The sequence below is a fragment of the Halichoerus grypus genome, chromosome 3 (genome assembly GCF_964656455.1).
Source record: "Halichoerus grypus chromosome 3, mHalGry1.hap1.1, whole genome shotgun sequence".
Taxonomy (NCBI): Eukaryota; Metazoa; Chordata; class Mammalia; order Carnivora; family Phocidae; genus Halichoerus; species Halichoerus grypus.
This window is the reverse complement of record NC_135714.1, coordinates 182,016,036-182,160,214: the sequence shown is the minus strand read 5'-3', so window position 1 is coordinate 182,160,214 and position 144,179 is coordinate 182,016,036. Positions and strand designations below refer to the sequence as shown.

Below are 144,179 nucleotides of genomic sequence, written 5' to 3'. Positions count from 1 at the left end.
GGGCTGAAGTGACCTTCTTTCAATGCCAAATTAGGAGCTTCTTTTGTCCTTTGAGAGTATTGGGGAAAGGAGGAGAGGAGTACCCCTTAATGATGGAATTTAGACATTTGCATAATAAACAGCTTATTACGGTTTGCTGTGTGTTGCTACTATTCTAGAGGCTTTCATTCATTCATTCAGCAAGTATTTATTGAGTGCTTCCTATGTGCCAATCTAAATGCTATTTATCCGTTCATTTATCCAATGCTTGACCTCTTATGTGTCAAATATCGTTGTAAATACTTTTCATTCATTCATTCATACATACATTCATTCATTCATCAACAAGAACTTACTAAGCACCTCCTGTGTGCATCCTCTATAGCAGTGAACCAAACAGAGCCTCTGCCTTTATGGACACGACACTCCATTGGAGGTTGTCAGGCGATGCACAAAGAAAGGAGGAAGAATACAGTATATCAGATGGTATGAAGTCTTATCGAGAAAAAGAAAGAAGTTGAGGGCAACAGACAGCACAGGTGGTAGAAGTCTTTGTACTTTGCCCTCATTGGTGAGGTGGCATTTGAGCAGAGAACTGAAGGAAGGGAGCCATGACAAAGTCAGTCAGAGGAAACCACAGTACAAAGACTCTGAGGTGTGAGCATGCTTGGCAAACTGGAGAAAAAGCAAGGAAAGAAGGAATGGCGTGAACAAGAGGGAGAGCGGTACATGAGGTCTGAAGTAGCTGGGAGAGGAACCGCCTAGGGCCTTACAGGGCTCTGGACCCACAGAGGCTTCAACTCTGACTTGTATGAGAAACACAGCAGAGAGCTTTGACCACAGGAATGACTTGTTTTTAAAAAGCAGCCTCCAGGGGCGCCTGGGTGGCGCAGTTGGTTAAGCCTGTGACTCTTGGTTTCCACTCAGGTCATGATTTCAAGATGGTGATTTCAGGGTAGTGATCTCAGGGACATGGGATTGAGCCCCTCATCGGGCTCCGGATTCAGCACAGAGTCCACTTGAGACTCTCTCCGCCTCTCCCTCTGCCCCTCCTGCTTATGGTCTCTCTCTCAATCTCTCACATAAATAAGTAAGTAAATCTTTTTTTTTTTTAAGTAAAAAATAAAAAAATAAAAGCAGCCTCCAGCTGCCATGTTGAAAAGACTGGAGAACATCAGTGTGAAAATCCAGGAACCAATTCAATGGCTAGTACAGTAATCCCGGCAAGAAGGGCAGGGGGCTGTGGTCTGTGGGGACAGCAGCGGAGGTGAGAAGTGGTCAGTAGCTGCTGCTATTGGGAAGGGAGCGTCCACGGGATTTGCTGATGGATTGGCTATGATACGTGAGAGGAAGAGGGACATCAAAGAGGACTCCAAGCATTTTGTCCCAAGCAACTACAAGGCTAGCGTTGGCATTTACTGAGATGAGAGAAATTGCCAGGGGGAACTATTTGGGGCAAGAAGTGGGATGGGAAGCTCAGTTTTGGGTATCATTGAATTGGAGAGGCTCATGACCCCTCGAAGTACAGAGCTTGAGGTGGGTTTCAGGGTGTCAGTCTGCAGGTTGAGGAGGAGTCCAGGCTGGGAAAGAACAGAGGGCAGAGAGAGCATTTAGAGTCACAGACCAGACAGATGAACCAAGTGTGAGTGTGCTTAGAGGAGAAGCCCCAGCACTAGATCTGGGCCTGCCAACGTCTAGAAAATGAGGAGGAATCCTGAATGGAGGTAAAGAGGTAACTAGTGAGGTAGAAGGAAAACCAGAACAAACTGTTATCCTGGAAGCCAAGCAAAGAATTGCTCAAGAAAGGGGGAACAGTCTATTATTATTTCCATTTTATAGATGAGAGAACTGAGGCACAGAGAGCAGCTCTGGAGGACACGCCCTTCATCACTTCTCCGAATGCTCTGAGCCGGACTCTCTCAAACTTGCCCAAGGCTGTGGAGAGGGGAGCGAAGACCACTGGCATCTTAGGACAACAGACACTAGGTAACGGGGATAATGGAGTAAAGAGAATGCGGTCTCACCTCCTGACACCCCCCAATCCACCTTTGCTTTTGAAGAGGCAGCCTAGCTAAGGCAGTCCCATAGGCTGGACAGGAAAAGGTTCCCTTTGCTTTTTCAATGGCACCGTATGTTTCTAGAAGTCAATTCGGAATCATTAAAACATGCTAAATGTCCTTCCAGGAAAGAGGTGGCATTAAACTGTCATCAATAATGATGATGACAATGGATAAGGTTTGGGGCTTACAGAGAGGTGTCTTGCTGTGCGTTCCACGTTCACCTAGACTTATCCATGAATCTGCATTCCTGTCCTTATGAAAAAGAAGGCAATCAGGTAGCTGAGAGGGACACCTGAGAAGAAGTTGGAAGAGCTCCAAAGATGTGTGTTTGTGTTTCTCAGGTCTTCTTGGGGCTGGCCTTTCCAGTAGGACAGAACACAGTGTTAGACTCCTGGCTGAAGTCTACAGTGACCTCAGTGAGTCCCCTTGTTCTCCTGCTCCTTTGGGAAGGTTCTCCATCTTGCTCTTTTGGAGCCAGGGCAAGGCAGGACCACCCAGGATGCAGGTGGCATTTATACTTTCCAGGCTTGGGAGAGAGAAGTCAGCCAGACAGGGGCTCTGGGTGCTCAGCTCCTGTGAGTGGACAACCTGGGATCAGTGAGTTTGCTTTGGCATTGAACTTTCAATCTGAGCATTTGGAGCAATTCCCAAAGGCTCTCCCAGTGGTTACATGAGTATTCTCTTTACAACTATTTGTTCAACTATAATCACTTTTCTCTTTGTTCCCAAACTGGAGCACTTTAATATCTTTCATGCGAAAGGAAGAATCATGGTTACTCTGCTAGAGAGAGAAGCCGAAGCTCAGAGACGTGGAATGACTTGCTCTCAATCACACAGCTAGGCTTTAGGAAACACCAGTTCTCTTCATTCTGAAAAATTAGCTCTTGCTACCATGCCCCCCAAGTAATGCCTTGCTGTTCCTTATTTATTAATCCAAGTGATAAATCAATGGAAGGGCAAAAAGTTCAAGCCACCAACATCAAAAGGATGAGAGCTGACATGTGCCTCCAGGAAACTTGATATGACCAGTGTCATTCGAAGATCTAGTTTCTAGAAGAGCTTGTTTAGACTATTAGGAAAATGTGAACCTACTCTTTATCTGCAATGAGCAAGATTGGGAGCTGGTGAGCAGAGTGCGAAGGGGTGCTTGGTGAACTGTTTCAGGACAACCGTCCCTGACAAAGTGATGCTTAGAGAGAATCTGCTGGTAGTAGGAATGTGTTCCCACTCAAGATATTGGTTCCATGGCAGGTAATAAATATTTGGAACTCATAACTTAAATATCTGTTGCTTCTGCTGTGGCCAGCATCTCGTAAGCATTCAAATTTTTGTTGAATGAATGCAGATGACTTGTGCTAAACTAATACCCTGATGATCCGTTTAAATTTTTAAAAACTAATGTAGTAAGCTAAAATTAGTAAGTGAAAATATAACAGGAATAAATGTACAGCCGTGCATTTAGTTTCCAAAAAATCAACGGGGACAAGAAAGATAAGAATACTTCTTTCAACAGCAGTTCAAATGAAAAAGACTTAGGAACTTTAGTTTACAAGTCTATAGAAACCAGATGTATGAAGCACGTACTAAGGAGTTGATGTGATATTCGGCTATTTTAATAGAATAGTTTCTAGATCAAGGCTGGACATCATTACCCTGTGCTCTTAGGTGATTAAACCTTACCTAGAGTATTGGAATTGATAATTAGGTGTCACATCTTAAGGACATAGATAAGCTAGACCATGTTCCGAGAACAGAGCATAGGGGGCTAAAACTCTGAGTGTCATGACATACTATGCCTCAAAAGAATTTAGAATGTTTAGTTAGAAGAAACAACCAAAAGCAACACAAAGATTGATCAGATGATACTTTGAACTTCATACAAATTTTACAGCTGTGAAGCAATATCCATAATGTACCATCCAAGGACCTGTGATAGTCAAAAGTGGTATTCCCCACACAGAAGTCCCCACTTCCATCACCCAAAGCAAGATTCAGGGTATAAATTAGGATGCTCTACAAACCTCATAACAGGGGGTTTAAATTATCCATACCCACAAATAAAGATCATACATGTTATTTTCCCAAATAATCATTGTCTTCTCAGAAATGCCAGGAAATTCCACCGATAGATATTTTTCTATTGCCTCAAATCATTAATAAGAATTTTTACCGCAATAAAAGTAATAAAATAAATAAATAAATACCCCTTCTCTTTCTACAATAATTTATTAATATCTACTCACAAAGGAGCCTTTTCTTTTTGGGTACGGGTTTTCAATCACATATGAGTTTACCGAACAATATTTCATTCAATGAATATATTTCTACCTATTTTTAAGGGACTTTAGCCAATGCCTTACTCTGTGAATTCCCCTTACATGCCAGGATACTAACGCGCTATGAAAAAATAATGAGTTTAGTGTTGCATGACTTGTTTCTGTGGACTCTCAGATCCTTATTTACTAAGGAACCTCAGTTCCTTTATTTAATATTCAATTCTAGAATTTTTTCAGGAAATAACAATCCTCCTGTTTCCTTTTTGAAATCTGGGAGATCATCTTCCCTGTGACATCTCAAAGATTATAGCAAGGGTTCTGGGATCTGTTTCTAATTCTTCCCGGACACTGTGAGATCACCTCTGGGCTGGGGAAGGCAACACTCATGTAGTAGAGGCAGCTTTGTGGGGGCAGACAGGTCCCGTTGCTGGTGATTGCCCAAGGCACCATGCTGGCAGGGTTCTTAAACCTTCTCGAGGCGTGGCACAAAGTCGTATGTCATGCAATGGCAAGGTCGGTCCTTGGCCCCAACAAGAGGAGTGTCTGTGTCAGAAGGCCATATCTCTGATCTGGAGCTAGATGTTCTCTTGCTATTTCTTGACCATCCTAAGCTTTCTTTTCCTTCAAGGCATCTTCGTCTTACCCCTTTCCTTTTGAAGACTTTTTGCATTAAGTGATAAAATTGAAGAAAAATGGGAGATGATTCATGCTATTGATGATTAGTTGTGAGACTTTGAACAAATTGCTTAACCCTATTTTATAGTATTCAACTTAATTTTTTCTTAGGCTAAATTTAGGTAGTTGTGACTATCCATACCTTCTCAGTCTCCTTAGCTTCTCTTTCTGTCCATAGAATCAACCAAAGTCACTTACTAGTCTTTTAAAAAAAATTATTGCCATGACTTATTTTTTCCAGTTTTATTGTGATATAATGGACATACAACATTGTATTATTCCAAGATGTACAACATGACGTGATATACATGGATATTGCAAAATGATTGCCACCATAAGTTTAGTTAACATTAACCACCTCACAGAGATAACAAGTGTTGGGAAGGCTGTGGAGAAAGGGACCCTCATGCACTGCTGGTGGGAATGCAAACCAGCACACTGTGGAAAACAGGATGGAGTTTCCTCCAAAAGTGAAAAATAGAACTGGATCCGGCAATCCCACTTCTGGGTATATATCGAAAGGGAACAAAATCACTATCCTGAAGAGATATCAGCACTCCCATATTCATTGCAGCCTTATTCACAATAGCCAAGACATGGACACACTAGGTATCCATTGATAGATAAATGGATTCTTTTTTAAAATTTTTAAGGTTCCTTCCTTTAAAAATCTCTCAAGACTCACTCTCACAATCCGGTGAGGCCAACCCTTTACTCCAGATCAGATTCTCTCCCTCACCTCCCCCTTTGGTCTCAAACTCTTGGGTTGCGCTGTGGTTCCCCAGCATCTTTTGCCAGGAATGTGGGCAATCCCTGTGCTTTCTGCTTATGGTCTCAGGCCAATCACCGTTCACTCCTATCCTGCCCTTTTTCTCATACCCCAACCCAGGCTGGACAACCCAACTTCCTAGAGCTGGAAGGTCAGAGAGTGACGCTCAACTTGCAATGACGCCAAGTGAGAGCACTTACAAACCTCGAAATGCCTCCACCATTACAAAACAGTCTCAATCCTAACATGCACAATATATTTTAAGACAGCATCAATTCAAAAAACATTTTCAGGGGAAAAATAATAAATGGGCACTTGGATTTACAAGGCATTGGATTTCAGAAATACTAAAATTTTTTTTAAAAAAAATGTATCTTAGAATTGGATATTCTCTGTGAACATTCCTGCCAGTTCTTCGTGTGACGCGTTACTGAACAGGGTGGATTTGGTAGGATGAAGTCAGGAAACAGCTCTGTGTTCCTCCCACCGCGGCCTCCCGCAGGCCTGTTCCGTCAGCTCCCCCTTCCCCACGCCTGGTGTCATCTGGAGCAGATCCCTGCGCTCTGGTCACTTTCAAGCATCAGAAAGTCCAGCACAATCCAATCAAAACTCCACTCCCTCCATCCAGCAGAATGGAGCTACCTAAATTTAGCCTAAGAAAAAATTAAGTTGAATACTATAAAATCTCTCTGTTCTCTCCAGCCCGCGCCCTGAGCTCGGGTCGGACTTGCTCCTTCTTCCGGCACCTCCTGTGCGCTCTCTGCTACTTCCTGTTACTCCGGAGCCAGGCCCAGGGGAGGGGCCTGTGGTTCTGTGATTTTCTCCCAGCTGTGTCATTTGCAAGGCATTCCTTGCATTGCTCTTTCTCCTCTCGCAGGCTCGTTGCTCTTTCTCCTCTCGCAGCCTCATGCAGTCAACTCCTGCCTTCAGGCTGCTTCCAGAGAGAGTCAAGCCCCAGTCTCATGAGCCACAAACCCAAGGGCTGTATTTCACGCTCTCCCAGGAGCCCTCCTGTGCTTGTCATGCGACAGCATGGGGAAGGCCTGAGAGTTCGGGTAGAGGAGCCAGGACCTGGTCAGCAAGTGAGGTGTCAGCCCCCACTTCCTAAAAAAACTTTAATCTTCACCAGTAGTTCCCTAGGGTCCTTCTTCACTTATCCTGGGTGGCTGTGGGGAGGAACAGGAGGGGAGGGGAGAGCCACCATTGGTCTCTAGTCCTACATACTCCCTCCAAGGAAATCTTCCTTCTCTCCTAAGAGCCATGAACCACATGCATTGGTGGTTGCTGGGCCTGCTTGGCCTCCTCTAAGTTCAAGGTGGATGTGGCCAGCCCTTCTCTTTAGAAAGTAGATAATACTTACCCATTATCTTTGCTTTGGAAGCTTTAGCAAAAACAGGACACAGGATGGGGGTCCTGGGTGGCTCAGTCGGTTGAGCATCTGACTCTTGATTTTGGCTCAGGTTCTGATATCAGGGTCATAAGATTGAGCCTGGTGTTGGACTCCACATTCAGTGCAGAGTCTGCTTGAGATTCTCTCTCTTCCTCTCTGTCTGCCCCTCCCCCTGCTCTCTCTCTCTAAAATAAATAAAATCTTTAAAAAAATAGGACATAGGAGGGGCTCATCCTACCTGTTACACTTGTTCATTTGAATTCAACACACTTGGAGTATGTGCTGCACACCAGCCATTGAGCTAAATGCTGGGATTACAAATGTGAGCCAAGCATAATTCACACGCTCAAAGGATCAGAGCTGCTGGTAGAGCTCAGAATGGATGAACCAACAGGGAGGCAGCAGGTGGGGGTTCAGGGTGCAGTCTCTGAAGCCTGGGCGCCTGGGATTGAATTGCGACTTTGCCACTTTCTAGTTGTCTGACTGTGGGCAAGTTGCTTTAACTGTCTGCACCTCCATTTCTCCCCCTGTGAAATGGGGATAATAGCCGTACCGAGTTGTTGTGATGTTCAGACTCAAATATAAGTGTGTAGAACAGAGCCTAGCATGCAGTGGAGTTACTTGCGTTAAACACAGAATGTGTGCTGTCCTGATTGGTTCACAGGCTTCAGCTCATCCTGGCCTCTGACTCTCCTTCTGCTTCCCTTCCAGGTTCGGGCCACCCTTCTCCATGTGTCTTGGGATGTGGTCTCCTTCTGCCTATGCTCATGTCCTTCTGGTACCCAGCTTAACAAGATCCACTCTACGACCATGTGGCTCTCTTGAGAGACCTGCCCCTTGTCTTTTTCATCAGAGCATTTGTTATAATTCTGATACTCAGAGTGCCTCATACCCCGTTTACCCTTTAGTGCCTCCACATGGGAACATTTGAAATGCACGTTTTCCCCTTTGAAATCTCCTTTCCAAAACTAGGAGGAGTTTATCTCATTGTGTCCAGTGTTCCTATGAAGTTCAGAGCAGGAGTCCTTATGTGATTCCTCACCCTCTGAGGAATAAATTCAGGAGTAAAAACAAGGCAAAATTTAGCACAGTTAGATTTCTAGAAGCTCTCCAACTAAAAATGACTTTTCAACACCCTCATATGGTTTCCTAAGTAGTAACTGTAATGGGATATTTACATGATACTCCTCCTGTATTGAAATTTGGGCGATGCCCCAAAGTGAGAACTACCCTAAAGAAGGTGCTAGATCATCTGTGTGGGACTGGCAAAGGGGTGGTCCAAAACTTGTTCTGCCACCCAATTCAAGGGCTTAAAAGAGGAGGCTAGGAATTTATTAGCGTGAAGAAAGTTGGCAGCCTAGCTTGGGAGGAAGAGAAGGGATATTTTCCCCTCACCTTAAGCAAAGTGAGACAGACTTCAGAAACCACTTAGAGAGATTCATCTGTGTGGCCCAGAATTGGGTGGGTGTAGACTGGTATCTGCCTCCATCTGTAAAGGCCAAAGAGAAGATGGGGATTGGAGCTCCCCTGCCAGGAAGCAGAGTAAAGAGACAGGGTGAAGAGGCAAATGTTCCCTGACATGGGGTGTATCCTGACGATGGGCATGGTGGGGGGTGAGTGGCCAACTGCTTACGACTGTGACTTCTTTGAAAGAGCTCAAGTTGGAGATCCCCATGATGTTAAGCAAGGTGCCAAGAAAACCCACAGGACATGTTGCACAGGTCAAAGAATCAGCCTGACACCAGACTGTAATGGGGACAACCAAGCAAGCCCTTTCTTATTCCTTCCTTTTCTTTCCCTCTCTTCTGGTTCTGGGGGAGCCTGATTTAGGCAGGAGGACTGAAAATAGTGAGGCAGCCAACCACAGAGCTGACCTCACCACCAGCTCCTAATCTGGTATTGGGCCCAAATGGTGAGAAAAGAGGGGTTTCAGTTGTCTGCCAAATTGATATCTGGATTGACATGGACATTTTTATTATCTGAAAAATGAGACTTGTGAATCTCATAGGAATGGCCTGGGGTTTCATCCAGGAGGAAAGAAGCAGCGCTCAACTTAGCACAGAAAAAATCATGTAGTTGCTTTCTGCCTGTGCTCTTTGGAGTCCAGCTCATTTAATGAAATAGTGACTCAGTAGTAAGAAAGCAGATCCATATCCTCTAGGGTCTGGATGGTCTGTAGGCACATGGGATATTTTGGTGTGGTCTTGGAAGTGTGATTCTCACATTAAGAAGTCATGGCCTTTCGGTTCCCTCTCCTGTTAGTTTCATCCCTGGGCTTTGGTCACACATCACCACGAATAAAAGGTGCTCCGGGACCAGGGTGAATTCCTCTTGCCATCCTCAGAGAAGAGCTGAGCACGTGGACATGACAGACCTAGGAAATATTTGGCAAAAGCCTGAACCCAAGGAGTGAGAGGGAAGCTTAGCCATCCAAGGGTAGAGTTGGGTCTCTGCAGTGGGGAGCATCCTGTCCATAAGTTCAGCGCTGTGCGATGGTCAAGTGTGGGTGCGGACCACAGGAGCAAGCGAGTGAGCAAGACTGTAGGCAGAGGCAGTAGTAAGAAGAGGATGCAGAGAGAAAGGGGAGAACTAGGCAGAAGTGGAGGTCCAACAACAGTAGCAGGGCTCTGGGATAGGGTTGCTTGACTTAGCAAATAAAAACCCAGGCCAGCCATTCCTTTCTTTTGTCTGGCCATTCTACTCTACAGAGTCTGTTGGACAGGGAGGAGTGAGGATGAATATCTTTAGCATTTGCTAATGTGGCCACTAGAGTAACCCAAATTAAAGACAGTGTGGAAATAGATTGTTCTCCATGTGAATCTGAGAAAGAGAGCAAACGTTAGAAATACTAAAATGCCTGAACTATTATCACCAGAAAACAAAGTTATATGGAAGAAATATCATGTGCTTTGGGGATATAAAAGACACTAGAGGAAGCAAATTTACATTACCTGTTTTAAAGAAATATGGCTTAGATATAAATGACCCTAAGGGAAGTCATATAACAACATAAAACGTATTAAAATGTAAGTGCATTCAGTCTTTAATTTAATTTTGAGTCAAATAATCGGGTTAAATTTATTCCTTGTGCAACACATTATTTTAATCTTTTATTATGCAGAACTGACAATTCAATTTAAATTGTGAGAGTATGTTTGGCACAATTAATTTTAATATTTACTATTTGCTGCATATTCCTAAAAGGCAGAACATCTTGAAAAATTTGTTCAAGTTATTTCAAACCACTTTCAGATCCTTGTTAGCAAGCAAGAGTTGAGCTCCCATCAACAGAGGCTTTTGAAAAACTGACAGACACAAATGCTGATCTGCAAGGAGTATCAGAAGCGTGATTTTCATATCAACAAATTCATGTACAAGAGGAGGTTCTGGCTGCCGCTGAAGGAACCCCCATTACGGGCACCTCCTGGCTTTGGTCATGTGATGATGATCAGCACCAGAGATGTTCTTTGAGCAAAATGAAGCTGCCCACCTCCCCACTATTTAAAGGATTAAAGCTCTGGGTGATTGAAGTGCCCCAGTTACGCCTACCCCCCACTCCCCTGCTCAGATGAGTTGTCAGCATCTTGAGAAATGGTGCTGGATGTACTTTAGGTTAACAGGTAAGGGCATCGATGAATAAATCAAGAAAGTTTTCAGAATGCACATACTGGCTGCCAGAATTAAGGAGAGGGTTGAAATGTATCCTGTGGATCTGAAGGGAAACCCAAGCCCAGATGGGTAAAATGAGTTGCTCAAGATCGACTAGACAGTGTCAGAGAGGTGTTCCTGAGACCAGGACTGGAAAAGTTACATTTTTGTTTGGCATACTCTTTTTTTTTTAAGATTTTATTTATTCATTTTTGAGAGGGTGGGGAGGGCAGAGGGGAAGGGAGAGTGACAAGCAGACTCCGTGCTGAGCACAGAGCCCAACATGGGGCTCAGTCTCACCACCCTGAGATCATGACCTGAGCCGAAATCAAGAGTTGGACACTTGACCGACTGAAGCACCCAGGCGTCCCTGTTTGTCTACCCTTAACATCCTGTCCCAAAGTTCAGATTTTTTAAAACTGGGTTTTCTTAAACTGAGGCACACCTGTATTTGTGCTGCCATCAGTACCTTAAATTATAAGGTCCTGAGTGAAAAATATTGGGAATACTTTTTTCTAGAAATTTCTCTCACTAGCAATCCAGAACTGTTAGCTCTTCACAATCCCAAAACGATTGTAAGAACCAAGATAGTTCTCCCTGTTGATTTGATATTCTTGATTTTGGACTTCTCACACGACTTGGCATTCTTCCCTTCTCTTCGGATTCCAAATATCCTGAAAGCAGAGTAGTAGGTCTTGGAGGTTGGGAAGGCAAGCCTCTGGTCACACTCCAAAGTGCTTTTCCAAGGAGGGGAACAAGCCCTTCTCTTTCCTCCTGCCTGTGTCCACTGTAGTTCTCAAGAGAGGCTGGCCTCAGCACCAAGCCCCAGCAATGTGACCTGGTGAGTGGGAACAGGGACACTGCCCACAGAGGTCTGTTGCCTAAAGAAGCCGATGGGTATGAGGCAGAGCGGAGGTCAACGGAGGAGCAAGCTCCATCTCTCTGATTACAACTGGGAATGAATTTGCCTTGTTGAACGTTTGAGGTTGGGATCACAGTATGAAATAAAATCTTATAGTTGGGAACTGGCATCTGGGAGGAAAAAAAGGGATGGGCAAACTCAAGGCTGCCATGGGCTTGGCTGTGTGGGCAGGAGAGTACCGGGTGGGCCATAACAACCTCTCCCCTGCCCTGTCCCTGCTGTCTCCTCACATTGCCATGCACAATTCATTTCTTTCTTTCCTTTTGTCTTCCTTTCTTTCATTCCTCATTCTTACAGTTTTACTAGCTCTTTAAAACTTGTACTCTTTTAGGAACTACAATACAAACACACAGGCAAATGGAAACAGTGCAAAAGGAATACAGCAATAATTGTCTTCCTACCACACCTGTTTCCCCACCAAGTTCCCTTCTGAAGGGCTGACTATGGACACCAGTTTCTAGAGTATGTCTTTCCAGAGATAGCACATGCGTACATCAGCATGACTACGTATCCATGGTCTCCGCAGATGCAAGCACATGACGTACCCCTGCACCTCGCTGTTTCAGGCATAGTCTTTCTAAAACACTCTCCTGCTTCAAATACTTTAATTGATCCCCATTCTTGGCAGAATAAGGCCCAACCTCTTCCTGGTGCAAAGCATCCTTCATCATCTGACTGGCCACATGAGCCTCACCTTCCAGCCCACTGCTCCCTCCCTTCAGGACCCCACCCTCCAGGTGTTGGCCTCAGCAGATCTCCAACCTGAGTCTGGCTCCTGATAGTTCTTCAGTCTGGAGACCCTTGCTTTCCCTCTTCTGCTTGTCAAAATCATTCTCACCTTTAAAGGCTCCATTCCACATGTCACTTGTGCTGTGGAGCCTTTTCCGAATTGCCCAGTCATGTTGACTCTTTATCCTCTTTAAGGACCCTCCCTGTTGAGTTCTGTGTCCCTCAATGGGTGGTTCATTAATTTCTAAACACTCCTGAGATGCCAAATATTGTGGTAAGGACCAGAGAGAACAGAAGAAACAGCAGTCTCTGTCCTCAAGGAATTTAGGGTCTAGCAGGGAAAAGTAACATGCTACGACAATAGTATGTGACGAATACAAGATGCTGTCATGCAGACTGGGCCAGGACCCACTGGGAAGGTCCCCAGTGGAGGAGAAACCTAAGCCAATGCCTAAAGGTCTAGAAGGATGAGCCACATGAGGAGTTATGAAAGGAGCCATGCCCCATGAAGAGAAAGGCACGTGCAAAAGGAGCACCAGGAGTCATGTGACATCAAAGAGCTCAATCAATATGGCAGGAGGTGAGAGCTATGAGTGCAGTCAGGTAATATAATACAGAGTTTTCTGTAAATTATGAAGTGCTCTTCAAACAATCGATGTAGGAGTAAGTGACTCAAAAACTCTGGCAGTTGAACATTCATAATCTTTAACTTCCAAGTTACTACAGCCTCTGAAGATTTATAGGGGATTTGGGGAAGGCCAAGGATTGTCACTCAACACGATGGCCCTTGAGTACTTAAATTGTGGATGTTGACAAGGTACTGCCGGGAAATTTTTAAAGGTTAGCATTTCGGTGAATTGCTCTGTAAATCCAGGTACATATTAATAATACTAAGAGTGGTACGGATTAGTCTATATTGAGTTCTTACTCTATTTCCAACACTTTCAAGTATTTTTGCGGGGGGCAGGGTAGGGGCAGAGGGAGAGGAAGAGAGAGAATCGTAAGCAGGCTCCCCACTCAGCACAGAGCCCAAGGTGGGGCTCGATCTCACAACCCTCAGATCATGACCTGAGTCTAAATCAGGAGTCGGATGCTTAGCCGACTGAGCCACCCAGGCGCCCCTTCAACACTATATTAAATGCTTTATGTGGTAGAATCTATTTAACCCCAATTACTTAAGGGTGGGTATAATACTACTATCCCCATTTTATAGATGAGGAAAATGAATAACGGGCTTGTTCATGGTGGAGCTAGCCTTGAAACCCCAGCAGCCTCTCTGAGCCCATATTACTAACGAGTAGGCACCCCTACTTCTCCCCACCTGCAGTTGGTGGGTGTTTGGGTGAACATGCTACCAGGCCTGGGAACTCAAGACTCCCTCTTCCAGAGACAGAATTCTGGAAATCACAGATAGACAGTAGGCAGAGTGTGCATGGCCTGCCCTTGGCACCCTGAGGCAGCCACGGCCTGAAAATACTAATTTGGTGAATTTAATTAACAGCACACTTGCAGGAATGCCAAGAACAACAGAAGTCCATGGGTGAATGGCTCGGGGGTGGAAATCAGGATTGAGGGCCCTTTGTTGCCATCTTTCAAGCTTCAAGGGAGCGCAACAGGCAGAGTAGAACATGCCCGGTTTTGGCAGGAGGGTGGTCAAGATTAATTACACAGATGGATCATTTTGCTCAGAAAAAGCGGGTGGATGGTTTGATGTAGTGACTTCTGCAACCATAAAATCAGGAGATGTATGGCTATCTCTGTGCTAAATGGGGCCCTGAAGAGATTAACCTCACATCTAAAGTAAAAATGATATGCATGAATATGCCCAGGTCGGGGAAATGCCTCGTGATACTTGCAGATAGTGATTTTATGCCAAGGATGCTGGATTCAAATGTCAAACTATGGGAAACTGTTCTTGAAAGACTGCCTAGGGGGCTATGGGAGAAGTGCGGGATTCTGATAGGCAGAAGATTAGAATTTGATGTCAAATGCCTTGAAGAGATCCCTGAATACATAAGCTCTACAGAGGCAGTTCTGTTTATTTTGCAGTCAAGATAGATCTTCAAAGCAAATGCAGCCCAATGCCTTCTGTGCACCTGTTAGCTTCGTGACCTTCCCTCCCTCCCGGGGCAGGGTGAGAATGAGGCTGGTTGGGGGTGGTAGGCCAGGCTTTTGTTGTCGGGGTCAGCACACCTCAGTCGTCAGCCTCACTGGCGGGTCCTCAGGGTGGGCTGCATTTCTGCAAGGCACAAGGTGACCACTTTAGGGGGAAGCTGGATTGCAGCATTTCCGGTGTGAACAAAGGTGTTCAAGTCGTGGGTCGGCTACTGGTTAATGAGATGATGTCTGGCGAGTCGACGTCTCTGAGCCTCAGTGTGTTCATTGGTGAAATGGGATAATACCCGCCCACAGGGACACTATAAGGACGGAGGTAGTGATACAGGGGAGAAGCGTGAGATGTCAGCCCCTGTAGTTAACAGGATTTGAAGGCGTAATTTACCTGATATCCTTCTTCTACCTCCAGTCCTTCGCATAGTTTGGTTATCTGCACTATTTTTTATTGCACTAAAATATGCATAGATAAAATTTGCCATTGTGGCCGTTTTTCAGTGTACAATTCAGGGGCATTAAATACATTCTAAATATTGGACAACTATCACCACTCTCCATTTCCAGAAATATTTCATCATCCCAACCTGTGACTCTGTACCCCTTGAGTAATAACTCCCCATTCTTCCCTCCCTTCAGCCCCTGGAGACCTCTATGCTATTTTCTGTCTCTATGAATATGCCTGTTCTAGATATTTCATGGAAGTGGAATCAGACAATATTTGTTCTTTTATGTCTGGCTCATTTCACTTAGCATCGTGCTTTTTCAGGTTCATCCATGTTGTAGCATGTGTCAGAGTTTCCTTCTTCGTTAAAACAGAATCATAGTTCATGTAGGCATAAACCACATCTTGCTTATGTATTCACCTGCTGGTTGTTCGTTTCCACCTTATGACAATTGTGAATAACGTTGCCACGAACATTCACACACAAGTAGGTGTCTGAGTTCCTGCTTTCAGTACTTTTGGGTGTATATCTAGAAGCGGAATTGCTGGATCACGTGGTCATTCTCTGCTTCACTTTTTGAGAAACGGCCAAACTTTTTTCCATAGTGGCTGCATCATTTCACATTCCCATCAGCAGTGTCCGAGGGCTCCAATTTCTCCACACCCCTGCCAGTTCTTATTTCCCTTTTTCTGAATGCTAGCCCTCCTGATGGGTGCAAGTGTTAATCCTATCTGTTTTGAAGGGGATCAGTTATATCTCCCTGATGCAAGAACCCCCAGAGCAAAGTCTGTTTGCCTCCCCTGGAACTCTGGCCTATCAGGGAGCATACCTGGCCCCAGGTGTCCTTTTTTGCATGAGTTTTTATCCAAAGCAGAATGGTTTTCCAGGGAGGGACTGGGAGAAGGACTTGGGACCATAGTCACTTGACAATTCTGTCTATTTGTTGATTCATCCATTCGTTTTTTCACGTATTCATTTGTTCCACAAATATTTATTTATTTTTAAATATTTTATTTATTTATTTTAGAGAGAGATAGAGTGCATGAGCAGGGGTAGGGGCCGGCGGGGAGGGGCAGAGAGAATCCCAAGCAGGCTCTGTGCTGAGCATGGAGCCTGATGCAGGGCTCGATCCAAGGACCCTGAGATCATAATCAAGAGTCAGATGCTTAATTGACTGAGCCAGCAAGGTGCCCAACAAATATTTACTGAATGCCTATTTTGGTGGCAGGGAGCAGGGAGGAATTGTGCTAACTGCTGTGGCAACTGGATTTTAGAATCCTCGATAGCAAGATGTGGGAGGGACCTTAAGAATCTTCTTGACCAAACACCTACCGCATTCAACAATGTTTCCTCAAACTGGAGAGATGGTTTGGGGCTCAGGTTTCTGAGTCAGTGATCAGCCAGCAACGATGTAGCCCAGACCAGGAAGCCAAACTCCTCTAACTCGTGGGAGAATGGGTTTAAAACAAGGGCAGAGATTTGTCAGGAAGCTCTTTTCCAACAGCTCACTAACCAGTGCAGTCACTTGATCAGGCAGTGAGATTTGAATGCAATAAAACAAGTGTCGAGAAAACCCGATTAGATAAGCCCTGAGTACTCGCACGGTCCTTATGCTGTGATAACCTCCCACAAAAATGTCACATAGAGGCTGTGTGTGGTGGCAGATACCGCTGACTTGGAATTTGAAAGCCAGGCAGGAGTGTGAGTATTTGATTTCAATCTGGGAAAATTCCAGAGGACTGAATTCAGAGGATTTATGAACACCATCCTAGCCATACAATTGGATTTCATCAACAAACACAGACTTACTTTCTAGCGCAAACCGGGACATTTCAACTATATTAAAGGGCAAAGAGAAAAGAGGTAGGAACGGTGGTCAGAATGCAGTTCACGGATTCAGTTTCCTCGTACGTGTTTATTTTCTTCTGGTGAGTGAATGCTCAAGCCTCAGGAGTCCAAAAATAAACTGGACTCATAGGCAGCATCATTTCCTAAAGTCACGTTCTCTCCTACATCTTGTATGCGCTCCAAAGTCACACACAGAGGCAAGATTGACCTCATCTACTTCCATCAGGAAGCGAGCAGCATTGTCTCAGATCAGGTGGAGATTTTCAAGAAGAGCTCCCCACTCTAGGTAAACATCATCACAGTGCCCGAGATGCTGGCTGGAAAATAAGATTAAATGCTATTACACCAAACTTTCCAGAACTTGGGTGCCAATAACCCTAGTTTCTATTCCATCTATATTCTTGGGGCTCTGCCTCATTCAACATTTTACTACCATTTTTAGGTACGTGGAAGTACTTCACAGAAGTGATTAATGTCTTGAATATATGTAAAGTCTTTTCACATAGGACTGTGAGGTTCAGAATTGTTCTGCTGGTTGTCGCAAGGTCTGTGGTTGTATCCAGGTTCCCGTGCTCATACAGCATGGGGTCAGGATTTTAAAAGGAAGCAGAAAACTGAAGACTAACAATCAGCCTGCAACCTTCTTACGTGAAGAGGATTGAATTGATGCCCGGGACATCTCAGCTCCCATCTGCTTTCTATTCATGACTCTGGGCCCTAGGGAAACCCTCCCCAACTCCAACCTCTTCTTTTTGTCCATGGCTTAGCAACCTGGAGCTGCTCCTCTGCGTTCTCGACCTGGCTTCTCACCGTCACCCCCACCGACATCTCAATATTCAATCTCGGCCCGTTAACCTCATCCTGTCTCAGATTAACCCCCAAGTTGTCTCAGCAAGGAGAACCTCAACTCCTCCACCATATTGTGGAAAGATTTGTAACATCACAGGCATTTTATTTTATTTTATTTTAAGATTTTATTTATTTATTTGAGAGAATGAGAGAGAGCACATGAGAGGGGTTAGGGTCAGAGGGAGAAGCAGACTCCCTGCCGAGCAGGGAACCCAATGCGGGACTCGATCCAGGGACTCCAGGATCATGACCTGAGCCGAAGGCAGTTGCTTAACCAACTGAGCCACCCAGGCGCCCCACATCACAGGCATTTTAAAAGAGGTGGTAAGGCACCAGTTAAGCTTCAGATGAACTTAAACACAATCCCGCTACAAAGTGTTCATATAATTGAGATTATGGTCCTAAAATGAATATGGGATACAGCACCATTGCTAAAGGAGGTATGGAAAACAGTTATACAGACAACTCTCTGGAAGGAATTGTCGGGAGAACTTTTTTTTTTAAAATTTTTGTTCAGTTTTATTGGAATAGAACTGACATTGTATCTTTTTTAGGTGTACAACAAACCGATTTAAGTATATATTGTAAAATGATTACCATGATAAGTTAACGTTCATCACCTCCGAATATTCATAATTATTTTCTTGGGGTGAGAGCTTTTAAGATCTACTCTCTCAGCAACTTTTCAAATATAAAATAGGTCTATAGTCACCATGCTGTGCATTACATCCCCAGGACTAATTTATCTTTTAACTGGAGGTTTGTACATTTTGACCTTCTTCTCTCAACTCCCCACTACCACTCTTGCCTCTCTGAGGGGATTTTTCAGGGGGCGTGGGGTGGGAGATTGGACAAGGTGACCTTCCAAATGTGGGATTTGATGATGGCAATAAGGATGGGTGGGGAGAGTCCTAGTTACTCTCTGTCAGCCAGTTTTTAGTCACATGGGACAGACGGGGACCAAATCCCTGAACCATCATGAATACAAACTGAGGAGGAACAGGAACAATTTTAAGAAAGCCATGCATGTGTCCTGCCCTCAAGGAGTGAATATTCTGGTCTGGAGGTAAGACCAACACTCAGCGAGCACCAGGAGCACAGGGAAGTTTGGGGGGTGCCTCTTTACCTATATAGACACTTTTCTTCTTCTGACCCTTCTGATAACTCACTGTGCACCATGGCAGCATGGAGGCCTCTGTGGGCCTGGGAAACCAAGCCTGGTGACAGCAGTAGCACCAAGGTGTATCTTGCAAGTCTACAGGACTCTCCAAGAGGTACGTGTTGCTGGTTGGTGTCGATCACTGCAGATGAGGGAAGCTTTGCGGTGATGGGGGATTCTAGTCGTTGCTTTATGTTTGCAGAGAACGTGTTAAGAGGTGGATGGACCTTTCCCGCTGGGTTTGTACTTCCGTGAGGAGGCACTACTTTTAAGGTTACCTTCGTTATATCCAACCCCTCAGTCTTAGGAGGAAGTCGGTTGTATGGTCAGTGTATTAGGAGAAGAATCTTGGTCTTTGTGGCTCAGTCCTTCCTGGTTTCTCCTTCCACATCTGCCTGCAGGTAGGGTGGATCCATCCTGGTGCTCCACTGCCTACGGAATGGTCCAGCCCCGTCGGGGAGGACTGCTGAGCTCCCATCTGCTTGGGTATTTCAGAGACCGAGTTAGTAAACCTTTAGGCTACAGATCTCCAGTAACCCTCAGCAGCCAGCTTACTTGCAATAAAGCTGACGTGCGGCTCTCTAACTGTTGACTGTGTCTTTCTATGGATTTCGAATTCCGAGGGATAAAACGGGTATTATATATGAGCCCGCCTCCCAGTTCCCAAACAGCTTCAACAAGACCCTTTACCCTTCTTTATCCTAACCATCCCCCAATCCAACACACATGCACACACACACACACACACACACACAATTTCTCCCTCCTACTCTTAAGTTCCTACTGTCTGTTCTCTTCCTCTCAAGGTTCCCGGCACCTGACCCATCAAGCCAGACTAGCTGGCATGAAAGGACTCTTGGCTTCCTTCACTGAGGGGACAGGTATCATTGATGAGGTGCCATGGATCATGCCGTTGTTCGGATAATGGGGGCATGTCTCTTCCACCACGTAAAATGTTCTGTGAAAGACCCCAGGCTCTCAAGAACCACCTCCTCTTTGTAGGGCCTGTCCTTGTTTCTATTCAAGATTCCTGGGGCCATTTGCCTCAACCTTGACACCAGGAGCCCTGCACTGCCCAGCAGTATCGGCTGGTCATTTAGAAAAGAGCAGAATTTTCTAGCATGAAATGAACCAAGAAAACAAGACTGTCTCTGAAATCAGGTCAATGTCAGGTCAGATAAGCCGAGCCTGGAATTTTCAAGTATCTGCAGTAGCTGGTCCTGCAATCTTGTCTCTTGTGCGTGCAAGGCTGGGGACACTGATGATTTTCTGACAGTTGCCAGAACTCGGAGCTCTGTTAAAGATAGGAAGTGAATGTGGAGTATTTTCCCCCATGATGGTGGTGAAGGGGAATTCATTCCCTGTTCATATGTGGTTCCTGATGCCGGTGATTGCACTCATTCAGCTGCCAGAGCCCAAGGGGCCCAGAAAGGGACTCTAACTTAGCTCTCCAGCACTGAGAATTGCTGAGAGCCTTCCTAATATATTCATTTAAGTTTAAATGGAAACTCATTTAAGGGATCACGCAGACTTTCCAGGCGCACTTGTGCATGGGAGTGGGTGATGACATCCCTGGAGTTGTATAGTGCCCAGCTAGTGAGGCATGTGCAATGGTCCTGGGGTCACTCGGGGAGCCAGGTGGCTAACAAGCATGTCCCTAGAGAGTGGCTTTATGGGGCGATTTTGTCATAGTCTGGCTTTGATCATCAATTTCAGGTGTTCGACCACCTCACCTGTGAGAGGAATGGAGTTCTTCTTGGGGAAAGACCCACCCTAGCTATGCTCACAGAGGCTGCTCTGATTAAAAATGACACCAACACCAGCCACTCAGAGTGGACAGCTGAGACAGGCATAGGGGACACTCACCCTATGATGTTCCTAGCTCCGTGGTTGACCGTCCCTCTTTCTGATGGCCCTCTCTTTAGAGATGAAGAAAAAAACTGAAGTCCCTGTTATTGCTGAGTGCTGCAGGGCTGGAAGCAGTTTCTCTTCAATGATTTTATACTTTTTGCTTTGATCCGCTGGGTGCGGGTTTCATGGTTTCACTCATAGAGTAACAACCTGAATTCCAAATTACTTTGGGTAAATTTGAGGGACCCAGTTTATTCCAGCCCCCAAATGTGGAGACATTACCGAAGCTTGCCAGCATCCCTGCCTATTCCACTGCTCACTGACACACGAACACACCAGGTCCTCTCCCCATTGCATGCACTTATGGATGTTATACCCTCCGGCTGACCCCTGCATTCTGAGCCTCAGCTCAAATACCACCTCCTACAGGAAGCTTTTTCTGACTGTCCTCCCCCTTACTGATCTCTGGTCTTCCAAAACTCCATACTACTTCGAGATAATGAAACACAATTTAGCCCTTAATTGGATATTGGCTAGTATTGATCACTGTCATTTCCTGTATGTTCTATTTCACCAACTAGGCTCTAAGTCACTTAAGACTAGAAAATGTATTTTGTATTTCTTCAGCCTCCCCATCGTGTCTAACACACAGAGAACTTTTGGGAGTATGGAGTAAAAAGGTGAGTATTAAGTAATTCTTTGCATCTCCAGATACCACCATATTTTCTATGCATCTCAAATCCCCTTCCTCCAGGAGACCTTTCCCAACCACTGGGGCTCACACTGATTTCTTCTGCCCCTTCAGGCCACCCATTATTGTCTGAGCTACACATTTTGTCACTCAGTTCCGTCTGAATGCATCCTTTGGCTTAAGGTTTGAGGTCCTGTCTGCGCAACCTCAGCAGGGTTTGGGTGATGTTAGCTCCGGGCTGAGGTGGCACTGGGCGAGGCCTTGTATTAGGGTCTGACCCACGCGGGTCTCAGCCAGTGTTTGTTGTTGTGTTAAAGGTCCCTTCCCACCCTGGAAGGCCCCCCTCCACAGCCTCACCACCATTATCCACCAAGGTGACCTGGATGGGAGTCTGGAGCTGTCTAGTCGGAGGTGTCCCTGCAGGCAACATCTCACCCAAGTGCCCGCGGCCTCCACTTCCTCATCCATAAAATAGGGTAGTGGTGAGTCAGGCCACGCACCATACAGAACGACTGTGAGTCCTAAGTACCATCATGCACTGAAAATAGAAGGCATGTGGACTAGGAGTCAAGAGCAGGGTTCTTTAGAATCCGACTGCAGGACCTTGAGGAAGAGCCTTAATTCCCTACACTGCAATTTTCTATTTAATAGAGATTATAATGTGAACCTCGTGGGCTTCTTGCAGGGCTTATGCCAGATGAGATTAGGTGCTTATATGTTATTATTAGCGGTAGTAGTAATATGGATACATGGAAAGTGCCCAATAACTGTTATCATCCACCATGCTAGGGGTTTATGGTTTCTCTCCAGGAATCAGGCTAAGTACTCTGATCCCCTTTGTCCACATCTGCCATCCACACAGCTTAAAGCAGGGCTTGCAGCCTCGTCAAATCTTTCTACTGTGTCCAAGGGGGTCCTAGGAAAGCAGAGGCCTGAGCATCTCTAGCTGTGTTGTATCTCCATCCTTAATCCTACAGTGGACCTGCCATAAATTCTGACTCCAGGGTTGTACAGAACAATGTGTAGCACAATAAAATCTGCAAGGTTCTCCTGTTATCAGAAATTTTGACAATAGTTCTTTTCCCAAAGGACAGAGCAGAGGATGCCTAGGCTAAGGGGAAAGAGCTCTCCAAGAGAAAATCACTCTACACCCCAAAACGCATTGGATGATCAGCATTTTCAGGAGCTTGGCGTAGCATTTTGAATCCTGAGGTCATGGACTGTTTTCACATGCAGGGTATTGGCCCACCTTGTTTGTGCAGAATGGTCCAGGTAGTTCTTCAGAGGACAGCAACCTTCCAGTCTCTGGTCCTGAACTGATGCTAGAAGGTTCTTCGATTTGTTAGTCCTTTATCATGTGCAGCCATCACTGGACTCCACAAATTAAGGCTCTGTGCTCGGAGCCCTGGCCAACTTGAGACCTTTAGTACATTTAACTTCTGAAATTCTCCCCTCGGTTTCTGTCACTTATGGTATATCACTTAATTATTATCTATACCTTTTGGGTAGTGATTTTAATGCAACTAAACAGGTGCCATAATTTACTCTTCCAAGGGGCCTGCTTTCCCGTAATGATGAAGAGATCCACTGTACTCTGGCTTAATCATACTAGCTTAAATTTGTGGGTTGGCTCCAGATGAGAGAAGAAGGGTATAAATATGCAGCATCGCTCTTGTTCATTTTACCGTAGCTCATTCTTGCCCATTTAATTATTCGATTTCAGAAAATCAGGACTGTTTAATTGTGTCAAGGACACAGCCAGAAAACTGTAAGGAGGCCATAATGACTTAGCAGGAAGAAGCAAGTCCAGATGTAACAAAGGATGATTCTAGAAGCTTCACCGTAGCTAAATTTCATGTGCTGCAAACCCAGAAGGAAGGACTAATGAAAAAAAGCAACACCAACTTTATTAAAGCCACCACTGGCTGATAGAGGAAGAGAGGGATGAAGAGAAGTTAAATCTACTGTTAAGTCTAAAATGCATTTACATTTGCAATGAAATACGGTTATGCATAGAAGCACACACCTAGGTCCCCAGAGTCACAGAGTAACATTTGTTGCTTCAAGAGACTCCTGCCAACCAGTAAGACATCCTGTCCCAGAATCAGTCTTGGGAGAATCTGGGAGAGACCGGGTCGGGAGGTCTACATGGGGTCCCCATTCAGACACCAGAAGGTTCTGGGGCAGAATGTGGTTTGTAAACCACATTTTGAGAAACTCTGGAGTAGATGAGGCCAGAAGTTTTCAGCTGTATATAATATATACACAGTCTCTAAACATTCAATGCTTTGTATATCTTAGACATTCATCGCCTCTGTGTACTCATGCAGCAAGTGACTATCCACCATCTGTCTCTCTGCTGTGTATATTGATTCCACAGGTGCCTCATTTATAATAGAACGATGGAATTTTCTAAGTTTCCAGGAAAATCAAATAAACACAAGGTATAGATATTTGAGTATTTTCTTTCCTCGCTTGGCCCAGCAGAAGAATTTAATTTATAAAGGATGACCAGAATCACAAACACAACTCCGCATCTCTGAGAACTCAACACCGAAGTGTCTGTGTGCTTGACTTCAAGGGCCGTTTCAAACAAACTTGGGGATCTTGACTTTGCTGTTCTGATGACTTCTCTTTCCTTTCAGCGTCAGACCCGAGTTTTGACCTCCAAAGTCTGTGGAGGCCTTGGGCACCTGGAAGTTGGTACTGGGGCGTTCTGCCCTGCTTCACCTAATGGAGATGACTTTTTCTCCTTTGTTAATCATTCATCTTCAGGGATGGCAAGTGAGTTTCAACTCATGAATCAATTATGAGCATTTTGTAGGTCTGACCAAAGGAGTAGGTAGAGAAGGATTCTGATGCTCTCTATGGGCTCTAAATGAGGGTGTGTGGTCTGGGTCCCTATGGGGTAAGATGGGGTCGCTTTGTACCACCTATTTCCAGTCCAATCCTGAGTTTTCTCTTTCAGAGACCTCTTTTTATCCATAATTTTAGAACTGGAAAGGAATTTAGAGATTTAATAGATAAGGGTTAGAAGTTCAGTCTCCTGATTTCAAATTCCGTGTTCTTCCCAGTAACCCTGTTCACAAACATTATCCATACTAGTGTGGGTGGAACTCTTGGAGACTGCAAAATGTCATCCCCCTGGGTCCCACTCTTGCAGGTGGCCCACTCATACTTCTAGCAGTGACCTTTTCTGTCCGATCCAGCCAAGCTTTGCTAACAGAAGTGATTTGATGTTGAGTATGAGAAAACAGTAATCCCAGACTAGGTTGTTGGGGGTTCTCGGGGGAGGGCACACCTTGACTACCCTGGGGTCCTTAATTCTGAATGGTATTTTCAAGTCTTTGGTAGCTTATCAGCGATGCCCTGCACTGTTTGGATTCCCCCACTTCTTTTTATTCCCCTCCCCAGGTTTACAGAAGTATGTATGACAAATAGAATTGTATATATTTGAATTATATGTATGAATGTAATGATTTGATATACTCTATATTGTGAAATGATCACCAATCAAGTTAACATATCCATCACCTCTTTTGTGTGTGTGTGTGTGTGGTATGATCGCTTAAGATTTACTCTCTTAGCAAATTTCAACGATATAACACGGTATTATAAACTATAGTCACCATGCTGTACCCTAGGTCCTCAGGAGTTATTCATCTTGTAACTGCAAGTTTCTATCCTTTGACCAACATCTCCCCATTTCCCCCTGTTTACCCACCCCTGACAACCACTATTCTGCTCTCTGGTTCTAAGAGTTTGACTTTATTAGTATTATTTTTTAGATTCCATGTATAAGAGATACCATGCAGTATGTGTCTTTTTCTGTTTGGCTTATTTCACTTAGCAGAATGTTCTCTAGTTTCATCCATGTTGTCACAAATGGCAGGATTTCCTTCTTTTTTAAGGCCAAATAATATTCATATATATATATATATATATATATATATATACATATATATATATATATATATACACACACACACACACCACATTTTCTTTATCCAATCATCCATAGATAGATACTTGGTTTGTTTCAAATCTTGGCTAATGTGAATAATGCTGCAATGATAATTAGACTGCAGATATAGCTTTAGAATAGTGCTTTCACTATTCATTATTTCAACCCAGAAATGGGGTTGCTGGATCATATGGAAGTTTTATTTTTAATTTTTTGGAGAACCTCCATACTGTTTTCCATAGTGGCTGCACCAATTTACATTCCCATTTAAGTCTTTAATCCATTTCAAGTTAATTTTTGTGAGTGATGTAAATTTAAGGACACCTTTGGTAGCTTATCAGAGATGCCCTGTTCTAGTTGGATTCTTCCACCTCCTAACCCATTATACAGATTTGTCAAATTTGCTGATTCTAAGGCTATATATGCTCATAAACCAACATACAACAACCTTTATCCCCTGTAAGATGTGTGCTTCTTCCTCCAACTGAGAGCAAGCCCAAGGGAAGCAGTTGTCCCTAGAGCTCTTACTGTACACCATTAAGATTCATTAGTTTTACTTTGGTGGTGGTGGTGGTGGGAGGTAGAGGGAGAAGAGAGAGATTGAATAAAATGGAAGTGAATACTATTCATAACCAAAGTTTGACTTCTTTGATTTCAGACAGAATGATGTAGTAGTTGGAATCTAAGTGATAGGAATGGGGAGTAGCATGAAAGACGAGGGAAGGGCAACTTGTTTTCAGTGGGTGAAGTTGAGAGAACCAATGAATTATTGGGTAGTAATTCTGTTCTCATAGCATCTCTGTTGCATTGTTTTATTATAAAGAAGAATCAATAAAAAGATGACACTCAAGGCTTTTAATTTAGTGAATCTCATCTAGGACCAAAAACACCTGACAGTAGCCTGACTTTTTAAAATACAAACACTGTGCTCAGATTTATTAATTTCTATGTTATGAATATTTAAATAAGCTTATCCCAATGGAATCATTCTTACACAGAGCTAATGCACTTACATTTTTAATGAAATGAGTAGTCAACCATTAAAAATAAAATATTGATATGAATTGTTAGACTGATTGGGGAAGAAAGTTATTGTGTAAGCAATCAGAGATTTAAGAAAAATGAATAGAAATCAAACAACCCAATTATTATCAGCCCTTGGCCTTAAGGAAGACTCTGTCCAATATAACTCCTTTCGTTATGAACAATCACTTTTGAAAATGTCTATAGAAAATTATCATTGTAAATCAAGCCTCAGGTAGGAAATGAGTCAAAAAGTAAGATGATCTTCAGCAGAAGTACTTGACTGCTTCGGTCCTGCTACAAAATATGGGGGGTGGGGAATTGAAATGATTTTCTCTGTAATTCAAGCTCCAAACCAGCTTTTTCCTGGATTCCACATAAAATACAGCAACTCAAACTGAAAATAAGTCTCCCCTGAATTTCAAGACATCTGTGCTCTTATCAAGAGATGAACAAATGTAATTTTTAAAGGCACTTTAAAGACTACTAGTTTAAAGATCTTTTGAATTTCTTTTTTAAGTGGAAGAATTATAGTCTAAAGCGAACCCTGCCATTCCTTCTTCTAAGTATGATTTTCTATGTTTGATTGCCTTAAAATGAGCCATACTTTCCTTCAGTTAAAGTTTAGCCTTAACTAATGAAGACGGCTCAGTTCTCAAATTCTTTCTAGCAGCTGAATCTATGAATGAAGAGCACAGATTTCTCTGCCACCCCACATTTTTTGCTGACCAATGAATTCTTAACTCCTGTTCAGTTAGGAGTGAGTTGATAAACAGAAAAGGCAATAAGAGCTATAAGCCATTCAAGAGAAGATTGAATTCAGATTTCCTGCTGAATACCTCTCACATGGCAGTTGGATGAGGAAGGTGTGCATTGATTTGACCAAACAGGGGGTCCTGCCTTGTATTAGTAGCGCAGTAGGTGCCGGAGGCTTGAAGAACAATAGCAAAGAATGGAGAAAGTGAACTGTTGGCATTTTGTGGGCAGGAACAGAGATCCTAGAGGAGTGAGAGCATTGGGATATTGGAAAGAAAATGGTTGAAGTGATGCCCTGGGGTGAGGGGTGGAGTGCAGGGGTGAGGGGATGTGAGAAGAGCCAGGGATGGGGGAAGCAAAGGCAGGGGACCAAGTGAGGCAGAGAAGATGGAGACTTTGACAATTAGTGTCATTGAGTGCCCTGCTTCTCATGAATACCAGTCTCCTGCAGGTCTTATGAAAATGTAGATTCTGTGCTGGTAGGTCTGGTACAGGCCTGCATCTGCATTTCCACTAAGTTTCCAGAAGATGCTGGTGCTGCTGGTCCAGATCACACTTGAATCACGAGATTAGAGGATCCCAATATCATCTGTTGGAACATGAAGAATGTTTATACTCACGAATGAAATATTTATTAAGTGCCTGTTGTTTGCCTAGCAATCTGCTAAGTACTCCAAAGAGTTGAAAAGAAGATGAGAAACCCCCTCGGGCAGGAACCGAGAATCTTACAGAGGAGATAAGACATGCAAACACAAAGCCACTGAAGGAAAACAGAGGAGACTATGTATTAGAAAGCCTCCATGTGGCCGGAAGGCGTCAGGAGGAGGGGGACCTGTCTAAGCATGGTGGAGCTTAGGCAGAAATGAGAAGGAATAACCTTACACTGAAATAAACCCACATCAGAACAGTCTGGAATGCAGGTGCAAAGAACCACAGAGACCTCTGTGGGGCCTTAATACACCTTACCTTCTTAATACTAATACTTAATAGAATGAGCATCTCCGGGGTTGAAAAGTCTATGTGTTGTAGTTGCATCTGAATTCAGCTGAAAGGCAGGTGTGTCCTGAGAGTCTCCAGGGCACCCCACAAATTACTGAACGCAGTATTGGCCATTCAGTTAAATGACTCATTGTCAGAGCACTTAAGGAACCACAGAACAGCTACCATGCATATCTAATATACCCTGCCAGAGGCATTGGGGTTCCAAAGATGAAAAAAAAATGGATTCCCATTGTAACAGTGGGAGAAAAATATAAATAATGATTGTGGCATGGCGATGTGTTTAAGATTTGTTTCTTACTTGCATTTGCTCAAAAAAAAAATAGAAATAATATTTTCCTTCTAACTCTCTTCTTAGAAGAACAACCAGGGACAACTGGGTAGCTCAGGCAGTTAAGCATCTGACTCCTGATTTCGGCTCAGGTCATGATCTCGGGGTGGTGAGATTGAACCCTGCATCAGGCTCTGTGCTGATGGAGGAGCCTTCTTAAGATTTTCTCTCTCCCTCTCCCCTTCCCCTCCCCCACTCGCTTGCATGTGCCTACTTGCTCTCTCTTGCTCTCTAACAAAAGCAGAAGAAGAAGAAGAAGAAGAAGAAGAAGAAGAAGAAGAAGAAGCAGCATGTGTTTGTGTTAAGTTTGACTCTCTGGATTTCTGAGACCTTGCAGAAGCAAACCTTGCCCAGCTTTGGAAGACTTGACCCACCCTAGGTTATGCTGGGGTTGCCAGAGGAGGGGGACCTCCTGCATCCACATGTCCTGGAGCTTCTCATTATGTAACATGATGATAAACATGGGTGTCTTGGTTACCCAGCCAGGGCCGGGAACAATATGTCTGGGAAGAAGAAGCCTTCGTCCAAGAAGGACCATCATTTGGGCTGGGCCTTGAAGGATGAGGAGGAAGCTGCCAGGTGGCCTAGGGGGAAGGTCTTCTGGAAGAAGGCAGTGGCTCCAGCAGAGCCGGGGTGAAGTCCCTGTGTCAGGGAGAATGCCATACTAGGGGATTGAGTGCAACCCAAGGCCCCCGGGGGCTGTGGTAGGGGGTGAGCATGGAAAAGGTAGACTGAGACCAAGTTAAGAGAGATCCTGAACATAAGACAGAAGAGTTCAGGACTTGTCCTTCTTAGACAGTGGTGTCTACTTAGGACTTTTCCCTCTTGCTTGGATGAAATATGATTGGATGCACATAATGCTGGCAGTTGGGTTTGGACCATAGTTAGGAAGACAATGATCTCTTTGCCTGAGCTTCCATTAGACATCTTTGTCTTCACTCAGTTAGTTCCTGAATCATGTGGCGATGAAAGAGTAAACTGGGGCAAGCAGACCACAGGTGATTTGTGGTGTCGTTACTAACGTGCTGTGTGGTTTTTGTCAATGGGCAACGTCCCTGAACCTGTTTTCCCCATTGCGCTGGAAGCAATGATCATTTTGACACAGCAAACTTGGCAGTTCTCACATTTCCTGTGTGCTTCCTGTGTGGAGGTCCCATGCATTATCTACCCAATCCTCCAACGGTCACAGGGAATAGGGTCTGTTATCAGTCCTTCTGCCGTTAATGCTCAACGTATTTAAGTCCTTGACCTAAAGACACACATGGCTAATAATTAGCAAAGCTTCAATTCATACTCTTCCCCTATACACCATTCTGCAACATCCCACACCCCCAAGTTGGCCATTTGTAATAATTGTCATTTTAGAGAAAATCTCAGACTCAAAATTGTTTCAGAGTAGCTTTAGGACAGGACCTCACGATCCTCATGGTATGAAGAAATGCGGGATCATGCTGACCTGCAAACAACTAATAAATCACTTGGTCCACTCTTCTCTCGTTACACGGGAGGAGCCTGGACCACAGCCAGGCTGTGGAAAGCACCCAAAGTCACACAGCTTGGCCTAGTGAGAGCTGGTCCTATTATTTTTTAATGTGGCTCAAGTGCAGGGTATCGAATAGGGATGCTGGTAAATACAGTTTCGGATTTTTTGCACTCACTCATTTTCTATTCCCTACAGTCGAGAGCCATTGTCTTGACTTTTTTAGGATCCCCCATTTCACAATGACATTGAAGGTAAGTATCCTGGGGACTTGGAGAGACCTGGGGTCAGATAGGAATTCTCGAAGCTGATTGACAGTTGCTGACGAAGATCTGGGTTCTTTGATGTTTTCTTGGAGGAGGTTTAGGCCAGTACTGCTTCAGGAAAAGTGAAAGTTTTCTCATGACTAAAATGGAGATGATATTCTTTACGAGAAAAAATGGTGATGGTAAGTCATAAAATGCGTTTGAAAAATTAAGACCAAAGCAGCATCGAGAGTCTTAAAACTATTTATACTTTTTAATTTAATAACTCATTTCTAAGGATGCATTTTAAGGAAATAATCTGAAATTTTCAGAGATATATGAACATGGATGTTCATCTTAGCATTACTTATAAAAATTAAAAAGAAACAAACAAAAAGAATAAAACCACAAATGACCTCAACCGGTCAACTTCAGGACAATGTCCACAACAGAGAATATTATGAAGCCATTAAAATATTATTTAGATATGGCTTCAATGACATGAGGAAATGCCCATTATGCAATCTTAAGTGGGGGAAAAAGGTTGAAATAATAACAAGTAGCATGATCTCAACAATGTAAAAAACTGCATAGAAAGTGGAGAATACATCAAAAGATGAATAGTTTCTTTGTGGGAGGGGTAGAATTATGAGATTAAGAATGATTTTACCCTTTTCCCTAAACTTATCAGAGTTTTCCAAATTTCATATGAGAATGAATTCCTTTTGTAATTAAACAATCTTTTTTAAAAAGCATAGACTGTCTTGTGTAAATAACAAAGAGGATCTCTCACAAGACACCTGTTTTATTTTCCATTTAAGGCTGTTATCCTATTTCATGAAGCTGTGTATTTTGACTCAGAATGGACAAGGTAGTTTCAGCAATACTGGAAATTGGCTGTGAAGGCCATTTCCAGAGTTGTGGCTCACAAAAGGAGACCTGTCTTCCAAGGTAGAAGACCTGGGGTCTGGTTCAAGTCCAGGTTCATGGGTCTGAAGAAATAGCTTCCCAATACCACAGGACAGGAGAGCGCGGCAGGCGAAGGGCAGGTAGGTTGCCTTAAGATTGAAGTGATTCTCACTTGAGCAATAAAAGACCTTCAAAGAACCCTAGTGTTTGCTCTAAGAGGAATCTCAGAGGTGAACCAGTCAGCCCCCTCATTCCCTCCAGGCTCGTTACTGTGATGTAATTGACATACAACATTGTGTACATTTAAAGTGCATAACACTTGATACATTTAATATTGCAAAATGATTACCAGTCACCATGGCGTCAGCTAACACCTCCTTCCCATCAAGCCCTGCATATTATAGGAACACAGAAAACTGAGTCCAAGGAGATTGAGTGACACTTAAGATCACACATCGAGTGACGAAGACTCCCAGCTCCTAGTCCTGCTTGTTTCCACTGCTTGAAGCTGCCTCCCTAGCTTTGAAATAAACGTCTGAGTGATTTAAATAGGCATCTGTAGTTTATTATTAAAATGGAAACTGTGAGTCGCCACTGTTCCTCTACGTGATCCCAACAACAAGCCTAGGATGCCAAACACGGCCAGTGCCAGTCGAAAGCACACCCCTGCCACTCTTGGCCAATTTAGTTCTGAAATGGTTAGATTCCCGATGCCCCCTACCAGAATGGCAGCGTGTCCAGGATCTGTGAGGGTAATCTGCATTTCTGGAATTCATGAAGGTGAAAGGGGGAATAGCGTCCAGAAAACGTGCCATTTTCAGAAACTTGGTTCAGTGCCCTGGTATAATGGGAATGCTCCTAGCCCACTTTGTGGAAATTGCTTGACTCTGTCCCGGCAGTGGAAATAGACCACAAGGAGGTGGCTGCCTCTGGAAATAGAACAATGAGAAGTTGAGACCTGTGATGATAGCAAGGAGCCCCAATAAACAGAACAAATCTCAGATAAAGGCAGGCAATCCTATTAGGATAGAAATGTTGAGTGTGGCAGAGGGGAAAATGGGCTGGGGATAGAATCTAGCTGAAGTCAAAGGGAAGTCCCCTCTGATTGGTGGCAGAGAGGATCCACCTATCTCCTTTGAGGGACGCGAGGGTGCCTTTAGCTTTCTAAGCTTTCAGACCCGGGACTGGTGGTCTCAACATCAGACTCTTGCACTTTCTGCTCTGAACCTTGTCCTGCCCTGTCTTATTCCTGCAGGTGTCTACTTTATTCTAGTTCTTTTAGTACCTGGGATCCCAAAGCAACGGCGTCAATGCCTAGAAGCGATATCATGTTGGTGGAGACAGCAACAGAGTTGTGCCAATGGTGACCAAAAGGATAAACAATCAGGGAGTGGGGGGTCGGGGGACACTCTCTTCCAAGTTTCGAGGTACAGTAACCTAAAGGTGATAATAGAGACCATCAATATTTTCAGTTACCCCAGGGAAAATTTGCTAGTAACCTTTATGTTCCGTCTGAGGAATGGAAAGGAACAGAGACACTCAGGATTGCAATTATACTAAAGAGTACTTGCAATAACACTCAACACTCGGGGATTTGAAGAATTCATTAAAATAAAAAATATTAATCCAGTATTTATTACATGGCACACGTTATATGGGCTACATGCTGGGTGACTCAGCATTATGTAAATAAAGATAGCATTTCTGCCCTCAGGGGCCTTCAATCAAAGGAAAGACAGTAGAAAATTATCTGTAAGTGTGATGGGTACCACAATGGGGAAGTAACAACCCACTCTGAGATCATATAATAATATATGCATATTTGGGGGAGGGATCCAGATTAAATGAGGTCCTATGCAGAAAGTACTTAGCATGATCTCTGGCACACACCAGTGCTCAATAGATTGTAGCTGTTATTTTTGTTATTAGTGACAACATGTTTCAAGAGTCAATTTCCTTTTTGGACTTTTGAGCTGGGAAGGAAAGTCTATGATCTACATGCCATTCATTCATTCATTCATTTGTTCATTTAACAAACTTAAAATTTTTTAAAAGATTTATTTATTTGAGAGAGAGAGAGAGATCAAGCATGTACGTCCATGTGTGTAAGTGGGGGGAGGGGCAGAGGGAGAGAATCTCTAGCAGACTCCATGCTGAGTGTGGACCCCAGCTCGGGGCTGGAACCCCTGACTCATGAGATCATGACCTGAGCCAAAATCATGAGTCAGTCATTTAACAACCGAGCCACCCAGGCACCCCCTTTTGACATACTTCTTAAAAGCTTATGAGTAAAGTGCTATATTCAGTGACAGAAAGGCAAAAATAGATGAGAATCCTTACCCTCAAGGGGCTCAAATTCTAATAGGGAAGAAAGACAAAAACAAAGAATTACAGAATGGTGCAATAAGAAATACAGTATGTACCATGAAGACCAGTGAGCTCAATTCTGCCTCTCAGGGTCCAAGAAACCTACCCTGAATAAGGGAAGGGAGTTGGATCTAGAAGAATAAGGAGTTGTTCTCCAGGAACCCTTGCTCTATAACCAGTTCTTTCCTGGGTGCAGGAAGCTTGGCAAGATGACTTTTAATTTTGTGTTTCTATTTCCATATTTGATCTCTCCATTCAATCACCTAATGCATTGCAAAAAAAAAAAAAAAAAAAAAAATGTTGGAAAGGTTTAATTGCCAGGCTGTAGCTATGGAATTTTTGGTCACAAGAACAAATTTAGAACAGACACATTTCTTATAGAGGAATTCACTTCCAAAATAACCAGAAGATGGTCCATCTCCACAAGGACCATGACTCAGAAAAAGTGAGATTCAATCAAAGTCTCAAAGAACACTCCAATCATCTGTGCATCCAAGGTGAGAAACTTCTGTCTCCCGATCCCTGGGACAGTCTTAACCACCAAATGGTAAGAGAGTGAGGCCATTATCCAAGCTGTCGTCCCCAGGAGAGGCCTGTCTTCTCTGCACTTCCCTTCCCTGGGCACAGAGCCTCAGCCGTCCTGAGGGCAGTTGGTCTAAAGTGTCCCACAAGGGGGTGGAGGAGAAAAGAATGAACACAAGGAAAGTTCCAAAGTCCTCCTCAGAAAGCGGATGTGATGGCTTTGTTCCTTTAAGCCTGTCTGTGGCTGAGAGACTGAGGCCCTCCCCACTCTGCAGCCTCTTCTCTGCCAAGAGCTTGGGCCAAGTCAGAAGCAAAGCCCAGACTCAGCGAGTTGACTGATGGCCCAGAGAAGCACAAGCCCTCTGATGCCTTCACATGGGTGCCTGCGTGGGCCCCTCATGTAAAGAAGGGCAGTAACTGAGTCTGCCAGGCCCACGCCCATGGAGAGTTCTCTTGTCTCTGACCTTGTGGGTCACCCCATACAGCAGAAAGCAAACTAATTTCCTGCTACCCTAGCTGGTGCAGCAATCAGCTGGAGAAGAACCAAACTTGTCTCTTTCCCAACTCATGTCCGAAACAAGTGAGCAAACACAGTTCCAGCGAAATAGGGAAAAAAAGGAACAACCTTGTTCCTAAAGGGAAGAAGGATGGTAAGAATAGCTATTCCCTGAGCATTTCACTCTCAGATTCTCTAATCATGACCGAGTCTGTCCCGAAGCCCCCTCCCTTCCACCTCAGGACCCCTGTATTCCGAGAGAAGACCCACTCATCAGTAAAAAGAAACTTGATGGGTATTTAACTCATTATTTAACTCATAAGAATACTCGGCAGCCTGATCTGAAGCTTCAGAAACCAATCAATCTGATAGTTTATATGCTCACTCTGACCCAGAAAAAGAAGAACCCAGAAAAATCTGTTCTAGAAAGCCTTCTCTGCAAAAGGACATGGAATGATTGGGAGATAAATGTCTCCACCATAAGATGCTCCAAAAGCCAGAAGCAATTAAAGTAAAGAAGGAGGGGACAACTCTGGGGAAAAATCGTATACCCAGACTCCTTCTTCTCCAAGTAAAGCCTTGGATGGTGGCTGTAACAGGGAAAGTGAAGAGCATTCCTCTTTATTTGTTCCTACCTTTAGCTTAATGGCTCCCAAGGAGTGAAGACTCAGAGATAAAAGTCTGCCTCCGGAAATTCCACACAGAGCCAGAAAAGCTGGAAGATCTAGGAAAGACTTTCATCAGAATATTAACAGTGGTTATCTCCATGTTGCAAGATTTTATGGATTTTTCCCTTTCTTTTTATATTTTTCTTGATTGTTTGAAATTTCTCTATATAACAGAACTGAACTGTGTTATAATCAGGAACAAAATAAAATACATACGACCATGTCTTATGTCTCTTTTCAGAGACCTCAGTAAAATAAAAACGAAGGAATAAATTCAAAACAGTCAAGGCAGTTGTAGGAGAGATCCCAACATATTTTCAGTAGAGGTGAAACATTGATGGATAATTGGATCAATGAAGCCATATTCCAGAATGGTGGGGAGGGTGGAGAGGTGGGGTTGCAGAAATCACTGAAATTGTCTGCAGATGAACCGGTCAGTTGGTGGCGCCCCACACTGCCCTCCCCCACCGCCCCCATCCCAGTTTGGAATCTGGGCCACCAAACTCCAGGCAAAAATCAGAACTCCCTTCTCTACAGAGGTCGAATGTTCTTTCTGAGAATTAGGCTTCTAGCTCTCTGTGTAACTACCCCCTGCTTTTGACATTCGAGAGCTTCCTAGCCAGAATCCTCTTTCTGCTCACACCAAAGGGAAGCGTACCCATCAACCAGCCCCACCAAATGGGACACCGATGGATGTAATGAAGGAAATTCATTTAACTTGAAGGCACAGCTTCATGATATTGGGCCCATAGTATATTATAAGCTCGGGGCCTGCCTCAGTATTTAGGGAAAGAATGGATTAATGTATTAATAATTTCAGTTTATAGTAACATAAAGTTTATTGGTTTTTAACCTTGAAAATCAGCCTCACAGAACACAGAAGACTTAAATATGTTTATAAAAAATGTGGTATGATCAACCTTGATAGTGTAAAAACAAATTCCAGATGTCAGAAAATGAGAAGGTTATGGGGAGAAGAAGGGTGGAGCACTCATATCTTAATCTAATTTAGCTAGGAATTGAGAGGCATTTTCCATGTAAATTGGTACAGCTATTATGAAAAATAGTATGGAGGTTCCTCAAAAAATACAATTGAATATTGAATATTAATATTGAATATCATTCAACCATTAAAAAAAGAAAGGTATTCTGCCATGTAGGACAACATGGGTGAAACTTGAGAGCATTCTGTTAAATTAAATAAGTCAGAGAAAGACAAATACTACATAGTAGCATTTACATGTAGAATTTAAAAAAAAATCCACATTCTTAGAAATAGGGAGTAGAAAGGGAAATGGTGGTTGCTAGAGTTTGGTGAGTCAGGGAAATGACTATAGATGTTGGTCCAAGGATACAAACGTTCAATTATAAGATGAATAAGTTCTGGGGATCTAACATATAGCATGGTGATTGAAAATTGCTAAGAGAGTAAGTAGATCTTAAATGTTCTCCCCACAGAGAACAAGTAACTATATGAAGTGAAGATGGACATGTTAACTAATATTATTGTGGTAATCATTTCATACTATACATGTATACCAAATCATCATGTTGCACACCTTAAATTTACACAGTTATATGTCTATTATATCTCAATAAAGCTGGAAAAAAAGAGGTACTGTCTAAAGTTGATAGATTATAAAAATATATGTTTACATTATTACTCAAAGGTACAAAGGAAATGAATAGTAGAACAAAAATAATCATCCAAAACTGGGGAGAGGAGAAGAGGATAGGATAAAGTGCATTAAATCCTTCAAGTGATTAGACAGTGTCTTCAATTAATAAATCAGGAAGTAGTGTGTAAATTTAGAGTCAGATTGGTAGCCACCAGAATTAAGAGCAGAAAGCATTCACTTCTGGAAACTAGGGTAAGCACTGAGAAGGGTAGGTGGCCAATTGCAGCTTCTCATTGTAAGACCTTCTTTTGGTTTCCCTTTCTTTCTTTCTTTCTTTTTTTTTTTCTTTCTTTCTTTCTTCTTTCTTTCTTTCTCCTTTCTCCTTTTCTCTTATTTTTTTTTTCAGTGTTCATAATAAACATTAGTAGGGAAATGAGAGGGGAAAGAAAGAACAGACAAAAGAGGGGTGATGGAGGGAGGGAGGGAAGGGAAGGAGAGAGAGAGAGAGAGGAAAATGCCAAATGCTATCAGGAGGTTACCTCTCACTATATCATACTACTGATGCTCTGTTAATACAAGCCAACACAGGTGTCAGATGGTATAAAATCAGTCTGACGGTTTGGTTGGTTTCTCCATCTCCTGGAAAGAATTTGAATCTCTGACAGTCACTGCTTTAGAGTTGAGACACAAGGTGCCGCAGCCCCCAAGTCCAGTGAGGCCTTGTGCCCCGGACCAGCTCACTGCCTCTCCTGGTTGGTCTTTGATGGCCAGCCTCTCCTAGACCCTGCCTCCTATAGACTCACCCAGCTTGGACCCAGGACTCTGCTTGGGCCTTCAGCTTCTGGGTTTTGTTTACCCTTACACCAGGCTCTTCATCCTTCATCTGGCCTCCAGTCCAGTCAACCCAAGGTTAATCTGTGGTCTCCAGGCCCAATGAGCATAAGAGAATAGAGCATTCTTGTTTAGCGTAGATGACTCAGGAGATGGGCGACCCAAGAAAGCTCCCTAGCAAGAAAGGCTGTGCACCGGAACCAAGAATCATGCAGTGGTTAGTAAGTACAGCTTTGAGGCTGAACTGGGATGCTCCAGTCCTGGGTCTGCTGCTAACTGTATCACCTTGGCCAGAAGACTTGGCTTCTCTGCCCTTCTCTTCCTTATATGTAAAGTGGGGATAATAATGTCGCTGGTGTGTACAGTTTCATTGAGAGGATCAAATGAGACCATGTATCTTAAAGAACTAGCATACTGCTGATTTGCAGTAGGTGCAGGACATTAGATCCTCTCCCACCTCCATTTCTCCTATCTTCCTGCTTCCCTTTTTCTACCTTATATATAGGTGGACACAAAGTGAAAACCAATGAAATGCTCGCAGAGATCACATCTAGGTTAGGTAAAGCTGGGACAGACCCTAATTCTGCGGCTTTGTTGCGAGTCTCTATGCCCGCCGGCAGCTCACTGCCCTTGGGGAAAAGTCCCTCTTCCAGGCAGCATGCCTCTAAGGTAGAGGGGGCATGTGAGGTCACAAGATCCATTAGGACTTTGGATCATAACATTTTTAAATTTTAGAATTGGCAAGACCTTAGAGGTCATCCAGTCACTGGCCATCATGTAAGGGGAAGTAACTTGAGACCCAGAGAAGTTGCCTAGTTCAGTATCACACACCAGCTAGACTGAACTCCCCCGTGTTGCTCTTCTGAAAAGATACTCTGAGAAAGTTGTGTCTCTGTGTCAAAAGAACGTAAGTTGTGTAATAAAATGTGGTCATAAGTGTGACCAGTATGGAAAAGATGCATGATTGAAAAGCTCTAAACTAGAAAGAGGACACACATTTTTTTTAAAAAAAAATGTGAATACATTAAATGACTGTAGTTAAATGCCACTATACATTAAAGGAAAATTTTGTCTGGGCACCAAAAAAGAAACAAAGATGACAGATAACAGATGGGTTTAGGTAGTGAGTTTATTAAACAGTATCTATTAAATGCAACAGACATAATATAACCCAAACAGAAGCAACCAGAAATCCTGTTGCTTAGTGTTTTAAAAGTATGGCTAAAAATCTACAGCAAAAGTTATGTAAGAAAGTTAAATAATTTCTAGAGTTTTCTTGTATATCTGATGAGTTAGTATGTTAGTATACATATTTTTTTTTTCATGGAGTTGATTAGGATTCATGGGCTGGAAGACCACTTGGGTATGATACCATTATGATAACGATGATGATCAGAAAATGGCATTTTGGGGTGCCAAGACAGTCTTGATAGTTTGAATGTAATCTGGTCATTATTAGTCAGCATGGTTACAAGCTGTGATCTGTGATCAGGTTGGTGTTGATGTCAGACTTTTAATGAAACTAGTAAAGCAACATTCATAAGGACATAGAATTTATGCCTATTCATGACGTTAATCGCCAACAATTGCTTAGTAGTAAAATGTTAGGGCTGGAAACTGTCAGGGATGTAGTAACTAATACCAGCATTGGATACACTTCTGTGGCCTGAGCTACTGGTCGTATGATCACTTGTGTGACCCTTTTCAAGCACTGATATCATAATCTGTTGTATTTCGTGGAGTTTGGGTACATCAGTTTAGGTGGTTTTGAATTGGGAAGGGTTTTTTGAATGGATGTAATAAAATGACTTGTTCATGTGACCCAAGGAAAACTCTCCACACCAACCCACAAAAAACTAGACCATTGAAACACTTGGAATCTTTCTCTTTAAGAGTGTCCATGAGTATAGTATAGATACTATACACTGTAGTTTAAAAAATGTAAGTTTCAATTCACTCATTTATAAAGAAATTACCTCTAAGAAACTCACTTTGTGGGGAATTATCTGGCTCACTTAACAACACTGGAATACATTTTCCAGAAATGAAAGTGATAGTCTGAACTTCATTCTCAAACTTGTAGATTTGAAGACTAGGCTCCAAAAAGTGTATTTCAAGCTTACTGAAAATGAAGTAACTCTGTTGAGTTTACTTTCCTCAATTAATCCTAATAGGATAAAGAAAGTACTATATAGACTGATATTATTGAATTGTAGGGCAAAGTAGCACTAAAAACTAAACATGACAATATTGAAGTAGCAGAATTCTAACAGTGCAAGTATTCTATTCATGTTTGGAGCACAAAGTAGAGGACTAGACGTGGACATTTGGTACAGAAGAAAAGGTGTCAGATGCCCAGATTTATATTAAAGAAGAAATGATTTATAAAAAGAAAGTTTTGCTTAATTATTAAATACTGTTTGCTCTCAATTTGCATTTTTAGATAAATTTAGATTTAGATTTTTATATGAATTTAGATTTTCATAAATCAGAATCAAAAATAAAGCCCGTGTGCCAATTTTCCTTAAATCCAGTCCACCTCACTCATCTCCGTGACTTGCCTGCTGCATAGGTGGGCATCTTTCAAACCGCTAGCCTGGGGATCCCTGAACCTGAGGGAAGACTGGCTTCTGCACAGCATGTGGCTGATGCAAGAGTTTAAATATCTGAGTTCAGAAGCAGAAACGCAGGACATTCCCACTGCATGGGCAAGTGTCCGTGGACCATACCACCGGAAGCTACGTCTTTAATACTGGGTGCCACAGACATTCAGAGCCTGGAGCTGACTTTTGAGAGTCTCAGCTCCCCCTGTGCCTGGCCTCAAAACCAGGACTGAGCCTCAGCACCTCTGTACTGAGCTAGCCCTGAGCCACAGGAATCCTTTTTGATTGAGAAATGGAGGCTCTCAAGAGGGAGATACTTGACTTCCTATTAATAGGACAAGTTGGGGCCTCAATGATTGACACAATAAAGGATAGATTAATTTATATTTTCATTTTTAGTACATCTCAGTAATAGGATTGGATTCATCCTAACTCCTGATTTGTGACACACCACTGTCATTGACCCATGCATGGTTTCTTTTAGTGTCTGGCTGGATGCATTTATTTAATCACTCAGCGCTCTGAAAGCATTCATTCTCTAAGTTCCATATTGAAGAAGACTAAACACCTCAATGAACCCTACTCATAGGAGAAGTAAGAGAAGGGCGTGCAGAGAGGACAACCAGCATTTACGGAGCACCTCCTGCTTGCCAGGCACTACGAGGGGCCCCTTGCAAACATTTTCTATGTAATTCTCCCAAAGGTGTCCCTGGCAATCCGAGGCAGGCCAATGGCGGTTCATCCTTCCTACCCGTGGCCCTTTCCCACTACCGTAAACCGACCAGTCAGACCTAGAATCCTTGTGAATGACAAGAACACTTCAGTGCAATATTCTCAGGTCGATGGGGCGGCGGGCGGGGGGAGCCGGGAGGGGGGTTGGTGTTGGGTAGTTTTCAATTTTCACAGCTGCACTTTCAAATCTCATTAAAACAGCTTTTTGTGGTTATTTGCAGAGTTGAAATCAACAATGAGTCAGCAAATAAGCAGACACAGCAGGTTGCCTCTCTTGGCAGGTATAATAAGGGACCTACAAAGTACACTGAGAAAGAAAAACGTGGCTTCGGAGTTCAAGCATGTGAGCCCCTTTGTAAGGATTGTCTTCTGTAAATCCTGGCTGATCTTTATATGTGAATGACTTTGAAAGAAAAAGGAGGCTCTTTCTTCTCCCCCATTGCTAGCAGTGTTTGCACTGGCCGAAGTACCAGATGGGTGGATTGCTAACAAGTTTGGAAATGTCTGTTAGTGTCTGATGCAACCAGTGGCCTGAAGAATATTAATTTTTTTTTTTTAATGTTCTGGATTAGAAGAAATCTCTTTTAGATTTCGAGCTGCTCTCAGTCCCTGAGCTGGCCCTTACCTAGGGTTTTAAAAGATTTTCTTAACATCTGGCTGGAAGAACTACGAGGAAATAGTACAGTGGCTCCATCTTAATTGCAGGTCTGCTCTGGACAAGGGACTGAGGTGGGTGCTGCGGAGTCAGACAGGGCCCTTCCCTCAAGTGGCTCTCAGGCCCCTGCTAGAAGGAGGACAGGGCTCTGAACATCGGAATTCAACGGCGAAAGAAAGAAGGGTCAGTAGAAGTGCAAGGCAGGGACAAGTCCTGAGAAAGGAGTTGATGGTCAGTGCGCTCTTTAGGATACGATCCGGAACTAGGCGTGCAAAGGCACCTCTGTGAGCTCAAGGAGGGAGGACGGGGCCAATGCTGGGGTGCAGATGGGAGGAAGGTGACTGGACAAGGAGGCAGGGAGAAGATTCTCTTAGGTTAGAAGCACTGTAAAAAGAGGACATAGGAGGACATTTCAAAGCCAGATACAAGGAGAGCAAGATGTCACCCCTGCTGGACGCCCCCCCCCCCAGACCTTGACCCCCTTTTAAAGGGTTGCAAAAAAATCCATGGAGAAGAAAAAATAACGGAGACCTTACGTGATACACAAAGCATAAAGAATTTCCTAGGGGGCCTTTTGTGGGCAAGCTTGCCCATCCCCGCTCTCAAAGCCTTATTGAGGCTCCCCCTGACCTTGACCCCCTCCCTTTGCAACTTCAGCCACATCCTCTGAGCTCCCAGGCTCCGACTGCATGAGCAGGAGGCCACTTCTGCCTGTCTTCCCCCTTTCCCCTTCTCTCTTCTTCCCTAGCAGCCAGGTCTGGGCACAGTAAGGACTAACTTACTAAATGACCGAAATAACTAAATTAGTAATGACGCAACCGATTTGCTTCTTAGGGGACTGTCTCTGAGGGTGGCACTCCGTCACGCCACAGCAGGCGGGTAGGAAGACGTTTGAGGACTTGGAAGTGTGAGTTCTTAGAAGAGCCCCTCAGGGCGCCCAGTATGGAAACTTCCTAAATCATCCCCGACAGGCAGACAGGCCTCTGTCTTGGCAGCGCCGGGTCCCTCCTGCCTGCAGGTGACGCAGACACCAGCCTTACGTGGGGTCTTTATTTCAGGTCTCTACCTCGGTAGCATGCAAGGGGATTAAGGTCTGACTCAAGGGCACAAAGCCCCTCTTCAGGCCTGGGGCCGCGGTGGAGGGCGGGGGCGGGCGGCGGTCCCCGGGTCAGGAAGACCTTGCCCAGGCGGCGGGGAGAACAAGCTGCTACTCAGGCCGGCTGGCTGTTTACATCAGGGACGCGGGCGCTCCCCACCAGCTGCCGCTGCCGCCCCGACGGTGGCGGGAAAGCTGCTGACAGCCCGCGGGAGGATAATGCGGGCATTCATGGCCCGCAGCTGCTCCCCGCCGCGCAAGCTCACGGGGCAGAGGGGAGCGCACGAAGTGGGAATGCAGAAGGCGGGGGAGGGACGCGGCCCCTGGGTGTGCGTGGTGGCCCCGCTCCGAGCAGCGAGCAGCGCCGGGGCATCGGCTACCAGGGAAGGTGAACTTTTCTTGCCTGACCTGTTTAAATCTCTAATGAGGCTAGTTAAACATTTCTAGCATTTCCAAATACTCTTCTTGATTTCCCCCACCGAGCTGCCTGCTAAGAAAGGGCGGACAGACCCAATACCCTCGAATCAAAGGATGCAGTTCAACCTTTTTTTTTTTTTTTGCCCTGTGAAGATGAGCTGGGTCAGTGATTCTGGGATGTACTGATAAGAGAGTCCCGGATGGGGAATGAGACCTCGGGTCTATTCCCAGCCTTATGACCGTGGCCGTGACCCTGGAGCAGTTATGTAACTGTTCCCGGGCTACTGTGTCCTCACCCTTTAAAATGGACATCATACAACCGTCCTACCTGCTTCACGGGGTGGCTGTAAGGATGAAATGACAAAAAAAAACAACCATAAATCATGTTATACACGAGAGGCCAATAAGGCTTTGAGAGCCGGGATGGGCAAGCTTGCCCACAAAAGGCCCCCTAGTAAATTCTTTAGGCTTTGTGTATCACATAAGGTCTCCGTTATTTTTTCTTCTCCGTGGATTTTTTTGCAACCCTTTAAAAATGTAAAACTCATTCCAGCTCCTGGGTTGCACAAAAACCCACCCTGGGCAGCATTTGGAGCACAGGAGAGAGTTTACCAACCTCTGCTAGAGACAGAGAGCAGGTGAGGGCCCGAGGTCGGGTCAGCCCTCCAGTGGTTGTGATACATCTAAATATAAATAAGTATTAATAAATAAATGATATATCAGTAGTATATGACTACAAATAAATATACGTATCCGTTGTCTTTTTTGGAGCCTCCGCTAGTGAACTTCCTTGAACCTAAGGCCATCTTGTTCAAGAGCTGCTAGAATCTCTTCCTGCTCATGGAGCTCTTCCTTGCCTAGACTAGAGCATCCATGCTGACTTGCTTAGGAACCTTCAACCGGAGGCCGGCCTTCAGCCTCAACTTGACTTAAGAGGTTCACTGGGCGCTTGTACTAACAAAACCCTGTGCAGACCATCCTGCCTATCAAGCTAATGCTGCCCGGGCATAGCACCTGCAGGAAAAATGGGGTGAAGGACTTTATCTGGGGGCAACTACTACCCATGTAAGAAGCAGTTCGTGTTGCTTGTGACAACTGGTGCACACCGGGACTTTGTTGACAGTGCGTTTTGAAGTTGTGTCATTATTTCTCCTGTAATACCCTAATGAGATCAGCTGACGTTATCCCTCTCATTTGCAAAGAGGAGACTATTTAAACATAGTACTCGAGGCGCTACAGTCAACTTTCACGATTGGGTGGAGCGATGGTTTCTCATTCCTTCCGCCTCTGATGAGGTGTCGGGTCCCCGCTTCCCCTTGCCTGTCCCTTTCCTCTGCCCTTGTCCTCATTTCTTGTTTGAAGACATTAGCAGAGCTGCAGAATGTGGGCTGGATGAGAATGGCAGAGCACAAAGAATGTTTGCTTCATTCTCTTCCCTTCTGAAGAATTTCCAAATTAAAACTGCAGATCAGTATCCTTATCTAGCCCAGAAGAACGAAAGCGGCCCGATTTCAGATGTTACCCATACAAGAACGAGGCAGTGCTGACCTGATAAATTTTGCTTTTGTTGGTCCTCTGTGGAGATAGGAGGAAGTAGGTGCAGCACTTTGGAACCAGTTTCTGAGATAGCAACCATCTCGTACCTTCTTTTGACAGAGGGGGATATGGAGAGCCAGAAAGGGTGGGAGGTTTTCAGGAAGATGACTGGTGCTCAGAGCTAAGACCAGCACTGCTGTCTGATTCTGTTCAGTCCATTGTCTACCACATCCCGTTGTTTCCCAGGACGTCAGTTGCCCTGATGGTCACAGCCCCACAAAGCTACACCTCAGGTGTGTCGTTTCAGTTTTATGACCTTGGGAAGTCTTTTTCCACTTCAGATGAGGATCGCTATCATTTCTAATTCAATACCATGTTTTCCCTCCAAATGATTTTTTCATTTTGTTAGCACACAGGGCCAAAAGTTCAACACTACTGTTTTAGCAGTACACAGAGTAAAGCTCTCCTCTGCAGAGGAGAGTTCTAGGCTTTGAACGCAGGCCATTGCAAACATAGACCAAGGATCTTATAAATGCCTGCCCCTCGTCACAAGAGGGAAAGTGTAGATGGCTTAGGATGAATCTGGCATCCTCCTGGGCAGACCATCCCAAGGTACCCATCGTAGAGATGGCAGTCCTCTGCACCATTTTCAGGTGTGAAGGAAAATACTTTGGAAGTGAAAAGCTAGCCGATGAGTAGCACATACAGGGAATAGAAGGGAAGGTATATCACACCCCCCTGAGAAACAGCTGACTTCCTTCTTCCTACTTCATATTCCATTACTCCTATAGAGAAGATAGGTAAGAACACATTTGAGGGGAAATATAGTTTGTCAAAACATCTCACAACTCCCACTAACTTCAGGATAAAATCCAAACTTACTGGTGTGGCAGACAAGGTCTTCCACGATTTGATCTCAACCTTCTCTTCCAAGCCCCATCTTCTGTCACTCCCCACATACCCCACCAGTCTCTGAGAACTTCTTGTCACTCTTCAAATGTACTATATTCTTTTTTTTACCTTTTTGCTTTTGCCTATGTTTTCCCCTGTGCCTGGAGGGCCCTTTTTCTTTTCTGTGACATGATGAACTTCTACTCATCCTTCAAGACCCAGCTCAAATGGTCCTTGTGAAGCCTTTCCTGACTCTCCCAGGCAGTTACTTCTTTTCTCTCTCCTCCATTAAGGTCTTGTGCAAACTTCTATGATGGCCCATATAACTCTCAAAGAGTTATTTACTTATGTATTTATCGTCTCCATTAGTCTGAGAGAGCTCCTCATCTGTAGGAGCTGTGACTACTTATTATTACCCTCTGAGCCTAGCCCAGTGCCTGGCCATCATAGTGTCTAAGAAATGTTGAGTGGGCGCCTGGGTGGCTCAGTTGGTTAAGCGACTGCCTTCGGCTCAGGTCATGATCCTGGAGTCCCGGGATCGAGTCCCGCATCGGGCTCCCTGCTCTGCAGGGAGTCTGCTCCTCCCTCTGACCCTCCCCCCTCTCATGTGCTCTCTCTCTCATTCTCTCTCTCTCAAATAAATAAATAAAACCTTTAAAAAAAAAAAAAAAAGAAATGTTGAGTGAGTGAATGAATGTCCTGGAACTAGGTTTTGTAAGGCTTTGACGACCCAGCAAACTGATTTAATCTCAGCTCTCCTCAGTGGTGTCCACTGTGGGATACTCAACATGACCCACCGGAGTAGAAAATATTAGAACTCCTATAGTAATTTATGTTTGTCAGAAATTAACAACGAAAGGAAGCTTTTCTAATATTTCCTATGGATCATTAGTAGCACATGTATTTAACTTATAAATACATATATACATTAATATGCATTGAAAGCCCTGGAGGCCACTCTTTTAAGCAATGGGAAGTCATTGAAAAATTCTAAACAGGGACAAGCACGAAAAGCACCAGTGTGTAGGAGAATTGATCTTGTAGACTGGAGAGAGGTAGGGCCACCAATCAATATGGAAAGCAGAACAGTGGCCCCTACACAAGAGATAAGAAGAGACTAGACAAGAGTAGGGGCTGTAGAAATAAGGAAAAAAGGGAGGGTCTGCTAACGAATTACACCTCCATTATCATCACGACATCAGCGGGACCGGGGTGACATATCAGCTAATAGTAAGCAGGAAGAGTCAGAGCCCCACAGAGACCCTAACGTGTAGTCATAACCTGAGGCAGCAGGTGGAACTCGAAGGTGAAGATGGAATACTTGGCCCCAGGCTTAGATTCTATAAAGTGACGCTTAAAAAAAAAAAGGAATTTCTCCACTTGTTTAAAGGGGCAACCCACCGGGCTTGTCGGATCCCAGATGGGGCTTCTTGATAGACTATTTATAGCCTCAGGCGGCTGCAGCAACATTGCGCAATTGCTGTGCAGGACGGCCTGTCTGAGCCACTGCTGGGTGAGTGACCGACTTTTGGCTGCTTCCTGTTGGCTTAGGAAAGAACAGAAGAAGGTGGATTTGTTTGTCCGTTGAGCAACCCACTATTGCCATGCCTCTGTCTGTCTCCCTTTAAACATTAACCACCTCTTAAAACATTTGTGTTTCGTGCCCAAGGCCAAGAGGGCCCCCAAGAGAAAGGAGAGGAGGAGAAGGTAGGGGAAGAGATGGGGGGGAGGGGAATGCTCCCTACATCAAGAATTTATTCATTCCACAAACATGGGTGAAGTGTCCACGGTGACCATGCACCACCCGAGGCCCAGGGTCTGAGAGCTGAGTCGAGCATGACTCCCATCCTCAGAGACTCAGAGACTAGCAGAGGAGACAGAGAAGTAAACACAAAGCAAGAGAAAGGATAAACCCTGTGCTGTCTCTGGGCCTCTCTACTCTGCATCTGCAGGTACCAGAGAAGGTTGCAGGGGAAAGAGGGAGGAGGCCCTCAGAGACCAGAAAGTTTCCAGGCTTTTTGTCCCCAGGGCAGTGACTCTCAAACTGTAATGCATAAAACATGCCCTGGAAGAGTTGTTTGAAAGGCAGCTTCCGGTTCAGCAACTTGGCTTCAGTGGGTCTGGGGCGGGGCCCCGGGCTCTGCATTAGCCAGGCTCCCGGAGGAAATTCAGATTTAGGTGGTCTGGGACCACTAAGGGATGTTGCCCTTCCAGAGCAAAAGCCTGGGTCTGGAGCTGCCCACCAGGAAGCCAGTCCACCAGAGGCTGATGGAAGAAACTGGAAGAAGAAAGAAAGAGGGAGCATGCGAGACCATTAACAGCAGACAATGGGGAGAAGGAGGAAATCTGGTAGGTGGGGGAGAGAAAAGGAATGCCTCTGTAAGGAGAAGTGAGGGACAATGAGCGGGGCCTGGGGCCGCACGGGTGACCGGGGACCATGATTTTTGGTCTTTGTCCTGGGAACTCGATGACTTACCTAAGCAAGCACAGAGTGATGAGCAGAGCCTTGGGCATGAAGAGCCCCTGTGGACACAGCCTTTATTTTGTCTTTCTTCCGGATGCCCTGGCTGCGGCATATCGTTTTGTTCAACTGGTGAGGCTGGATACAGCCATGGGCCAGGGAACAGGAGGCTGCTCTCGGGAAGATGCACTCATTGACGCTGTCTTCAGTGACTTCCCTGGTTCTGGGCAGCTCTGTCTAGCTGCACCCACCCTCACACGCCCCCGTCTAGTCTCCCCCAGAGCAGCGTCCAGCTGGCTACCTGGGAAGGCAGCAATGGACCAACCTACACAAGGAGTGCGCTCTGATGGCCACGGGCCATTTTCCCCAGTGGTCTACAGATCTCGCTCCTCATCCTGATCGTGTCAAGATTGTTTTCTTTCTTGAACCGGTTTTAGGCTGAAATCAGAGCCCTTGGGGTGTGGTTGACCTAACTCTAGCGCCATTTGCTTCCTCTGCGGCATCAGGTAGGATGTTCCTGTTTATCCTGGCACCGTGCCGAAAGCCAACTTTCCCTCACCCATCTCCCTTCCTCATCCTTTAAGCTCCTGCCCTGGTGTCACCTTCCTGTGACCTTCCTGAACCATCCCCTTTCCCATTGGAAGTCCTAATCGTACGGACTCTGTTCAGGTGTGCCTCAACCATTCGACTCCAAGGTCCAGTGATCCAGTCTCACAGGAGTCACTAGAACAAATGGTCAGGAATTCAGGCTGACCTGAGCCAGACACTCAGCACTGCCACCTCCCAGGGTGACCTCGGGCAAGTTGCTTCATTGTCCTAAGTCCTGGTTTCCTTACCTAGAAAATGGGCAGGGGGCGCCTGGCTGGCTCAGTCAGTAGAGCATGTGACTCTGATCTCAGGGTCGTGAGTTCAAGCCCCACGCTGGGCGTGGAGCCTACATTAAAAATAAATAAATGAAGTAAAATAAAATAGGCAAACATTCGTACTTACTCTTGAGGTTAAATAATCTAATACTTGGCACAGCACCTGGAAAGCTGTAGCCCTCAATAAATGTCAGTCTTCTCATTGTTCCTATTTATATCCTTACTTTTAATGTAATCCCCATGGACTTAGTACCGAGTAGGTGTTTAATGATGTTTATTGAGTTCGCAATTAAGATATGTATCCTTATCACTGGATCTGTTGATGAGTCCATTTTAAGGAGTGGGCAACTCAATGTTTTCCCGTAATTCTTCAATATTTGGTGGTGGTTCCTCTGTACGAGGATTGGTTTCTAAATAAGTGGCATTATCTAAATAAGCTCAGGCAGGATCTCCCACCCACTCTTCTTTTGTGTCCATTGCTTCAGCCTGTTCCTCTTACTTCTGTTCCCATCCTTGCATTTGCTGTCCTGCTTCTCAAGGAAGAAATGAGAAAATGATGGTGATCTAAAAGTACCTTAAACCGAGCCTAAGTTCTCCAGACGAGAGTAGCTGCAGACGTCTATGAAATCGGTTATAGATGTTTGAATTCCACTTCCCCCGAGGTTGATTTCCACCTTGTGAGAAGAGACAGGAAGAGCTAAGTAAACTAACTCTGAAGTCCTTTTTAATTGCAATCACCTCTGGTCTCCTTTTGCGCACAGCTGGATTTTTAGGCTTAAAAAAGGGAAAGCAGTTTTTGTAAACAAACATCATGTAACGACTGGCTCCGACTCCCCGGTTTGGATCATCTCAGAAAGAAAGCACCATCTCCACTGCTTGCCCTGTTTGCTCCTTGCCTTCGCCACTGGCCTGGAATTACCAGGGGCTGTTTGCATGACTGAGCAGAATGTCTGGACACTTGGTGGAGGTCCCTTGGAGTTCAGGAATTCTTAGGACAGTTAGCAAGGCTGGACTGAGTTCAGAATGAACCAAGCTATTCCTAGAGATCTTAATCAAAGAATCAAAGGTTAATATGAAGAGGAAACATCATAAAAATGGGTGAAAAGCTGGTAACAAAAATCTGTTAACTTTCTTTCCTCTCTGGGAGAAGCTATGAGCCCCATCTGTCCTGTGAAGGCTGAAGGTGTGCCATGTGTTCAGCCTGCCACCCAGCCCACCCCACCCTGCCATGTGGTCCCTGAGCCAAGGAGAGACCCTGGGGATGTGGGAGGAACCCCATCCCCCACCGGGGCAGGTGGGCCTGGGTACTGTCCTTTGTCTTGTCTCTTCATCCGTCTTCCATCCAGTGTGGCCCACTTGGAAAGCATTCTTCCTCTGGGCCATGTTTCTCATCTTCTCTTAATCCATTTTCTCCTTTTGAAAAGCATTTTTAAAAAATCTCATATATACCTCTCCCCACCCCCCTGAGGTTTTTCCTAGGCACCCCTGGGCCCAAGCCTGTCCTAACCCCCGCCCACTAGTGTGGTCAGTGCCGGCTTTGGTTCCTCCTTCTCACCATGCTCAGTTGGTTGCTGGCAAGCTTTTAAATCCAGACATTGTGCAGTCAAACACAGGGTCTAAATGAATCATCCATTCACGAGTGTTTCTTGAGCATCATCTACGTGCTATCAAGCACTGTGAGAGCCCAGGGGTTCCCATGATACATGAAATTAATGCCCTCCCTGCCTTCAGGAAGCACCAGAAAGATACATGGACAATTTTAAACTGCTTGGCACTATCTAACACTAGGTACAGAGTCTTGTGGGACCCGGAGAAAGAAGTGACTAGCTCTGTGCCCGGGTGTTAGGGCAGATCTTGCAGGTGGAGGAAGGAAAGGACAGCCAGGAACAGAACACAGCCTGGGTGTGTTGAGGGGCAGGATTTGGAGGAAACATGGCTGATTAGGGAAAAGGTAGGTGGTTGGGGGGAACTGGAACACAATGCTGGAAAGTGATCGGCCATGATGTCGGGAAGTGGGGTCGCTGTCTGATGTGAAGGCAAGTTGAGGCATTTGGTCTTGATTCTGTTGGCAATGGTATAATAATCAGATAACTTGGCAAGGAACTGAAAAATAATATGAATTTTGGGTCTTCCAATATAAATATAAAACTACCTGTTTAGCCAGCATCCTAGGGGTAGTCGAGAAATTAGATGTCAAACGTGAGAAGAAATCAGTGGGAGAAACGCCTCCAAAGCAGCCAGGGGGTGGACTCTTGACCAGCAAAGCTGCTGTGGCAAGTAGGGATCTAATCATCCTAAAGCTTTAGCTTGCTGTTTTAAACTGCCCGGGCACCAAACTTGTTTTTGCTGCGCTTCTAGAATGGAACCAGCTCAGCTTCCTACGTAATACCACAATATTATAGCGAGAGATGATAAGTAATAGGATTTCCGTGAAAGTGCTTGCAACATACAGGATGTTCTACAGAAACATTGATAATGAGTACTGCAGTTTTCCATGTAACTACTCAGAGATCTTCCTCGGAGAAAATTGTTCCCTTCAATATAACAGGCAAGGTGAAACAGAGGACAGTGAGAGGAGATGGGCCCAGCCCATCAGATCAGCCAAATCAAATTTGTGACCATTAATATTATCCTTGTTATTTAGAGTAATAACCTGAAAGCAGCAAAAATAAAGCATGTTTTGTGGGTCTCTAGCTTTTGGGCATGTTCTGTGGGGTTAATTAAACTGGCTTCTTTAAAAGCAGGACTTCTCAGAGCCTTGAATATGCAAATGAGCATTGTGAATTCAAAACAGGTTTTATAGCCAGGATCCCTCAAGTTGATTTGACTACCAAACCCCCTCCTACTTCCTGGTCCACACTGTCTGGAGGCCTTCGAAGACCTTCAAGAAATATGAGCATCCACTCTCTGTCACTCTACATTTCTAGAGGAAAACACCCATTTCTAGGGGAAGGTGGGGGTAGCCTGTGAGGCCACAGCAGGGGCTCCAGCCCCTCAAGGCCATCAGCTGCTCTCTGACCCCAGGAGCTTCCCCTCCTGTTCTTCACTAATACCTGCCCTGCTTCCCACCTGCCTTGCCCCACACGCTGCTGCTAGCCTCACCCCTATCTCCTGACTGTTCCCATTCCTTGATATTTTCAGCCCTGGCCCAGAGCTTATGCCAGGAACTCAGCAAGAAGGGCCCCAGGCTACAGCATGAATAGTCTCTCATTGCTGGAACACCGGCCTGTGAAATATTATTTTCTTTCCTCACATTTAAAAAAAAAAAAATGGGAGCACGGGGGGTGGAGGGATTCTTGTAGGACTCCTTTTGTTCTGTATTCTACTTCGCATAGTTAGCAATTATTCGTGTTAGTTTCGTGTGTGCTCGCTGAGGTTTGATCTGCTTTTCCATCTTTGTGTGTTATCTTACTGTTTTTATTTCTGACACTTTGTTTTTCTTTACATGGAGGCAAAAAGAGACCTTAATTTGTTTTTGCTTTCATGTTTAGTATTAATAACGTGATTTCTTAAAAATATGATTTTTTTCCCCAGAATGACATGCACGAAATGTTCTTCACAGGTGGTTATGGTGAGGACAGCTGCACTGAACGGGAGACTTTTCCCTTTTTTATGGGAAAGAACTGTATTTTCCTGATCTGGCCCTTTGGGTTTTGGTCTCTGGGCCTCTGCCCCTTGAGGGATACTCCTGAGCTCTCTCTCTTTGTAAGGCAAAGAGCTGATTTCTGAAACTACTTGATCAGTCCTGAAAATTAAATCTCAAACCTTCCATTTGAATAAGAAACTGTCTTCCAGCTTCAAGCTTTACCTCAATCAGCATTAGTTTCATTCAAGTGAAAAATGTCCTCCTGGTTCCCTCTCCTTCCACTAAAATTCTTGGTTACTCTTAGGATCCTCATTTTATTCAAAATAATGCAATTTCTTCCATCCCCGTGTGCTCCAGGCTTATATTTCCATCCATTTATGGAAAAAAATCTCTCTCGGGCCTATGAGTTTGTCAAATTTAGCCTGTCCAGAGATAAATCACATTACCCTCCTCCGACCTGTCCCTCCCCTGCTGTGCGTAGTCAAGACGTACAACAGCCTCTGCCTAGCTGAACAAGCTCAGATCCCCCCAGTCCTCACGGGGTCTTCCTTCTTCCCCATTCCATCAGTCTAATCTGATCTAACTTAATGTTCTCAAATCTGAATCAGTAATTCCTCTTGCCTGAATCTCTTTCTCTTCCTTCTGCCATAGCCAACTCTTGTCTCCTTGTTTCTGGACGCCAAATCATCTCTTTGGTGGTCTCCTTATGAGAACTTCTCCTCTTCTAAATCCACCCTCTGTGCAGCAGCAAGAAAGGTCATCAGCAAAGCACTTGCCCACCCCCCACCTAGAACCCACTGCGGGGGGCTAGCACTGGGTCCTCGGCAGTAGATCAAGGTGTAGCCACAGCCATTCGTGCCTCCAAGAAGTGTGGAGGTCATTGTGGATCTGAACCAAGTGACTCTAACAACTCCTTCACAAAAACAAGGCCTTCTGACAAAGGGCCCATGGCCAGGTTCCTTCAGCTCTGTTCCTTTGGCTCTGGAAATTCCTGCAGGCTCTCATTCTCACCTGGTTTCCCCACTTAAATCCTTTGCTTCATCCCAAGATCTTCTCTTTCCTCCTATCCTCCGAGTAGTGGCCCAGTGGGACTCTCTGGAGGTTACTTCTTGGCTCACACTTTGTTTCATGGCCTACTAGCCATAGGCAAGCCCCATACAGCCCCCGTGACTGGGTCACTGCCGACCAGCCCAGGTCCAGCACCGTGGCCTTCCACTGGTCGAGCGAGGGGTTGGGATGGGACTCTCAATGATGATGTTAGAGACTTTGAGGTGTGAGAGATAAAGCTCACTGGCAACCTCTTAGAGTCCACAACAAATATTTCTAGTGTGTTCATTCACGGAGTCATTCAACAAACATTTATATAGGAAGACTACGGAGTACCAGGTACATCACATAGTATTGGCAGTATAGCACAGAGCGTATCGGACTGGGTCCCTGCTCATCGCATCTCTATTCTAGTGTTGGAGGGACAGAGACACATTTAGCATCAATAATTGTCAATGGTTTTAAAAGTCTGAAGACAATGAAGATGTACAAACTGTAAGTGATCCGAGTGGGAAGGGCTATTCTAGACAAGATACACCAGGAATTCACCTCTGAGAAATGACATTTAAGCAAATATCTGAGTAATAAGAAGTGAACAAACCAATTTTGGTCTGCCGAGCATACTAGGTCAAGGGGTCAGCAAAAGTAAAAAGCCCTAAAATAGGAATGAACGTGGGTGAGTCTGAGAAACAAAAGGACCATAGTGTGGCTGGGCTTGGTGAGCAAACAAGTGGGTGAGAGGAAATGAGATCAAACGGGAAGACACAGACCAGATCATGTAAGGCTTCAGTAAGTTTGCGTAAGATGTTTGCATTTCCCCCCAAGAGCAAAGGGAAGCCATACTCTGCTCACCCGGAAACAGAGCAATGCTAGAGGCCGTGGTGACTGAGCATCTGGGTTCTCGCTCATCATACAGGGAGTGGAGACAGGCCCCGAGGAAGTGACTCACTGCTGAGTCTCTTACAGGTCCACAGCTTGGCGATAATATCCAAGTAGGACACCTGACTCCAAGGGCTAGTAAGGAGTTCAAAGAAGAAGGGGGCCACACGGATCCAAGAAGAGTAAGTACAGACCCACTGTTCTTTCTTAAGTGCTACTGGAGGCAGGGGTTTGGGAAGGTAGAGAGAGAGTCCCAGCGTTCAGGGAGGCTGAGATGTGAACTTTAAGATGGCATCATTACAACCTCAAGACAGGTGCAGGTTATGGGCTGCAACAATGGGGCCACGTGAGAGGAGCAAAAATACTCACACTTAAGCCTAGCCAGCCTTGGACATACCATGGCATTCATTCTCAGCTCTGCTCTCCTGCATGTAAAAATACATGGAGAAATGGCACCCTGCTCTTCATGGAGGGTGGGCCCCAGAAGTGCCCACTATACCAATAGTATAAATCCCAACTCGAGGCAAAATGGCCCCCTTGACCTTTTTAATGGTCTAATAAGCAGATCTCCCTTGAGAAGGGCCTCTTGCTTTCATGGCTGTTCTTTTTCCTGCATGATAGTTTTACCTTTGCTAATATGCAATGGTAAAAAAATAGAAAGAAAAAAGAAAAAAAGCCATCCTATGAAATAGAAGATACTTTGAAAGTGCTAAGACTGCTCAGTTCTCTGACAAGCCTTGGCCAACAGTGAGGCTTTAGAATAAAATTAGGAACTGTATGAAGGATGAATGGGTCCAGTCTGTCTCCTGCAGAGCTCAGCAGTGTGGATGGGGCCAGAGTCGTCCCTTGGTTCCTAAGCTTTAATAGAGCGTCTTTCATTCAAAGCTCCCAGGACACTTCATAGCTGCTAAAATGATCCTAAGCAAATATTTGGAGCTACACACTACAGGTGGGAATATGGAGGCACCGAGAAGAAAAAGAACTGACCAAAGACCCGAAGAGTCAACTGTGGAGGTAGGACCAGAATCCAGGACCTGAGCCAACTCAGAGCTCCTGTTGGCAAGATCAAGCCTGGAAAAGAGCACTGGGACTTCATGATTGAGATGAGTTATAATCAAACAAATTGGGGGGTCCGCAGTCACAGCCAGTTGTGAGCCAGCTGCGTCCTAATCCAATGCCACCCTGGCACGTGTGCATGGAGGCTGGGTGACCTGCAGCTCTAAGTGGTTAAGACTTGAATAATTCAAACTCTCTAATTCGATTGACGGTGTCTGTTAGAGTGAGCATATGCAGCGAGGTGTGCTGTGTTCCTGACAAATTCACTTCATAGCTTCAATTAAACCCATTTCCTGTGTCCTAGGGCCAAAAAGGCCAATATACAAAACGACCACACGGCCATATTGCCAAGATAAGGGTGAACACGGTGCAATTCACCTGTGTATGCTGCAGGCTGGAGTCTGAGTCGGGAGGCCACAGTGAAGACTAAAGAGTGCTATGGTCTGAATGTTTGTTTCTCCCCCCACCCCAAAATGCATACGTTGAAATCCTAACCCTCAAAGCCAATGGTATTAGGAGGTGGGGCCTTTGGGGTGATTAGGTCCTGAGGATGGAGCTCTCATGAATGGGATTAGTGTTCTTATGAAAGGGCCCTGGGAGAGCTCCTCAGCTCCTTCTGTCATGTGAGGCTACAACAGGAAGTCCGCGGTCTGGAAGAGGGCCCTCACCCCATCATGCTGGCACCCTGATCTTGGACTTCCAGCCTCTGGAACTGTAAGCAGTAAATTTCTGTCCTTTATAAGCCACCCAGTCTATAATATTTTGTTATAGCAGCCCAAAGGGACTAAGATGAAGAATATACTTTGATATGGTCCCCCAGGGTGGACACTGCCTCATTCTCGCCACTGTTGACCTTGAAATAAACAAAACTTGAACACAATGTAGAGTCATGACTTGGGGTACTCCGACCTCCTTCTCTCAATTGGCCGCACTGGAGATGAGTAGCTGAATGGCAGACAAGGAAGGAAAGATTTGGGAGCAAAATAAGACACATTGAAAATAAGAAGAGCTTCAAGACTCACGATGGGCTACCATCAATAGCACTTCTCTACCCATTTGGTCCACGGAGATTGGTTTGTCCTGGGGCTTCTCCCAAGGGTCGGATCTCAGCTGAGATCTCCCTAAATAACAGGATCTCAGTGGAGCTTCAGAGCCCATAAGAAGTCCAGCATGGCTATGGGAGGTCAGGGGCCATTTTAGCATTATGGAGAGGTGGTTACGAATTTGAATTCGTACTTCTTTTACTAGCTGTGGGATCTTGGCCAAGTCACTACATCTCTTTGTGCCTTCTGGGCACAAATATTATGTATTGGACAGGGTTGTGAAGCAAGAAGTTGATAGAGTGAAGCACTTAGAACAGAGCTTGCTCTGCAGTAAGAACTCAATAAATGTCCTCCATTATTATTACCGTTACATAGCAAACTCAAAGTACCCCAGAGCTCATTAGATTTCGGGTTCCTCTTCCATGCAGATCCAGTTCACTTTTGGGTCCAATTTAACTTTGGAGTTATATGTAAGACTTATTTTCCGTGGTGCCTGGGTGGCTCAGTTGGTTAAGCGTTAATCAATCAACTCTTGATTTCGGCTCAGGTTCGTGAGATCAAGCCCTGTGTCAGGATCCACACTCAGCAGGGAGTCTGCTTGAGATTCTTTCCCCCCACCCTCTCTCTCTGTCTCCCTCTGCCCCTCCCCCCGCTTGTGCTCTCTCTCGCTCTCTCGCTTTCTAAAATAAATAAATAAAATCTTTAAAAAAAGACTTACTTTCCAAATTTAAGGGCTTTGACCAAAAGACCACCTTTGTTGACAGGTGGGAAAGGAAGCCAGGCTGTGCTGAGGAGCACCCTCATCACTGACATTTTGCTCAGCATCAGCCAAGGCTAGCCCTGGGTAAAACTGAGAGACAGGCCAAATTTGCTTACATGGAGCAGCCCCCTTCTAGCACCCCATCATGCTGGGGCCACCCAGGATCCATGACCCCAGAAGCCCCAAGGGCAGGGACATCGGTGGCAGCCACCCACCAGCAATCAGTCAGCAGGCTTACAGTGGGCTGGGGAGCGAGGACCAGCTCAGAGGGGTTACCCATCACTTGGGGCTGGTGAGAGGAATGGGGGAGAGAATTAGAGCAGAAGGGGGTGGGCCTCAGTGCTAGGATTTGTCTGAGCAGGTCTTGGGCAACCAAAAAGCATTTGTGTACTGGAAAGAGCCACCCAAATGTGCAGGGGTGTTATTACATCATTGTTACTAGTTGTCATTCAAAAGCCAGTTGTTAGCATCTACGTAACAGGCAATGGAGTGAAGGAAGCCAGAGGGATCTGGGTTTGCACCCAGATACCTCCGTACCTGACACAGGACTGTGGCCTTGCAGAGCCTCACTCGCCGCCGCCGCCGCCCCCTCCCCCTCCCCCTCCCAGGAGGTCCCAAAGAGCAGGGTCTTTGACGGACTGAGAGTGACAATGTGAATTGCCTGGCTCATAGCAGACAGAGTCAACCCGGGTGACGTTTCCCTTCTCTCTGGTGAAGACAGGCTACTTTTTTTTCCACATGGAAATGGAACTTCATAAAACCAGAAAGCAAGACGGTTGCCCCAGGGAAGGTTTTAGGAGTGAGTTATTTTCATAGCATCTTTTCTCTCCTCAAAGATCATGCAGAGAGGGAATATCCATTTCAGTGTGGTTCAGGCTTCGGCAGCAGTTGCTCACAAAGGGTGGGGTTAGGGAATGTTTCCAGTATGCGGGGCTCTTTTGCTGACCTGGGTCCTGTCTCTGCAGACTCTGCCCCGCGGGAGCCTCCAGGTGTGTGCTGAAAGGGCAGAAGAAGCTTGCCGAGGAGGCCAAGGACTCCTGGAAACTCCGGGCCAGGCTTGGTGCGTGGGCTGGAATGCTCCCGCAGCTGTCAGAGCCCACAGAAGACACCCCCCCCAGGCCAGGGAGCGCAGAGGGGTGTCCTGGTGCTGTGGGAGCCTTCCACTTGAGTCCGCTGGATGTGGCCAGCACTCCTCGTAGCTTTTCGTGGTCCCTTTCCTTGGGCAGCTTCCAAGCCTCCAGTTGGGCTGAGTCTAGGAGCTGAGCAGCTCTGTTTGCAAAATCTCCTACCCACGGGAGGCCAAGGCCAGGCATCTGCCCGTAACGGGGATGGGAGTCTGTGGAGGTGGCATGGATTTATTATTCCACGACCCATGTGATTGGCACATCTCTCTGCCCTGACCTTACTCCCTCCTATGTCAGTTGTACTCGCACCACCACCTCATGGACGGACCGACTCATTACAGTTGGCATTGGTTTTGTTTCTTTTCTCAGTTAGTCCTCTTCTCTGGGAAAATGAGCGCTCCTGACATCCACTTCCTCCTTTCTAGGCCTGTGGGGATGCCAGAAAGGAAGCACAGCCCGAGAGAAATATCCTTAGGGAGTGCGAGCAGCTGAGGCCCATAGTCCCAGAGATTCTGTGTGCATATAAATATACATAGAGAGGTTTATTTTCATATATGAAATAGGTATGAGAGGGGAGATATATGTATATACATACATACGAGATTTGTGTCGTGTGTGTGTATGAGCTCCAGCCAATCTGTATTCAACACATCTCTTTTTATTTAAAGTAAATAAAATATTTAACTAGAGATTTAAATAAGAAGATATGTATCGGAATATGTAATATAAATATTGCATATTTATGCCTGGGCCATCCTCTAGGTCAACCTGGAGATGCTCCTTTCTGTCTTTCACATAATCCTCAGGCTTCATACTTTATGATTTCTGTTCCACCCCAATGCATATTCTAACTCGATCTCACCGGGACAAAGATCACACAGCCTGGGCCTCGGGATGCATATCAGTGAAAAAGGCTAGTGGCGGGTGTTAGTAACAGACCCAAAACACCTAGCCCAGGCTTGGCCCAGGAGGCATTGACCAATGCTGTGGGTGGATGTGGGGCTGGTGATGATGAGGTAACATTGGCTTCTGGGGAGCTGCAGATGTAGAGGACTCCATGTGCCCAAGGTCAATGACATTCAGGAAGACCCCATAGCTCTTGCCCTCCAGGGGCACCTTCCTGCCCCGCAGTTAGGTGAATGAGTTAACTAATCAGAGCCCGGGAGCTTGATTCCCGAGTGTTTCTACTGCTGGTGGCCCTTCGGCATTGTGAAAACACATAGAAGATGGAGAGGCAAAGCCGTATTTGAAGTCTGGTTATCGCACAAAGAATTGAGTGATCCGCGGGTGATGCGCCCTCTCTGTGTTTCTGGACATCTAATCAGAATGCTCCCCCTTGAGGTCCCTGGTAGGTGGGATAGGTTGCAGACTCCTTAAGCAGCATTTTATTATGACAGTGAGAACAAACCACGAAGGCTCCCATTTCATTCACTCTCCTCTCCCACCAGGGTGCTTGGAGCAGGGCTCAGAAGGAAGGATACAACAGGAGAAGTTCCATTCAGCTTCCAGTCCTCTCTCCTTGGTTAGAGGTGACAAGTTACCAGGCCAGACACCTGGTGCAATCAGCTAACCAGCCCAGGGCAGCATGAATCAGCGTGCTGTACCTCAGAACACATACACGGGAGCCCAAAGGTATGGGTTCCTGCCACTCTGACATGCATGAACTTGTCTAAGGCTAAGACTCTATCTACCCTGATTCAGTTTCCTCACCTGTCAAGTGAGGAGGTTGATCTTAATGACCCCTAAGTTCCCTTTCATGGTTAATATCCTCTAATCCTCAATTTTAAAAATATAGAAAGTTTGCATTTAACCGAGGATAATGCCCAACGTACTAGAGTTGTTAAAACAACAGAAAATCAAGTGTTTATGTTTGATTCAGAAATTCAGATTGACCATCCTATGAGTCATATCAAAATATTGATGGTTTTGTAGAGAACTAAGTGGGTCTGGGGCGACAAATAATGAATGTTCCCGGTAGTTTGCTTTCTGTGACCACGAACAGTAGCCAGCCCAGAGAGGACGAGGCACGGGCCAGAGAGATAAGGAGTCGCTCACCGACTTGACAGTGAGCTATTGAGGGCCCGCACCCAGCCTTTACCCTGCGAGCGTGGACTTCTCGAATTTCCTTGTGGATTCCACTCCCACAGCATCTTAAGATACGAATTCTCGTTCAGCAAGTCTGGCTGGAGCCCAAGCTTCTGCATTCCTAACATGCTCCGGGGAATCCAGGGACATGTGTGCGCAGCAAAATAGCTGTCCTCCGGGGTCTTCTCCTGGGTGTTGGATGAGGGGGTCCCGATTTGCAACGCGGTCGTGGTTCAGAGGATGGGGACCACGTCTGAGGATGGGTGGAGGAGGGGCGCATAGCTTCCTTGGAAGAGGAGGGTGAAGCCAGTCTGAGAATAGACTGTAGCTGGGGTTAAAATGCTGGTGGACGATTCGAAGTAACTGCGAGGGGAAAGCGAGGGAGAGAAAGGGAGTTTAGAGGTGCAGGCACTGAGTGTTACGGGGGGAGCCGTGTTGTTTAAATGCCGTCCTGGCTGAGACGCTGAGCCCCGCAGCTCAAGGCTCTGGCCTCTCTGTCCTTTGAATTGAGGTTTGCCTTTGACTTTAATGGAACAATTTTCTTCTCGTGCTACAGCAGCCGTTTCATTCCAAGACGGATTGCAATGTGAACTGATCTTTTTCCATTTCGGGTCCCAAACCACAGCACAGGTAGTTTCTAAATAAATGTCGGTGGCTTCTGGGGGAGGCTCTGACTGCGAGGCTGGAATAAAAGTGGACACAGTCACAAAGAGCGTCTACGTCGGCTGTTCCCCTGAAAGGGCTCGGGGTTCTGATGGCTCCCAATGCCCTCAGACACCCTGGATTTCCCGGGGGCTGTCGACGCCCATGAGCCTTCGTGACGCGTTTTTGACGCAAAGTAGTTTTAAAGACAGAAAGAAGGTGGAGTTTGTTTTGAAGGTTGACCTGTTTTTTGTTGTTGTTTTGTTTTTTAAGATTTTATTTATTTATTTGAGGCGTGGGTAGGGGCAGAGGGGAAAAGAATCTCAAGCCGACTCCGAGCCCAGCAGAGAGTCCTACACAGGGCAAGACTGCTTAGATTGTGTCTGAGCAGTGGCCCTGCTGAGGACAAATATCTGAATGAGGGCCCTCACTGCTGGAGGGAGCCCCATACTCATAGGGAGAGGCAGCTCTGGGAGAATCTAGGTCCATTCTCTGTGGCCCTCAGTAAATCCTGTTTCTGGATTCCTAGCTGGCTCCTCAAAGGGCATGTGGACAAGATGGGGTGTCACCAACAGCCACACAAAGCGCACCCAAGAATCTGGAGCCAAGGCTGACCTTATGTCCAAGTAGAAAAGACTTTGTCATCATTTGAAGGCACCTGCCTAAGAGGTCTCCCAGCGGACACAGGCCTTGGAAGATCAGGATCGGATATTCATTTCTTTGGGTTCACCATTCGCCCTCCAACCCAGCTGTTTCTAAGGCATAAGCACCTTTGGGAGACCTGCTCAGAAACACACTAATTTACCAGTGGCTCTAGATTTATCAAAACGTGAAATAGCTAACACACAATGAGTGTCCCTCATGCCAGGAACTGTATTGTGCTGAGTACCTTACATGTATTGGATCATTAAATTATCATGGCAACCCTACTATGTAGGATATTGAAATCCCCACTTTACAGATGGGTAAACTTGAGTCTGGAGGTGTGAAATAACTTGCTCAAGGTCACACAAAGTCAGTTGTGCTTGGTCTCAAGCCCAGGCTGCTAGCCCAAACTCCTACTGCTTTTCAAAGGGCCGCTCTGCTTCCTCAAAGGCATGAGCGCTTATGAGGGTGCTAGTTATGAGGGGCTGGGGGAGGGAAAACAAAGGGAAGGACAGCTACCGAAGAGCAGCTTCACCATTTCTTCCATACATGGGTCCCCTGTGGGATGCACAAGGGCTGTTTAAAGCGAAGTGGTTCAGAAATGCCATGGTAGCTGACTGCATTAGCTAAAGCAAGCCCCCAGGGACCTGGTAATTGTTTCCTGCACACCTTACACATCCCCTTGGATCTTTGCACTGGAACCAGAATGTGATTGTACCCTACTGCACTTTGCTGAGCCTTTCCCAGGTGTTCTGGCCAGCCACCACCATGAGATTTTGCACCCCAAGGGTTAAATTCTCAGCTGAAGGGGTAGCAGAGAGTCCATTTTGGTGAGAACATGCAGAGGCCAAATGCACCCTTCCAGAGCCTCCTGCTTCTGTTCTTTTGCTCATTTTGATTTAAACCTTCTGTCCTTGTCAGGCTCTTTCCCATTCATAATTATTTGTGTGATGGGTACAATGTTATTATTCTATTATGACTCACAAACCATGGCCAAATCACTATTTCGGTTGATATTGCTTATAAACTATTACATCAGCTGCTTTGCAATTCCATAGTAATGCCTTTCCCCAAGTCCCTCCAGAATTTAAGAGGAAAAAAAAAAAAAGCCCAGCAAGATTTCAGTCCAGAACCTGCCAGCACCAGGCTGTTGGTTTGACTTCCTGCCTCAGTGGTATTTCCTGGAGTTGCAAGTTATTTAATGCTTACATGGCGACATCTGATCTTTCTTTCTATTGTCCCCCATTGGCCACTGAAGCGCTCTCATTCAAACACAGCTCCTGTGGAAGCAAAGAGAAGGCAGTTTCGCTGCAGGGCACCCCACAGCTGTGCTTTCTAGTATTTGCCCAAATGGCTTCCTACGGGAACAGCGATCACGGTAGCTCTCTGTCTTGAGTAAGCAAACTTCATTTTAACCACAAATGGCTCCGAGTGCTGTGGTCCTGTAAGTTATTCCAGCATAGTACTGAGATACTCTTTTTCTCAGCCTGGGCATCCTGGGGTGGGAGTGCGCACTCACCAGCATGGATTCCTGGCAGTTTTGCGGGCAAGGCCAGGGGGATGTTGTTCCCGAGAAAGGCTGCGAATGCAGCCCGTCGTGCCATTTAGAAAGTAGCCCTCGGCTCTCCAGGCGGACAGTGACACGCATTGATTCCTGGCAAACTAGACTCTGCAGGTGGATCTGGGTCCCTGGCCTACTGTTATTCTGTCCTTGATCTGGAGCGTAGCCGTTTGATCTATCAAGGTCATTACCAGGTCTTTGGAGGCCCCTGTTGAAAAATCCTGTGCTTTGGGGTTTGTAGGGAGGGCAGAAGTAGTCTATCCCTTTGGGAGAAAGCCGCTCACAGGCCTGGATCTGTAGCAACATGCCTGTGTTGATGTGTAGAGTGTCCCTGGTTCTATCCCCACCCACATATGGCCTTTTGACCGCTTACAGCAGAGCGATTCAGGAGGAATCACCAGGAAAGAGACCAGGGAAGGAACCAGCCCACCCATACCGAGTTCCTGGGACCTCCTGAGTGTCCACTGCCTGAAAGGGAATAATTGGGAAGGGCGAAAAGGACAATGAGTGGTAAAAAGAGGCTGATCCCAGCTAAGTAAGCCAATGATGCTAAAGGTCTGACCCGTCCATGTAGGGGCCCAGAACTGGCACTGGGTCGCAGTAGCAGATGGTGTCCGAGGGGACTGCGCTGTGTTTGGCTCTCACTCAAGGGAGCACCAGGCTTGGTGAGTCACTTAGTCCTCCAGGGGCCATATCATGCGCGGCATGTTTCCCTGGGTGGTAAGATTTATGCCAACTGATGATATCACAACCCAAGAGTTGTTAAAAGACCATGATGTCAAGCTGTTAGCGGCCACACTCCCATTGTCCAATCCCACGAAAAGCCTGTTTTCACACATGGAAACTCAAGGGTGTCCACAGATGCGGTTCTCACTGTGCGGTTCACAGACAAGCAGTGGTGTGGAAGGATTCTCCAGGTGCCCACAGACTGATTGCTCATAGAATCGTGAGACTTGCTCAGCATTTTGCACCATCAAAATCCTTCCTACTCCAGTGTCGTCCCCGCTGACATAGACCTCTGACTTGAAAAGGCTCCTGTTAAAAACAAAAACAAAACAAAAAATTTCCTTGACCTTCTCTTCCCATCTGACTATGGCTCATCTCTCTGTTTCCCCTTAATGTGAAATTCCTCACAAAAAGATGTATTACCACCATCTTTATTTTCTCTCTTCCAGTCCTCTCCTCTCCCAGGTGGCTTTTTCAGTCCCACCTCGATGAGAGTGGGATTGTGGACTTCCTCTTACTTAATCCAGAAGTCAGTTCTCTGATCCATCTTACAGAAAACCCCAGCCTCTATTGTCACCCTGGACTCCTCCCTCCTTTTTCAAACTTTATCTTCTCTAGGGCCCCATGATACCACCTTTTCTGTTTTCCTCTGACCACATTACTGCTTTTCCCATTCTCTTCTACTCACTCAGGATTCAATCTCTGGATCTCTTCTCTTCTCTTCCCTTCCCTTTGCTCCTCTCCTCTCATCCCCCACCCCAATGCACCCCATTCTTTTCTCCACATTCTATCCAGTGACCTCTTGCGGTCTCATACCATCTATGGATTCATGACTCCCAAATCTATCTTTCTAGTCCTTATCCTTCCCCTAAGGAAACTGACCATATGACATCTCTGCCTGGATGTCCAATAGACATCTCAAATTTAAATGTCCAAAAGTAAACAGTGTCTTTGCAAAGCCTATTTCTTCCCTCCCGGGGCTCCTTTGTGAGGCAAATGGCACCATCACCTACCCAGTTGCTCGCATCCAAATCTTGAAAATCATTTGTCTTTGACTCTTTTTAAAAAAGGACCCCACATTCGGTCAGCCAGTCCTAGTGGCTCTAACTTCAGTATAAATCCCAGAATCTGGCTACATCTCACTGCCTCTGCTGCGGCAGCTCTGATCTAAGTTCTTATCTCCCGCCTAGCCCACGGCGAGAACCCCTATCCCGCTTCCAGACTTTTCCACACTTGTCCTCCTATAATGCATTCTCCACCTGACAGGCAAAATAATCTCTTAAAAGTGGAAATCAACCATATCACTTTCTTTCTTAAATCTTGCTAAGGGTTTCTTTCTTTTTTTTTTTAATTTTATTTTATTATGTTATGTTAGTCACCATACATTACATCATTAGTTTTTGATGTAGTGTTCCATGATTCATTGTTTGCGTATAACACCCAGTGCTCCATGCAGTACGTGCCCTCTTTAATACCCATCACCAGGCTAACCCATCCCCCCACTCCCCTCCCCTCTAGAACCCTCAGTTTGTTTCTCAGGTTCCATAGCCTCTCATGGTTTGCTCCCCCTCTGATTTCCCCCCCTTCATTTTTCCCTTCCTACTATCTTCTTTTTTTTTTTTTCTAATCACATTTAAGCCACCTGCCCTGTATGTAAGACCCGACGTGATCTGACCCCTGTGCTCCTTGCCGCCCAGCTCAGCTCAGTCACTACACTCATTCACACTAGCCTTCTTTCAGCCCTCAGACAGCCCTGGCTTATTGTCGCCTCAGGGTCTTTGCACTTGCTGTTCCTTCTGTCCAGCATGCTTTCCCCCCCAGACTTCCACATAATTAGTCTCAGTTTCAGCATCACCTCTGAAGACAGACCTTCTCTGACCAGTTTAAAGCAGCTCCTAAACCCAGCCCTTCTCTCTCTCCTTACACTGTTTGTTTTCCACACATCAATGAACATTCTCTACTTGAAATTATCTTTTTATTTGTTCATGGTTTATTTTTGTCTCCCACTAGACCACATGACAGCAATCTTGCCTGTCTTGTTCACTGCTATTTCCCTAACTTATACTCATGCCTACCTCATATTGTGTGCTCAATAAATATTTGTTGTCTGAGTAAACGCTCCCATTATAATAAGTTCTATATGGTGTTTCTGCTTCTGGTGTGAAGCAACGTCGTTTCCAAAAGCATGGGAGAATGACCTAGATATATTTTTTAATAATTCAGAGATTCTTGGGCCCCATACCAGGCTTTATTGATGTGCCACTGAAAGTATCCTGATCTTTTCATTCACTCTGCTGAAAAGTCTTGAAGTGGCAAAAGTAGAGGACAGGGGGTTAGCATTCAGGCTAATGGAATTTGGGTTGAGTGGTCTTGTGAGTCCTTTGTTTCATCGGGGTACAAATGTTTGAAACCATTGGATTGCAGTTGGGTGTGGAGGTGGAGAGGAGATGAGAAGCTGAACCCTGTGCCATGAGCCTATCTGACTGTTAAAAGCCAAGGTCCAGTTTTACCCACTTTGGTGGCTAAGTGATTCTGTGAATTATCAGGGCACCTGTTAGTTCAAGAAAAACTCTTCCCTTCCCATGTCCTTGAGCTTCATGGTCTAGAACTCTGCTGTCCAATCCAGTAGCCATGATTTAAATTGGAATTAATGAAAATTAAGGCATTTCCTTTGAATTAAATTTACTACAATGAAGATGAAATAAAACGAAGCATTTCATCCGTAAGTCTCACTAGCCACATTGCAGGTACTCACTGACCACATGAGAGAGGGACCATTGTATTGCACAGTGTACTTTCATCATGGCAGAAAGTTCTGCAGGGCAAAGCTGGTCTAGAAAATGGGCTCCTGGGACAGTTAGGGCATCCACCTGCTTACTTCCTTAAGTGCCAGTCTAGTCAGTCCTATGTGGAACTGAGCTTCACCCTGGTTAAGCAATGGGTCTCATGAGGCCTGGGAATTTCAACTGAGCAGGTAAGAAGCTGAGGAAAACAGCTTGTAAAACCCTTTGCCAGCAGACCTGCCCACACACAGAGGAGATGCGCATTTTCACCGAGGCTACCATTTGTTGCCTCAGACACCTGGGGAAAAGCACATTTCTGGGGATAGGGAACGCACTTCTCGTAGCTTGTTCTCCTTGAACTCTGGGTCCAAGGTCACTCGAGGGAAAATCATCAGAATTTGTTATATGACTGTTTCTTGGGGTTACCTTCTCTATCCCCAGTGAGATTATCCGTCACTTTAAGGCAGGGGAAATAACTTATGCTCTTGTATTATCCCCCCACAGCATTTCACATACAGATGATAAACACTAGCACTTAGTCTAACTTGCATTATAATTAGTTCTGTACATGCTTCTCTTTGTTTGCTCATGAGCCTTTCAAGGGCAAGGCTAATATCTTATTCCCTTAGCTGCAGCATTATTATGCAGGATGTGTAATTGTTTTTCTATATATATTCATTAGATTGAGTGGATAGGAGGATGGATGGATAGGTGGATAGATGAATGGATGGATGGATGGATGGATGGTCAGAGGGATGGACAGACTCAGACCCACACTGATAGAAAATCCCATGTTTCAGTGATAACCTTTCTGGGAATCTATCATTTCTCATCTCAGGATTTCAGAGGAATTAAGCATTTTCTCACTTCTGAAGATGAGGAGACGTACCTTCCAAGTCAACAGTGGATAAATGAGGGAAATCTTTTCCAATGCCATCAGAGTTTTCTCCTGGGATTTCATCAGAAAATCCATTTCCTTTTTCTTCTCTCTAGAAGCAAGCCCAGCTAGGGAAAGAACAAATCAGGCTTAAAAGGAAAACAGAGCAATAGGAAAATGTCATAAGAAATTGTGTACGTGCCATGTGAAACACACAGATTCCCAGTGCATTTTGTGTTACTCTTTTGAAATCCCAATCTCGAATGTGTGTTATAGACTATTGAATATTCTGTCCCCACATTCTTGTCTCCGGGGGAGAGGAGAATGAGACTGCATGTAGCACAGCAGAAAGCACGTGAGATCACAAAACCAGGCACAGGTCAGCTCTTAGCCCCCCTGCGGAGGAGGCAAGTTCATTGGGGGCACATTGATTATCTCCCAGGTGTCTGTTCATGTCCACAAGGTTGGGACACTAACGGGAAATCCAATAATGCTTATTCGGAACAACACGAGCCAGCCCCCCCTAGCATATGGCTTCGGGTGTTGGTTGCTTTTCAGTTTTATAAATCTTTTCTGATTATAAAAAATAATTCACTTTCATTATGGAAATATGGAAAGGTACACAGGAATTATAGAAAGGTATAGAGAAAACTAAAAATGCTAGAGCCCTGCTACCCTGAGTTAACTGTTGCTTTTATTTCCTTCTTGTCCATACTTCTCTACAAATATATAGACTGTGTCTTTTTGGGGATAATTGAATCATATCGCTCACACTTTGTTTGATTTTTATATTTAACAACACATTATTAAAAGTATATCCCCATGCCATTAAATATTTTTCAATGCAAAATGGTATATAGTAAAAAAAAAAAAAAAAAATCCTCCTCCTCTCCCTCCAAATGTATAGGCTATAACTTAATGTGCTATTTGGGAGGGAATTTATTGTTTTAAGTACCTATATTAAGAAAGAAGGCTAAAAATTAGTGTCTTAAACACCTAATTTAGGAGGTTAAAAGGGGACTAACAAAATTAACAAAGTTCCAAACAGGAAATTAAACTAAAGTAATCTACAACAGAAATGCTTTTAGATTTGTCTCTTGTGCGTTTTTTTTTTTTTTCATTCTGTGCTTGGAATCTTTTGATCCTTCTGTTTTAGATGTGTTACCTGTTGAAAGAGTGTTTAACTAGATATTTTAAATCCAGTCTGTCATTTTTGACTTTGACTGAGGCATTTAGCAGGTCTTCAGGTAAAGGAATCACTGAAATATTTGATCTTTTTATCTTATTTTGTGTTCTGTAACTGTCTCTAGATCTCTTCTCGTTTTTTGCCTTCTTTGAGACTGACTTCCTTTTATTTATTCCTACCGCTTTGGAAGTCATAAATGTAATTCTCTTCTAGAGTTTCTCCAGGACTGTTAACAAGCATACTTCACTTACCATATGCTAAATTTAATTAATAAGTTTCCTTCCTTCTGCACCTTCTAGTGGCCTTAGGACACTTTAATTCTGTTACCCCTTCTGATTTCTCTGCTACTGGTCCTGCATATTTCATTTGTGTTGCCATTGTTTTATAAAGTCCACACTTTTTGAATTTACTCATACATTTGCCACTTTCTTGGCTCATTGTGCCATTTTTCATCTCAATATTTATACACAACTTGACTTGCCTCTGCTTCAAACAAGCCCTTAGAATTCCTTTTAAATCACAGTCTTTTTTCTTACCCCGAAGCGTCTTTACCTCACTCTTGTTTTTTGAACCATATTTTCACTTCATGTGTGTTTTGAGGCTGGTAGCTACTTTCTCTCCTCATATTAAAAATGTTTCCTCTGTCTTCCAACTCCCATGATTGCTATTAAGAAGTCAATTGTAAGTTTGTCATTCCTTTGTAAGTAATCCATCTTCTCTGCCTGCTTTTTAGATGTTCCCTGGCTTTAGTGTTTTAGCCCTATCTGGTGTATGTTTCTTCTTTTCTTTCTTTTCTTTTCTCCTCTTTTGCAAAGTCTGCTTGGGTTCCTTGGATGTTTAAGTCTGAGGATTGAAGTCTTTTCTCAATTCTGATCATTTCTCTTTCTCTTTCTGCACTGTGAAATAGGTAAACTGCTGGTCTGTCTTCCAGTTGTCTAATTATTTCTTCAGCTGTGCTAAACTTCTCTTATACCCTCCATTGAGGCTTACAAAAATGGTTATAATATTTTTCATTTCTAGAAATTCTAGTTGGATATTTTTTCAAAAAACGCTTGAAAATTTTTATAAATTTCTGTTCCTCACTTATATTCTATATAGCTTGTATGGGCTGAAATGTGTCTGCTCAAAATTAATCTATTGAAATCTTAACCCCCAGTGCCTCAGAATGTGACTGCATAAGAAATGGGGCCTTTAAAGAAATAATTAAGGTTAAATGAGATCATTGGGGTGGGTCCTAATCCAATATGACTGGTGCCCTTATCAGAAGAGATTAGGACACACACATAACACAGTGGGAAGACCACGTGAAGACAGAGGAAAGATGACTATCTACAAGCCCAGGCAAGATGCCTCAGAAGAAATTAATCCCAGTGACACCTTGATCTTGGACTTCTAGCCTCTAGAACTGTGAGCAAATAAATATCTGTTGTTGATGACCCTAAAGAACTAACCTAGACCCTCAATTTTTTTCCATAGTTTAAACTACTTGTTTTATATTCTTTGGTTGATAATCCAATATCTGAAACCTCTTGGAAGCTGAATCTCCTGTCTTTTTTTTTCTCCCCCCCAGTGGTATTATGTTGGTATCTTTGTGAGTTCTGTGATCTGTGCTGATGATCAATGGAAATTCTTTGAGATGAATCTGAGAGGCTTCATTTTTCTTAGTATTATGAGCCTAGGGCTGCTGCCAAGCGAGTAGCCCTCCACTAATTCTCAACTTGAGCTTACTTCTTGGGACTACCCAGGTAGTGTGAATTGAGGTTGGAAAATTATATGATGGCCTTTGTGTTTATGAGTAATCAAGGCAGAGATTTTGTTCCCTTACCCAAGTTCTAAGATGGAGGAAAGGCGATATTCCTTGATGTTTAGTGTAGTGGTGGTAGGGGGGAAAAAGTTGGCATATATCTAATTCACGCCTACATTAAAGATACAACCTGTTGGGATCCCAGTTTTCTGTATGAAGATCTTCTACTAGAGTCCGTGCTTTATGAAATCCCTAGGTGTTTTCTTCTGTGGCCTGTCCACTGGAGCTTGATAAATGCCCTCAGGATGAAAGTCAGATGTAGTGTTTCAAAGATAATTCTAGAAGGAGAAGTAATCTTTATCCCAGAGCCTCTGTCAGTTTTCCAGAAGGGTCAGGCTGGCCTGTGCCGGGAAAAGTTTAGTGTTGCTATTATCTCTATCTGCTGTCTTCATGGCCAGCTAGATGAACCTTGCCTCTTAAGAGAGCTAGGTCCAGAGGGAAACATTTTCTGGAAGTCAGTTGTGGATCTCCCAGCGATATGTGTAGAGTTCTTATCTGTGTGTTGACTGTCCTGTATCTGAACTCTTGCTTCACCCGATCCCCAGGCTCTTTGGAGATCATGCATTCCCACCACCATCTCTCTGATCACCTTTTCTCCTGTTTTCTACATCTTCCTTTGAAAAAGTAAATAGAAGAGCCGTCTGTCTTGGAAGATATCCTGGTCCTCTTTCAGAAAGTGCTAGAAATAAAGGCGAAATTCAAAGGCATAACATAACTCAAAGCTGTATAGAGGCAGGGCCAAAATGCTTGCATTTGCCTCATCCCTAAAGGAGAGCCTGCCAATGCTTATTTCAGGAGGATTTTCTGTTTCAAAAGCCGGACCCAGCATAGGAAGTGGATCTCTGGCCTGGAGGTATTTTGAAGCATCCTAACATAAGGCAGGTGGCTGAAAAGTGTCTACAAACTTACCTGGCACTGCCTTTGGCTTCCCTGAAAGCAGAGTTGGCCTCAATCTCCCAGCTGCTCACTGAGAGCCCATGGCATCCAGCACAGGATGAGTGACGCGTACAAGCTGATGAGCTAGTGGGCCCCAAGCAAAACTCGGACTGAGACACTCTCTACCCCATCTGATTATTCTATGCTTTTATATAAAACGTCCAGTGTGCTTTATGATTAGTTCTTGATTCTGTTTCTTTGGAGTTAGGTCTTATCCAGGGAAGCCATAGGAACAGCATGACCCAAAGGCCTATGGCCCCTCTTACTCAGGCTCATTGCTGACCAAAGCCATTTGTGCAGGTTTAAAAAAGAGACCAGACGATGCGCACATTGACATACGTAATGGCCTTCCTCATGAGCTCTTGTTGCCAGACCGCCTTAGACAGCCTCAGGTAATCACAGGAGACACTAAGCACATTTTCAAATTCAAAGTCAAGTCTACAAAGGGCTAGAGTCTGGGTATTCTCTTTGGACAACAGCAGAAGTCAGCCATCCCCCTTTTATTACCAGCCCCATGTGCCCCGTGTTTTCAACAGAATAAATCAGGCCAATCAACTCTACTTGTTTAATGGAAAGTCAAAGGCATAGAGGGTGAATATTACTTAGGATATGAAAGATCAGCTAGTGCTCAGGAAATGTGTCAGCTGAGAGAATTCTTTTTGTCTTCATGAAAGTGGTCACTTGGAAATCAAGCTTAAGTTGTATATGAGCCTCATGAGTCTAGAAAAGTTTTCAAGTACTCTTCAATAAATTAAGTACTGATACATCTGATAACAGATGGTGGGATAAAATGCTGTGTGTCTCTTTCCGTTTCTGGAACACACCCAAAATAATATCTACAAATCCCAAACCATTCTGAAGGATACCTGGAACTGGCCGAGTGAGTAACAAGAGCAAAGAATACTGACAATCAGACGAGTGCCTGGCACTCAACAAATATTGACTCTCCAGATCCAAAGCAGGATGCTACCGTCTCTGAAAGGAAGTGAAAGAACTCTGTAAAACCCAACCGAGAGTGCGATACGTGGCACCATTAAATTTAAATTCCTGGAGAGAACACAGAAGAAAGAAAGCGCATTTCTATAGTGGTGTTCTAAAGTTTGCCACGTCAGAGTGGCAGGGCTGTGTGGGTGTCCTGGGATGGAACCCTAGGCCAAGCTACCTGTGCCTTCTAAGACCACCCCCCCAGCCCTGCTCACCGCAAAAGGGAAAGCCCAAAACCTTAAAATAGGAAGGTATTCAGAGCAGAGCCCATTACATTTGTGCAGAAAACCTAGACGATGGTAATTATAAATAAATGTTTAAAGCTATGCTTCATAACCTAAGGATGTGATTAAAGCAGTGCTTAGTGGAAAATTTTTAGGCTTAAGCACTTAGCATTACCAAATAAAAAATAATCAAAATAATGCATTCGTTATTCAACTCAAGAAGTTTGAAAAAGAACACAAGGGAATTACAGAAATCAAAAGGAAGAAATGAATAATGATGAGAGTTGAAACGGATACATTTTTAAAAATTAGATATTCGGCAGGAAAAAAATGAATCCAAGATATAATGCTTTTTAAACAAAATAGAAAAACCCTTCATATCCCCTTTCCCCCAAAAAGAGGTACAAAATACAAGCACGGAAAATTAGAAAGCAGAATTAGAAAGGAGAATCTCCGTCCAAAGATGGAGAAAATTAAAAGAAAATTCCACGTTCAAGTCTACGCACACAAATGTGAATACTAAGGAGTTAGTGTGTACGAAGCCGAAGCACTGTCTGGCTGCCAGGCCCAGATAATTTCACAGAAGAATTATTTTAAATCTCTAAGAAACAGATCATTCTAATGCTTTAAGAACTTTTCTAGGGTAAGGAAAATAAGTGCTTGCAACGTTTTCTTTTAAAACCAGAAGAGCGGGGCGCCTGAGTGGCTCAGTCGGTTAAGCGTCTGCCTTCGGCTCAGGTCATGATCCCGGGGTCCTGGGATCGAGTCCCACATCGGGTTCCCTGCTCTGCGGGAAGCCTGCTTCTCACTCTCCCACTCCCCCTGCTTGTGTTCCCTCTCTCACTGTGTCTCTCTCTGTCAAAAAAATAAATAAAATCTTTAAAAAAAAAAAAACCAGAAGAGCACTGGTGCCAAAACTTGACGGTGATGATGTAGCATGCACACACAGACCAGTGTTCCTAATAAATCTAACACAAAAATCTTAAATAAAACACCAGTATGTTAGTTGGGATTTTCTTTTTTGCAACTGACATACTTTCGAACGTCTCCCTGACCGGGGGGGGGAAAGGCAGCCCCATTACCAAAGAAGGAAACCATTAAACTGTCTCAACAATACAGAAGGGCACTGTGAGAAAAGCGACTTTCGAGCCTGGCCTTTGGATCAAAGTTGGTGTTCAAAGCACTAGGTGAAAAGAATATTGAAACAGCATCACGAGGTGGCCGGCAGGTAGCTGGGTCTTCCCAGCCACAGAAAAGCTGGGGACAGAGATGGCTCACAAACCCAGACATTGACTCTGTTTTCTCCAATCAAGTAGACATTTCTTTTGTGACGGGAAATATTCTGCTTAGGTAAATTCTTCCGAAATGATGATGTGAGCCTTGGTACCCTTCTACTTCCCGTCTGAGATGCCAGAAGGCTCCGAAGGGGGCCACTGAGGAGCCTACCCTGGTGGAGAGAGAAGCAGAACGTGAGCTCTGAGGACAGGGGAAGGGGGGAGGGATTCTTCAGAAGACTAGAGATAAGGTTTGTGAGAGGGAAGTAAAGAAAGACACAGCAGTTAAGAAGAAACTCAGTCGTGACCAGTGGTCGCTGACAAGGCCTACACGAGTAGGAGATTAGAGCCGAAGTCATTAAATGGTCTCGGTGGACTCGTGGCTGACTGTCCTCTGTTTAATCCTCTTAGGCAAACAGGCCCGTCTCACCAGGCCTTGGACAGAGGCTCACACCGATTCTGCCCTGAAATGCCGGCCAACTTTGGAAATGAGGTATTCTGTGAGCGCTGAGAGGAAGTCCATGAGCCGGTCTGTGAGGTGTGGGAAGCCAATTTGCTAATGGCACAAGTCTTCCATATAACTCCAGCCAAGCAGAAAGTGATGTAGGGAAAAAAAATCTCCAAGACAAGTATTCAGTGAAGCTTCACAGGAGCCAAGAGAGTGACAACCACACCCCTTACCTTCACTCTGACTCTTCCTGGTGGACCCGGCCCCTGTGGGGATATAGGGCAGAAGTCGCTCTAGCACAAGACCTGTGGGATTCGAGATTGAAATTGGCCTTTTGAGGGAACAGGCCCAGAAAGCTAGAAGCCCCCAGAGACACTTGAAACTGGTCCTTTTCTTTCCAGAGGGATTCCTGTCTCAGCTCAGCAAGCCACGTCAAATGTCAGAGTATGGGTTGAAAGTCAGTCTGGGTCTGCGACAAGGCTGTCAAGTGGTAAGAGTATGTGGAGATCTTCCTTTGAGTAATTTCCTTCCTAACTAGTTGTAAAAAGAAGGAACAAAGGTCAGCTTTTAATTCTGTTGAGATCTCAGAAATTCTGAGATCGGTTTCTTCTTCAATGAGTGTGGGCTTATCGTCCAACCTAGATACAAGTTTCTGTTTTAGATTTGCCACCCGAAAAGGTATAAAACAGTGCTACCCAAAAGAAATAGAAGGCCTCAAAAGGAGTTTTAAAGTTTTCGAGTAGCCACATTAAGAGGTAAAAGGATATGAACTTTGGGTGATAATGAAGTCATTGTGGGTTCATCAGCTGTAACAAATGGACCATTCTGGTGCGGGATGTCCACAGTGGGGGAAGCGGCAGTGTGCGGGGACAGGGGTTAGACAGGAACTCTCGGTACTTTCTGCTAAATTTTCCTGCGAACCTAAAACTGCTCTAAAATACAAAGCTTATTCTCTAAAAAGTAAAAGGAAATGGAAAAATTAATGTTAATACTCTATTTTATTTCACCAAAATATTATCACTTCAACGTGTAATTGACATAAAATCATCCTAATGAGTTATTTCACATTACACTTTCATCTGAAGTCTTTGAATTCAGCACATCTCAATTGTGAGTAGCCACCCATAGCTGGTGGCAGCCACATTAGACAATGCCAGAATGGCCATAAGGGATTACGTCCCACGGTGCCTGTCCTCCGGGAGCTTATACACGTGATCCTTATCCCCTATACAGTGAAGTGGCATGGGGGCGGGGGATAGTGGGAGATGACCTGTTAGGACCCCCCTGGAGAGAGACAGGAGCTTCTCTAGAGTTTAGGGCCAAGTACTAGTACCAGGAGCTTTGACAAAGCTCTCTCCTCTTCTCAGGTTCTGGTTAACTAACTTTGCCACCCAACCAAACCAATCAGAGCTAATCCATGACAGCTTGACAAAACAGATTCCACAGCAGCCATTGGGCCAACCCGAATTCACATACTTCCTCTTCCAGTATTCGCAAGGTCTCCATTTGGCACGGATTTAGGGGACGGCCCCAGGCAGGAAAGGAATGACGCTCTGGGTCATCTCTGTAACTGACTTGCTTAAGGATACTGTGAACACCCAACCAGGACCCACACCAGTAGTGGGCTGCTTCGGGCACACCACTCTGGACGGTCCTAAAGAGAGGTTTGGCCGACACCTCCACAGTATAGGGGTGGAACTTCTTACAGTGCCTCAGTGATTCACATCCAGCCAGCCCTCCATGAGGAGGCTGCCCCCGGCACACCCGAGCCAGGCCTGGCTCCAGCGCCTGTGAGTTTGTCCATCATCGGCCGCCCATTCGTCCTCCAGACCCGCTCATCCCCAGGTCCCTTCAGATGCTCTTGTCTGGCTCACTGGCCTTAACTTCTTGCTCATCTCTGCTTTCCCGATTCTCCCAAGTGTGGGCACAAGTTCCTCTCCACTAGAAGGACCCTGGCGAGCCCTCCCCAGCAAGACTTCCTGGGCCTCCCGTGCTTCCTCTCCCCGCTCTCTGGAGACTCTCCTCCATTCGGGTGCAGCGAAGCTCAGGGCTAACCCCTGGCCCAAGGTCCTGGGCAGGCAGGGCCTCTCTGCTCCTGGCATCTGCCGTATCTCCAGCTCCCGCGACCTCTTCTCAAATCTCCCTGAGCTGTCACCTCTTCCGTACCTAAGCTAATGTGCTAATTTCAGAACATTCCACCTGTATATTGGCCAGTTCCCAAAAGCCAGGGCCTGACGTGCGTTATCAACGCTCTTTCTTTCTCTCAGTAGTGATATTGCACACACCCCTACATCACAAGAATGTTTCTGGCTGTGGGAGCCGGAAACCATATCAGACCACTGTGAGATGACTTTCCTTGTACCTTATGTCCCCCTCCTGCCAACAAATTAATGGGGATAAATACTCCCCAGAAGATTTTCAACTATTACCCGAATGGCCTTCTCTCCACGGTAATTTTCTTGTTCTCTAATATCAAAAGCTCCACTGCTTTTGAATTCAAAGGGGCGACCTGTACTGAGATCTGTGATATAAAGAGTTTCCAGCCTGGAAAGTGCGTTTAATTCTTTCATTCCTTCTTCTTGAGAGTGTTCGGTCTCCTGGAAGAGGTCCGAGTTGCATAGCTCCCGGGGCGGCTGGGTTTGGCCTGCACCCCCTGCTCTTTCTAGCACATCAGCAGAGAGACAGCCCGTTCTCCTTGAGGATCGCTCTGTGGTCAGGCTGGCGGCCAGCTTGTCACCACGAACGTGTCCCATTCTTCCTCGTGGCCATCATATGCTCAACCCTCTCCTTGACTGGAGCAAGTGACTTCCTCATGTTTAGCTTGGGTTGCAAACCTGTTAGTAAAATAAGAGGGGGCCATACCAAACCATCACTTGACAGATCTTGTGAGCAGCCCTTTGAACGCAAACCAAGGCCAACCCTCAAGCAGAAAGCCAGTGCAGATGCCACGGTGGAATTCTACCCAACCGAGTCAGAGCTTAGCAGGTCCACACCGCGTGCTGTCTTTACCACATCCTGGGGCACATTTTGTGGTTGGGTCCCCTTGGAGGCGAGGGATGGAGAGAAACTGATGTGCGCACAGGCATGAATGGGGTTGTGCCGATGTATCTGTGCTTCCCAAGGTATGTGTCCTATCAGGATTTCTTGAGCATGAACCCGAGGGGAAGGTAAAGAGTTCTACTGTTTGTTGCCTGCAGTCCATAAAAATTCACTGGTTTAGGCATCAGTTTTTGCTCACCTCCAACTAAAGAAACATTTTAAAATGGAAATCCTGAGACCTCTCTATTGTTCTGAATCAGATGATTGTCGGGGCTGAAATGCCCCAGCCTTCCACTAGGGGAGAGTCTAACGCAGCGCAGGCGCTAGGAGGAGGGAGCACCAAGAGACTGAACTGGAAAGAAATTGAATTTGTGCGTGTGCGTGTGTGTGTGTGTGTGTGTGTGTCTTCTAACTGGAAACACAACTCTTCTCTATATGCTGGCTTCCATATGATTTTGTGGCTAGATTTAATTTTGGTGCTGTCAGAGTGAATGTTACTGCTCCCTTTTCTTGTAATCTGAAAAGCTCAAAACACTTTCTCTGCATCACTGGCTTGTTTTGTTGTTGTTTGGTTGTTTTTTTTTTTTTTTTCTCTGTTTCTACTATCAAATAATACATATAATCTCCTCTTCTTTCTGGCACTGGGCCGGGCACCACACAGAGGCAAACAAATGGGTGGGCTCATTCCTCCTGAGCGTTGGCTGGCTCACCCTCAATTTCAAGAGAGCCCAGTGTCTGCCCGGGCTCTCAGGAAATTGTGGCTTCTCGTTCAGTTTGACCAGCCACGTATAGCTAAGCCTACTCAAAGCCAAATCTACTTTGCACATTTATCACCTTCCCTGTGTTAAATATAGTGAAGAAGAAATGGGGTCATCCTTGGTTTTTGAGTATTTTTTTTTAACTGGGTGAAAACCAGTGAGTAACATGCATCTGTTTCTAGGACAGTGAAATGCTCTATTCCAATGGTAGGAGGTATAAAGGTAGGGAAAGAGCCTCACTCTGGAGCCAGAAGTTGTGTTTGAATCCTTACAATTGGTCCAAGGTTCTCAGTCTAACATAACCCCTCTGGCTTACATTTTCAACAACTGAATAGGGACGATAATGACCATGTCCCGGGATTTTTAGGAGGATGATAAAGGTATTCATGTGAAAAGACATAGCACGGTGACTGGCACATAGTAGGTGTTCAATCCCTTACTTTCCCCCCTTCCTCAAGAAGCCTCTTTGCCATGTGGTCAGTTTTAAAGACAATCTCTCCCTAATGTAATTTTCCCTTTAATGGCCTGTTCTCTTGATCAGTGTGAGATAAGGTTGTTCTTGCACAGAGAAATGGGGAGCGGGCAAATTGATAAGAAAAAGCCATCTGTTAGGAACAGAGAGCATGCTGTAGTTGTAATCGAAATGGATTAAAACAGCTTCTCAAACGAGGTGGCCATCAGTATGCTCGGCCAGAGCCCCGACCGCATTTCTGCCCGCCTGTTTCTGGGCGTGCTCCAGAGTCTGGCACCGACCCCTGCGGTAGGGCCTTCATCCTCTCTCGATTCTTTGACTTCGACCTCATTCCAAGATGACGGACGTGCCAGGGCTTTGGTAGAAGGTATTAAATTGAGTCTACTTCCACAGAACTAAATTATAATTTTGCATGTTCTTTTGGAAGCTCCCAGGCTTTGGTAAACGACTCCGTGGACATCTCCATCCAACATTTCTCCACCCTCAGTGTCCTGGTTTACAGGCTACGAAATCCCAACAAGATACGTTCACGTTTCAGCTTTATTTCAGTCTGCCTCCTTGGCATCCCGGTTGGTACAAGATACGCATTCCAAGGGAAACGCATTGCTGAGCCTGGTTAGGTTGCCTATAGCTTTATTACCTCAGTTTAGCTACATTTGGGATAAATAGGTTTTTTGGGGGATCAGCCTGGGAACCTTGCCATTATGTATAATTTCGTAGCTATGGGTTGTGAGGCCCAAATTCTAAATGACCAGCATACCAACTTACTTTCAGAATTTACCTGCTTCTAAATTGGGAACAGCGGGTTCTTTTGTCAATGGCAGGAACCAGAACTATGATTCAGATAAGTAAGAGCATCTCTAAATGACAGGAGAACCCCCAGGAAACGTTATCTGTAAGAAGGGCCGATGTGCCTCAGGAAGACAAGCAAGGACACACTTTGGTTCTTAGATCATGAATCAAGGTCAGAGAGCAAGGTGATGGAAGAATGGATACTGTACTTCAGGCCAGCCCCAGAGATCAATGTCCACATCTTAGAGAGAAAGAGAAGGAAAAAACAGAGAAAATACTCGTAGCTCTTGCTTTCCTCACCAGAGGCAGTGCTGTAACAGGGATAGGAGTCCTCCTGGTGCGGGGGGCAGAGTAGAGCCGGTGACATCAGCAGCCCCTGGGACCCCAGCCTCCATGCACCCATGTGAGGTGTTGCCACTGTGAACTGCAACAGGAAAGAGTGCAGACGTCATTCTTAGAGTCATCAGGAAAGACCAGGGAGCACAGGGTGACACTGAGGACTTCGGTAATGATGGGAAAGGATGTGAGGCATCTGGAAATGCCAGATAAGTGTTTGTGAGGGTTGCTGGGACCATAGATTTTTACCTACAAACTGCTGTGCACTAGGAAACAATTTTACATTAAAAACAAGTGTGTAGGGGCGCCTGGGTGGCTCAGTCGGTTAAGCGTCTGCCTTCAGCTCAGGTCATGATCTCAGGGTCCTGGGATCGAGCCCCGCGTCGGGCTTCCTGCTCAGCTAGGAGCCTGCTTCTCCCTCTCCCACTCCCCCTGCTTGTGCTCTCTCTCTTTCAAATAAATAAATAAAATCTTTCAAAAAAACAACAAAACAACACAAAAAACAAGTGTGTATATGTGTAGTATATATCCGTATATGAGTGTTACATGTGTCACATGTATATATACTGACAAACATACCTATATGTATTAATTATACACATATACACATACGCATATATGTGACCCTTGAACAACATGGGTTTGAGCTCCACGGGGCTGCTTATGTGAGGATTTTTTTTGATAAATACATCCACTACTACAAATGTATTTTCTCTTTCTTATGGTTGTCTTTTTTTTTTTTTTTAAGATTTATTTATTTATTTTAGAGAGTGGGGAGGCAGAGGGAGAGGAGAGAAACTGAAGCAGGCTCTGCACTGAGCATGGAGGCCAAGGCAGGACTTGATCTCACGACCCCGAGATCACCACTCGAACCAAAACCAAGAGTCGGATGCTTAACCGACTAAGCCACCCAGGCACCCCTCTTATGGTTGTCTTAATAACATTTTCTTTTCTCTAGCTTTATTGTAAGAATTCAATGTATAATACATATACAAAATATGTGTTAATTGACTGGTAATGTTGTTGGTGAGGCTTTCCATCAACAGAAAGCTATTGGTAGTTAAATTTTGGGGGGGGGGTCGGGGCGCCTGGGTGGCTCAGTTGGTTAAGCGACTGCCTTCGGCTCAGGTCATGATCCTGGAGTCCCGGGATCGAGTCCCACATCAGGCTCCCTGCTCAGCAGGGAGTCTGCTTCTCCCTCTGACCCTCCTCCCTCTCATGCTCTCTGTCTCTCATTCTCTCTCTCGCAAATAAATAAAATCTTAAAAAAAAAAAAAAATTGGGGGGGTCAAAAGTTATGTGTGGATTGTTGACTGCATGAGGGTCAGAGCCCCTGCTGTGTTGTTCAAGCGTTAACTGTATATACGTACATATACCCACTCACATATCCATGACATAGCTGGTGGTAGTTGGACACCAACGTTGAGGAGCCCAGCAAATAAGAAAAGAAAAGGCATGCAAGATCATCAGGAGCAAAGGAGGGGCGGGCCCAGACAACTCAGTCCACCACAATGTGCCTTGTCCTTGGCATTCTCTCCCCACCTCCTGAGTCCTCCCTTCTTTGTCCCCCTTCCTTCAGCTCTTGACTTCAGGTTTCCTACGGAAGCTGCCTCTTGCCTGGGCATTCTTCCGATTTCGCATCTCTCATTGCTTACCCTGGTGTCTGACTCAGTCTCTGAGTCTGTCTGTTGTCTCAAACAGAATTTCCTAAAGCATTTCCACAAAATACAGTTCTGAGCACGTGGTGTAAACTATGTGTATACAAACAGTTCATAAAGACCAGAGGTTGCGCCTACAGCCCAATGCCCACTTCGGTGCCTGTGGGCAGGAAGTGTCCAACAAATATTTGCTGCATGAATAGATGCCCAAGTTTGGGGAACTCAACTTAAATCTAAAAATAGATGTCTTTGATTACAGAACTTCAGCCCTTAAAATGTTAAAAGACATTGAGAACGAGACTTGACCTCAATCTCATGCCTTATATAACAATTAACGTCACAGGAAACCAGGGATTTAAGTGTAAAACTGGAACTATATAGTACATTTAAACAGATTTAAATGTAAGAGTAAAACCATAAAACTTTAGAACACATTGGATAAAATCTTGAGGACCGAGGGCTAGATGAAAGGTTATTAGCCGTGACACCAGAAGCTTCATCCATAAAAGAAAAAGTACATTGGACCTCAATCAAAATGAAAAGACTCTGCTATGAAAGATCCAGTTAAGAGAAAGAAAAGGCAACCTACACCCTGGGAGAAAATATTTGCAAAGCACATACCTGACAAAGGACTGGGCCTCGAATACATAAAGAACTCTGAAACTCAACAGTAATAAAACCCAACAAAATCCAATCAGAAAATGAGCAAAAGACATGAACAGACATTTCACCAAAAAGGAGATACAGATGAATAATAAGCACATGAAAAAGACGTTCAACCTCATTAGCCATTAGGGAATTGCTAATGAAAGTTACAAGGAGATGTCACTGCATACCTATCAGGAGAGCTAAAATAAAAAACAAAAATGTTGGAGAAAGTGCAGAGAAACTGGATCTCTCATGTTTCCCTTGTGAGCATAGAAAATGGTACGCTGGCCATTTCTTTTATAATTAAACACGCAACTGCCATACGACCAAACAATTACATTTGGGGGCATTTATCTTGGAGAAATGAAAATTTATGTTTGTACAAAACCCTGTACACAAATGATCCTAGCAACTGTACTCCCATGCCCAAACTGGGAACAACCCAAATATTTTTAACTGGGTGAATGGCCAAATAAACTGTGGCACATCGCTCCCATGGAATATTAATTACTCAGCAATATAAGGGAGTAAACTATTGCTACATGTAACAACCTGGACCAAACTTAAGAGGATTATGCTGAGTGAAAAAAGTCAATCTCAAAGGTTACATGCTGTGTGATTCCATTTATATAGCATTGTTGAAATGACAAAATTACAAAGATGAAGAGCAGATCAGTGGTTTCCAGAGGAAAGATGGGGGGAGGGGTATGAATACAAAGGGGTCACATAAGGGAATCCCCTTGTGGTGAGGGAATGGTTCTGTATCTTGATTGTGGTCATGGTTACACGAATCTATACGTGTAATAAAATTGCATAGAACTAGATACACACAAATAAATGCATGTAAAAAAGGCAGAAAAGTGAATGAGGCCTCCAGGCCAGTCAGTAACAGTGTACCAATGTCAATTTCCTGGTTGACATCGTACTCCAGCCATATAAATGTATTCATGAGGGGAATTGGGTGAAGGATACATGGCACTATTTTTACTCTTTTGAAACTTCCTGTAAATCTACAATTCTTTCAAAATAGAAAGTTTTTTAAAAAAAAGGATTTCAAATGTCCAAGACAGGGTTTTAACCATGAGACCCTATGTTCCTGGGGCATTGGGTAGGATTAGTGTTCTATGGAACAGGTGCTGGGAAATGCAGGTCACAGAAACCCTCTTCTGAACCAGCTATCATTGTCCTCATTGTTCCCACAGGGAGAGTGAGAGAGAGAGAGAGAGAGAGAACAGACCTGACAGTCTTCACCTCCATCAGTGCCCAAGCTCGTCCAAAGTCCTGTCTTACAGAGTTGGTTTTGTTTGAGAGGGTTTTCTAGAAAAGTTGTGCTTTGATTCATCTCTACTGTGTGTTTCTCTGTGTGTGTGCACGCGCTTTGGCTCAGCCTATCCTATCAAGCTTCTGCCCCAGTGCGTGTCAGTCTTTGACAAGTGCCATGCCTCATTCTCAGAACCTGATGGAATGTGACACAGGTGGCAGGTCAGGATCATGACAACCAAGAGTTGGGAGGAAACGGATTCATTGTTGTAATAAGTGCCTCCTCTCAGAAGGTATTCTAACATGAACAGCAACCATGAACGGATCTGAAGGATAGAAATTGTTTCTGGTGCTGCAGATCGGCAATGTGTCCACATTGGGGTTGATATCTTTATCATAAAGGATGCACAGCCCAGAGCAATGGTTCTGAAACCTCCGTGGCCAGAACAATCACCTGAAGAGGTGGAGTTACTGCTCTATCCCATCAGATTTGAAGGGGAGGGACCTCACCAGGTGATACTCATGTGGGCGATTTTGGGAACATACTTGCTTCTACAGTATCACTTAGTGAAAAATCAACGTAGTTGACAGCATTGTTATTTTCAATTCACAGAACATGAAGTATTTAATAACTTCTACCCACTCACACTAGCACATATATTTACCACATGCTTTTTCTTTTTAAGATTTATTTATTTTCAAGAGTGGGGGTGTGGTGGGGTACGGGGCAAAGAGAGAAGGAGAGAGAGTCTTAAGCAGACTCCTGCTGAGCGCGGAGCCCTACTTGCTGCTCGATCCCATGGCCTGAGATCATGACCTGAGCTGAAGGCAAGAGTCAGGCGCTTAACTGACTGAGCCACCCAGGCACCCCTACCACAAGCTTTTTTAAATTTCCTTGCACATCACTCAGAAACAAACCAATATGTGTGTGTGTGTGTGTAGAAAAATAAAGCATAATTATCACTCCCAATCTGATGGAACCTCATCAGCATTTGTGATATTTCCAGAGTTCTGGGAAATAAATTTTTGTTTTGTTTTGTTAGTTTTGCTTAATCATCGTCAAGGAATCATTAGAGACAGTTTGAACATTACCTTTATGAGCTCTGTAAAAGCCTTTGTGAGAGCTCTTGAAAGCTATTTTTTTAATTGACCAAAAAGAAATCCTAACAAATGAGTCTGGTGAACTTGGTAACTCTTGCTATTGGACATTCCAGCTTATCTTTAGAAGCCCCACTGTAGCCTTAAAGAAAGGACAGCAGACCTTTACGAAAATGGGACAAAGGCTCACTTAGTGATTCGAGGTAATATAACAGAGATGTCCCAGTAATATACACTCCCTGAGTGCCCGGATGCTTTGCTGTGAGGTTCCTTCACCAGACAATGGTGATCTATTTCTCCCTTGTGTTTCCGAAAGTGATTATAACCAATACAGCAGAATCTAACAAAAGTATCAGAGGATTTCTTAGCCTTTCCAACCACCCTTCCCAACAAGAAGGTTTCTGAGTTTCTCTGGGTCTTGTGATTTTGTTGTGTTGATCTAGATTAGTGATCTCCAAAATGAGGCATCCAGCATTGATCCACTGGGGTGTAGAAGAAAATGTTAGAGTTATATTTAGTTTTATCTAAAAAATAAAGAAGATTAACCTACTACTGATACACAAGTTGGAATTGGTACCCTCACTTAGTCTATATGTCTCAGACCCAGTCATAGAACCCCTGTGGTATCCCCAGTATCTTCAAAAAACAGTGGAAACCTTTTGCTCAAGGAGGCTGATGACAATTGTCAGGTCACTGAGAGATACTGCGGCAGACATGCTCCTGGCTACATGGGTTTATGGATCATGTTATCTAGATTTAACTCAACTAATCCTCACAAAATGAAAAAGTGGCTTAAAATGACTCTTTCGAGGGAATTGTCCACATCTTTACCACAGAAAACTCACCTAGAAAATGTCCAAACAACCCAAATAGTCACTTGAAGAGAATAATCATGCAAGGACAAGAGAATATCGAGACCACGGGACAGCTGACCTTTTTCCCATCTGTCCACATCATGGGGTATTTTACTTTATTTTATTTTTATTTATTTAATTATTTTTGAGAGAGAGCATGCGCATAAGTGGGGGTGGAGGGAGGGGCAGAGGGATACAGAGAGAGAGAATCTTAAGCAGACTCCACACCCAGCACAGAGCCCCACTTGGGGTTCAGTCTCACGACCCCGAGATCATGACCTGAGCCGAAATCAAGAGTCAGACACTTAACTGACTGAGCCACCCAGGTGCTCCAGTCATGGGGTATTTTAAAAATCAGAGATGACATACTGGATTTGAAAAGACATCAGCCAATCTGATAGGAAGTGCTTTATGAAGAGATGCATGTTATGAAAAGAACAATCTGAAAGGGGATATTTGGAAACATTTCCATCTTTATGTGATTTTGTTTTTACCTGAAAAAAATCTGTGTGTCACCCATAAAAGCTCTCATATCAGTACACTTGGAGAGATTATCAAAAATCTATTGAAAATTCTTCCAGAGTTTTAGTGGATTTTGAACCTATTTGTTTAAAGTACAAAAATGAGATAACTTGTGATGATTTAGGAAGAGCCACTGACTGACGTCAAAAAAGACAAAATTTACTAGCAGAATTTAAACAAAAACCTTTACATAAACAGTGGAGTGGAATGAAAATGAGCATCTAGAGAGGCATTTCTTCCATCTGGGTCTGTGCATCTTGGTGAGGGAACTTTACAGCTGCAATAAGCAATAAAGCCAAGTATTGAAATGAGAGAGAGAGAGAGAGAGAGAACTGTGTCTATAACCTGAATTAGAATCGGTGTATCGCAAGGACTAAACCAACATATTCTAAAATAATGAAATATATTCAATCATACCATTCTCATTAGAAATTATTAACAAGTTTTGTAGTGAGGGCAAAGTCAATAAATATATATACTTTAAAATATATAGAGAGGGATTATGAATATGACCTTTGTCTCAAACTTTAAAAATTTCGATGTACATTTTATAATGGATAAAACATATATCAATAGTATCTAAATATTTTAAAACTTTCCCCCTCTCTCTCTGGTGATCTGTTTTCGTGCATGGGATAAACAGTCCAAAGTTGGAAGACCACCGATTTAAGTAGGAGAGGTTAAATTAATCGACATGATAATAAGGTCAGCCCGACAGCAAGAGGCTGGGACAGGGATCCACAGGGCGGTGTTGCTGGAAGGGCTGGGGCAGACTGGCCTTGTTCTTTGTCAGTTTGTCCGTCTGTCGTGCTGTACAGAAGAGATGGTAAAGGGAAGGAAAGCACCTGTGGGGGGAGGACTGGGGAACGTGTGACCACAGAACACTCGGTGCCTTGCACTTTCCATTTGGACGCCTTTGGAAGAGACTTAAGCAAATGTCTGAATGACTTCTGCATGCTTTTAGGATAACTGACTTATAATTCTGTGGGAGGTCACACTGAGCTAAGACTGTCATCATGAGACCTGGCTGCCTCTGGGTACTAGAGACACCATTGCCCATGTCTTTGCCACAGAAAACCCTGGTCCGAAAAACCCAAGAGTCAAAGAGTATGGCTCACCAGACTGATTACAGGAACAAACTTATTAGCCTAAAAATTGCCAACTTAGTGAATATGTATAAATACAGAAACACAAATGTAGAAATAAAAAGTTTTTAATTTGTTTGACATCAAAATCGTTTGGGAAAGAAATGATAACGTCAAAGGTGCATTGGGTCAGATTATGAGAGTAAAAGGCAAAAACATCCATGCTTAGAATGTGGCTGGAGTTGGCGATTTGGAAATGGGCCAGCAGAAGGGAATCCGTGGCTCCCCTGAAAGCAAATGTGCTATGTAAACAGAAAAGTGTGGGCTGCCTGTTGCCCTGTCCCCTCGCTAGGGTCCCCAGAGTTGCACCAGACCTCTTCCGACAACTGGGACCACATGAGTGGAGAGGTTACATCCCCTACCTGGGAAGTCACCGTGGACCTGTCCATTATCACCCCAGAGACGTACAGACTTTTAGAAATGACAGACATGTGCAAGGAGCTCTTCAAGGTAGACGGAAAGTATACAGAAATGGACGCCCAAAGTGAAGCATGTGATAAGGAATCTTAGATGTGGTGTTTTAAGGTGATAGAATTCGGATATCAAGATTCTTAAGTCCTTGGGTGTCTGGGTGGCTCAGTCGGTTAAGCGTCAGCCTTCTGCTCAGGTCATGATCCCGGGGTCCTGGGATCGAGTCCTGCATCGGGCTTCCTGCTCGGTGGGGAGTCTGCTTCTCCCTCTCCCTCTGCTGCTATCTCTCTCTCTGTGTCAAATAAATAAATAAAATCTTTTAAAAAAAGATTCTTAAGTCTTTGGAGAAGGTTTCAAGGAATCAGGAGTAGAGAAAGACCTTACAAATTATATAAAAATCTACCTGTGCACATGAGGAATGTATATGAGCAATAGGATAGAAATCAAGATATTAAGAAACATTTCAGGGGCTCCTGGGTGGCTCAGTTGGTTAAGCGTCTGACTCTTGATTTCTGCTCAGGTCATGAACTCAGGGACCTAAGATTGAGCCCTGCATCAGGCTCTGCAATGGGCGTAAGATTCTCCCTCTCCCTCCGCCCCTCCCCTGTTTGTGCTCTCTCTATCTCTAAAAAAGAAAAAAAAAAAAAAAAGGAATGAAAATGATTAAAAAAAAAAAAAAACCCACACATTTCTAAATGAAATGTTTTGAAAATAAAATTTGCACCTTTAGGTATTACAGCTTCTGTGACTCTTTGCAAAACAATTCACAGCCCTGGATGCTTTCTTTCCGTTGGATCGTTGCCTTCATGAGCTCGGGTCACCACAACAAAGTGCCACAAAGTGGGTGGCCTCCACAAAAGAGGTTTGTTTTCTCATGGTCCAGGTGGCTAGAAGTCTGAGATCGAGATGTGGATAGAGTTGTGTCCTTTTGAATGCTGGGAGGTATTAAAAAACAAAATTCAACTGAGTAAACTTTGAAGATCTTATTGGCTTGATTCACCAATTCATGAAACAGGCAGCATCTAATCTAGCAGAGAGAAAGGAGCTCTGAGCAGCTCTACAAAGGGAAAGACTTTTATCTGCAGAAGGGAGCAGGATCAAGGAAGTTATACTCGGACGAAAAGCAAGCTGATTATTGCAAGTTACTTTCCTTCAGGGGATGACAAGAGTCTATCAGGCAGATTACCCAGTGAATGCTCATTAAGCAGTTCCTGACTGACTGATTTAAGCTTCCATTTCTGGAGGGCCAAAACTATAATGAAGCTAAGGCTTCGTTTGCTGATGTGGGGTTTAACATAAACACCTCTATTTGGGGCCCGTTGTCTTGTGTTTAACAGAGAGAAGGATCTGTTTCATGTTTCTCTCCTACCTTGTGACAGTTATCCTGGCCATCTTTGGTGTTCCTGGCAGATGGCATTCTACCTGTGACTTCACATCATCTTCCCTCTGTACATGTCTGTTTCTGTGCCCAAATGTCCCCTTTGTATAAGGGACACCAGTTGTATTGGATTAGGGGCTTATTCCAGGATGACCTTATCTTAACTAGTTACATTTGTAATGGCCTTACGTCCAAATAAAGTCATAGTCTGAGATACTGGGGGTTAGGATTTCAATATATGAATTGGGGACGGAGACAGAGTTCAATCCTTGCCAACCAAGAGCGTATAAAAAGACTGTGGCTTTGGTCAAGGGCTGGGACTTGCAAGGTTTGCAGTTCTGCCTCACTATCAGGGAATCACATCAGACCTTAATTGCCCCAAATGCAAGCTCCATCCTGTACTCAAGTGTGATGCGCCACGGGGAGAAACTGACCAGAAATATTTTGAGGCAAGAAGCAGTTGTATAATTTACATTCCTGTCCCTGCCTTCCCACGGCTGGTTTCTCCTTTCCATATGTCATACCCTTTGCTCTTCTAAAACTCCAGATAAAAGATTTCAGACCAGGCAACATTTCAGAGTATCTGCACCATCTGTGAACAGTGAAAGGAAGCGCTTTAAAGGTCTGATTTTAATAAGATTTTCATTCTGAACATTCCAAAAGTGGGATTTTTTTTTTTTTAAATTCTTGCCCTTTACTTGCTATCATTTTCAATATGAATAAAGAAGTTGTCCTTACCTCAGGGCAGGATGCTTTCCTTCAGAATATAGTGTCTAGAAATATAACATTTAGTCAATCTTAAATCCTTAGTGTGGGTGATAAACAGAAAGTATTCTCTTGCATTTCATGACCTGTGAGGATGAAAATCTTTCACAGCCTTCAGGTTATGCTTTTGATATTCATGCGAATGAGTAGTGGTTTGAATAATGAGGGAGGCCCTGGAAACAGCCAGCAAGTTCCAGGAGTGAGGGAAATGACTCAGCTTCCATATATAATTTCCAGCTAGAAATTACAAGTTGAAATCGTGAAGTGAACTGAAATTTCTGGACTCAAAAAGTCTTCCTGAAATAGTAAACTAATGCAATCTGAACCTAACACAGAGCAGGCAGAATGACAAGCCACTGGATTAGTGGAGGGTACTTTCAAAATATGTTTATGTCTAAAACTTTGAAGGACTCTCTAGAGAGATAGAGTGAATAATGGTCACAGGGTGTGACCTTTATCAAGAATAAACTCCATTCTGGATGTGTCTGACCAAAGACTGACCATCATCACATGGGTAGTAAACAAGAGGACCTTCCAGGCCTCTCCCTACCTTGCAATTCTATTTGTGTCTGAACTCTGGCTGGTGACAACATTCAAAGCCCCAAAGATGGCAGAGTAAAGTGAGCCTGGGCCACAAATCCAAAGCCTTTACCTTTTCTAGCTCTGCACTGAAGTATTCAGTTCTGGAAGTGAAAGACAAAGCGGGGTGGGGAGTTGGCATTCAAAAAAAAGTATATTGCATATACTAAATGGGATGAACTGTTCATCACTTCCACAAGAAAAGTAGGATGGGCAACCCCAGAGACAAACTCTTAGGTCCATCTTCTGCAGGATGAAAGTTCAAGCATATTTCCAAAACATATTTAAGTAGTAGGAATCAGAGAAACTCCATTTGCTCCAGAATTAGATCGAGTATAAGCACCTGTATGGTTCCTACACTAAGAGGCACTGCTCCCAAGATAAGTCAACAGAAGGTCTCTTGTTCAGTGTGCCATTTGAAATCAAGAAGGAAGGTGGCAAGTGTTAATGATCTCCCTCCCAATGATTGGACTTGTCTATGGATAAGCCAACCCATTTCCAAAAAAAAAAAAAAAAAAGGTAAAATATATATTTATGAATGTGCATAACATAAAATTTACCCATAAAATTTTGACTGTTTTTAAGTGTACCATTTAGTGGCATTAAATACCTTCAACATTATTGTGCTCCCAAATCTGTTCATCATCCCAAACAGAAGCTCTCCACTTTCTCTTTCATCCAGAAGAAATACATGTGCAAAGTGTCTCACTCTCTCCTCTCGGACTCCAAGCACTGCTTCACTCCTGGGGTGTCCTCTCCCAAGAGACAATGTGCGGAGAATAGGTAACTACACAACTCTCCTAGGTCGGGTTCCACGACCTGCGTGGGGCCAGGGGCCAGGCTGTTCCACATTGACAGGGAGAACACACTCGGACCCGCCACCAGGACTTTTCCAGGAATACTGCCTCCTCCACATGACCTGCTCGTTATATGTTGAGATGAGCACTCGATCAATTTTAATGATGTCATAAACTAGATAATTGGAAAATGAAATGAACTGGTCTGCTTTCACTCGGAGGGGTTAATGACAATGGACACACGATAAACAAATTGTGTTAAGGCTGAACAATTACTCCTTCCTCTTGGTCATCTGTCTGGATTGAGCTTTTAGAACTCCAGGGGCCTTGTTTCTTTAGGAGGCAGCAGTAAACCTCTGAAATCAGAATACCTAGAGCCTCTGGCTTTTCTCTACACCTCCAGCTTTTCCATCCCCAAGCGGTGGGAGCAACCCACGCTGTGTCTGCCCCTGGGCTGGGGAAGGGGTTACGGACAGCACAGCTTCTTTGCAGTTCTCCTTCTAGAATTCACAAGCAGCTCTGACAAGATCCCAGTAGTCTCTGTATCACCGCCACCTGGGATCTGCTCACCTTCAGGTACTCAAGACCACCTGATATAATGCTTGCGTATTTTTTCTTTGGGGGCTCCTCTGCTGTGATGATATCTAGGTCCATTTCTTCCATCTCTGGAGGATAAACTGAGTTGCTGAGGCCTGTGAGTTATAGCCCTCGTTGCTGTTGGGGAAACTGAGTCTTGATGCATGAAGTGACTAACTCTAAAATAACCAGTTAGCTAAAACCCCAAATCTTACCCCTTGGCCAATCTAGAGGTGTTGTCTCTCCCATAGGGAGAGCACCAGAAGACCCAAGCTTGAGACTGACAATGGTGAGAAGAGTAGAGGCAGTAAGCAGGGAGCTTGAGACCATGGAACCAGAAACGGGATACTCTGAATAATAGAATTTCAGAATTAAAAACAAACTTAAGGATTTTGGGGGGGACTAGTGAGCCTCAAACAATTTGTGCTCGTTAAAATGTAGATTCCTCAGCTCTTCCCTAATCTGTTCATTCAGAATTTCTTGAAGGTAGAATCCAGAAATCTATTTTTTTTTTAACAGCTGAGCAGGTTATTCTGGTGCTGAACCAGGTCTGGGAAACAGTGACCACATTGATCAAACCTCCGGCAGAAGACGTGTCTGAGAGTCCTATGGGACAATCCCCTCTTTGTTCTGAGCTTGCACTCCTGTAAGTGCAGCCGGAGATGGCATTAGCATTTCTCATGACAAATTGTAGTAGGGAATCATCATTGAGTTTGGAGTCAGCAAATATTCTCAAATCCTTTACTCACGAACCACTATCATATTTATTCTAGAATCTCTAAAGGCACCACACAGGGATGAGACTTAAAAACCTGGAAGGATAATGTGAGCCTAGTTAGTTTTTTCTGCCCCCTTTTCTCATGTCTGTCTTTCATTGGGAAAGCCAGTGATGTTTCCATCTATCATGGGTATCCAATTGTAACGTAAACAGAAAGTAAGCCTGGTTCTGTAGCATGGTTTATGTATCAATTCAATTCAACAGATATTTAATGAGCAAATAATTCAGCAAATTATTTAAATGCTAGGTACTTAGTGTATAAATATGCAACTCAAACACAAGATAGAATTGATATTCACCACAAGAGAGACACAAAGTGTTATGAATGCTCAAAGAAGGCAAAGATCCCATGTTTGTGAGAATGGGCTGAGGATAGAGAAGGGCCTTTTTAGGAGAGATTCCATTTGAGCTGGAGTCTAAAATACCATCAGCATAGAGGGGCTAAAGAAGGCATTTCATGTATAGAAAAACTTGTAAACCAAGTAATGAATGTAAGAAGTTTGTGTGCTGAGAGTGGGGGTGGTCATAACATAATGAATTGTAAGGTAAAAAAAATGGGTTGAGGCTAGTGCATGGAGGGCCTTCTAGCTAAAGAATTTAGATTTCATTTTTCAGAACCGGGGAGTCCTTAAAGTTCCTGGAACAGAGGAGTGGCCATGTGCGACAGGCTGAAGCTAGGGGAGATTGGAATCAGGTGTTCCTGTTGAGAGGCAAGAAGTAATAAAATATTTACAAAAAATCCAAACAGCTGGAAACAACCTGTATTAGTTTTCTATGGCTGCTTAACAAATTACCACAAATTTCATGGCTTAAAAGCACAGCATTTACACTCTTGCAGTTCTGGAGGTCAGAAGTCAAAAAATCTGGGGCACCTGGATGGCTCAGTTGGTTGAGCATCTGACTCTTGATGTCAGCTCAGGTCATGATCTCAAGGTCATGGGATCGAGCCCCACATCAGGCTCCACACTCAGTGCAGAGTCTGCTTGGAATAATCTCTCTCCCTCTGCCTCTCCGCCTCCTCCTACTCCTCCTTCTTCCTCTTCTTCTCTCTCTCTGAAATAAATAAGTAAATAAAACCTTAAAAAAAAAATAAGTCCAAAATCTGTTTCACTGGACCAAAATCAAGGTGGTTCTAGGGGACAATTAGTTTCCTTGTCTTTTCTGGCTTCTAGAGCTGCATTCCTTGGCTCCTGGCCCTGTCTGAAACAAGCTTATGTTACTTTCATAATTAAAATAAAGAGGAGAGAAGCCAAGAGGGCTAGAAGTAGGGCAGTGAAGATGAAAGGGAGGGACTGCTGTGAGCTGAATTGCAGGGGTCAAATCTCTAAGATGTGCCAACTAGTTAGATATCAGGAGTGATGGTGAATGAAAAAGCACTCCCAGGTGATAGAGAATGACCAGGTTGCCAACAGACATCTGAGCAGGAGGAGCTAGTTTGGGGAAGGTGAGATTACTTTCAGATATATATGTCCTTCTAGGCAAGCCCCTAGTACTTAGCTTTTATGCTGTGTGACATGAAACTTCCAGAATTTCCATCTAATCAGTCACTAGGCAGAAATTTTCTTTTAAAGAACCAAGACCCTTTAGCGGTTCTGAATTTCCACTTCAAAGGCTCCTCTGTTTCAGCATTCACAGAGCCCTAACTTTGGAGCCTGGCTCTAATGAGATATGGCAGTGCCTTTGCTCTGACTACTCATCAGCCTTGGCAGCACTGAGATAGATTGCCTGGAAAGTTCTGTTGGAGTTCTACTCAGAGGTGAAGGGATGAAGGAATGGTTGGCAGTGGTCTACCGGGACTAGACCCAAGATTTTTCTTACTGCCAGATGAACAGCTTCACTCTGTCCCTCTCTAGTCCCAGGCCAGGCTGCAACCTCCTGCTTCACCTCCTATGGTTTCTCCTGCAGCAACAGTAGTTGAGGAAGCAAGTGATCGGTAGGGTTCAGAATATGTCCCCCTAAAATGTGCCACTTCGGCAAGTGGACTATTCTGAGCTGAAGGCAAATCAAGATCCAACAGATTCAAGAAAAACTTGTGCCTCTCCTTTAACGCCCTAAACGAATTTAAATAGAGTCCCAGTCCAGGAAGAGAACTGTCACCAGAGATAATTATAAGGAATATGGGCTAGGTGTGGTAAGCCTGGGGGAAGCTTCGCAGGGTCTGGAGGTCAAATTCCTCTCTGTGTCTCATTGTCTCTGGGTGGCATGGCATATATTTATTTCCCAAACATGTGCTCTTCCCATCTTCCTGTGAATTGTCTTCCTCTTCTTTGAAGTCCTAGACCCCTACCCACTTCTCCTTAGCTCAGAACAGCATGTAAGCATCAATTGCCTGACTGCCTGTGGATGTCATTTTCTTAGGGGACCCCTATACATATGTAATTAAATTTGTTTTTCTCCTGTTAATCTGTCCTATGTAAATTTGATTATCAGGCCAGCCAAAGAACCAAGCAGAGTAGAGGAGAATTTTTTCCTCCCCTATAGAGTCAAAACAGGCTTTTGGAGAGAAGCCCAGGAGGGAAGTGAGAGCAGAGGATAGGGGGCCTGTATGTGCAGAGTGCCCATTTCTGAACTCAGTGGAAAATATTTTTGCAAAAAAAAGTCTTAGACTGAAAAGCAAGAGACCAGATCCTTCCATAGTTATTAGCTCTGCACAAGTAACCTGTGAAAGGCCTTTCCTTCTCTGGACCTCCATTGGACTGGATCCTCCACACTCCCTCTAAGTCCAGTATTCTGGCTGATGAGCAGAGTTCCTCTGGAGATTAAAAGATAAACATTTATGGTCTCTTCTCAAAGTGTACTTTGGTTTGCAGATATATAGTAGACTAAAGAATGGCCTCTAACTATCCCTGGAACCTATAGAAAAAGGCTCTTTGCACATGTAATTAAGGATCTTGAGATGAGGTGGTGAGGGAGATTACCATGGATTAGCAGTGGATCCTAAATGCTGTCCTAAATGTGTCTTTCTTTACAGGAGAGGAACAGAGAGAAATTCCATGCACACATGCACACACACACACACACACACACATGGGATTCACACATGTTGGCCCTGAGATTGGAGTGATGTGGCCATAAGCCAAGGAATGCTACTAGAAGCTGGAAGAGACAAAGAACAGTGATTTTTGTTTTTTCAGCCAGTGATACTGATTTTCGACTTCTGACCTCCAGAACCGTGAAAGGACAGATGTCTGGTGTTTTAAACCTCCACTTTTTGTGGTGATTTGTTACAGAGGCCACAGGAAACCAATCTAAGGTCAAGGCCACCTTGGGCCTGTGCATTCTAGAGAAGCACTCACTATGACCTTGGTAGGTCCTCTTGACTCACCCTGCACGTTGCCAGGCTAGCCGTGGGTGGGACTCTTCTAATGAAAGATTTCTCCTCCTGCCCACCGTCATAGAAAAAGCAATGAGAAAAGAGTCAAAAGACCAGCATGGTTTCACGCAAGTCACTCCATTTATCTGAACAATGGTTTCCCCAATCAGATGAGAGAAGGAAGCAAATTTCATTTCTCTTTGTCCCTAGGTGGCTAGAATAGTGCTAGGCACATCCAGGGCACACACTCAGTGTTTGTTGAATGAATAACATGGTAATAATTTTTTTCTTCCCTGCTCACTTCACAGGGTTTTTATTGAGGGGCCTATGGTAGAAATGTAAAAGTATTTTGAAAGTTGCAATGCGGTAAACAAAAGTTAGGTATTACTAACTGAGAGATGGATGTCTCTCTGAACAACATTACTTGGAATGACCAAGTTACAGTCAGGACCAGGCTGGCCAGAAGCCACATTTCCTACACATGTCCAGAGAGGGAAAAAAGTTGCTTGGGGGGTGGGGGGCACTAGGTAGAATTGGAACCTGGAGGCTGTTTATGTGAAAGCAAGGAGAACATCTTTTTAATGAGCTAAACAGTAGTGCAGTCTGCATTTGAATCTGCCAAATTGCTCTAATCCCTGTAGATGCTGAGGATGGGAAGATGAAAATCTAAGGAACTGTGTTTACAGGGCAGGCCAAGTTTGGGAGGATGTGGGTACATGCGCTACAGTAAAAAATAGACCTGGTCCCTGTCCCAGGTTCCTAGCACAGAGCTTTAAAAATTTTTGGAATTTTTTGAGTGATAGGAGTGCATTGTGTTACTCGTAATGAGCTCCTTTTGCACATACCTGAGTTTATGCTAATGGAGTTACGGGGTGGGGGTGGGAGCTTAAATAGTTGCAAGAAGGGGCTGACCATACCAGAAAGACCAAGCGTGTAATTAGAAGGTTGGAACATTCAGCCCTACCCCCAATCACCAGGGAGGGGAGAGGGACTGGAGATTGAGTTTAATCACATGGTCAATGATTTCATCAATCGTGCCTGTGTCATGAAACCCCAGTAAAAACTGCACACCAAAGCTAATCTAAGTCTGCCTGCTTAGTGAACATATTGCTGTTCTGGGAGGAGGTGCACCCTGACTCCACAGTACCAGAAGCTCCTGCTCTGGGGGCGCTTTCAGACCTCACCCTGTGTATCTCTTCCATGGGCCATTTATTTGTATTCTTTATGAGGAAACAGTGATTGGAAGTATAGCACTTTCCTGGGTTCTGTGAGTTGTTCTAGTGAATTAACAATCCAGAAAGCATTATGGGAAGCTCCATATTTGTAGCCCAGCCAGACAGAAGTGTGGGTAGCTTGAGGACCCCACCTGTGACTGGCATCTGAAGTAAGGGTAGCTTGCTGGAGACCTTTCCGTGTGTGTGTGTGTGTGTGTGTGTGTGTGAATTTATTTTTATTTTTATTCCATATAGTTAACATAGTGTTATATTAGTTTCAGGTGTACAATATAGTGATTCAACAATGCTATACATTACTCAGTGCTCATCATGATAAGTGTGCTCTGAATCCCCTTCACCTATTTCACCCAACCCCCACCCACCTCCCCTCTGGTAACCACCAGTTTGTTCTCTATATTTAAAAGTCTGTTTCTTGGTTTGTCTCTCTCTCTCTTTCTTTTTTTTTTTTCTTTGCTCATTTGTTTTGTTTCTTAAATCCTACATATGAGTGAAATCATATTTATCTTTCTCTGACTGACCTATTTCACCTAGCATTATACTCTCTAGATCCATCCATGTTGTAAATGACAAGATTTCATTCATTTTTATGGCTGAGTAATACTCCACTGTGTATGTACACCATATCTTCTCTATCCATTCATCTGTCAATGGACACTTGGGTTGCTTCCATAATTTGGCTATTGTAAATAATGTTGCAATAAACATAGGGGTGCATATATCTTTTTGGGTTTATTTTCTCATATTCTTTTGGTAAATACCCATTAGTGGAATTACTGGATCATATGGTAGTTCTATTTTTAATTTTTTGAAGAACTTCCATACTGGTTCCCATAGTGGTTTGCCAGTTTGCATTCCCACTGCATTCCCAATGTTAAGGAGTGTTCCTTTGTTCCACATCCTTGCCAACACTTGTTGTTTCTTGTGTTGTTGATTCTAGCCATCCTGACAGGTGTAAAGTGTTAGCTTATTATGGCTTTGATTTGCATTTCCCTAATGATGAGTGATATTGAGTGTCTTTTCATGTGTCTGTTGGCCATTTTTATGTATTCTTTAGAGAAATGTCTATTCATGTCTTCTGCTCATTTTGATTAGACTATTTAATTTTTTTGGTGTTGAGTGGTACAAGTTCTTATATATATTTTGGATACTAACCCTTTATTGGATATGTCATTTGCAAATATCTTCTCCCATCAGTAGGTTGCCTTTTAGTTTTATTGATGGTTTCCTTTGCTGGGCAGAAGCTTTTTATTTTGAGATAGTCCCAATAATTCATATTTGCTTTTGTTTCCCTTGCCTTGGAAGACCTATCTAGAAAAATGTTGCTACAGCCAATGTCAGAGAAATTGCTGCCTATCCTCTCTTCTAGGATTTTTATGGTTTCGGGTCTCACATGTAGGCCCTTAATCCATTTTGAGTTTATTTTTGCGTATGGTGTAAGAAAGTGGTTCTGTTTCATTCTTCTGCATGTAACTGTCCAGTTTTCCCAACACCATTTGTTGAAGAGACTCTTTTTCCCATCACATATTCTTGCCTCCTTTGTCAAAGATTAATTGACCATATAATCATAGGTTTATTTCTGGGCTCTCTGTTGTATTCCATTGATGTATGCATCTGTCTTTATGACAGTACCACACTGTTTTGATTACTACAGCTTTGTAGTATACCTTGAAATCTCGGATTGTGATAATACCAGCTTTGTTCTTTTTCAAGATTTCTTTGGTTATTTGGATTTTTTGTGGTTTCCTACAAATTTCTGGATTGTTTGTTGTAGCTCTGTGAAAACTGCTGGTGGTATTTTGATAAGAATTGCATTAAATGTGCAGATTGCTTTGGTTAGTATAGGCATTTTAACAATATTTGTTCTTCTAATTCATGAGCATGGAATATCTTTCCATTTGTGTCCTATTCAATTTCTTTCATTAGTATTTTATACAGTTTTCAGAGTACAGGTCTTTCACCTCTTTGGTTAAGTTTAAATTCCAGGGTGTTTTATTATTTTTGGTGTGATTGTAAATGGGATTTTTTTTCTTAATTTCTCCTGCTTTTTCATTGTTAGTGGATAGAAAGACAATGGATGCGTATATTGATTTTATATCCTGTGACCTTACTGTATTCATTTATCAGTTCTAGTAGTTTTTTGATGGAGTCTTTAGGGTTTTATAAATATAGTATCATGTCATCTGCAAATAGTGAGAGTTTGACTTCTTCCTTACCAATTTGGATGCCTTTCATTTCTTTTGTTGTCTAATTGCTGTGGCTAGGACTTCCAGTATTATGTACGATAAAAGTGGTGAGAGTGGACATCCTTGTCCTGTTCCTGATCTCTCAGGGAAAGGCTCTCAGTTTTCCACTGTTGAATATGATGTTACTGTGGATTTTTCATAAATGGCCTTTATTATGTTGACGTATGTTCCCTCTAAACTTTTTTGTTGAGGGTTTTTATAATGAATGGATATTGTATTTTGTCAAATGCTTTTTCTGCATCTATTAAAATGAACATATGGATTTTATCCTTTCTCTTGTTGATGTGATTTATCAAATCACATTGATTTATGAATATTGAACCACCTTTTCAACCTGGGAAGAAATCCCACTTGATCGTGGTGAATGATTTTTTTTAAAGTGTTGGATTCAGTTTACTAATATTTTGTTGAGGATTCTTGCTTCTATGTTCATCAGAGATATTGGCCTGTAGTTCTCTCTTTTTTTTGTAGTGTCTTTATCTGGTTTTGGTGTGAGGGTGATACTGGCCTCATAGAATGAATTGGAAGTTTCCCTCCTTCAGTTTTTTGGAATAGTTTGTGAAGAATAGATATTAACTCTTCTTTAAATGTTTGGGAGAATTCACCTGTGAAGACATCTAGTCCTGGACTTTGGTTTGTTGGAATTTTTTGATTACTTATTCAATCAGTCTGTTCAAATTTTCTATTTCTTCCTGATTCAGTTGTGGGAGGTTATATGTTTCTAGGAATTTATCCATTTTCTCTAGGTTGTCCAGTTTGTTGCATATAATTTTTCATAATATTCTCTTACAATCCTTTGTATTTCTGTGATGTCAGTTGTTATTTCTCTTTCATTTCTGTTTTTATTTGAGTCTTCTCTCTCTTCCTCTCTCTGTCTCTTTTTAAAAGATTTATTTATTTATTTATTTAAGAGAGAGAATGCATGAGCAAAGGGAGGAGCAGAGAGAGGGGGACAAGCACACTCCCTGCTGAGTGTGGAGCCCAATGTGGGTCTCCATCCCACAACCTTGAGATCATGACCTGAGCCTAAACCAAGAGTCGGTCACTCAACTGACTGAGCCACCCAGACAACCTCCCCTCTTTTGATGAGTCTAGTTAAAGGTTTATAAATTTTGTTGATCTTTTTAAAGAACTGGGGACCTTGTCTTTTAACTGGTGAGACCTGATGCTGGTTCCAGGTAGTTGGTATCAGAATTAAATTGGGTGGGGGGACACACAGTTGGTGTCAGAGAATCAATGTCAGAACTTAGTTCAGTAGCCACTTCCTTGGGCTACTCTGTGTGAATGTCAGTGGCCGAAGAAATAGCCATTGCTTCTGTCTGGCCAGGAAGAAAGAAATATGGCAGTGCAGCCACGCACGGGGACTTCAGCCCTGCAGGATCGACTACCGCTTCTGCCACTCACCTAGAGCAACACCTCAACCTCCCTGGGACCCTCACCTACAACCTGAGACGACTTGGCTACACTTCAGAATCACCTGAGAAGATTTAAAAATGCAGTCTCCCAGCCCTACTCTTCAGAATCAGAATCTGACGAGTGGGAGTAGAGGATCAGTGTTTGTTAAAAGCTCCCCCAAGTGATCCTGTTGCAATGAGGGAGGAAGGAAGGAAGGAAGGAAGGAAGGAAGGAAGGAAGGAAGGAAGGAAGGAAGGAAAGAAGGAAGGAGGGAGGGAGAATGGAGGGAAGGAAGGAAGGACAAATGGCCTGGACCTCATAGCAAATCTACTGAAGTAGACTTTTCAGTAGAGGGATCTGGGAATTAGTATTTTTAACATGTGCTCCATGTGATTCTTAGCATCACAGGAGGTTTGGGTGTAAGACCTAGGCTAGGGGTCCTGAGAGTGTGATCCCAGGATCAGATGACCTGCATCATTCCTGACTTTGGCATACTCTGTTTGAAAACCTTTGACCTAGAGTGTCTCTAAGGTCCAGCCAACACTAACAATTTCAGTCTAAATTTTGCATGGGCAATTGTATTCCAGATTTCCTATGGACTCAATAAAAAATAAGACCTTAAGGTCAATCCTGAGAACTTATTCTCATGGAGACTGACTGGGCACGCTGTCCCCAAGCCAAAGGTCAGGATGGGGTCCCTTTCCACTACTAATTGCAAAAGAAGCAGTTTTCCAGAGTCCACTCTCTTCTTGGGCAGATGATGCTTGGGCACTGTTTTCTCCTCTAGACAGGTAAGAATATTTGCAGGCTTATCTGATTTGAGTCTTGAAGGCTCTTTAAAGCCAATAGACTCATGTTGTTGAATGGAATAGAGCATCAAATCTAATCCCATCTTAAAAATCAAGAAATGCTGGGATCCGGAGCTAGTCAGTAACCTTTCCTGTAACCGTTTGTGAAAAAGCTGGACTCAGACCTTCAGACTCATTTCACTGCCCCACACTGCTTCAGCTTGCAAGTAACAGGTGTCTGGACTTCTAAACCCCAAGACTGCAACCTCAGTACAGCTTCCAAGGCCATTCACACACATTCAGGGAATGCAGGGTCTCCAGGAACAGGGTGGATTTGGGCTCCTATTGGCACAGTGGAAGTAAACAAGGGGAACAAGGAGAAAACTTTTTTTCAGGCAGAGTTTCATGCTACATTAAAGATGGCTCCTGCTACAGAGGCCCCCCGTATATACTGGGTGTTTCTTTTCCTCAAAAACAACTCTGTAAAATGGGCACCGTTATCCCAATTTTACCAGTGAAGATAATGATGCACAAAGACGCCAAGTACATAATCAAGTCCAAATGGTGGACAGAGTAGAGGGAGGATTAAAATCCTCAACTCTGAATCCTGTGCTCTTTCCATGAAGCCATGCTGTTTGCTGGGGAGGTGCTTGTGGACGGGTCTGAATTGGTGAATCCTAACTTTGACTGCTGTAAAGCATGCTAATAGCTCCTACCCTCCTTCCCACTCCCAGGAAGTCAGAACCTCTGGGGGTGGAGCCAGGATGCCAGGAATTTTTTCAAGCGGGTAATGCTAATGTGCAGACAGGGATGAAAACCGCTTTTCTAAATGTTTCATTTGTTTCAAAATAATTTTGCTAACGAAGAATAGATACTGTTCTTTTGGCAAGCGGTAGTATTCCATTAATTAAATTACTAAAACCCATGATTGGACATATGTAGAAGTGAGAGAAAGAGAAGAAAGGACAGAAAAGAGGAGAGTGCAGTTTTTGTTTAGTGGTTTCTTTGTGGACATGCCCGCAAGACAACATGTTGCTGGGGACAGACTTAGCTCATCTTGGGGAAACACCCCCCCAAGATGCCCTGAAGCACAGTGGGTTATTGGGGTGTTTGAAAATATATATATGTTTAAAAGTAATTAAAGCAAATTAAAAGTTAATTATTCTGAACATTATTTTACCAAGAGAAAGTTCTCTTTAAATTTAACAAGCATTTTGTATTATGTTCCCAGGTCAAATGTAGAAAACAATAATGTCATGGCAAGTCCTCAGGGCTTATCCAAAGACTTTTTAATTAATAGCACATTCATTTAGGTTAAAAATAGACCGTTAAGAGAGGTCTTTCTTTAAGGAAATCTATACCTCCCACTCTTTAATTAAGGTTTCCTGGAATGAGACATGGTCCCAGAAATTCTAGTCCCTTTGGCCTGATTCTCTAAAAACTTATTTCCAAAGGGACCCGGAGCAACCAATTCTCTGTTTTTGAGGATGAAGACGGGCAGTGATGAGCGACAGAAAGCCTCCACCCCACAGAATCAAAGGTTCCCTCACCTCTTTCATTTGGACAACACATTGAGGGGATGGCAAAACCCAGTGGCTAACTGCATTCCCAGAAGATTGCCACCTACTTTTATTTATTTTATTATTTATTTATTTTTTAAAAGATTTTATTTATTTATTTTTGTGTGTGAGAGAGAGAGAGAGCATGAGCAAGAGGAGCGGCAGAGGGAGAAGCAGGATCTCCGCTGAGCAAGGAGCCCGATGTGGGACTCGATCCCAGGGTCCGGGGATCATGAGCTGAGCCTAAGGCAGATGCTTAACCTATTGAGTCATCCAGATGCCCAGAAGATTGCCATCTAACCAAAAAGTGGTTTGTACATACACATATTTACAGTTTTTTTCTCCCTGAAATTTTTTGTACCTTGTTTACTTCAACATTTATTTAGTATTGAAATGATAGGGGACCCCTGGGTGGCTCAGTTGGTTAAGTATTGAAATTATAGTAATAGGATTTTTTTATGGCTGGAGTAATTTTTTTTTTCAATAAAAACCTCTGGTTTCTGGAAACCTCCCCCCCTTCAGATCAAATGAAAAAGTTCAAAATTCTGTAATTCAGAGAGAAACGAGTTAAAAAAGATCTTTGAGATAGACATAAGCTACTAGAATTTCTCAGCCTAGAGGGAACTGGCTTCAAAGTAACCCATTAATTGTCGCAGTGTCTACAAAGATTGCTGTGTGGAAGATGGTAACCAGCTATCTTGCGCATTCACTCCTGGGAAAAGAACAAAGGAAGCCTAGTTAAATTGCTACAGGAGAGATTTAGAGGAATCGATAGAAGGAGGACTTTCACTACTGAAACAGGTAAAAGAGCAAGAGCCCTCTTCTCTAAAGCTTTAAAAAAAAAAACAAAAAACATACTTCCTTGTATTGACTGACATTAGTTATTCTTGAGGGTAGGAGAATTAGTCAAGACCTTTTCACTGTACAGTGACAGAAACGCAACAACTAGCTCTTTTATAAAAGACCAAATCACTGGCTCATATAAGTGGAAGTCCAAAGGGTAGACTGCAGGCATGGCTGGATTCAGGGGTTGGAACAATAAGAGTCCAGCTGGGTCTGTTTCGGATGAGAGCTCTCTTCCTGGTTTGCAGATGGCTGCCCACTCATGCTGCATGCTCACGGTGTATGTGCGGGAAGAGAGAGAGAGGTCCCTCTTCCTCTTCCTATAAGCACACTAGTCCCATCGGACTAGGACCCAACCCAGATGACCTCACTTAACCTTAATTACCTCCTAAAAGCCTCATCTTCAAAAATACAATCACATTGGGGTTAGGGCTTCAGTGTATAAATCTGAGAGGACCCCATTCAGTTCACACCGAGTTACCAAGATTTTCAGCCCACTTCCAGATATTCCTGGTTCTCCAAATAGCCTCATTAAAAGCCAAGAATGCTACACCATGAGACAATGGCACACTCACAAGCATGTATCCAACAGAAATGCGCCCATCTATTCACTAAACAATATGTGACAGAATGTTCATAGCCCCAAACAGAAAACAAGGCAAATATCCATTTACTGCAGAATAGATAAACAAATGCTAGTATATTCATACAGCAGAAGAAGTGCACTTCTCTGCTGTATGGGGCGCATGGGGCAACATGGGGCGCCTGGTTGTCTCAGTCAGTAGAACATGTGGCTCTTGATCTCGGGGTTGTGGGTTCTAGCCTCATGTTGGCTGTAGAGATTACCTAAAAGAAGAAAAATCTTAAAAAAACAAAACAAAAAATGAACAATGTGGATAACTACTACAAACCTAATGGAAGAAAGCAAGACTCAGAAAAGTATATGTTCCATGATTCTATTAATGTCAAACTCAATATTAGGCAAAACTATGGTCTACAAGTCAGGATAGTAGTTACCCTTGGGAGGAAGGGGTAAGGACTGGAAAAGATCATGAGGGAGAGGGCTGTGGGATTCTAGCCGTGTTCTGATGTTCCATTTCTTGGTCTGGATGCTGGTTACACGGGTGTGCTCATGTTGTGAAAACTCACTGAGCTCTGGACGTATGGTCTACACATACTTTTCTGTATGTATGTTAGACTTCAGTAAAATTTGCAAACCTCAAGATCTGAGATCACATCCTGGCACATCTAATTTTCCTGGTCCTCCACAGGTGCCCACAGTCTGCTACCTCCTGTGTGCTTTTTTGCAGGACCAGGGCAAGAGGTCTGGAGGGGAGGAGGACATGAAGAGAATGGCTGAGCGCGCCTGGCGGGCTCAGTTGAAGAGCATGCGACTCGATCTTGAGGTCTTGAGTTAGAGCCCCATGTTATGGGTAGAGATTACAAAAAATAAATAAATAAACTTAAAAGAAAAAGGAGAATAGCTATAAAAGCCACAGGAGAGGAAGAAGCATCCAGAGTGAGCTGGGCACAGAATGAAGGCAGAGTGGGTGAGTTGGCAGGAGCACAAGTGAGGGGAGCTTTGGCCACAGGGGCAGAAATGAAACAACATAGTGAAAGAACGTCTGGTTTTTGCAAAGGTGGGGAATATGGACAGAGTCAAAAAGGAAAGAAATTACTTTGACAGAATAAATTAGTATCCTAACTGTGCATAGCGTGAGTGCGGTAGGGAGAAACCAAGTTTACTGAGAGTAGAGGCAAAGTAAGTACAGGCTGGCCCCGCGCTCATTTGCATTTGAATCCTTGGGACATTTGCTGTGAATCCCCCCCTCACCCAGCAGACAATGCTGAGATTTTTGCTGTCACCAATGGGACTGTTCACAATCATAACAACTTTTAAAACTAAGGGAAGAGAATATTTATCCCAGGTGGTCAGACAACAGTCCTTTTTGGCTGAACGGACAGGACTCTGCCTGCCAGCCTGACTCAGAACATTTTTAGATATCAATCTGTAGATCTTGTTGCTGTTTTTATACACAAAGGACCAGAGAAGTATTTTATACGCTTCACAAAAATGAAACTAGGGAGAGGGGTGGGCATGGTGGGGTGTGGGATCCTGCCTCTAAAGGGTTTTTTTTTTAGGGAAAAGGGCAATGGGAGGACAGCCCTCCCCCCCACACCCCAAGGAACACTGAGATCTTAGCATCATCACCACCATCATCAGCATTTCACGATCAACTACTAGCCACCGGATGCTGTTTTATGAGTTTTGCACACATCACATGCAATCCTCACAGCTGCTGTTATTTCCATGATATTGACAAGGAAGCTGCTGCTCAGAGATGCTATGTAACTTACCCAAGGACACACAGCCAAGCAATGATGGGAGGGATTTCTCAGGACTATTGCCTCCAGACATATGCTCTTTGCACTCTGCTCTACTGTGTCCAAGAATGAGTGCAATTTTGAAGAGGTTGGTGAGACCAGAGCAGGTCTACAGTCAGAAAAACCCAGGAGGAAAGGAATGATCTCTTAAGGCAAAAAAGCAGGAATAGGAGAGAGGTTTAAAATATTCTACTCTGCTATCATTGCCTGTGAAGGAGGTTGGGAAAGACTATGGGGGAAGGAAAGTCAGTGTTTTTTGCTGAATAGCCTCTTAGATGGGTTATAACTAACAGAGAGGGGAGACATGGGCCTAAGGGGACATTCCTGGAGCCCAAATGGCACATGCTGGGCAGTTTCCTGAGACCAAACCGGAGGGCTCCAGTTGGGCCCGTGAGGAGTAAACCGTGCAGGAACATGCCAGTGACTAGCAGACAGGTCTGTGAGGTGTCACTCTGCCTGAGACATTCACCAATCGTGGATGTTGTGGACGTGAAGCCACGGACACCTGACTTGGGAGAAGGTGAAGGATTTGGGAGATCCTTCTGCATGCTCTGGATCCTTAGAGAGATGAAAGGGTCCCAGAGAGGGAGGGGGAAATAACCCAAGAGAAGACACAAACAGAAATGACTCCGAGGAGGCAAAGCTATGGTCCAGTACTATGAGCTGGGAAAGAGCAGGATCAGATGCTGGCAGGGGGGAAGGAGAAGATGCTGCCCCAGCGGACGCCACGGGCAGAGAGAGCACATACACAGGGCTGCAGAAGGCTGAGGGCCCTCACCCCCAAATGCCCCTTTCCAAGAGCCTACACAGTACACCGACAAGGTATTCATATGATCGCATGATTGGTAATACTAGGGGGGACATGTGTTGAAATTAATTAAGGTTGATGATTCTCTTTATTCCATTGCTCTACTTGCCCATATGTCAGGTGGCCCTGAAATGTCCAAAGTCCTTCTGGGGGATCTGGCTAAGGAGACATATTAATACGGGTTTCAGTCATTTCCATGAATAGTCAGTCATTCCATGTCGGGATGGCTTCTAGAACATACCTATCACATGGGTGCTGCACAAACATGCAAGGCAAGGGTCACACCAAGATATGAACAAGTTCTCCAGTGATGGGCGGGAAAGGATCTGGATCGTGGGGAAGAAATAACCTTTAAAATGTGTGGAGCCAGAGCTAGGCTAGGAAAATTCTAATCATCAGATGAATAGAACCAGAGGATTTGGTTCTCATCAAAGCCTAATCAAAACAGTAGCTCTCTTTGTCAGGAATATTCTCAGTAATGTCACATATACAACTATATGCCTATATATATAAACATACAAACTATAAACTCACCTTACATTTTTATTTCTTTTTTGATGGGAATTGAACAAAATAGAATTTATCAGAAATCTTATGTCCGAAGGACCCAAACCCGAAGCAGTACTATACACCGCAAGCATGTCTGTGGGTGAAGTTGGTATCTTTTAGTCCATCCAACTCTCATAAATAAGAAACAAATTCTGATGACCTGTGGTACAGGGAGGACTAAACTATCTTGTTATTCTCTCTATAGAAAAATCATTGCAAAACTGTTGTCATATGAAGTGATCAAAGAGTAGACAGCCAGAAAAATCAGGAGGAATGTATTATAAAAGGGTTTCAGACGATTAAATAATAAAAATATTGTTCTTTTTATGACTTTCGTGATGCTTATGCTATCCGTCGGCTTTTTAAAATTTATGACGGATTGTGCTTTCTATTCACATTCTAAAGACATATTCTTGTTTGTGTTTTCATTTTGAATTTATATTTTTATATTCCTTTTCGTAAAGAAGGCCCATGAGGAATTAGATAAGCTTCAAGCTCCCCATCACCTGGCCCCATTCCTGAGTGAGGAGGTGGGTTCAGAAGAGGTATTAGCAGTAGGTTTCCCATGAAACAATGGAAAGGACTCCTGGGGCCAGTTTTATCAACCAGGGAGGAGAGAGTTCTGTGGCTGGTGGCTGACTCCCTACCAGGGAGGGGAGAGGGGACTAGTCAGTGGGTGTGCTCAAGCTCAAGCTCAGTGGGTGTGCTCAAGTATGGCCCTGGACAGCTGAAGCTATCAAAGCCTCTGATAAGACCTCTCCAGGCTTGGAATTTTCTGAAAATGGGTAAGGTTTTCTGTTTGAAGCAGAGGAGCTGGTCCAGAATTTTCTAAATCAATCCAGGTCTGGCTTCCCAAGAAGGGAAGTGACACTTGAGAAAACTCAAAGAAGACAAGGATGGTCCGTAAAACTATCTCCCAAAATTCTGGAGAAAGGGTAGGTCTAGTCCCGTGATGCACTGGGCCTTTCAATGGCCCTAAGGAACTTTTGTTCTCAGAGCCTCGAGATTTGTTTCTTCCAAATTTTATCACAGGTGAGCATGCGGTAACATCCGTAATAGGGCACTGCAACCCATTACACCTTGGCTTCCCTGAGAATTGTTGCTCGGGAACAAATTCAAATTAATTATCTGGCTACATGATGGCAGGATTAACCTTTAAAGTGGATGCAATGACCATGATTTACATAATCTATTTAATCATTTTCCAATAGAGTTAATATTTAGAAGGCAAGTGGGGAGAAATAAATTACATCTTATAGCTTCCCGCGAACACCAGGCTCAGTTCACAAAAGAATAAAATTAACATTATCTAAGGTATAGAACATATCAGGTGCCTGAAGCAATAAATTAGATTACAGGGATAATTAACAACCCTTCCAGAGTCTTCTTGTAATATGAAATCATCCAGAAAGTAAATAAACAGTGACACACACACAAGGAGCAGATTTCATCCATCACTTTGCTCTAGGGATCCAAGCAGAGATCCCTTGATCTGATAAGTCCTAATGAGATATTTGACAGGTGTGTGGAATAAACGTTGAGACCATTTGTTTAAGGATGTACCAGGGCTATATCTAGACCACAAGGAACAGGCTAAAAATAAGCCAAATAAAATTAAGTTTGAATCTGGGCGCATCTTTTATCTGATCGTTTTCTTCATAGGTTCCATTGTGGGCAGGACACGTGTCTTTTATTCTGCTTTCTGAAGAGACAAAGGCTAACCACCAAACAGCTGAATGGTGTGTTCTCTAGCCCCAAGGAACCTGGTGCCTCAGAGCTGTTATTCAAAGAATCCGAAAGAGTTCTTGGGGAGTGTGTTTAGGGGGAGATGGCTTTTTCGAAGAGAATTTTCTGAATCTAACAATTCTGCAAATTTATTTATTTTTTTAGATTTTATTTAGTTATTTGAGAGAGAGAGACAGAGATAGTGAGAGAGGGCATGAGCAGGGAGGAGAGGGAGAAGCAGATTCCCCACTAAGCAGGGAGCCTCACATGGAGCTCGATCCCAGGACCCCAGGATCATGACCTGAGCCGAAGGCAGACACTTAACCGACTGACCCACCCAGGCACCCCCAATTCTGCAAATTTAGATTGCCCCAAGAGAATGAGACCAGAAGAGGAGGGCTGGAAAACAGAAACTATGTCATTTTTAAAGCAGCTTATATAAACACTTAATTTTTAATTACATCAAAGCACTCAGTGTGAATGTCTCAAACACAAAGAGAGGAGAGTTCCAGAACGATACAGGAGTATCCTATACCTGTATCCTCCTATCCAGGAGGTAGAGTGATGTATATAATGGAGGGACGGGGGTCTGGGAGACCAGAGAGCTGGGTTCCAACCCTGACTGCCACTAACTAAAGGACTCTGAGTGAACTTGCATTTCTCCTCTGGGTGTCCAGGATCCTCACCTGAAAACTGAGGCCCGCACGGTACCCAGCTCACAGCGCAGTGGTTGAGTATGGTATAGATTCCGTCAAGCCTATGTTTGCGTCTCTGCCCTACCAGCTGCATGACTCCGAGCAAGACATTTACATCTTTATCCCCAACATCCTCCCCTGTAAAATAGAGAGTTGAGTAGAACCCACCTCACAGGATTATTGGAATGTTGAAATCAATGTATAAATCACTTAGCACATTGTGCCTGGCACACAGTACAGGTTTGGTATAAATTGGCTCTTATTAATATCACTCCAAGACCTCTGCAGCTCTATCATTCTATAGTTCTAGTTTTACGACATATAGATAGAAAACCCACAGCTGAGCAATGTTACAAATGATGAGTTTGTAAGCCGTGTCAGCTCGTGAGAGCATACATACAGCATATTAAGTAGAAGGAAGTTGGAAATAGTCATCCTTAGCGCACCTGTGCTAGGTAAAAAGAGAGGGTATATCAGTAAGAATGGAAGGAAATCCTCATTGAAACGATTGAGATGTTATATTATCCTATTCTCTCAAGTTGTTTGACTGTTTCATACAGACTTAATAAGTGAAACGTTGGGAAAAGTGGTTTTGCTTCTCCTGTTTTTCTATGAAATTGTCCCAGATAAGTAGAGATCGCCATTTAGGGTTACAGTTGGTGCTCGAGGGCCCTGGGAAAACCATCCTGCCAAAGTGATGGATCTGGTTGTTTGTGGCTTGTCGGTAGCTCCTCACAAAAAGCTTTTCAAAAGAGAAAGATGGTCCAATCTTCCAATCTCTTCTAGTGAAGCTTGCTGAACATCTCTCCTCCGAAAATGTCCTTAATGGCTTTTCTCCAACTCAGCCCCAAGCATTTTAAGAAAAGCCCATAAAGGTAGCCTACTCCATCAATTAAACAGAAACACGCTTCATCAAACTTTGGCTTTTTGCTTCTTGGATTCTTGTGGGAAGAGAGCATGTGCAACTCTCCTGCCATTTGAGCAGCACCAGAGAATGAGAAGCTGGGTGTGGTATTAGTGACGGGCACAGCCCCCTTCTACACGAGACTGGAAATGCAGGTTCCCAGGTTTCTGGCTCCTGAGGGAACCATCCTTCCATCCCACTGGGCGGTCTCTGTGTTACTCTAGCAATTATGAGAATAATAAGGGCTCAACTGAGTGTTTTCTAGATGCCAGGCACCATGCTGAGCCCTGTACACACTTCTATCATGACCTTCTCACAAAAGCTCTGTGGAGTAAGTAGTCATATTGTCCCCATTTTACAGATGAAGACGTGGAGGCCTAGAAATGTTAAGCAGTTTGCTCAAGGTCACAGTGTCAGTAAACAGCAGAGATAGGATTAGAATTGCCTTCTACTTGGTTCCAGAGTTCGTGGTCTGAACAGTAATTCCTTAAGACCTGTCTGTGGACCGAGTTATCTCTCCTCCTTGACAGTCTTCCCCAAATTACCTTGCTGTTCTTCCAGGAAGAAGATATCCCCTGCCCATGGCTTAGGGAATGCTTTCTCCCCACCGTGAATACCTCAATTAGCCAATAGTTTGGTTGCCTGCTTTATGCCCAGCAGTGTGCTAAGATAAAAAGCCTTTGAACTTCCAGCCCTGTCGTTCTGCAAAAGGAATGTATTTGAGGAGAGTTGACTGACAGATCAGGTTGTAAAAAATTAAAAGTCCATCCTTAAAAAAGATACTCCTTTAAAAGTGGACTAGAGGGCAAAAAAATTCTAAACCAGTGTGTGTGTATGTGTGTGTATGTGTGTGTGCTCACACACATGCGTGCACCTGTGTGTGTGCGTGCATGCGTGTGTCTGCATAAGGGAAGTCGAAGAGAAATGTTGCCCATTTATTCCACAAAATGCCAGTGGAAAAGAGCAATATCGTGGCAAGAGGAGATGATAGCTATTTATTCCCCCAAAGAAGAGAGCATTTGAAGAGATTCATCAGCATGACATTAGCAATCCTCGAAAACATTTTATACATGAATTCTTGAAGACAAGAAAAGGACAAATCAATCAGGCATCCAGCCTCTGAAACGATCCCATTACACAGCGTGCAGTAAGTCATCATCCGGGAACACAGTCGCGCTTCCCTCCACCAGGCCTCCTGATCTCCCACTTGGAAGCATGAAAACAGAGCTGGGAATCGGGCAAATCAAGGCAGTGCTCCATTGAATCCATGTGCTGTCTAGGGCAACAACATGGACAAAGTCCGCTTTTGTTTATTTATTTTTTTAAGATTTTATTTATTTATTTGACAGAGAGATAGAGAGCACAAGTAGGCAGAGTGGCAGGCAGAAGTAGGCTCCCCGCTGAGCAGGGAGCCCGACCTGGGGCTCGATCCCAGGACCCTGGGATAAAAGCCCGCTTTTAAATCAACATGTGCATCCTCTAAAGAGACAGTTCCATCTCTTCCTGTATATGGGTGCGGCATCCCTCAGAGGAGGGCCGGGTTGATTTTTCTCTTTTCGGGGGTTAATTCTCCTGTTGTCATTTGCAGAACAGAACAGAACATCAAATTGGAGGAGATATCCTTTTGTTGCTCTATGTCAGTAATAGATGCTTCTTTCATTTCAGGGAGTTGGGATGGGGTGGGAATGAATGAACCAATTAAACTCGAGGAAGGTATAAATTAGTCTCAAATGACCTTAAAATGAACTACCCAACACTCCAGACTTGTGTTGGGTAGGCTCTTCGGGAATATCCCCGACCTTAAGATTGGCTCTTTTGTAGCCAAGAAAGTCTTCCTTTTCTTTATAGAAACTGACTTGTGTACCTAGACCTGGGACGTGCTGGTTCTCAGGCTAAAAGTCTTGTCCCGCACAAGCACTGTGGGAGGCAATAGAGTTTGGCCATACAACTTTGAACTCTGTGAAGTTGTGCAGACCTGAATTCAAGCCCTCAATTTATTCTGGGCTTTAAGATCTACTGTGATTCAGGGAGGGAGAATACAGGTGTCAAGTTCAGAACTACTTGTTTACATGATAAATTACAGCTCTTTGGGGACTGTTGTCAAGGTTTGAGAGAAGAGGAGAGGGTTCTCACAGCAACCTCTTAAAAGCTTCATTATATATTTGAGATGTGACAAGGGAAATTCTCCAAGTTTCTCTGAAATTGTGTCTCCTCTTTTGTAAAACAGAAATAATCTCTTCTGCTCACCACATAAGAACAACCTACCAGAACAAGAGTTGCTTGTGCACAAGGATAATGCCCCCTCAAGTTGTACCTCAAGTTTTTGAGCAGAGAAAATGCTGGCACAGAGAAAACGCAGGAGAATATCACTGCTGAGTGAACAAGGAAATCAAGAAATGAATCGCATCAGTGGATTGAAAGTAATAAAATAAGAAAACATCGTGAAGTCCTCCATCCTATTTGTAAGCCTGCTCTTCTCCAAAAGCAACAAACTCTAAGGCACTTCTTTGGGCATGATTCAAAGTCTAGGAACTATCTCAACTTTTGACTCAGAACTCTTTGAATTATCTAGTTTTTGGAATTCTGTTTTATCTTGGGCAAGCCTGTGCTGATCCAAGCATGGCTTTTCCTCTAAAGACTGGTGGCTCATCAAATATCATTCACCTGAGCTCTAGTCAAATCTCCTTACAGGTCTCCAGGTAACTGGAGGTATTTTCAGTTGTGACAGCTCAGTGAGAAGTTTTATGAGATTGCTTCCCCCTTGCCATAATTCCACCAGCCCTCCTCTGGGCTGTACTTCTAGAAATCAGTTGCCCTCCAAATATCAGTGGAAACTGGTGCTCTTAGTGGAAAATATTAATGAAATCTGAGGCCCCCGTCTCAGGGGTGGTTTCTCTAGAAGGTGGGCAGCAGGGGCTGCCTGGATCTTTACATTTGAGACACACCAGCTGGGCTCACACTTCTTGTCACATCCCTGGGGGAGGTGTTGGCCACCAACAAGTTCTGACCAAGAGCCGGGCCCTGGGTGAGGCTTTGTGGGTAAACAGAGGTATGTTGTACCCACACCCTCCAGTGAGACAGACATGAACACAACGAAGTTTCTAGTAATCTAAGAAAGCCCATTTTAGGGGCCACCTGAGCAGGCTAAAGGTGCCAGGACTGGGAGAGCAAAGGGTCGGAGACTTCAAGGAAGATTTCGTGGAGGAAGTGGGCCTTGAATCAGGAGTTGAGGGAAAGGGATTCACTGAGCGGGCCAGAGAGGGGTGGGAATTCTGAGTGGAGGCAGGGACAGGGGTGTGTGAACAAGGCAGCGAGGGGACACGCGTGCAGGGAGAGCACCAGACAAGAGCCAGGAGAGGTGGTGTTGGCCCCAACCCTGCACGAGGCCCTGGGCAAAGTCAACAGGCTGCTGAGGCCCCAGCTTTTCCTTTCTCGGCACCCCTTCCTCCCTCATAGAGTCCCCAGAAAAATCAAACTAAATAGTGGATGTGAAAGTTATTTGAGAATTCTGATCTGCTGCAGAAACACATGTGCTCTTAACACCGCCGTTTAGGAGAAGTCTGGCTAGAAAAGCAGGCTGGGCACAGATCCGAAAGGACCTGAAACATCTGGCTAAGGAGCCTTGCTAGTTGACACAGAACTTTGTAAGCCAAGAGCAACGAGGAGCCCTGGGCAGGCCCGCTCGGCTCCTCCCTCCCCTGCAGCCTGCCTCCTTCCCTCCAGGTCTCTCCCGGCCGCCCACCTCACCCTCCACAACCGTCATTGACACTAACGTGGTGGGACAGCTTATCTCTGAGAGCGTTGACGTAGCGCGAACTCTCTGCACTTCAGCTCCGCCCTCCCTCTCGCACAAAGTTAAAAGTGACTAAATCAATTAATGTGGTCTGTGAGAATTTGGGCAACCATCGAGCATCTGATGGGGCACTGCCTAGCAACAAGAGCGGTGATGCAGGGATCGTCTGAGTTCGGATCTTCCGGGCAGCACAGATTCCCTATGGGATGGACTTGGGCTTGACTTGACTTTCCTTGTCTGGACCTCCATCTTCTCCTCTGTGAAATGGGGACTTCCGTGTTCTCTAAACGCTTGTCTGATCCTCTCTAGGGATGTTTCTGTGCCTGAGGACAGAGCAATGGAAGAGTTTCGGGGAGGGCACTAAGTGCCCTAGAAAGGACAGATAAAGCCTATGGAGGGCACACGGACAACCGCATGTCCCAATTAGAGCCAGAGTGACAGCGGTCTATTCATCCAACCCCGAGATGAGCCAAGTGAATTTGTTAATGAGTGACACCGAGCTTCTGCCATGGTGGAGCTCACAATCTAGCGGCACAGTCGGACAAATACACAGACTAGGAAGCCTGGCAAGTGTCAGGAGGCCATAGGGCTGGGAGAAGGGGGAGACAGAGGAGGCCCATCTACTCCAGAATGGTGATTTCCATCATATCTATCTTGTGCTCCCTGCAATGCTTCATCATTCTATTTCCTGAATAGCTTCACCAAGCAAGAGGATTTGGATACATTTGATCTTCTATTTTTAGGAACATTGCAATGACATGAAGTATCTCGAACATGCCCAACCCTCCCAGGTCGGAGATGTCCGAGGAGGGGGATCCTCCTCGGCCTCCGTGACGACTCAGGGATTCCCTAGAACCTTTTCCTGTGCCACCATCCCCTGATTCTCTGTCTTGGTCTGTGCTGGCTCTTTCTGCATGACATTTATTAAGCTCACTCTCAGGACACTGCCCTTCCTTTCTCTTGCTCTGTACCTGCCATTTGGCAGCATGACACCTTTCACCAGGTGTCCAAATTTTGTTGGGCAAATTCCCTATATCCTATATCCTAGGGCAAATACCAGGGTATAGACTAAGCACTGACAGAGAGACAAATTCATAACCACCTGCTTGGATTGAATCAGGAGAGTTCATGCCCAAAGCCAATGAGCATCTATGGGGTGGTGATTAGTGGTATTTAGCAACCACCTACAAGTTCCCTAAGTTCACCATTCCCTCCAAAACTTCATGCGTTTATTTCTTTTTTCCTAACATGACCTTTCTAAACCTTCAAGGGTTTGACATCCAAGAATCTCGCGATCAAGCCCACAGTCTCCATCCCTACACCTTTCTTTGTTTCAGAGATCTGTCCCATCCCTTCTTTGCCTCTGCTGCTCTGGACTAACAGTCCCACCTGCCCAGTCCTCCAGTCCCCTGGCCATTTCCCTGGCTCATCCCTGGACCTCCTCCAGTTCCATTGGGCCTTTCTTGAAGTACATGGGGATGAGAAGTATGCATTTCCTCAGGTGAAAGGAAGTGTTTTGTTATCTGTTTTCAAACCTGTCCTGAAGACACCAGCCTCATGCTGGCCATTCTGGTCACATCAAACCCTTGTCAGCTGATGAGCCAAATGATGACCTCTTGGCTTCCTTCTCCTCCTCCATTCTCTCAGGGACAGGCACTCCTCCAAGGCTCTCTGAAAACGACTCCTAGCCAGACAATAGCCATATTTCCTTGCTGTGCTACTGTTCTCCGCCACAGGTAAGAATCAGTAAGAAGCAAAAACCATTTTGCAGCCAGGAGAATTCTAATCCTTGGCTAAGCATGTTCACATCCCAAACGCATGCAGGGCACGCATTCTGACAAATGAACGACACAGCCGAGGTCGTGGAAACAGAGCTGTTTGCAATCGGCTGGCTTCCTATTAGGGCAGCGGCGAGAAGCTTTCCATCAATGCCGGTGCCACTGATTACACCAGGAAAGCAGAGTCGCAATGTGCAATTTCCTTCCAGGCAGCATGAGCCTGCATCTACGTGAAATGAACTGGATTGTGGTCATCAAAATAGCTTCAGCGAACTATGTGAGCCGGGCCATTTCCTATGTTCCGACACAAGACTTTTGAGGTTTTGACTAAAAATTCAAACCTAGGCTTTACCTTCTTGTTGCCCCAGAGACACACTAATATGTGTGTGTGTGTGTGCACACGGACACCTAACTTGGCTCCCGTACCTCGCCCCTCCCCTCGCTGGTATCGCTCTCCATCTTTCTGTTTCTCTGTTTCTATGTTTGAGCCTCTCCTTCCTTTTGTCCCCTCCCCCTCCTCCTTTTTCTCTCCCTGTCTGTCTGTCTCTTTCTCTCTCACGTTCTCTGTCCCCTCTCCTTTTCCTCCCTGCTTCCCCCCTCCCTCTACCTCTACCCCCACTTCCCTTTTTCTGCCTTCCGTCTTATCTGAGTGTGTCTCTGTCCCCACGTCTCTGCCAACTCCATGATGCCCAAACCGTGCAAACAAGCAAGTTCAGCCCATTTCCCTGAGACCACAGAGTGCCGGCTGCGTGCTGGTAGTGTCCTCTGCTCGCTTCTGCTCCCTGTCTGACACCTCGCCCTAAACATCCTCCTGATGGATGAGCACCAACGTAAGAAACTTGTCGATATCCCAGGTTCCATTAGGCTGACCTGTCACAGCTACAGTGTGACATCCTTAGGATGACAATACAGAGTCCTGGAGTGCTTTCTAAAATACGACGGATAAAATGATCAGAGTTTGAGGGGTTTGGGGGAGGTATTATTTTATTATTGTGATTTTTAGAAAACTGGTAATTTGTGTGTAGTCTAATTGCTGTGTGCAGTCTACATGCTGACTTTTTTTTTTAAGATTTTATTTATTTGAGAGAGAGCGAGAGAGAGCACAACCAGAGGGGGAGAGGAAGAAGCAGACTCTCCACTGAGCAGGGAACCCGACATGGGTCTCTATCCTGGAACTCCAGGATCATGACCTGAGCCGAAGTCGGACGCTTAACCAACTGAGCCACCCAGGTGCCCTACATGCTAACATATAATTAACCAGAACATTTGATTGACCTAAGGGCCGTTTTTCCTAATTGTGTCACATGTGAGGCACCAAGGAAATAGTAGTATAAACTCCTTGTGGAACTTATTGGAAGATAATACAGCAGAGTGTCTAAATGTCTCAGAATGTCATTTTGGAATATGACCCGGAAGTGCGTACAAATGTCAAGAGACCTCAAATGACATTCGTTTCTATCCTTGGGGTTCTGATGGCAGTTAGCGGTTGGCTCCCACAAACCCTGGTTGTGAATCTGCCCCCGCCGCCGCGTGCCTTGCGGTGCCTTTGCTGGGGGAGGGTCACTCAGTCCTGTGTGCTGTCTCCGCCTGGCCTGCTAGCCTCCGTGCTGACCAGGGCTCCAGCCTCTAAGCTGAGTGTGTTTGCCTTTTTAGTTTCCCTGAGCCTAGATGACCTAAACAACTCTGTCCTGCATGCATTTGCAATGAAAACATATTTTGCGCTTGTCCCAGTGGTCATGAATTATAGAATCGTAAATCTGAAAGGGACCTCAGAGTTGTCTACTCCAATCTTTCATTTGGCTAATGAGTAGGGTGACCGGTTTGTCCGGACAGTTTCAATTTATGCCTCTTGTTCTGATATAGTTATTAATAGCTCCCTCTTCTACTCTCAAATGTATCCTAATGTGGACAATAAATTATATGATCTCCCTACTAATGAGAGAAGCAACTTAGCTGGGGCCAGAACCTGTACACAGGTATCCAGAGTTTATATTTTTTAATAATTATTCAACTGTGCTGCCTATTTCACTTTAAAGATATTTCTTTAGAGCAATGCTTCTTAACCAAAATCACCTGGAAAGCTATTCCAAAGCACAAATGACTCTAATAAACTCTTAGGGTGTGATGTGGACATATTGTCTTATGACAAAATTCCCAAGGTGACTTTTTTTAAAGGTTTTATTTATTTATTTGAGAGAGAGAGAGACAGAGAGAGAATGTGTGCGAGAGGGAGCATGGGCACACACTTGTGCGTGTGAGCTGGGGGAGGGGCAGAGAGAGAGAGAGAGGGATTCTCGAGCAGACTCTGTGCTGAGCACAGAACTGATGCAGGGCTTGATTCTCATGACCTGAGCTGAAATCAAGAGTCAGACGTTTAACTGACTGAGCCACCCATGCACCCCGCAAGGCGATCTTGATGCACGTCTGTGATTCAGAACCATTGCATAGAGAAAAGAGCTGAGAGAGGTTACTCCACCACCAAAACCATGTGCCAAAACGTACTATTTCAGCACTAACAAATCTAACCAACCAATTGCCAGACTCTAATGCTTCATCGTTGATGACTCCATTTTGGTTTCTAATGTGCCATGTGACTTAGAAATAAGGCTGAAAAGGGAGCTAAAAAGCTTAGAGGTGCCTTCCTTCTTGTGTCCAGCTCTAGAAGACATACAGAAAGCCTTTTCAGACCCATGGAGGGCTCCTTTATTTTGACTTTCTGCTTGCTGTTGGCCATGCCATTCCCATCAGAGGCCAAAGAGCTAGACAAGAATAGATTTTCCTCATGCCATAGAAGAAGATTATAGCCTACGGAGGGCTCTGAGATAAGCCCCAAAACAGTGCTGACCATGGGCAACGTGGAGCTGGTGGCCAGAAGAGATTTAGTAAAAGACAGGAGTGCTTCTTACATTTTCCCTGGAAGAAAAGGAACCAGCAGAAATGATTCCACGGCAGGAAGGAGAAAGTGAAGCACAGCTGGAAAGCTAAGTGAAGGAAGAGCAGTGATTAATCAGGGCTCGAAAACCATCTGCTCTCCTTGGCTCTCGCACCCATGCTGGCAACACAGGCTACAGATGCTTGAAAGGGAGCTGGGCGCTGGAGAAGAGACAGCACTTTCCTGTTCGGTGAAGGCGTAAAGATTCATCTTCTGCAAGACTGGAGCTGGAAAAGGGCACGCTCATTTGGGGCAACCTCATTAGGTTCCCCTGTTTCCCCAAGTCTGGGGTGTTTATAGGTTGGCTTCCTTTTGTTTTGAGCTTTTGTGCCACAGTTTTTGTTTTACGAGTTGGAATGCTCTGCTTGGACTTATGGTTACACATGGAGAAATGACCAAATGTGTTCAGCTTTGTTTCGTTTCTAAAACCTCAATTAAAACAATAGTAAAGAAATTGAAAGGCGGGCACTTGATGGAATGAGCACTGGCTGTTATATGCAGTGGATGAATCGCTAAATTCTACCCCCAAATTAATAATATACTACATTAACTAACTTGAATTTAAATAAAACAAACAAACAAAAAAAAGCGATTGAAAATAGACATTAACCCATAGGCAAAAAGAATAAAAATGAAAGGGTAAAAATAAAAAGCTACAAGATTTCTATAAATTGAGGGGATAAAGAAAGCAGATGGGGTGCTATGGATTGAATTGTGTCCCCCCCCCCCAAAATGCATATGCTGAAGTATAACTTCCAGTGAGGTGGCATTTGGAGACGGGGCCTCTGGGGAGATAATTAAGGTTAAATGAGGTCTTAAGAGTATGCCTTGATCGGATATCTCATAATAAGAAGAGGAAGAGAGACCAGAGATCTCTCTCTCCTCAGTGTGTGCATACAAAGAAGAGGTCATGTGAGCACATGGCATGGCAGCCACCTATAAGCCAGGATGGTTTTCACCAAAACCTAATCATGCTGGCACCTTCATCTTGGACTTCCAGCCTCCAGAACCATGAGAAATAAATGTCTACTATGTAAGCCACCCAGTCTATAGTAGTTAGTTGTGGCAGCCTGAGCAGACTGACCCATGAGGGACTGAATTAGCTTGGAAGAGGAACGTAGGTGTAGAAGGTTGCAGCCAGGTTGGCGATGGGGCCTGATGAACAGGTGAGCTCTTTAAAAGGGTCAACATTGAGGTGTTGAACCGACAGGACCCATCCTACTCTGAAGAGTCATATAACCCCATCTCTACTCACTCTCCAATGAGAAAAGGGGGGATTCTGCTTTGTTTTCTGGAGAAATTGAGCTGAAGATGGGTGGCCCAAGGCACAGTTTAGGGCAGGGGAAGCTTGGGGCTACAAGTGGGATGATTATGGGCCTATATAGTACATGTGAAGCCCTCAGTTCTTTGCCTTGGCCCTGCTCCCAGAATGCAGCAGTCAGGGGTACATGCCCCCTTCTACCCCAGGGAGGAGGTTGGAGTACTCTTCTCTGGAGAACCCGAGTGGCCCCAGAGGAATGATGTCTGCACAGTGGAAAATGAGAATCTAGCAATGGAAAACAAAAGCCCACTTGCTCCCTGACACCCACCAAAGGAGCCTACAATTTGACAAACTCCACCCACATGAGCCAAGGTCATAGTCATCATTTTACCCCTTCAATGTTGTTGTTGTGTTGTGTTGGTTTTTTTTAGAGGGGGGTAGGGGCAGAGGGAGAGGGAAAGAGAGTCTTAAGCAGACTCCATGCCCAGTGCAGAGCCTGACTCGAGGCTCTATCTCATGATCCCAAGATCATGATCTGAGCCAAAATCAAGAGTCAGATGCTTAACCCGACTGAGCCACCCAGGTGCCCCTAGCTCTTTGATGTTAAGTAGGAGTGGATAGGCAAGGACTGAGTGACGGTAGAACAGAGACAGTTTCAAACACACAGAACTCAAAAACTTTATTTCTAACGTACTGTTTCCCAAACTCTTGGAGCCTGTGCTCTGCTGAAATGAAAGAGAAACTCAACAAAGAGAAAGACCTGGGATCCAGAACACAAGAGTTGCAATGTAGAATAATGGTGAAGGGAAGTCCTAGGAGGAAAACTGTGCATCAAGCCTAGGAAAGAACTAGCCCAGATGGAGCCAAAAGATAGAGGGATGTGGAAGGCAGATGTCCATATTAGAAAAAAAGGTAAGTGGTACATAATCTGATATATTTTGAAGTTTGGAAAAAAAATTCCTAGGTGTTTGAAAGATGTTGAAACATTTGGGGAAAAATAGAGATTAATACATATAAAATTAAACAAATAAACAAATTAGGTAATTATTAATTACAGGAAAAAAATAGTAATAGCCACCTTCCAAGAGGTACTCATTGATCCCCACTTCTTGGTTTTCACGCCCCTTGTATAATCTCCTCCCTCATTCATTAGGAATAATCATGTAACAACCATGATTTTGCGAAAATAATGGCAAGTGAGTTTGAGACTAAGTCATAAAAGACACTGAGACTTTTAGCCTACTCTCTGAAATCAGTTGCTCTGCAGGAAGCCAGCTTCCATGACACTTAAGCAGCCTGAGAACAAAGAGACAGCCAACAGCCTGCAAAACTTGCCAAACACGTGAGTGAGCCTTCACTGATATAGCTCCCCCAGCTCCAGTCAAGCCTTCAGATGACTTCATTACCCAGTCAACACCTTGACTGCAAGTTCATGAGACCCTGAGCCCAAACTTCTGGCCTAAGTTCTTCCTGAATTCCTGACCCACAGAAACTATATAAGATAATAAATGCATATCGCTGCTTTAAGGCACTAGGTTTTAGGATAAGTCTGGCTTATGAAGGTTTTGGTACCTGCAAGTGGGGTGCAGCTATAATAAAAACCTTAAAAATGTGGGTGTGGATCTAGACTTTGGCTGAAGCTGGAAGGACCTTCAGGGGAATGTTAGTGAAAGCCTAGAAGATATGAAAGATACTGTTAGTAGAAGCATGATTGCCTTTGAGGAGGATAGTGGGGAAAACCTAAAAGAAAGTGGGGGAACTATAATTGGAAATTGGAGGAAAGGCAGCTCTTGTTACATAGGAACAGAAAGTTTAACAATGCTGTTGCCTGGGGCAATATGGAAAATGGATCTAATGAAGTATGCAGTCTAGCTCAGGAGTGACATGTGAGAGTAGAGAGATAGCTTTTGTTTTGTTTAAACCAAAAAGAGATGGTACTCGCTAGTCCAGAAATTCCCAGCATCTCCAGATGGCTAATGATTTTACAATTATGAAATGGTTCCCAAGCAAAGATCAAATCCAGGCAAAGTCAGGAAAGCAAAGTAAGTCAGCATAAACGTGAAGCTGAATATGTGGTTGTAAAACAAACAAACAAACAAAAAAGGAGTAAAACTTCAGAAATATCTAAGGCAATGCCTCAGAAAACTGTTCAGTAAAAGAAGGCCTCCAAGCAACATAGGGATTCTGTCCCTCAGTTATCTCAGCAAAATCTCAAGGTAGAAAAGAGCTAATCCCAAAGGGATTTCTGGAGGTGGCTTTTGTCCCATGGCATGAATCTCCAGTAAGGTTCACAGGAGATCTATAAAGTTTTTATGAGAACTGTATTGGCAAAAACACCTCCAGCTTGGACTGAGGAATAGAAGGAATAGAAATAGAACAAATCATAAAGACGGCTTCTCACCTGCAAACAAAGTCTACCTATCATGGAAATGGAAGAGTGACACAGTAGCTAGAAAGAAATGCTCAGGCCAAGAGCCAAGGAGAATTCTTCCCAGGCTCTGAGTCTTAATCAAGGAATGGTCAAGTGCATCTTGTCAAGTGCTAAATTTAAGAATTGCTATGGACCATTGACTCCTGTCTCCTCTTCCCTCACTTTTTGACAGGGGAGTTATTATATACCTGTCTCACCAATGTATGTTGGGTGTATGGCCCGCAGACAACTTGTCTCTTTAGTTCACAGGTCTTCAGATTGAGAGGAGCTGCATTTGAAGAAATATTTTCAAGGAACTACCCCTGAGGAGATTCATCTTCCCTGAGCTTGATTTCAACAATGAGATTCTGGACTTCTAACTGATGGTTAGATGAGACTTTGAGGGACCTTGGGAGAGGAGCCAGTGGATTTTGCATGTGGGACAGACGTGAGTCATTGGGTTGACATCTTGACTGAGCTCCCAAGCCATAGCCACCTGGCTAAGCTGTTCCCAAATTTAAGACCCACAGATAAGATAATAAATGTTAAATATTGTTTTATTGCTAGGTTTTTATGTAATTTGTAGCAATTGATAATGAATACAAAAATGAATCACAGTATTTGACTCAGTGGTAAGCTTTATTTATGTATTACATTTATAATAATGTTAAAAAATTATAATAGAACTGTACTGGAGAAAGGGGGAGGGTAAACAGGTGGAGATGTAAGAGAATAAATCCATACCCACCTTAACAGAGTCATAGATGCCATGCACTAAGAAATAGCAGAAAATGCATAGTTTATAGAAAACATGGAGATATATATCAGATGACTTCCCTACAAGAGATTAAAGGGCTCGTTTCTTTTCTTTTCTTTTTTTTTTTATGTTATGTTAGTCACCATACAATACATCATTGGTTTTTGATGTGGTGATCCATGATCCATTGTTTTCATATAACACCCAGTGCTCCATGCAGTACGTGCCCTCCTTAACACCCATCACTGGGCTAACCAATCCCCCCCCCCCAAACCCTGTTTGTTTCTCAGAGTCCATAGTCTCTCATGGTTCATCTCTCCCTCCAATTCCCCCCGCCCCATTTTTCCCTTCCTTCTCCTAATGTCCTCCATGCTATTCCTTATGTTCCACAAATAAGTGAAACCATGTGATAATTGACTTTCTCTGCTTGACTTATTTCACTTAGCATAATCTCCTCCAGTCCCATCCATGTTAATGTAAAAGTTGGGTATTCACCCTTTCTGATGGCTGAGTAATATTCCATTGTATATATGGACCACATCTTCTTTATCCATTCATCTGCTGAAGGGCATCTCGGCTCTTTCCACAGTTTGGCTATTGCGGACATTGCTGCTATGAACATTGGGGTGCATATGGCCCTTCTTTTCACTACATCTGTGTCTTTGGGGTAAATACCCAGGAGTGCAATTGCTGGGTCACAGGGTAGCTCTATTTTTTAATTTTTGAGGAACGTCCACATTGTTGTCCAAAGTGGCTGTACCAGCTTGTATTCCCACCAACAGTGTAAGAGGGTTCCCCTTTCTCCACAACCTCTCCAACATTTATTGTTTCTTTCCCTGTCCATTTTTGCCATTCTAACTGGTGTAAGGTGGTATATCAATGTGATTTGGATTTGGATTTTTGATTTGGATTTCCCTGATGGCTAATGATGATGAACATTTTTTCATGTGTCTGTTAGCCATTTGTATGTCTTCTTCAGAGAAGGGTCTTTTCATGTCTTCTGCCCACTTTTTGACTTGATTATTTGTTTTTTCGGTGTTGAGTTTGAGAAGTTCTTTATAGATCTTGGATACCAGCCCTTTATCCGTAGTGTCATTTGCAAAGATCTTCTCCCATTCTGTGGGTTGCCTCTTTGTTTTGTTGACTGTTTCCTTTGCTGTGCAGAAGCTTTTTATCTTGATGAAGTCCCAAAAGTTCATTTTTGCTTTTGTTTCACTAGCTTTTGGAGATGTATCTTGAAAGAAGTTGCTGTGGGCGATGTCAAAGAGGTTACTGCCTATGTTCTCCTCTAGGATTTTGATGGATTCCTGTCTCACATTGAGGTCTTTCATCCACTTTGAGTTTATCTTTGTGAACGGTCGAGTTTCATTCTTCTGCATGTGGCTGTCCAATTTTACCGGCACCATTTATTGAAGTGACTGTCTTTTTTCCATTGCATGTTTTTTCCTGCTTTGTCAAAGATTATTTGACCATGGAGTTGAGGGTCCATATCTGGGCTCTCTATTCTGTTCCATTGGTCTATATGTCTGTGTTTGTGCCAGTACCATGCTGTCTTGGTGATCACAGCTTTGTAATATAGCTTGAAATCGGGCAACGTGATGCCCCCAGCTTTGTTTTTCTTTTTCAACACTTCCTTGGTGATTCGGGGTCTTTTCTGATTCCATACAAATTTTAGGATTGTTTGTTCCAGCACTTTGAAAAATGTCATTGGAATTTTGATCGGGATGGCATTGAAGGTGTAGATTGCTCTGGGTAGCATAGACATTTTAACAATGTTTATTCTTCCGATCCATGAGCATGGAATATTTTTCCATCTTTTTGTGTCTTCTTCAATTTCTTTCATGAGTGTTTTGTAGTTCCTAGAGTATAGATCCTTCACCTCTTTGGTTAGGTTTATTCCGAGGTATCTTATGGTTTTTGGTGCTATTGTAAATGGAATCATTTCTCTAATTTCTCTTTCTACAGTTGCATTGTTAGTGTATAAGAAAGCAACTGATTTCTGTGCATTGATTTTGTATCCTGCCACATTACTGAATTGCTGTATGAGTTCTAGTAATTTGGGGGTGGAGTCTTTTGGGTTTTCCACTTAAAGTATCATGTCACCTGCGAAAAGAGAGAGTTTGACTTCTTCTTTGCCAATTTGAATACCTTTTATTTCTTTTTGTTGTCTGATTGCTGTTGCTAGGACTTCTAGTACTATGTTGAACAACAGTGGTGAGAGTGGGCATCCTTGACGTGTTCCTGATCTTAAGGGAAAGGCTCTCAGCTTTTCCCCATTGAGGATGATATTCGCTGTGGGTTTTTCATAGATGGATTTTATGAACTTGAGGAATGTTCCCTCTATCCCTATACTCTGAAGAGTTTTAATCAGGAAAGGATGTTGTATTTTGTCAAATGCTTTTTCTGCATCAATTGAGGGGACCATATGGTTCTTCTCCCTCCTCTTATTAATGTGTTCTATCACATTGATTGATTTGCAAATGTTGAACCACCCTTGCATCCCGGGGATAAATCCCACTTGGTCGTGGTGGATGATCCTTTTAATGTATTGTTGGATCCTATTAGCTAGGATTTTGTTGAGGATTTTGGAATCCATATTCATCAGGGATATCGGTCTGAAATTCTCCTCTTTGATGGGGTCTTTGCCTGGTTTGGGGACTAAGGTAATGCTGGCCTCATAGAATGAGTTTGGAAGTTTTCCTTCTGTTTCTATTTTTTGAAACAGGTTCAGTAGAATAGGTATTATTTCTTCTTTGAATGTTTGGTAGAATTCCCCAGGGAATCCATCAGGCCCTGGATTCTTGTTTTTGGGGAAGTTTTTGATCACTGCTTCAATCTTGTTACTGGTTATTGGCCTATTCAGGTTGTCAATTTCTTCCTGTTTCAGTCTTGGCAGCTTATAGGTTTCCAGGAAGGCCTCCATTTCATCCAGATTGCTCAGTTTATTGGCCTATGGTTGTTGATAATAATTTCTAATAATTGTTTCTATTTCCTTGGTGTTAGTCGTGATCTCTCCCCTTTCATTCATAATTTTATTAATTTGGGTCCTTTCTCTTTTCTTTTGGATAAGTCTGGCCAGTGGTTTATTGATCTTATTAATTCTTTCAAAGAACCAACTTCTAGTTTCGTTGGTCTGATCTACTGTGTTTCTGGTTTCTAATTCATTGATTTCTGCTCTAATTTTAATTATTTCTCTTCTAATGCGTGGCTTAGGCATCATTTATTGCTTTTTCTCTAGTTCTTTAAGGTGTAGAGTTAGTTGGTGAATTCGGGACTTTTCTATTTTTTTTTTTTTTGAGTGAGGCTTGGATGGCTATGTATTTCCCCCTTAGGACCACCTTTGTAGTATCCCATAGGTTTTGGACCGATGTGTTTTTGTTCTCATTGATTTCCATGAATTGTTTAAGTTCTTCTTTGATTTCCTGGTTGACCCAAACATTCTTGAGCAGAGTGGTCTTTAGCTTCCAAGTGTTTGAATTTCTGCCAAATTTTTCTTGTGATTGAGCTCCAGTTTTAGAGCATTGTGGTCTGAGAATATGCAGGGAATAATCTCAATCTTTTGGTATCGGTTGAGACCTGATTTGTGACCCAGTATATGGTCTATTCTGGAGAAAGTTCCATGTGCGCTCAAGAAGAATGAGTATTCTGTTGTTTTAGGGTGGAATGTTCTGTAAATATCTATGACGTCCATCTGGTCCAATGTATCATTCAAAGCTCTTGTTCCCTTGTTGATTTTCTGCTTAGATGATCTGTCCATTGCTGAGAGTGGAGTATTGAGGTCTCCTACAATTCACGTATTGTTATCAATATGACTCTTTATTTTGGTTAACAGTTGGCTTATGTAGATGGCTGCTCCCATGTTGGGGGCATAGATATTTACAACTGTTAGATCTTCTTGTTGGATAGACCTTTTAAGAATGATATAGTGTACTTCTGTGTCTCTTATTACAGACTTTAGTTTAAAATCTAATTTGTCTGATATAAGAATTGCTACCCCAGCTTTCTTTTGAGGTCCGCTGGCATGGAAGATGGATCTCCATCCCTTCACTTTCAGTCTGGATGTATCTTTAAGTTCAAAATGAGTCTCTTGTAGACAGCATATGGATGGGTCTTGTCTTTTTATCCAATCTGCAACCCTGTGCCATTTTATGGGAGCGTTTAGGCCATTCACGTTGAGAGTGATTATTGAAAGATATGAATTAATTGTCATCATGTTGCCTGTGAAGACGTTGTTTTTATAGATTGTCCCTGTAAATTTCTGTTGTATATCACTCTTGGGGTCTTTCTCCTTTTATAGAACCCCCCTTAATATTTCTTGCAGGGCTGGCTTAGTGGTCACATATTCTTTCAGTTTCTCCCGGTCATGGAAGCTGTGCATCTCTCCATCCATTCTAAATGACAGCCTTGCCGGATAAAGTATTCTTGGCTGCATGTTCTTCTCATTTAGTACCCTGAATATGTCTTGCCAGGCCTTTCTGGCTTGCCAGGTCTCTGTGGATAGGTCTGACGTTATTCTGATGTTCCTCCCTCTGTACGTAAGGAATCTCTTCCCCCTAACTGCCCTTAAGATGGTTTCCTTGGTTCTAAGATTTGCAAGTTTTACTATTACATGCCGGGGTGTTGGCCTGTTTTCCTTGATCTTAGGAGGGATCCTCTCTGCCTCTAGGACTTGAATGTTTGTTTCACTCCCCAGATTAGGGAAGTTCTCAGCTACGATTTGCTCAAATACATCTTCTAGCCCTCTCTCTCTCTCCACTCCCTCCGGGATTCCAATTATTCTGACATTGGAATGCTTCATGGTGTCACTTATTTCTCTGGTTCTATTTTCATGGATTCTGAGTTGTTTTTCCCTGGCCTCTTCTTTTCCCTTTTTATCTATTATATTGTCTTCCAGGTCGCTTATTCGCTCTTCTGCCTCAGTTACCCTAGCTGTTAGATTATCTAGATTGGATTGGATCTCATTGATAGCATTTTTAAGTTCTGCCAATTCACCTTTCATTTCTGCCCTTAGAGACTCTCTGTTGCCATTAATTGATTTCTCCATTCTAGCCATTGTCTTCACAATTGCTAGCCTGAATTCCATCTCTGACATCTTGGTTATATCTGCATCCATTTGTAAATCTGCAGCATAAGTCATAATCTCTGAGTCTTTTCTATTTTGGAGGCTCATCCTCCTAGTCATTCTGTTGATGGGTGTTTGAGGGAAGGTATAGAGTCCAAATTATTGACCAGAAACCAAACAAGATGCACCTGTTTTCTTGGGACCTTAGGGTTGCTGGCCTCTTGTTTCCCCAGCCTGTCTTCTGCGGGAGGGGCCTGCCCCGCTGTTACTCAGGCAACCCTGTTCAGGTGGAGTTGCCCTGCCCCCCTGTGGTGGGGGATGGGCTCAGTGGGAATCATTTTTTGGGGTTTTGGTTCTCTGGCGGCTTTCCCTGGCGGCTTTCGGCGTCTCTTCCGCGAGTCAGAGCAGAAGAGATCGTTTCCAACCCTCTGCCTCAGAGCAGAGAGATCGCAGTCTGTTCTTCAGTGAGCTCTCCAGGCCACACTGTCTCCGTTTCTGTCCGTGCTGCTATAAACTGCAGTGTCCTGGGTTGTGCGCCCCTCCGCAGCGCTCCCAGTCCTGCCTCCAGGTCGGGGCACGTCTCTGCCCTTTGTGCTTCTAAAACCGCCAGCTGCTCCCAGTTCGTGCACACGACCCCTCCACTCCGGGTTTCCGCCTTGGGGGCTGCAGTTCGCAGACGGAACCCCGCCGCACTGGTTTTCCACCCCGGGGGCTGCCCTAAAGTTCTTTCCCGAAGCTACCGGTCTGCGAGTCTGTGCCCCATCCGCAGCGTGCGAGGCTGTCACTCACTGGCGGTGTAGGATCCCCACGTCCAGGCACCCTCCCGCTGCCGTTTATCCTCCGATATCTGCCTGCGGAATCATGGCTCCCCGCTTCATACCTCAAAACCAACTGCCTGCGATATTCTGTTTGTAGAGATCCAGATCTTCTTACATCTCAGGCTGGTTTCGTGGGTGCTCGGAGTGGTCTGGTAGATATCCAGCTCAATTCCGAGGACCAGTTGAAATAGGGTCCCCTACTCCTCCCCCATCTTTCCCCCCTCAAAAGGGCTCGTTTCTAGAAAAGGAAACTAGAGAGGGAGGGGGTGGGACCAGAAACTGATCCCCCCTCCCAAGGTGATCCTCTTAGTGATCTATGGTTATTTTAAAAGCCAATGAGCATAATAATTGAATAAAAATAGAATTTTTATTCAGAGAAAGAAGGACTCACCATGTATCTCAGAGACTCAGCGGGTGATGTTGGTGAAGATGTGGGCTTAGTAAAGCGATAAGCATGACAAAACGTAGAGTATTCACTTGAGGGCTGAGCTGCACCTAGCTCCCAAAGTCCCAAAGTGAGCCTGGGGGGGTAGAGGGGCAGCTCCCGGACTGCTGGTTGTGGGGAGCACACATATGAAAGGAGCCAACTCTTGACCCATAGTCCCTTGCAGTTGCATGGTCTTGCCTTTCCTTTGCAGTCCTACCCGCCATCACACCTTCATACCACCCTAGCAAGAAGCAAAGGGAACTTGTTAGGGAAATAAGCCTGGAGAGCAGGCTGAGCAGGACGGCTGGGTTGGGAAACCTGCCTTCAGGCCCCCTCTGCCCCTCATGCACCCCTCATGAGGCCCCAGCAAAGTCGCTCTCTTCCCTCTTCCATAAAACAGGCAGACTTCATGTGGCGCCTCTCTCACAGGGCCTCCAGGAGAAAGAAATCATAAAGTGGGAAAGCCCCTTTAAACTGTTAAGTGTTGAGCAATGATGGGTCCCCGGTCCCCCGACTTCGGTAACTGTATGTCCACCTCCTCCTGGCATGTTGACTAGAGAACATAATGCAGCTTTCTGGATTATGAAGAAAAATGGCCCATTATGCCCATGACCTAGAAAATCTTCTTAAGAATCAGAATTACCTGGAAAAATTGTGCAGAGCAGGGACACTACCTCTTCCCAGCCAAGTGAAGCCCAAACATAACGAGGGCTGAGAGAACTAATAAATACAGGTATTAGAGCCCACACTGTGTGAATGGGACAATTTAAGGACCTCACCTCACCCTTCTTCACCTTCACCACTTTCTCCCATAGCTCTGGGTGACACAAGCTTTCAGCTCTTCCTGCCTTCTGTTCCTCCCGCTACCCTTCCGGGGTGGGAGGGCTGGTTATCTTTCTTTTTGCTTTTCTTTTTTTTCCTTTTTTTGGTGCAACCTAAAAGGATTGGGGACGAAGAGCAGACTCCATGCTTCTCATCTCTGAAAGCTCTTCACATGAGAGAATGGAACATCCTGCGACAGTCCCGTGTGTGCAGGCTGCCGGCACAGTTGTCTCTGTAATCAGGTAGGGTGGGAAGATGCTGGTGGGCATGGAACTCTGGAATGTCTCTTCCCGGTGATTCCTGCGAGGTCAGGTGGCTCTGAGACTGTCTTGAATTTGTGTCCTGTTGAGACGCTTTCTCCATCCCTATAGCTAACGTAGGATCGTGGCCTCACAGCAGTGTCTGGTGCTGCCCGCAATCATACTTTTGGATAAAACATGGCCAGACTCATTCGAGGTGCTTTAACCACCTCGTGGCCAAAACAAGGAGGGGACTATGCCAAGAGAGCCCACATATTAGCCCATTTAGTTGGGCACGAGGTGTTTGCCTTCCCGTGTTTCCCAAATTTAGCCTTGAAATCTTCCTAAAGAGTAAAGCAGCACATTTACAGGCATGAAAACCCTGCAATATGGCCCTTAGAGCTGGAATTCCATCAGCAATTCTGCACCTGCTATTGAACATGGCCTGCATTTTTTTTTTTTTTTACAGAATGGAGGCCTTGGGATTTGCCGGGGGGGAAATCCTTTCATTTTGCCGCAGAACACAAGGAGCTCTGTGTCTAAGACTGTCAGCTGTTCTCAGGAAAGATGGAATTCTACACATTCTCACTCCACGTGTGCATTGCCCTTGAATGTTTTAGGGGTTCTCTAGAAGACTGATGTAAGGGCAGAGTCCTGAACAGTACCCTCACCTATATGAATCAATAGGAAAGGAAGAAAATGAGCTACAACAGATCCCATTTCTCAGGGATTAAAACATAAAAACAACGCCAGACTTAAGAGTTTGTTAAATTACATCAGGTGACTATTCTTTTCTGTAGCTTTCTCATTGTGTCATGAAAGTGTGGCTTACAGAAATTTATAACGCAGAGAGTGGTCTCAGATCTAAAAAGAGGATAACGGTGTTTTGGATAAAAATGACATATTTTTGTGATTCATCCATCTAATCAATCAATATTTTCAAGAGTCTTCTGGATTCTGGGATACAGAGATTGGTAAAGCCATGTAAAATGGTATAGTCTCTGCTCTCTGGATTATAACAGAGAGACATGGAGAAGGAGGATGGAAAGCCAGGGAGACACAGAGAGACCGAGGGAGAAGCTGCAGAAGATTAGAGACAGAGTAAAGAGACGTCTTCTGGCCCCTTGAGTAGAGCTGGAGAGAGTGACCTGAGGTAATATTCCATTGCTGTACGATATTGGTCAACTCATTCATTCCTTTTAGACTTAGGTTTTCCCATCTGTTAAAAGCTATGTTTTTCAATGGGGCAGAAGAATGATATAATCATACAGATTCTCTCAACTTCTAAACACATGAAAGTTTGATATGCAAGTAAGGGGATTTGTTCTTTCAACAAATATGACTGGTGGGCAAGGCTGTATTGCTATATATAGTGTGTGCAATCGTAAGAAAAAATACATACCACCATCTCTGACCTTACAGGGCTCATAGTATCATGAGAGTACTCAAACATGGGCTGGCTCACCTAGTAGGATTTTTGTAAGAGAAATTTAAATGTGTAGTAGCATCTAATAATTACAGTGTTCATGTCCAAGGGAGACCCCAGGGTCTGACCTGCTTCCTGATTCCAGGTCCACCACTTCCCAGCTATAAGACTTGGAGCATTTACTTCTCTAAGCCTTAGGTTCCTTATCTGTAAGCCTGGAGCTAATCATACTGACTTTGTAGGGTTGCTCTGAGAATTAAATGAGATAATGCATGTGGAGTGCTTTCCACAGTGACGGGAACAGAGGAAGCACTCAGTAAATGGTAGCTTTTGTAATAATCTTTAAAGATCCTTCCAATTCTAAAATGTCTACATCTAGACCAGTTTAGTCTCTAAGGTCTACATACAAATACCTAACAGAGCTGCCTGGGCCCTGAGGAGGCCATGTTTGGCACACATGTCTGGTGTGGACTCAAAAATTGTTGTTCACTCCTTTCAAACCTTGTACAGGGACCATGAGATACATAAATGCTTAAAATTCACATTTCTACATGTTAGTGGCTCATTTTCTTCTTAGTTGATTAGAGCAAAGGTATGAATCAACAAGTAATGAGATTTATTTATTGTAACTGCTTTTGTTCTATCCCAACCTGAGAAAATATATATTTGGACCCATCATTTCCTATTCCATGAACTCTGACAGTCCAACATTTCATTGGCTCATCTCCAAAGAGAACAGTTCTCTTTTCTAATATATTATCTTGCTTGAAAAATGAACTCGGCTGACTCATTGTAACTAACACATTTTAGCTGAAATAAGAACTCTCACAAATAACCTAGAAAACAGGTAAGCAAGATATATCAATGAGAAATATTTTTGGTGTGACTTTACCTAAAACAATTAATCCTAAATTGCTATTCTAAGTGTATGCTATTTTCCTTTAAATTATGAAATATTTTTTTCCATGGATTTCTTCAAAAAGATTTTCTTAAGCATAATCTGCTCAGACTAGAGGGCTTTTTTTTAAAGATTAACTTTTAAGGCACTCTTGAGATTTGCATAAATCTTTCTTAATAACAAATTTCTGTTCAGCTATTCTGCTTCCTTCTATAATATTTGGAACCATTTCCCTCATGTACATCTTTGTCTTTCCAGTCATTTGTATAGAGGGTTAGGTAATGAAATCACAAAGAACTTATTCCATTGGAATTTTCCTGAAACATTTGCCACTCTCAGAACAGATTGTTTTATGAGCATATTTTACCTGCTCACATAAAACAGCAAGACAAATTTTCTTTCAAAAGAAAATAGGTTGCATGCTTCTTTAACTTTTGCCTTCCAATTAGAATAGGCAATAGCGTGTCTCCAAGATACTAGACAAATAGCCCTGTGTGCTGCTTATATCATTTTGATCATTTTATGGTGACTAACAGACATGGACTTACGTTGATGTGTATATCCATCCAACTTGCACTGATACATAACTACGCCAAGCTCTATGCTAGAGATAGAGAGTGCAGATATGGTGAGGAAGACACGGTCTCTGTCACCAGGGGCTCACAGCTAGTCAAGGAGACAGAGGAGACTTCAGAAGAGGGGATGCCACTTGAGTTGAGCCTTGGAAGAAGAATAGGAGTTTGCCAGGTAGAGGAGAGGCGGAATGATATTCCAAGCAGTGGAACAGGCTTTTCAAAGGTCCAAAAGTATGAAATTGCATGATAGGCTCAGGAAATGATGACTTCAGTACATAACAAGAGGACAGTTGTCATTCCTTAAACAAAGGCGTTCAGTGGGTGAAAGCATGGATTTGCTAATGCACATTTTGGCCCATTTCCTAATCCTACATCATAGGCCACTTGAGCTCAGGTTTCCTGGTCCCTTGGCACCAGCTGGCTCGTTCCTGTCACCATCCACTAGACCCTTGGGGGTCACCTTCTTCCAAAAGTCTCCCATGCTCATAAAGATAGCGGTGACTGACCCACTCTCTAGGCAGTGAGGGCAGCATGACTCAAGGGGGAAGAGCATGTGCTCTGAAATCAGTTCTGCCACCTCCTCTGTGACCTTCAGCAATTGGCTTAGCTTCTTTTCCTCATCTGTGAAATGAAGATTAAAGGTACTAACTCATAAAGTCGTTGCAAGGACTAAATGTGATAAAGCATGTAATGAATGGATAAGTGGCTGACCCATCATAAGTCCTCAATGAGATTTAGCTATCGTTTATCAATATAATACGCTTCCCCCAACAAATGCTTCATTGTCTGCAAAAATAAAATTCTAATAACAGTTCCCTTGTTTGCTTCATCTTTTCTAAGGAAGGTCAGAAGCTGGTTGTTCCTGCTGCTTTCAGCCTAATGAGGAACCTCCAATGTTCTGGAAGTTAAAGTGCTTTCCGTTTCTTCACATGTTCCCACTATTCCCTTTATCCTAGTTGACCTTTCCTAAAGACAACCAAATACCCTTTGTTCATCTAATCATATGATGTAAATAAAACTCAATAAGAATGCCCTCTGTGTCTCTCTTCTTTGACCTCTTCCCACAGGTTCTCCACCAACTTCCCCGGGGTGTGGCAAGCCCAGTAGGTGAATATTCCTGGATACATAGGGTCACTCCATACGTCTTCCACATAAGCTGGTTCCCTTTGAAAAAAAGCATGTCCGCCCCTCCCCCACTAAGATTCTGAGTTCCAGTTGAGGCAATCGACTCCTGAGATTATATCTTTATGTTATGTCCACTTTGTTCCAAGGCTCTGCAACATGTAGATGTCAAAAGCCCCACGTAGTATTTTGTGTCGCCCCCCCCCCCCTTCCTTCAGCGTTGTCCCATGTGAATTCCCTGACAAAGCCCCTTATTGCTCTGTGGTTGGGAACTTTATCTCACCCCTCCTTTATACTCAGTTTAATGTCATCTCAAATGAACTGGCTGTTCTTCAGGCAAATAGGCTCTTCTCTTTCCTGGTGAAATACAACCCATGCCTACCCAAAGGGTCATTAACATATCTTAAACTTGCTTCATAAATCAAACTTCAAACCTCACAACCTTTGCAAAGCCCATCTTCATCTCACTTCTAAAGTCCCTAAAGAAAAATACTGCCTGTATTTGTAAGCTGTATTACAGCAATAATAATGTAACAGGTAACGCTGATCGGCCCCTACTATATGTCAGCTGAAGCACTTCACCAACATCAGTTCACGTAACCTTAACAAGAGTCCTGTGAGACAGGCAGTATTAATTTTCTCATTTTACAAATAAAGGAAATGATGCTTGGAGGTTAAGTAATTTGCCTGAGATCACACCAGTAGGAAGTGCCAGAATGAGGATGCAGGCCCAAAACTTTCTTCATACAAGACCCACACTGATAATCATTAGACGCTACCACCTTGCTTCAAGATACTTCAGAATACAAGGGTTTCTGAATCTTATGGGTGCTAGATTAAATAGTTACCCCAAAACTCCCCCCTGTCATGGCCTCATAATGCTTCAGCATCTTCTTTCTGCCCCTTGACTTTTGGCTTGGCCCTGTGACCTGCTTTGGCCAATAAAATGTGGATAGAAAGGACAAGCTGGGGCCTTGTATTCGTCTCCTGGGGCTGCCATAATGAATTCCTACAAACTTGGTGGCTCACAGCAACAGAAATTTATTCTCTCAAGAGTTTTGCAGGCCAGAAGTCCAAAATCGAGGTAAGCACAGGATTGATTAGTTCCTTCTTGCCAGCCCAAAGGGTGAATGTGCCCCACGTCTCTCCGCTAGCTTTTGGCAGTTGCCAGCAATCCTTGGAGTTAACTCCAGTCCCCATCTCCATCATCCTATGGTCTTCTCCCTGTGTGTCTGTGTCCAGATTTTTCTTGTCTTTAGGACACCACTCATTGGACTAGGATCTATCTCAAACCAGTATAACCTCATCTTAACTTGATGACATCCGCAAAGACCTATATTTCCAAATAAGGCCACATTCATAGGTAGGAGAGGGGGAGCATGAGGATTTCAACACATCTTTGGGGGCCCATAATTAACCTACCACAGGCCTTAGAAAGCATGTGGTTTTTCTGCTGGGCTCCTAGTACTTCTGCCATCACCAGGGAAAGAGCTGCTCCCCCAGATCACTGCTGCCCTTCACCCCAGGCCCAAGGATGAATAACTGTAGAGCTGCCCCAGGCAGATGGGCCCTCAGCTCAAAGAAGGGCCAAGTCCAGCCGATGTGAGCCACCCCCATGTGACCCACAGACCATGAGAAAACATGAGTGTTGTAATTCATGGTGTTTGAGGTGCTTTATTATGCAGCATTTTTGCAGCAAAACCTAAACATGCATTGTTTCCTACCCATTGGAAATAACTAATTAAAAGATACAATGTGGGGAAAAACCCATTTGCAAGAGCAACAAAAGCCATACAATACCTAGACATATTACCCCTCGGCAGATCTTGGTCCTCTGAACTTAAACTTTCTGTTATTTATGGAAAACAGACTATTTTCTAATTTAAAAAATTATTTGGACCACACTGGAGGTTCACTGAAGAAACAATGTGAACCTGCCTATAGATAGTAAGGAGGACAGAGGGGAGGAGAGAAAAAGAGCTTGAGATGTAAAACAAAATACCCCTGCCCTCCAGTTGCTCCTGATCCATTGGATGAGTATGACAACTTCTGCGGGTGAATGGATAAACAATATCCTATCATAATTATGTCTATATATTTGTTTCTTGTTCCTCCACGGCACTGCTGAAAAAGAACAGGAGCTGCAGAGGAGGCTAGCTATTTCACGAGGAAGAAAGACAAGCATGCATGCTCCCAGAGCCAGACATATGTCGAGGCTCCTCATTTGGCCATCCAAATGGATGGGCCATGGGAATTCAAGCTGCACATTTGCTTTCCAGCCAGTGACTCTGACTTCCTCGTCTCATTCAGCCCCTTCCTCTTGCCATACATTTCCCAATCCTGACTACACTCAAGCTTCTCCAAGGAAGATTCGCCACATTGATAATTAGAATTGATGTATTTATGGGACTCTATTTTTGCAGTGGATCATCCCATCTGAAGCCAATATTTCTTTTTGAAGTCTGGAGAATTTGAACCTTGGAGGAACCGAACAGCTCCCAGAGAACAGAGCCTCAGGGAATAAAACTTGAGCCTGATCTTCAGATCATTAGCACTCTTTTTCCCTCGTGCTCGAAGAGTAACTCTCTGGAAAACCTTTGGTGGCAAAAGTCATTAATGATCGCATATAAAACGCTAATTAATCAAAGTGTGAATCCAACTCTTGACGAGCTGTTTTCATCTCCATTAGATTTGTGGTTTGCAGAAATTGGGACTATTTTGCCCATAACAAGGAGCGATCATACTCTACAATGTTGAAGTCTGAGTCACTCAGTTTAAACTCCTGGGTGATTTTGTGTGAGTCATTGTTCCACACGAGGATTTCTAATTCAGTCAGCAAAAAGCATTCAAATATTCATCTTTTGCTACCAATTACTCAATTTCAAAATGACATGTGCCTACAGTATTCACTGGATCCATTGCTCTACAAAACCCACCTTAGGACAATTTGTTTTCTTAAATGAGTAGCTAGAAAAGTTACGTTATGCCAAGCACAATCTTCTTATTTCTCAGGCAGACAGTGGCCTAGGAAATGCCCCCTAGACTGTTGTTTATTACTTGAGAATCGGCTCCTTTAAGAGGACAGGTGCATTTACACCACCATTGTGGGATGGATGGAAACAAGGAAGGGCACAGGGTGAACTCTGTGATTTGGGGTCATTTATTAAAGCTCTCTAAACTTCAGTTTCTGTAAAGTAAAGATGATAATGTTGCCTGCCCATCTTCCAGGACGATTATGAAAATCAGTTCAAGGGCACCTGGGTGGCTCAGTTGGTTGAGCGTCTGCCTTCAGCTCAGGTCATGATCCCAGGGTCCTGGGATCGAGCCCCGCATCGGGCTCCCTGCTCAGCGGGGAGTCTGCTTCTCCCTCTCCCTCTGCTGCTCCCCCTGCTGTGTGCTCTCTCTCTCTCTGACAAATAAATAAATAAAATCTTTAAAAAAAAAGAAGAAAATCAGTTCAAGTTAGTAAATGTATAAACAGTACTTACAATGCCCAACCCTGTCATAGCTATTTCTGGAAATACGAAGGTAAACGAGTATTACTTCTTGACTCAATGGTCATTTAATGGAAAAATAAAATAATTTAGATAGTTTGTTAAAATCCTTACAAATCAAAGCAGTGGTGGTAGTAATGGTGGTAAACTCAGAAAGTCAGCATTGGAAGGAAGCAGAGAGATTCTGCAGCCTACCCCTTCTCATCTTAAATGAACTGAATGCCACAGAGATAAATGACTTCTGCCGGGATGTACGACTGGTAGAATTAAATATCAGTCGTTAAGATACTTCAAGGTTTTTTTTTTTAAGATTTTATTTATTTGTTTGACAGAGAGAGAGACAGTGAGAGCAGGAACACAAGCAGGGGGAGTGGGAGAGGGAGAAGCAGGCTTCCTGCCGAGCAGGGAGCCCGATGCGGGGCTCGACCCCAGGACCCCGGGATCATGACCTGAACCAAAGGCAGATGCTTAACCGACTGAGCCACCCAGGCGCCCCAAGATACTTCAAGTTTTAAGCAGATTCCTAGAAACTCAGATAGTAAGAGCTAGTATATCAGCTGCAATGTAAACAATTCTATAGGGAGGGTTGACGACATTTAGAGAAACCGTTTTGTTCTGGTTGACACTGCAGATGAACGGGCAGGCTGGGAATCAGACTCACCAGTTTGGATTCTGAGGCTGCCACTTACTAGCTAGTGACCTTGGGCACTGTGTCTCATTTCCTCCTCTGCGACCTGAAGATAATAATCGTACCCAACCCCAGAGGATTGTTGTAAAGATGAAATGAATTAATAGGTAAAGGGCTTAGAACAGAGTCTGGCACGGGACAAGCTCTCAGTAACTGTTACCTATTCAATGGGATTTAAGTAAAGGGAAGACTCCCATGGGTCATTCTGTTTGTGAGAGAGGTCCCTACAGAAGGGACAACGGGGGGCTGGACCCAAGGGCAGCACCCAAGGCAGCAAATGCAGTGAAGGTCTCTTACCCCACAAACCGAACCAGAGCTGTTACCTGTAGGCTAGTCCTTTCCTTTCACAAAGGTGTCAGCTAACATCCTGAGCATTTCGCACCTGCTGATGGAGAGAACGAGCCTCTGATTCTAGGACTGCAGCCGACTCTCATCTACGGCTCCCACCAGCAGCTTCCTCAGGGTTCAACGAAGGCGGCAGATGGTTTGCCCAGGAGAGGCAGCCCCTGTTCCCGGGATAAAGGCATTGATCACCCTTCATTAACAATTCATTAGCATCCTCTGCCCCACTGGATCTGGCCTGAAGGTTGACAGGCAAAGCCCAGAGGGGCGGTTTGGCTTCCACACTGATCACGCCTTACTATCTGAGGCTTCCTCCCCTCGGCAGAACGTGACATGCACTGTGGACCCTAGGTCGGGGTCACCCAGGGACAACGGTCCATTTCGCGGACCCCTGGGTCGGCAGGGGTACAAGCAAAGGCCGAGAAGAGAAAGAACCGGGCTGTAACCGAGTCCGTGGAAGAGACGCGGCTGGAGAAAGCGGGTCAAACCAGAGTGTGACCAGCACGGGACACGCAGGGTCCAATAGGAAGAAGGAGTTGTGCACGCCCGGCTCTTGCGCACGCCCAAAGCGGGTGACCTGTCCCGAGATCGAGATCTGTCTGGTCCCCTCTAGAGTCATCCCTTTGGTGCAGAGTGAAGCACTGGGCTTCATTTTACATTCCAAGCAGGCAGCCAGCTCCCTCTTCCTGCTGCGATCCCAGCCTCGCCTGGCTGTCTTCCGATGATAATTTGACTTCCCACGTAGATTTCACCACGGGGAGAGGATGTGCTTGAGACGGAATGTGTGTCTGATCTCCTGGCCGATTTTACTTGTCACTGTAAATTAATAAAATGGCGTTTTGATTTGCACATCTGTCTCTTATGAACTTGGTTTGGATGACTAAGGGCCCGATAAACTGATCTTACCTCTGTGTGCTGACAGAACCAATTTTCTCAGTTTTCTGAACCTGAAACGCTAAAGGCCAGACCAGAGGCTGTGGTTGAATCACCAGGGTAAATTCCCCGTTGAAGTGTCTGGCAGTGGGACTGCCAGGACTTCCTTCCCTACCTCCTCTCAAACACATTTTTCCTCCGGGACTTTAATCTTTCGAGGTGAACACTCCATGTCCAATGCCCACTCAGATGATCGATTCCATGCTGACAAACACAGGAAATGGGAAGTTTGCCCCTACCCCGAGCTACCCAGTCCATGTTTTGACATGGCTACAAAACCACCTAATCACATCCTCATCCTGGCCAGCAGGTGATTTTTCACATTTTATACATGTCCTCTATTCAAGAGTATTTAGTTATTATGTCTTTATAACCCAAGCTTTCCTAAGCCTATCAGACAATACAAATTAGGTTCTATGTTATCATTCAACCCAATGATGCCGGCTGGGCAGCCCCACCTGCAGGCAGGCAGGCCCTCAGCCTCCGTCCCCAAGTCCCCAGTCTGTCCTGGGAGCCCTGGGAGGGGATCTCCCCTGTGCTCAGAGTCCTCTCCTCCAACCTCTTTTTTAGTGTTTGCTGCCTCCCAGTCATTTTCAAGAAAGCCTGGCCTCTGCCACACCCCTGCTTTTGGGGTACCGATCCGATCTGTGAGATTTCTTCTTCTAAGAGCACTGTCTCTGGGAGGCTGCATCTCAGGGGGACAAATGGCATGATGTTCCCTGCGGTCATCTCTGTGCCCTTAGTGTAGAAGAGGGTGACGCCCCCCCCCCTGGGGCCTGGGCTGCACAATGCCCTCTAGGTCCCAGGCGAACACACCCGTGCCCAGGATCTTACAGTGTCCTCAGGGAACAGCTCTTTCCTTTTCAACCTGCAGCTCCTCTCTGAACAGTGACCAAGCCTAGAACTAGGGGAACAGACACCTTTCTCTCCTCCCCCCCGTCTGCACCTGCCTCCGATCTGGAGCATGCTCAGAAAATCTCCTTCTCTAAAGTCGTACCATTCATTCATGCAAATAGACGCAGGCAACCCTGGGTCTTGGGGTCAACAATCTCCATTCAGGATCAGGGAGGAAAACCCCTGGGCCACGTAGTCAGATAGCCACTCAACAAACATCTGTGAGCAAATGCTCAGTATGCCAACTTCAGAGCCAGCTCGTGGTGATAAAGCGAAGAACGAGACAGCCATAGAAGTTCAGAATCTGGGAAGCGAGAAGACAGGACTCGTTTACAGTTAACCATGATACGCTGTGATAAGGACTATAATAACGGTATGTACAAAACATGCTAAAACATGGAAGAAAAGAGGCTTCCTAATGCAGGGGTTAGGCAGTAGCAGACAGGAGTCGAGTAAAGGAAAGGAAGTTTCCTTAAAGGCTTGCTGGAGATGACAGGCTGTGGCCCCTCCGAGCCTGAGTTTACCTGGCAAACTACAGAAGGCATTCCAGGTAAGGGAAAAAGATGTGAACAAAATGCTAAAGGAATTTTATTCTCTAGGTTTGATAATTCCGTACGTGGGATTTTGCTACATCTGACTGGCAGCTTTTCAGCAAAACCTTCTGAAAAAAAACAGATGTTGCGACGGAATTTGATCCCTTTTCTCTCTCTTGATTGCTGAGACTGAAAAACAGCAAAAAGAAGGAGGGGGGGAGGAATATGACAGCAAAAGCATTTCACCCCCATCCACCAGGTGTGATTTAGCTGCAGAAATGGTGATGAATCTGAGTAGCGTCAGCAGTCCTTTGATGAGTCGGACATCAAGCACTGATTTCCATCGGACATGTGCTCGTAAATTAACTAGGAAGAAAAGTCCAGCATTGGTCAAGGCATGCTGAAGTCCTAGCCTCCTCCCAGTTCTCCTAGACCAGTGAGACTGGCCAAACCTAGAAGCTGTCCAAAAAACACCAGGGACGGAGGGACAGACTCTGGGCTCCCCCAGCCTCTCATTTACTTTCCCATTTAGGGAGGAATCTCAGGATACATTAACCCATTCATCACCTTCACTTATTTTAGATACTCCGCTAGTATTTAACCTAGATGTTCTAAGAAACAGTATTCTCGCGCTGGAAAAGGAGCTGCAGAGAAAGCCAAAGCAAATGGTAGTCAAGTTTCCCCATGTGTACCTCCCCGGGGGCCCAGGATGCTGAGTCAACCTCGTTTGCAGATGAAGATGTCTGTCATGAGGTAGGAGCAGTGGCCTCCTCCTAAGAGATGGGGGCCCCCTCAGGGATGAGGGAATTGGCCTCAACTCAACAAGCCTGGCAAGTTGTGCTTCCTTAGAAGGATCCCTATCAACGTTTGCCTTACTTGATATATCAAAAGTGGCATCTTTACACAACAAGAATTATACAAAAATATCTTCCAGAACTACACAGCAGAGGCTCTCATCTCAAGTCCCTCTCGGTGTGAAACTTGCGTCTTGTCTATGGTGAGAAAATGAAGGCAGGTGGACAGCAGATGGTTCACATCTCAATACGACATGCTTGTTATGCGGGCGAACTCTTCTTACCTTTTCTGAACATTTCAACAAAAATCCAAGATATTCTGGAAGATAATTTTTGAAGTCAGGTCCATCTACAGAAAATAGGCGTTTTCTGTCTTCCTTGTCAGGTCAGACAAGGCAATCTTGCATCTGAGCATCGGCCTCTGGTCTTGACACATAAGAGACCTTGATTCACATAGCACTTCTAAACGGCAGGAAAATTCATGGGCCTGAAGCATTCGCATCCCTGCTGACAGAGCAACAACAGCTCTGGCGAAGTGTTCAGTATTTCCAATGGCCAGGAGTGATAGTACTTAGGACCCTCTGGATAAGGAAGATATTAGAAGACAGAAGCTCCTTCCTACAGGCAGCCCACCAGCTACTTGACAAGGGGTTACAGAGTCTTTAGGATTAGAATGACACCTCCCGAGCCCAGATCCTATCCCTGTTCCATATCTTCATCCATTTATAGCATGGAACAAACTTGAAAGCTTATTGGAGAATGAAGGCTATCATGCAAGAACAGTGGCAGACTTCGTGGATCATCATCCAATTGTTTCTTTGGAACCTGGTGTGGTGTTTTGGACATCTTGACTCGCTCAATAACTTACTTGGATAGATCCTGACTTCTGAGCATTGTAGGAAGTATTTGAAGCTTCGCCACCATTGTATGTTCGAAGATGGTAAATATGTTTTAATACAAATGTTATGGGGCAATATGAAATTACTTCAGGACCTGAAACTTCCCTGCTATATCCCAACACCCCAAATCATCCAAAGGTCTCCTTATTATCCAAAGGTCCCTCATTTAACCATGAACCACTGAAAAGCATGATAAAAAGCATTAAAATGAATATTTATGGAACAATGAGTCAGATTTTAGAGACAATGAATAAGTGTTCACATTTTATTTTTTATTTTTATTTATTTTTTTTTTAAAGATTTTATTTATTTATTTGAGACAGAGAGAATGAGAGAGAGAGAGCACATGAGAGGGGGTAGGGTCAGAGGGAGAAGCAGGCTCCCTGCTGAGCAGGGAGCCCGATGCGGGACTCGATCCAGGGACTCCAGGATCATGACC

General features: G+C 44.2%; 1 long non-coding RNA gene across 9 annotated transcripts; it reads left to right on the top strand.

Annotated features, from left to right (window-relative positions):
- Positions 1-54,332: 54,332 nt before the first annotated feature.
- LOC118533146 (uncharacterized) lies at positions 54,333-135,074 on the top strand. 9 transcript variants are annotated; one of them, XR_013446645.1, is made up of 8 exons: positions 54,333-54,559; positions 55,263-55,391; positions 74,499-74,580; positions 74,937-75,025; positions 113,071-123,465; positions 131,024-131,145; positions 131,612-131,922; positions 132,087-135,074. It is a non-coding gene; the product is annotated as an uncharacterized LOC118533146 (long non-coding RNA). The 9 variants fall into 9 exon arrangements; XR_013446649.1 differs by lacking the exons at positions 74,499-74,580; positions 74,937-75,025 and having other exon boundaries at positions 113,071-113,305; positions 116,284-123,465; XR_013446651.1 differs by lacking the exons at positions 74,499-74,580; positions 74,937-75,025 and having other exon boundaries at positions 113,071-116,372; positions 123,281-123,465.
- Positions 135,075-144,179: the final 9,105 nt, after the last annotated feature.